At 43.5% G+C, this 101,301-nt stretch overlaps 4 protein-coding genes across 4 annotated transcripts; 2 read left to right on the top strand and 2 right to left on the bottom strand.

Annotated features, from left to right (window-relative positions):
• Positions 1–3,573: 3,573 nt before the first annotated feature.
• Positions 3,574–4,074, top strand: BHLHA15 (basic helix-loop-helix family member a15; the record flags this gene model as incomplete). The annotated part of the gene is made up of 1 exon (XM_084270935.1): positions 3,574–4,074. One exon carries the CDS (start codon positions 3,574–3,576, stop codon positions 4,072–4,074), a length of 501 nt encoding a protein of 166 aa, XP_084127061.1.
• Positions 4,075–8,999: 4,925 nt separating this feature from the next.
• On the bottom strand, positions 9,000–28,995 carry TECPR1 (tectonin beta-propeller repeat containing 1; the record flags this gene model as incomplete). Its single annotated transcript, XM_084271080.1, has 24 exons — positions 9,000–9,194; positions 9,624–9,743; positions 10,207–10,313; positions 11,048–11,140; positions 11,486–11,621; positions 12,509–12,683; positions 14,035–14,091; positions 14,383–14,462; positions 14,866–14,962; positions 15,361–15,463; positions 15,719–15,846; positions 17,095–17,252; positions 17,879–18,028; positions 18,558–18,713; positions 19,478–19,623; positions 20,448–20,974; positions 21,812–21,957; positions 22,343–22,444; positions 23,880–23,980; positions 24,077–24,251; positions 25,543–25,668; positions 26,350–26,472; positions 26,982–27,164; positions 28,765–28,995. 24 exons carry the CDS (start codon positions 28,993–28,995, stop codon positions 9,000–9,002), a joined length of 3,615 nt encoding a protein of 1,204 aa, XP_084127206.1.
• Positions 28,996–35,195: 6,200 nt separating this feature from the next.
• BRI3 (brain protein I3) lies at positions 35,196–49,609 on the top strand. Its single transcript, XM_084271165.1, has 3 exons — positions 35,196–35,656; positions 37,213–37,327; positions 49,221–49,609. Exons 1-3 carry the CDS (start codon positions 35,491–35,493, stop codon positions 49,351–49,353), a joined length of 414 nt encoding a protein of 137 aa, XP_084127291.1. The 5' UTR covers positions 35,196–35,490; the 3' UTR covers positions 49,354–49,609.
• A 1,122-nt stretch (positions 49,610–50,731) lies between these two features.
• Positions 50,732–88,833, bottom strand: BAIAP2L1 (BAR/IMD domain containing adaptor protein 2 like 1; the record flags this gene model as incomplete). The annotated part of the gene is made up of 14 exons (XM_084271125.1): positions 50,732–50,807; positions 51,287–51,327; positions 53,936–54,101; positions 54,409–54,486; positions 54,793–55,000; positions 56,064–56,214; positions 56,931–57,098; positions 57,546–57,698; positions 58,998–59,135; positions 59,443–59,514; positions 59,608–59,669; positions 76,217–76,303; positions 79,796–79,871; positions 88,783–88,833. 14 exons carry the CDS (start codon positions 88,831–88,833, stop codon positions 50,732–50,734), a joined length of 1,527 nt encoding a protein of 508 aa, XP_084127251.1.
• Between the last annotated feature and the right edge of the window lie 12,468 nt (positions 88,834–101,301).

The following is a 101,301-nucleotide window of genomic DNA, read 5'->3' as shown; positions in this document are numbered from 1 at the left end:
TAGTGTCCAGAGGTTGAGACAGTGCCAAGAGCTCAAAGCTACAGCAGATGAGTCCACACTAGTTGCCTTTAATTTCTTCTGATATCACCCTTGTCTGAACGTCAGGTAACGTGTATACATAGTCAGAGAGGCAATACTTGGGATGCAAGCTGTAATTCTGAAACAGAATGTTGCTTTTAATCCTCTAGGAAGAATGGAGATTGCAAAATTTCGAAGTACCTTTTGGGAAGCAGGTTAACAATAGTTTTCTCAGTGCATATTGAATTTAGAAAGTTACTTGCTGCTTCAGCTTGTTTTAATCTAAGTGTATGTGCTGAATGGACCTAAGATGGCCAGGTAAACGTGGTACTTGCATGTGTTTGGAACTGCTCTCATGTGAGATTGTTTCAGCCTGGGCAGGAGGAGAGCCTTGGGTTTCCCTCTTTACCTGTAGACCCTGAGGTTGTGCTGACACGTGGCAGCAATGTCAGCAGGTAGTGGGGGCTGTTGTGAAGGCCCAGAAGTCATCCTGCAGCTGTTCTGAGTCCTGGCAACTGCTGAGATCTGGGAATGAGAAACTGATACCAAGATGACTTAACTTCATTAGGTAAAACATAACTACTGGGCTGAAACTTGACCGAGACAGTAGTTGTTACAGAGAACAGATGTAAAAGATCCTGTGGTACTATGGTCATCTTGCATAGAGCCTTTTCTAAAAGAATTTGAGCCCTTGCAATCCTTGCCATCAGCACCCTTCTTGCATGGGATGGAAGCGTGTTGTCTGTGTGTCACAGCCCAGGTGCTGTGATAAACTGCACAGAACCAAGCTGAGATGGGCTCTGCTCTCCCGCTGCTGAGGCCGCTCCAGCTGCCGCAGTAAGTACCAGGCCGACCCCTCTGCCGGGCTGGGTGTCCATCAGGCAGGTCGGTGGCAGCTCCTCGCTGCACACGCTGCCGCACAGCTGCCCCCGCCCGGATGTCACTTCGAGCCCGTTGCCATCTGCAGCCCAGGAGCTTCGTGCTGGCTGCCGCTCCGCTCCCTGGGCCTCAGGGGGCAGCAGCTCTGGGGCTTGGGCGTCCCGGCCGTGCGACACCCGCCCGCGCCGGGCCGGGCCCGCCCCCCGCTAAAGCGACGTGTCGCGGCGGGCGCGGGGCAGCGCAGGCACCTGCGGGTCGGAGCGGAGCCGGGCCGCGGCAGCTGCCGCCCTCAGCGCTTGCCCGCCGGGCCGGGGGCTCTTCTCTCGGCGCCGGGCAGGTTCTGGAGTCCTCCCAGGCGGCTGCTGGCAGACCCTGGCCCAGCCCGGAGGACAGGCAGCCCCTCCTGTTGCTCTGGCTTCCTGCGGGTCTGTGTCACCCCTCGCAGCTTCTCTGCAGCTGGTGGCAGTGGTAAGTCTCAGAGGAGGGGTGGCAGCCCTGACAGGTGGGTGCAGAGGGTGGAATACTCACTGGTATTTGGCTGTGCATGCTCTGTGGCTTCTCTTGAACCCCCCAGTCTGTTGATCCAGATTCCCTCTCCATCTCTGTTTTTTCTCCTTGCACACCCGTGCGTCTCCTGGGGGTCCCGGCAGCCTGGCTGTGGCTCCACGAGGTAGTTTCTCAGGGGGTTACAGCAGTGTGCAGCTGTCTGAAAGCGTACTTTGGGCAGCCTAGCACCCTCTTATCCCAGTCATCCTATTTGCTTTCCCCTTGCCTGCAGTTTTACAGATGACTTTGCTCCCACGGTTTGCTGAAGCTTCCTTTCTCTTCCATTTTCTTCCAGGTTTCTCCGCTGGTGCCTCCACAGACTTCCTTGTCACCAAGTCCTGCAGTCTTCTTTCCTTCCAGACAGCAGCTGCTTGCTTCTCTGCTCTTCCCAACAGTGCTTTTTGTGCTGGAGGGGGGGAAGTTGACTCGTCCCCTCTGTGCCTGCCTTTTCTGCCCTGCAGTTACGCCTTCTCTGCCCAGTGAGTTAAACTGGGTCCGGAACAAGCCCAGTGCTTGGCTTCAGTCTGTTTTCTTGCTTAAGATACACGTGTGTTTCTAGCATTTCTTCTAGGCTCCCACAACACAAGCTGCTCAGTGCTGTCCTCTTGGCATGTGCCACCTGGCTGCCACACTAACCAAACAGCTCTGTGAATTCCTGTCCCTTCTGGCACAGTTGCCTCCCTGGTAGGAAGAAACCTGGGGATGGCCAAGATGCCCTTGCAGGCAGAGATCTGAGTCACAGTGAATACCAGACAGCTGAAGATGTCTCTAAAGAAATGAGAGAGGAAGTGATATTTACTGCAGCACACCCAGGAATGGCTCACCACCTGCTCCAGCTGAGGTTGATGTCCTGCACTGGGAAGGTCAAGCACCTGTGGCTAGTTTGTTTTTCTTACTTGCTCACTGACTCTCTAATCACTCCTACATAATAGCTTCATCATCTTTTAAGACTGAACCTTTCTATGACTACATGAGGTGGAAGAAAGAAGGGTTCTGGAAAGAGTGGCGTTGATCCTTGGTGTTAGAGGCAGGGTTGCTGTGAGGCTACTCTTTTCAGATGGAGTGCTGGCACAGAATCTGGGTTGAGGGTGGGTGAAATTTCAATGCTGTCATCTGCCTGGCTAACATGTGAGGAAGGAGCATTGCTGTGTCTCTTTGGATAACCCAGAGAATAAATACTACTCTGCTGCTCTTGAGCTGGGGCAGAAACTGCAGTTACCTACACCATTACTTGGTGGTTGTTGGAAGAGGGAAATGTATGTTGTCTTTGTGTGTGTGGTGGGACCAGCCTAGAACACAGAGATGCTGTGGGTGAACATATGTTGATGGCTCAGAGTTTCTGTGCTTCTGTATGAGTTGTGTGTCATGTTTCCCTCTAGTGGACTGCTTGCTAGTACAGTGGAGACCTATCCCTCAGAAAGCAATTATCAGGAGTTCAAGGAGAAATTGCTTTGAGTTAAGAGCCTGAGGGTTCTGTCCCATATCCCCCCTCTAAGCATACCTTTGTACAGTGAGAAGGTGTATGGTTTTATTATAGCTTGTAGTAACTAGAGCTGGGAGAAACTGAACCATGTGAGATCAAAAACTAGAGGCAATGTCTTATCAAACCTATTGACTGTTGTACTCACGCTGGTTTTTGAATTGAGTTTCACTCTCCCACAGGAGGACTGGATCAGCTTGGAACCATTTTCTTATATGCAGTGAGAGAGGAGAAATCTTTCCAGTTTGAGGTTTACTCGTAAGAGTAGAGGTGTCTTTTTCACTTACTTCCCATATGTGGGGACACCAGTAGGTGATTGACATCTTTGTTTTGATGGTTCCATTCACTTGGCCTCTGCTCCCTCTGTAACCTCATCCTCCTGGCTGAAGGAGGATCTGTTGTTCCCTAAAAAGGGATTTTCTCCTCCTGTTCACCCTGCATTAACTCTTAACTAATAACACTCACAACTTATAAATCAAGCGTTGCTAAATTGAGAGCCAGTGGTGGTTTTCCAGTAGTGAACAAGTAACCAAACATCAAACAAACCTGTGTTACATTAGTATTCAGCATGGGACTGTGCAACAGTTAAAGGTATCGGTGTCATGTTTTTACAGCACACTGATGCTTAATGCCAGCACATCTGCCAAAACATGAAGACCAAAACCAAAGGGAAGAAGCAAAGGCATACCGGTGACAAAGATGGGCTTTCTGAGGAGACAGCGATGAGGAAAAAAGAACTGGTGAAATGTCTGCGACACAAAGAGAGGAGGAATGGGGGAAACAAGGACAGCAGCAAGATCACTGCAGCTAGAGCCAAGCACACCTGGAGCAATAAGGACAGGCATTTGAGGAGACTGGAAAGCAACGAGCGGGAGAGGCAGAGAATGCACAAGCTCAACAACGCGTTCCAGGCGTTGCGGGAGGTGATCCCTCATGTGAGAGCTGAGAACAAACTTTCCAAAATTGAGACTCTCACACTGGCCAAAAATTACATTAAATCCTTGACCTCCATTATACTCAATATGTCCAACGGACACTTTCCAGCAGCAGAAGGGATGGGGGGAGCCTGGGGGTCCAAATTGTATCAGCATTATCAACAGCAACATGGGGATGGTGATCACGAGGAACATCTACAAAAATACTCTAAGTAAATTGACAGCTTCAGCCAAGCTCCTACACTTAGCTACCACCATTGTTCTTGCATGATAATGTTGGCACATAGATGTTTTAAGCGATTAGTTTTGCTTCCAGCTATCTCCTATTGTTGTCTTACAAAGACACACAGGTAACATTCATGGCTATAGCTTATATGGCACATTTAAAAAAAAAGAGACACAAATTTTTCAGAGCTTAATGGAAATACTTGTGTGGCACATCAGGGTCTGGAAACCTAGAACACTGCAGTTGACTTGAAAGGAGAGATCTGGTCTGAAAATTACTCTCATGAGCTGAGCATTTAAGTTTGTGTCACCTGAATTCACTAGAGCTTGTTGAGAATCTTTGGCTGTAGTGCAGTTCACCAGCCCTTCAGTGACAACTCCTGTTCTTATCAGTTCTGCTCCTGAGGAAATTAAAATTGATGACAAGGTTTGACTAATCAGTGAAGTGATACATAAGGGAAATTGGCCACCAAATCCGAACATATTTGTCCTGAGTGTTTTGGATCTGCTCTGATAATTTTGAGCCTTGCAAAGCTTAAAGACTTTTAAAGTACTTGTTAAGGCAAGCATCTATGAGGCTTTTTTAGATTGTATGCTCTCTAGAGTAAGGACATTTTCTGGTCTGTTCCCAGAGCGTCCAGCTTCATGCAGTTTTTCTTTAGTGAGTGTCTGGGTGCCACTGCAATGCAAATAATAAGGGAGAAGGGACCTAGTTTTGCCAAAAATATGATGATAATGCTTTGGTATAGTCAAAAGCTAGATAATTTGTGATCACCCCGGTCATTATTTGCTAATGAAGCCTGTAATGTAGTCAGGATTCTTTCTGAGATAGTGCTAGATTCTGATATATAAAACACAATAAATGAAGCAGGAACCCTTAAATAATGGAACATAAGCACTTTTTTTTTTCTCTCTCCCTGATTTACTGTAAAAAGTTCTGTGTCACTGAGGGACTCTCATTTCATTTCCTCTCCTGTTCTCATACCTGAAGAAGCAATTGAGGTGCTGGAATGGTGCTGCCTATGGAGCCCTGAGTTACAGCTCTTCCTACCCACATCCCCCAAGTCCTGTTGCTTCAGGGTGTGGATAGCAAAGGTAGAATCCAGTATCTCCTGCACCAGAAGGATTTTATGTTATGCAGCGTGGTCCTTATTGCAAAGCAGGGCTGCACAAGGAGGAGCCGTACCCAAGGGTTTGTGACTGGAGCCATTGCTGCACTGTGTAGTTGGAACTCGCTATTTATTCTGCGCCAGCAGGACTGATGACATGACCATTTCGTTCAGACTAAAGGGTATTGTTTCCCAGACAAGCAAGCAAGGGGTGAGAATTACTTTTCTCCACCTTACAGGTATGATACAGAACATGTTTTGTTTGTGTGGCTGCCTCACTGGAGATAGAAACTATTTGGATCATACCTTGACTGGGGATTTACTTCCTTTCTAAACTTTTCACACCAAAAGGGTTGTGATCAGACCTTGTACTTAGTACTACTTCCTTTCACAGTTCACTCTCTCAGAAATTTGGCTTTCCTGAACAGGTATAAAGATACTTCCAACAGCTGCTCCTTACTGGCACAGCCTTTAACGTGTTTGTGTGTTGTCTGATTAGGACAGAAGTCATTCAGAGCCAAGGCCTTTTCTTTTGGTTGTTTTATGAGGTGTTTCTTCAGCTAAGCCGGTATGTTGGTTAGTACTTGGTCTTTGCGAGCAGGACCTGGCCTGCCACTGGGTAACCGCCGGAATGGCGGCACAGCGAGTTGTAGCGGTGCGGGAACAGCGCTGCGGGCAGGCCGAGGTAGCGGTTTCCCGCCCTGCCAGGACCCCCCCGAGCCAGAGCGAGGGCCCACCGCACGCGGCGTGGCGAGAAGTCTGGCTCGCGAGCTGCGGTGCTCTGGCGCGGCTGCGAGTGCGGTGGCTGCAGCCGCGGCGTTCGGCAGCGGAGCGAGGAGGTACGCGGGGCAGGGGGCGGCGGGGGGGCGATGGGGGACGGGCGATTTGTGCGACGGAGCTTTGCTGCGACGGGGCAGGCGGCGGCGCTAAGGGGCTGCGGTCGTGAAGCGTTTTGGCGGGCTCGGCCTCTCGCGAGAGGAAGCTGCCTCGGTCGCAGCTTCTGGGGAAGGCTGATGTCTGCGGGCGGACGGAAGGGCTGGGCCAGCGGGCGCTGGGCCGGGCCATAGCGGCGGCGCCGAGGGCCGTTGGGAGCCAGTGATGGGTAGCAGCAGGCACCTCCGTCGCAGGGGAAGGGCACTGTTAGCCCGGGACGGGCTGCGGAGAAGGCCCGGGCCTCTGCCTGCGCTATAGCGCGGATTGCCTCACGTAGCGGCTGTTTGTGGTGGAATCGATCCGTGGAGGTGTCAGGGACAGGCAGCGCCGGGTCACGCCTGTCAGAGTGTAGGAGCCCTGCGGGGCGCTGGGCTGAGTGACTGCCTGAGCTCCGGCCTAAACCCCGCGGCTCTGGGTGCCTCACAATAAACAGTGATTGAGCATTGGTGGGTTATTGTAGTGTTTTGTAGGGTTCTTTAAAGGCCTCAAGCCTGCTCGACCAGCATGTGTCAGGGAGACCTGACAGTATCCAGACACCACATGTTGTCCCTGAAACCTTTGTGTGGGATAGCCAGCTATGGTTGTATCGCTGTTTGGATCCTTTCACAGAGCAAGGGAACAAAGGAGTTGGGAAAACGGTGTTTTGACAGTGGCACTGGAGAAGAATCACACATTGCTTTAAGAACACTGTAATACATTGGGCATTTAACGCTTGTGGTGGCCTATTTCTGACAGGGCTTCCTGCAAATACAAAGGCATGGTTTCAAATATTAAGCCTAAAATGGGATGTAAGATCTAGTGCTACACCCAGCAGCAGAGGAGACGTGAAGCTCATCCCTTTTCCAAACGCAGTGGGGCACGTGTGGCTTAATGGGGTGACAGCTGCTAGTTCCACAGGGGCACTGTGGCTGTATCAGACATGGCAAGAGGGATTTCAGTAGAAGCAGGGAGTTTTGATAAATTACTTTTATTCTTTTCAAAATTGTTTTGATTTAAAGTAACTTTTCCATATTTATCTAGCTGTAACAATGGCAGTTTTTTAAATTAAATAATTTTCTAAATAATTAGTTTCAGAAGGCAAATATTTAGTACATAACTTATAATCTATCTTTTGTTCTCTTAAACTCAGTTTTTTACAGTAAAGTACGTGAAACTTGGCAATGCAGGGAAAAATGCAAATATAAAGCTTACTGTATGAAATCAGCCTGTTGCATATGTAAACACCAGCTATTAAAAGAAAATAAAATGTTGATAGGCAGAGAAAATACAGTCCTAGTAATTCTCTAAAAATATATATATGAGATAAAGTTATTTATTTGGACAAGATACTGTGCAAGTTATGCAAAACTTATTATGGTAATTAATGCAAACTTTCTTTACCGTACTTCCACAATGTATGTATAAACCAGAAATCTCTAATCACATACTGGAAAGACCAACAGGGTTTTTTTAAACAGTAAAGCATCTTGAATCTTCGTTCACATTTGGACTTCAACACAGTGCTTTCCTTGGCATTAACATACCAAATATATTCTTTAAATACATGCAAACATACGTTTTACTTCTATAAATACAGTACTGAGACCACACCACGCTGCTCATCATATAAAAATAACTCCATATATAGTCACACACACACAGAGGAAAAATGATTGTAAACTTCTGCCAGGGGAATAATGTGGTGCCTTCCTGAAGCTGTTGGGAGAGGCGAACAGCACTTCCCAAGGACTGGATTTCAAAGAATAATTTCACATCACAGTCACATTATGGTAAGACAAGGAGGGAAAAAAAAAAGCTTATTTTGAGGGGAAAAAAAAAAGTGGTTTCTTGCTGAAGGAGGGATGAATCAATCATTTAAGACAAAGAGCCAAGCTTCACTCTGAACCCCTGTACTGAATGTTGGCAAACTCCGCTGCCATCAGTAAAGTTGTCCTGCATTCCTACTGCTGTGAAGTCACAATCTTACTCAAGACCTCCTCTTGGCTTTTACACTTCCAAGTACAATTTGCAATGATCTGGAACACAACCTGACTCCTCAAGTGTCTGGTGCCTTCCGCCCTCACTAGGCAGGCATCTGTATTCCTCAGTCATCTTCGTTCCAGATAAGATGGAGACCAACCGTGATTTACCACAGTCTGACTGAGCATTTGTCACTCTCAGGCTGAACAGAACTGTGCTCTCTACACCATCCTGCCAAAACCAGTGGTTCTGTGTGTTGCTGAAGGTTTCACTCACCGTGGGCAAAGACAGAGAAAATTGGCTTTTGCTGGTAGCTGCACCCTAAGCTGAGATGTACCCAATTTAATTTTACTGATGGGAGCTAGAACAGCGTGACCCAAGCTACGTGATTTTATAATCAGGGCCCACATGAGCAGAATTACCTGCTTTTACCATCAGGAACAGGTTTGTTTTCAGTGTGATGTACTGGCACTGCCTGCAACTCATTTAAACTGGGATTGCATCACATTTTCATCTCTGCTCAAATACAAATCTATAGAACAGTGTGAGAGGTGTGTGAGTGAGGGAAATGTAGGAAAGGGAACTGTAATAGTCATTTTTTAAAAAAAGCAGCAAATGTAGCAATCATTTCCAAAGGTATTCACATTCGTATGGGGGTGTAGCAGCTATGGTAAAGGGTCAGAAATACTCTGTGGCTAAAAAGCTTGCCTGCTTTGACAAAACTATTAGCTCTATCAAGTCACATTTCACACATGATGTAGTAGAGGACGTCAATATCTAAAATACCCCACTGCAAATTCCAGTTCAGTAAAATACATCAGTAGCACAAAAAGGTCATGTTTTTCTCTCCAGGCAATAGACAAGTTACACAAACAAGCAGTAGTCAGTAACACATAGATGGCAGATGGCGACAACTTAACAGTTAACAGCGTTTTTGTCTAATTCTTGACTTTCACTGACCATCAGAGGGCTCTTAGAGTGTTCTGGTTTCTCTTTACTCTCCTCACCTCCATCCTCTGATGCCACAGGGTTTTCCTCAGAACTGTCAGGCACAGCGACCCTAGATGCTTCAGTTGCATTTCCTCTGACTGTAATGTGCTCCCATCCACCCTGAAAAATAGCGATAAAGAAATGTAAAAGGAGAACCATCACCCTGCAATTCCAGTAACTGATGTGATGCTTTATGGACACTGCTAGGTTTATTCTATTTTTTTTCCCGAGGAACCATACTTTGGGCTGCATCAGAAGAAAAGGCTCCTTGTAAAACAAAACACAACACACCAGGGAGGCATAAAGGTAGTAAGCTTGAGGATTATTTTTATTACAGGGAACTGCAATTAGTAGGGTCAGGCAAACATAACTGAGCTGTTGCAGGCTTTCCATTGACTTCAAAGGCCCAAACCCTTCAACCAGTCTTTCCCAAAACGCTGAGGGGAACAAGAAAAAGGAACAATCACGGGCAGACTCAGAAGGAATCAATTTTTTTTTCTTTAAATGGTGCTTACTGTACTAATCTTTCCATTATAACCCAGCACTCACCCCGATGCCGTAATCCCACGAGAGGCCTTTGGGCTCCAGCGGCTGAACACCAGTCCGATGGCAGACGGTCCCGCAGCTCAAACTGTGACTTCCTTGCACTTTGTCAGCTATGACCCAGACCTCAAGAAAGCAAAGAGGCAATAAAACGTGCTTTTCATGCTGCTCCCCCAGACATGAAAACCATACATCTGTCTGAGCACTTTCAGAAATGAGTCTTGATCATCTTGAATAGGCCAAAACTGCTCTGAGTTGGTAAGAGACACACCCAAGCAAACTGCTAGATAACAGAGTTAATCAAAACATTACCAGAAAGTAAGGCTTGGCAGGAAAGAGAGTAAATACACAAAAAAGCCTTTTTTTAAAAAACAAACCCAAAATCCTAAGAAATTACTGACTCTCTTCACAGCAAAGGGCTGGTTGTTTTGTTGGCATGACTCCTGCCTTGCTATCAGGATTCCAGCATTTAGACAATCACCTCGTGGAATAAATAAGATAAAAATAATTCTGAAGAGCATTTAATTACATAAGTATTTTAAGGATACCTTTAATAAACTCATTAGATAAGAGGAAACTTAATACACACCTGGTCCAGGGGCCCCACAGACATTTTACGGATATTATTTGAAACATGGTCCCAAGTCGATCCCTGAGGGTAGCTTGGTGTGATCCCTTGCCGGTACCAAAGATTGCCTGTAAAATAAATCGTCCTGGTTACAGCTGAGGAGCTCTGATTTGTACGAAGTGCTGCTAAACAACCTAACAAATGAGTAGTTAATACTCTGTGTTCTGTGGAGCCGTGTGATGGATTTCACTAATGTGCTACAGTAAAAGACAATGAAGTTTCTGCTTTGGAATTTGTGTTTCTATAATTCTTCTTTTGTAACTTTACTGGGAAACAGAAACTACTCTGTTTTGTACAATTTCTTGGGGAAAGATGTTCATATAAGAAAACATGCACTAGACAGGTAAAGCAAATGATATTAGATTAATATCTCTGCAGGAGACTGGTGTTAAAGTCTTGTTTCTTTTACAGAAGGAGGCTTCATAATTTAGTTCTAGGTTTTGCAACAGGAAGGTATTCTTCTCTATCCTGTATGTTCAACAGATTTGGGCTAAACTCTGCCATGCAATTCTCTCCTTTGACATCCATCTGTCTCTGCACCCCCCAGGAACAGGGCTGATGTTGGGTTGTTGCTACCTAGGGCACTACTGGATGTAACACAAACCCCGTCTTCAAAAAGCAGTATCTAAGTGGGCTGCCTACTCCATCTCTTTCACTCTGAAACAGTAATCCTCTTGGAGCAACAGTAATTATCTCTCCAAGCAGCAGCTCTAACTTAGCCTCTCCCTTTTAAATCCATCTCATGTATCTAGACTTTTTTTGGTTTTGTAACATTGATAAGTGATTTTTTTAAAGTCCTTACCGTTTTTATCCAACACAAACACAGACGTTCGTCCTACTGAGACTTGCTTTAACTTTTGTTTTTGAGGTGAAGGAATATGGTACCAACAGTCACCTGAAGGTCAGAAATACTTGAGTAAAACATTGTGAAAACAGTAATTTTGTGTGAGAAGTCTTGGAAATGGCTGCAGTTGCAGTACACAGCTGTGCAAGAAAGCTGGGAATGATGTTACATTATGTATTTTTACCAGCTCATTTTTAGAAACAGTTTAAACCATGAAGGTGAAGAGCAAATTAATGGCTGTAATTATCATGAGTATCATGCACATCCACTGCTTTGCACAGAAAGGCCTCTAAGGAGATTTGTCTTTTTCAGACAGTGGCAGTGTAGTTGAGCTTACAGATATGAAAGATGGAGCAAGTAAGATGAAAACTGCAGCACTAAAGTACAGGTACTTACCCGCAGGCTTTTTTGGCGACACTGAACCCCGATAGAAGGCAGAACCATCTCGAGCAATAGCCCACACCTGGTAAAAAGCTCCAACTGAGATGGAAATGAAGGGCTGATCTGTTCCCACATGCAGCCAGGATGTTCCCTAACAAATCACAGAAGATGAATTGCAAAGCAATGGTTAGAAACTCCATGACAAAGTATCATTAATAATTCCCAAATGGGGAAAACCCCACCTAACAAACAAGGTTCTGAAGAGTAATTCTTATATAACTTTACAACTGAACAGAAACAAGGTATATCATGGTATATGAAACTTTTTGACAATAGTTATGTTGGAGTCTAACAGGGCCCTTTCTGTTGATTATCACTGGAATTTAGGCACCTACATGTCCCAATAGCCAGGCTAGAGCCTTTTTCTTAGTAATTCCTTGGTTTTGGCCACAGAGAACGACAGCCTCACAAAAATCAACTGATAACAGGACTTCAGGTTTCAGACACAGTATTCCAGTTCCTTTGCAAGTCTGTGCTACTGATGGAACAGGAAGAAAAAAATCATTCCTGTAATTTTTCCACTTCTTGCAGTTTTCCACTAGAGTATATTGTTTATTTTTTCCCTCTCTTCTAAATATGGCTAAAAATAAGCACGTATCAACCCTAATTGAGTGTTTTGGCATGTGTCTTATTACAGGAGATGAACATTCCTATTTAAAATATTGGGACTATTTGTTCCTTTCTGCACCCTTTACTAAGTTAGCAGTGCAGAAAAGCAAAACTCTTCACAAGAAGATAGAGAGACTCCTGCAAGTGACGTGGCACAAGCTAAGGTACGTTATGCAAGAGAAGCGCTACTGTAAGAAACGCGGGCAGCAAACTGTGTTACAGTTGATGGACAAGGACCTTCAAATCTGGGACAGAAGAGGAAAAAAAATCCCAAGGTGCTATGAGAAGACATTGCACATGGTGTGTATGTACTTGCATCGTGACATTAAGTACATCAATAAGGCAGTAAAAATAAACAGGGAGCCTTACGGCTGGGTTTTGCCGTGTCACGCCAAGCCTGCAGAGCACGTCTCCTTTGTCACCGATTGCCCACAGGGCTACTGCGTCTTCATGATCTGCATCTGAACTGGGAATTATGGAGATGTCCCACAGGGTAACAGGAGGCACTTCCAGCCATGGCCCGTTGGTGACTATCTTACATTTTCTGCAGCAAAAAAACCAAACCAACCCCAGACCTGTCAGAAGTATGCACTTCCTGTGACTGGATTTCTGTCTCCTACTCCACTGCTGACTTCAGTGCAAACACTTACCAAATATTTTTCATTAAATAGGTACAGTAAGGGTTACTATTTTTAATCTGAAAGGGGTCTGCAACAATCAATCATGTTTTGAATTCTGACGTATTACTGACTTCTCAGAGCTTCTGTCATTAAATAAAATTACTTCATAAAGCTAATGCCACCCAAGGAGTCTGGAGCTTGTGCCACACTGCTCCCTAGTGCTCTCAAACTCATCAGGCAACAGCTGGATCATGAATATTTGACCCCAACTGAGAAGCCCACTGCAGAGGGAACGCCACACCCTGTTCATTCCTTCCTCCGTTTTGGTTAAGGCAATCTTTTTACAATCAGTTTTTTGGTGGGGCCTGTTAAAAAGTTATGTAGCATCTTCAGGTAGGCAGAGATAAGGCAGCTCTAAATTAAAGAGTTAGAGGTAGGTCTTTCTGGATGGGAAGTGATGTATTTTTTTTCTGTGGAAACTGCAAAAAAGTAGTAGTGCTATCAGGGAAATGATTCTATCATCACAACAGTAATTCCTGTGTATGAAGAATGTCATCAGAAACTCCAGGACATTACTGTTTCTCCAGTTCTGAAAAACTGGATCCAGCCCTGGGTTGTTGCCTATTTGTTTTCAATTTTCAACTGATGGTTAAAACAAGAGCGTTTTGTTACATATCCTGAAACAGCAACTGTTTGACACTTCGGGACCTTCAAAGATCTTTGTACAAGGGCCAAACTACTAGCTTTGTAGCCTCAATGCCAAACAGAGCAACATGGGAATGCACAGCAATTTAGGAACTGTAAATGCTACTAAATACTCTTGTATGGAAAGGATGAAAAGCTCAGGGAACAGTGAATGCAGAGACATTCCCTGCTTAGCAGAACAGAATACAGCAGCAGTTTGCTGTTTTCCAGGTTCCACCTGGAGATAGTGTCTGTAAATTAAATGAGGTCAGGAGTATCTGTGGCCTAGTACACAGCATGCGAAATTCATCTGCTAAAACTATTACCAATGAAAACTTACTACTAGTTGTTACAAGTGACCTACTATGTACCAACATACATAGCTCTAGTATTCCTTAATCATTTACCATAAGGAACATCAGATACAGACACTGGCTGATTTTTATCCACAGATCCCACAAAATCAAATAGAGTATCTACCTGCACAGCCCGAAAATGCAAGCTGTAATGCTAAAGATCAGCAGCTTCTCTACTGGAGATGGGTTATTAGTGGCTGGTTTCTTTAATCGTACTTATACCTTAGTTCCTCACCTCGCCCAGCGCCTCCGGCGGACAAAGTCCTTCATTGTCTTGTGGCCATGGTAGGACCTACCAAAACAGATGTGAAGAGGTGTTGATATGGATGTCAGTGGCAGCTGGAGAGCGCTGCCTGTGTATCTACCCACCAGCTGTAAAACACCTGCAACCCTGGTCTCCTAAGCTCACCTGCTGCCCCACCTCCCTGGCAAACTTTAGTGTTAATGTGCCCATAAAAGGGGAGAGATCACAGCACCCTTGTCCCCATTGAAGCACAGTTATCGTACAAAGCAGGAAAAGAAATGAGGCCTAGGTATGGTGTCTGCCTGCTTGTATTTTAGGTAGAAGAAGGTATCTCCTTACGCTGGAAAGTCTGCTGCATACTGCCAGCCTTCCCGATCTGTTCCGCCTGAAGTATTAAAATCAATATACCAGTCGGATACCTGTTGTCCAAAGGAGACAGTAAGAACAAGCGCAATCAACACCTAATGTATAACAAAAATAACCTCGTCTTCTATTTCTCTGCAGCTTTCAAAATGCAATGACTTGCTAGAAACCTTCTAATACTTGCAATATAAATTCATATCAGGTTCCCAAGTCTTTTTAACTGAGTCGAAAAGGATCAGAAACAGTCTTAAGTCCCACTAAATAATAATACCCCCCCCCCCCACTCAATGCTTAACAATCTTTTAACTATGGAAGATTATTGCTGTTGTATAAATGGGGAAATCAAGGTTATGTATTATGACAAATCCAGGAAGAAAATGTGAATCACTTGAGCCCAAGTATTGTATCCTACTTGCTAAGACTTGCCTCCTTAGTAAAAAGACTTAAGACCAAATTTACCCAAGACCACTGCGGAGAAGGAGGCTTGGTATTGACTTTTGTGCATTCCTGCAGGCCAGACGCATCGCTCCACATATACCTGTCCGTAGGCAGACCTCTGTGGTGAAAAGGTGCACAAGGAATGCAAGGTCATTTGCAGTGGAGAACGTGAATGCTTTCTCAATGCTTCTGTTCAGATATGCCATTTGAGGACGCAGTCTGTATGTGAATTATAGGTCCTTAAAATAAATTTGCTCTGTGGCCTTAATAGTAAAAGATATTGCAAGCAGGCACGCTTTGTGTGCTCACACATCACAAATCCATAATCTTTTGCCACAAATGCATTTTGAATGGGTAATTACAAATCTAGAAAACTGAGAAACACTGCTCCTCCTTCCACCTCAGGTTAACTATAAATGTTGAAAGAGACCAAAGACAGCTAGAACCAACCCCTTGTTTCATTTGACAGCATTAAAAAAACCCAGGGAAATGAATACAGTAAATTGAGTAAATAACCTGCTGCTGTATCCAGTGACTGGGTTCCACCGCTGGTTCTCATAGATGTAAACACACTTGACATCTGACTGCGTGTAAATGTTATCAGCGCTACTGGCCAGTCCTGTGAGAAATAAATCACTTGGATTAGTCAAGCTAAACCTTTAAATTCCAATAGCCACAGCAATATTGCTGATTATCTTACTTCTTGCTCTTAAACATGGAATATAAAACTGCAATATCAATTCCGTCCTAATGTGAGGCCTGCTTGCTGTACAACCCTGTATGTCAGCTGGGCTAAAGGGCACACAGCTACAATACCCTGAACAGCTGACAGAGCCAGGAAGGTAACAAACGTGCACACTGCAGTCATCCCTACCTTGGATGAAGCCACCTCCATATCCACCAGTATAAACCCAAGCTGTGTGATCATATCCTATGCCCCACACTACGCCTCGGGTGTTGCACTCTATCAGTCGAAGATGACCTCCAACTTGACGCCAAAACCTGCCAGAAAAAGGACACTTTCATATTTACTATACAGAACATCCAGCAGGAATGTATCCTTTCCCCTCCTACAACAACTCAACCATCGTAAGGATGGTACCTTCATACACTCATTTGTCCCACCTCTGTACAGCCTGAGTGAAGGCAGCACTTCCCTCCCAACAACTACTGAAAAGTTAGTGGGAAGAACCTGTCTGCCTCCACTTGGAATTTTCAGGCTTTGAAGTATTTTACTTTCCTTTTATTTTATGGCTCATAGGTTTTTTATTTTTTTTAAACACTGGATAGAATTATCTTTACATTTTCGTGGCCATCAACTGCCAAAGCTTTAACTTCATCCTCCATTTTAAAAAAAATCCAGAAATTTCCTTTCTCTAACAAGAAAACAAATGGTTTATACATTAGCTGTGGAGCTTGGTAAAACCAAGGGCTTCGATTCTTCCCATTCTCTTAATCTTTGCAGGTTAATCTTCTTTTGGGGCTTTATACAGCCATGGTACTTTTCTGGGGAAGAATGGGGAAAAGGAAAAGACTGCAGAGTACTTTAATTATCAGAACAGCAGGAGACTGTCTAGGTCATGGGTCCCCTAAACTGAGATGTAAGTGCACATCAGCTCTGTGTTCTGCCAGATGTTGAAGGTGCTCTACCCTGAAGGGAAAGAACTAAACAATCTCTCAGGTATTATTCAAAGGCACTTTGCACAAGTTAACTTGGGACTGGGGACATTCTTTTAATTGAAGACTGGCCTTTAACCCCCCAGTTCTGAGGCTGGTATTTTTTTGCTTGAAGTCTGCGGTACTGTATTGTCAGAGTTCTAACAGAAACTGTAAAGGAGCTGCTCCTGGACTGCAGACTATGGAGGACTGGGAATTTCAGATCTCCTCACTCAGATAAAACTGACAGCTCCAATTACATGACAATTAGAGCAATTAGGTTTACTTTTAGTCTAGACCATCTCTTAATTTAAATAATTATGGCATTAAAGAGACAATCACCAAAAAAAGGTGATCTCAGTGAGAAAGGCTTTTGAAATTGGATTAATAACTCCAGCATCTACAAACTAGAATGTGATTTGGGGAACCTCTTCAGATGCACTGAAGTGACTACGAAGGCAGCCATTAACCTTGTCACTGACAGACACCTGCAGTGTGCTTTACACTCCAACAGCCCTTCAAAGCCACTGACTTGACGTGAAAGCCTCTGCTGGGAGGCACCCTGTGCAGCAAGAACAGCTTCAAACCGCTTACATTTGATCACATGGCATCAGGTTTGGGCCGTGCTCCAGTTCAGGGCTCGGTTCGCTAACGAAGATGTCTCCTTTGCAAGTGATGGACCAAATGGCATGGTGAGAAGGAGGGCCCTGAATCCGTCTGCTTTCACAGCAGGACATGTTCAGCAGAGACAGCTACAAAACAAGAAGCACAGAACCAAAACAGTTCTCCACTGACAGCGAGAACAAACATTTCCAGTGTTACAAACAGTGTTACCTTTGCAGGTTCTTACAGATCAGCAAAATGAATTAGCAGCTTTTTCCCAAAGACACTGGAATCCAGTGGTTTAGAAATTGTTAACACAACCACTGGAACCAAGGTGGTTTGAAGTATCTGGTCATTAAGCAGCATCTTTAAGGTCTTCCAGTGCTCCATCACTGTATGTATGTCTGCCTGACAATACGTAAGACTTGATACAACCCTGGAAACAGGTGACAGTTCTTCTATCAATGCAGAAGAACAGATTAACTGAATTAAACTCCTACCTAAATTGTAGCCTAATCTATATCTGGAGATAGGAAGCATAGGGAAAACAAGATTGGTTTCACTGTGAATAACCACAGTGTCAGAAAGCGTGCAGACTCCAGAGGAGACAGGAAGCCTCAGGTGCCTCTTAAGTTTAACAGACTTTCACATACCTAAACTGTGAGATAGGTAAGTAGCCTAGATACTGTAAAAGTAAATGCTGAGATTTCAGAGACTAGCTTTTATGGTTTATTTCTGATGTTGCCACCTTGAAAGGGAAGATTCAAGGAATTACCCAGTCGTGCATTTCTTGCTCTGTTGCGGCTGCGAGGCGGATTGGCCATCGCTGCTTCGTCCTTTCGGGTGTGTACAGAGCAAAAGAGTGTTTGGCTTCATTCAGAATTTCAACTATAATGGTGACTTCATTCAGGAACACGTGGATGTACTAAGACAAAAGAAAAACAAAAACATTCAACTAAGGCAAACTCAGATATTCCTTCCACAGTGCCAGAGCATTTTTGCTCTCTAGGACTATGAACAATGCATTCCTGCCTTGAACAGCAAAGAATCAGTTCTCCATGCAGAAGTAATGGGGCTCAATTTCCAACCCTGCCCTACTTCTGATTCCTACTGCCTGTACACATTAACCCCGTTTATGAAGAGCCCGGTCAGCAAAGCTTGGCTCTTTCTTCACAATTAAGAACTTTGAACTTCCAAAAGAATTCCTAATTGGTGAAAATCTGACGGTTTAAGCAATGTGGATGGTTGCTGACATGGTATTTCTGACATAGACCAACACAGCTACACCTTAGAAAAAACAGTGACTTGCTAGTGCCCTGAGCTACATTTGGATTGGCTCCCTAAAATCACAAAACCAGTGTACCCTAATTTGCCTCCCTTCAGAAAACTGTTTTCCCTTCAGAGGTTTTCCTTTGCCAAATGAAAGCCTCTCCAGGGTCTCGAGCTGAACCCACCTTTTTCTCCTCATGGTACATGTAATAGATGAACAGGATGCTGTCACGCACGCCATCGCTCCCAGTGAACTGCTCGAGTGCGACACGAACATCCATCCATTTGTGAGGCTTCCAGTTCCTCCACCACTGCAAGGTCCCAGTTTTAACCCAAACCGACTGCAATACAAACACAAATTTACAGCAGGAAGGAAACTGCAGGGCTCTGTACGTGCATCACTATTCACATTTACCTCTGTGAGAACACGGTAGCACACATACTGACTGACTCTAGTGTGCTCCCCATTCTAACACCATTTCTGCTTGCTCTTTGAAAGCTTCTGATGTAATCTGTTTAAACTTGATTAAAAAGCTGCATTCCAAGTGTTTTTAACCAAATGAATTGCAGGTGTCACTTGGCAATTAGCAATGAAGGGACCAAAATGTGAATTAATCTGAGAAGAGCCAAGGAATTACAACAAAAGGGGACACTAACAGAAGTGCTGCTATTGACGTTTGCGTCACTGCTTTATTTATGTGAGTTACATTAATCCCCTAATGGTCACCCAGAGGGAAAATCACCTACTTGAGTCACTGTTTCAATTGAGAACCTTCATCTTGTGGTGGAATAATTCATACAGCATTCCGCTGCTGCAAGCATTTCTCTGTGGATTTGAGGTTTCAGTGCACTCAAATAATGCTGACCAATGCTTTATTAGCTCCTGAACAAACCTTCCATCTACTGCTTTCAGATAAAGATTGCTGTCTGATGTTTGATAAGCTCCAAGTTTCCCACAGGGAGTCACATACTGATAATTCAGGGAAGTTGTCACCAACATAAACAAGGACAAGAGCATTCAGACAGTACATCAGAAATGTATTATCCACCTCCAGTATTGACAGATGCGTTCTGGAGGCAGGAAATGAGCATCCTCACAGCTTACCTGCTCAATGGCCTGTTCATAGTGCCTAAAATTCTCCAGTTCCCGCTTCGTCCTTTCACTGAGCTGCTGAAAGATCTGCTTCCTCCAGGCTGCTGTCTGTGCTGGAGTGATGGACAGAGACAGAGACTGCACAGAGGACGACAAGCCTGGAGCAGAACCAAAACCAGTACAAACGAGTGAGCTCTGAATACAGCCAAAGGTAAAACGTGATGCTGCTCTGAACACTGAACTGAATCATCCCAGTCTAACTTCATTTTTCCAATCACTATACTTTGGAATCAGTGTATTACAGCCAAGCCTCATAAATGATGCATAGAAATAGGATCACTAGATGATTATATATATACATCTTTCAAAGCTATAACCTTTGTTGGGGGTTTTGTCACTGAACTTCAAGATAATTAGTTAATAATTAGGTAAGAATTACACTGTTATCAAATATAGGGATAGCCCAGTTCATGGTTTATTTTGAAAATACTGTTATACTGCACTGTGTTGCCAGAATCTAAATTCCAATCCCACCCAGCTATCACCTGGGCTTACATTCACAATGCCTCTGAGTAATTTCTCTATCTTACCTTTGTCTCAGTAGGAAAGGTAGGCAAGGCAGTTATTTGTGGCATCTGTACCTCAAGAGAGAGCCCTTTTCACTACTTTTGGTTACTACTCAGTGATATTATGGGCTTTGCCTGACGTTGCAGTTTCAGTCTGATTGAAAATGATGTGCAGATCCAGCACAGACTATTTCACAAAATTCTCACAGAAACTCAGGGAAAACATCATCTGTACACTTATATATCTCAATCCCAAAGTGCTTTACAGCTAATTACATGCACCACTATCCTCAGACTTGGAGTGTATTAACAAACAGAAGTTTTGCGCCCTCGTTTTGTTAAACCCCCAAAACCAAGCCAACATTTTTCTTTGAGAGCACTGTGAGTCAGGGTCCGTCGTGGTGAGCACACAGTACCTGATGGAACAGTGAACCATTTCAAGGGACTGTGCAGATCCACGAGACAGCCTCCCCCAGACACCCAGGCCCACAGTGGGTGCTCATCAGCTCCATACTGCTCCTCAGCTCCCACCGAGAACATGCCAAGGGAAGACAGGCTGGACGTTTCCGTGAAGGTGCTGACAGAGAGGACTGGATGCTTCTGGGCCTCCTTCAGGTCAATGTTTGTCCACTGCAGTTCTGCAGAAGGATTTGGGTTTGTAGATGATTTATGGATTTCAAGATTAGCTTTCTCATTACTAGTTGGAGCAACAGCAGCTTCTCCTTGATCAGAGTCCAGAGGATCCACACTCAGATTTGCAGGTACTTCTGCTGTCTGGTTGCCTGCGCCGCTACCGCTGCTGCTGGCTGCAGCCCCCGCCGGAGGAGTGTTGGCAAGGTTCATGGGTGCACTGGGAAGCTCTGTATCAGAGGAAGTATCTGCATCACTCTGAATGATCGCATTTGTTTGGTTCTGAATATCATCAGTAAAGAAACAGCCAGCACTGAAGGACAAATAGATAATTAATTAACTATCATTCAAAGCATTATAAATTAGCACAGGCCTTAGACACAGATGTACAGAAATCAACCCAGTGTTTCAGCTTTAGAAGAAAAAAAGGAAATCTGCTGTTTCTAAGTGTCAAACTCTATCAATCAAGGCAAAGACTGAACACAAATCAGTGTCAGACCAGCCTAGCATATCCGAAGCATAGGTAGGTATTTCACTGATCTTTTCAATCAGTGGTGTTGGCTGCCTACAAGTCTCAGGAAAATGCTGAAGCAACATCACATTTTCTGGATATGAAGCAGTGAATAGGACTTTTTAAAGCCTGTTATGATGATTTTTGTCTTAGCTAGAGAAGGCTTCTACTTGGAGCACACTCTGACTCAAACAAGTAGGTTCTGCAGCACTCCCAGCTTCATAGGCACGTCTTCCACAGCCAAGAGGCCAGAATCAGCAGGGAGTTACTGATCCCATTGCTCTGGGACAGGAAAGGTACAGTGACACTTAAAGAGGTAATTACAAAGTGGAGCTTACACTCCTTCATGGTATTTCACAGGTAAAATTTTCTCTTATTATCCAAATAATGATAGTAAAGCCCAGAGAAGCGTGCTGTACTGCAAGCATGCAGTGAATTCCAAAGAGGGAGCTTCAGCTTCTACTCCAAGTACAACTGCTGCTGCTTCTTGTTGATTTTAATGGCATAAAAAGGCAAATGCTTTTTGGCATACATAATAAAGATGCCTTTCCTGCTCCTTCCTGTCTGTACCATCTGAATGTAAAGACGTCTCTCATAGCACTGTAACTCCTGGTCTACAGCAGGTGTTTTACAAAGTACCTCAGCAGACTTGTTGAGCTCCCGGTCTGAGACCTGTCACTCTCTCTGCCAGACACAATGGCCTTCCACGCCTTCCCGCTGAGCTCACTTGGTGTGACACCCTGACGAAAATAAATGGCTCTGTCGTCGCAGCCGATCCCCCAGACCTAGGGAAGGAAAGGCCTTGGTGAAGGAAATGGCCTGGAATGCAGGGACACACCAGCTACAGAAAAGGTGGAGCGGTGGAAAAATTTAGCACAGAAATCTGCTGGATGCAGCATTTTCCTTCTTCCTTAATGCTGATACCATAGGTATGGCATACAATTCTGGACTATCAAGAAAAACAGTTTACACCTGAATGTGCCACACAAGAGATGTTGACTGTTACCTTCTGGTGAAGAACTCAGCCACACATCCCTTCCTAGCAGGCTGAGCACATGGACCTCTTGCTTAGCTGTCCACATCAGCACTGCTGACAGCCTTTGCTGTGTCTGAACACTGCCTGTACAAAGGAGCATAAGTATCTTCACAGCTGGTATACAGCTCTCTTACCTGGTTATTTAAGCCTACAGTTACCATCATCATTTCTCCGACCATTTCAATCCAGCTTGTCCCACAGGGATTATGTGAGTTCACTCCTCTTCTAAACCACACCTACAACAACAGCAGAAAGTGAATTTTTTTCCAGCCAGCAGACAGATGGAATTCAGTTTCCTTAGTGGATTAGTCTTAATCTCTAATACCAACTTGCTGCATTGCCTTAAGAACTCACTTCCTTGGCTCTTTATCAGGTAAAGATAAAATAATTCTCTTAATAGTACCCAGAGTGTGTGTCCTTGTGACCATAAAGAGCCAGAACAGGGCACAAGGCTACTTTTTGTTATGACTTTCTGTGACAAGACTCAGTTTCTCTGCCACTGGAAAAATACTTTCTATTACATGTCTGCAGGCTATTTTTGGTGACTCTGACTGGTATTGTAAATAGTGTTCTGGGGTCAGACCCTAGGAGCAGGGCTGCAGAGGGAAGCTTCAGAGGGATGGTGTCAGTGGTACAGCTCTTCAAACTGCCTCCCCTTAGGTTAGTTTTTACCAACCTGGAAGTGTCAGTGGGCTGGGTACCTGGAAGAGTTCCCACTTGTATTTAGTGTACGGTCACACAGTGGAAAACAGCTACTCTGGAAGTTTTTGGCTGAATTAGGTAACAGACAGTGTACCTGACTGTCTTGTGGCAGACCTGAATAAGAATTTGCTAGCTTATCTGTTTATTATAGGGGTCATATTTGGCAGATGGAGCAGGCTGGACACACTCTGTTACCATGGCTCAGCTGACAAGTAGTAACTTGTTAAACCAGAGTAACTTGATCATTTAAAACTGCTATATTCAGAGAATTCAGCTGTGGTTTTGAATGCAGCATGAAAGGATTTGATTGCTACCAGCACAAGAGCACTCTAGAATGTTCTTCAAGACTTAAAGAGTTGCAAGACTCATGGTGAGGAGCAGGGAGCTGGATTCGATGTTCCTTATTATGGGCCCATTCTAACTCAAGCTATTCTAAATTAAAACCCCACTAAGAAAGCAATCACATGTACATGTAACAGATATGTCACTTAATAAATAATAAAAACCCCCAACATTATAAGGCCAATGGAGAGGGCACAGTTACAGTAGGAAGATAAAAAATATTGGATCATATAGAAAAGCATAGATGAAAATACTCCTTGTGCTGGTTTTGATCTTCAGACCCTTTGGGAACAAGACTGAGCAGCAAGGAGTCCCTTCAGTGTCACTGCTTGATGTCCCTTAGAAGTAGGTCCCTGATCACATCCCCACCCACCTGCCACATCTGTGACTTGGGTTTAGAAAATTCCTTGCAAGAGAAAACCATAAAGTCTTCTTCAAATTAAAAGCAACTATGTCTATCACTAACCACAGAGTATTCCCATAAAATCAAGGGGGGTTGGAATTCTCCCAGCCCTGGGGATAGTGAGTCCACATCACCAGTGCTGCCCATAAAAGCTATATGCTTGTGTGAGAAAAGCAGATAGAAAAAGGGGAAAGGAAAGACAACCAGAGCATGGCACTTCTTACTTTTCTATCTTTTGTAACACACCAGACCACATCAACACCCACAGAGACGTGCATAATCCCATTTTCAGAGCTTGGAGACTCCACAATGCTCCAGGAAATCCCTGGAAGAAACAAAGCCCAGAAGGCATCGTAGGTGAGTTTCTTACTCAACCCTATACAAATCAAAAAGGTTTCCAGCTAGGTTTAACAGACTTCACCTTGAGGGTTATTCCTATCGATTCCTTCTCTCACAATAGCTTGCCCTTCCCACAGAGTTGCCCACAGGAGGTCATATGGTCCACAGCTGATCTGTACGACTTCACCAGGAGTGGCGATTAAGGACCACATGGATCCTTCTGGATTGTGATGGCAGACGTTTTCTCTGTACCATACCTAGGCAATACAGATATATATTAAAAAACCCCAACCCCACAAACAGAACTTTAAAAAATATCACTACAACACTGAAACCCCTGAGACAAGCATGAAGACAAACTGGAAAGAACAGTCCTCCTTTAACCACAGGATCTTTTTATGCATGCAGTGTGTGTGCTCTGACCTTTAAAGGTATTTTTCGATGTTGATTATGCAGTTAAAGACTATTTCCTTGTGTACTAAGGGAGGAAGCTTTTCTGCAGGCTAGCTTTTATCATGGAAGTGGATCTGGACTGTGCACAGTAACCTATTGCTGCAAGTTGTGGGTATTTCAACATTTAAAAAAAAACACTTCAGTGTGTTTCAGGGCATATTATATAAACCAAGGATGAACAAAAATATACAACACAAAAATGTTACTGTTAGATGATAGCTCAACCTCCCTTTCACTGAACAGAGCTTGCCACAATATGGGTAAAAAAATCCATTCTCTGTGCAGCCTTCAGTGCCATCCAGCCCATTTGGTAGTCCTGGTCTGTGTGCTCTTCTATAGACCAGTCAAAACAGGAAGGTGGAACACAGAAAGCACCCTGCAGCAGTCCTATGAGTGCTCTAAAACATGACTGCTGAGTGCTAAATCCCCACTTTTAGAAATACTTTATTTCTCTGGGGGCTTTTACTTGGGAAATAGAAGTCATGTTTTACGGTGTCAGTCATGCAGCCTGTGGAGTGGAATGTGTGTTACTTATTACTGGTATGAGGCATGGGGAATTTGATGGTAAACAATTTAACTGAGCTTGCTTGCCTCTCCAGGCAGTGTCAAGTGTGACAGAAATCTTAGGTGATCTGTTAAAAAGACAGCATTCTGCCTCATGAGACCAGCAGTTAGAAACTGTCTAGAGACAAGGGAAGGCTACTCAGATACACGCTGTAAGGATGAGGAAGACTCAAGTCTTTACAGCACTGTAAACTTTATCTGGTTTTAAGGCTGCTTCTCTTTATTACCAGTGTAGTCTGCATTCTGGGCATTTTTCAGGATAGAAGACACTACTTAGACCATGCTTTTAAGATTCACCTGTTAATAGAGGTTTAAGACTTCCATAAAACAAAAACATTATAAGATACTAAACCTTCCCGTTTACAACACAAGTTACTACATAATGTAGATCTCAAAGCAGCTTCTAGATCCTCTGCCAGATGCACAGCGTATTTCCTTACCAATAGAAGAACAAACCTATCTTGCTTTAAACGCATTTAACTCCTTTTCAGTAGTAATTTATAACAGAAAAGTTAGGGAAGATGCCCATACCTTTCCTTGTAAAGAAACTGCCCACACTGATAAGCGTCCGAGAGGCTCGTCGGTGATTTCCCATCCTCCAATGGAGATGTCATTGAAAGGGTCTGGCAAGTGAGCTGGGTCATCACGGGACGCGATCTGAAGCGGAGAGATGGGCAGTTGAGGAGACACTGCAAACAGAGAGGTGATGTGGCTGGTAGCCTAACTCATGTCGCACAGGCTGGTTTATGTACCACTTACTGATAGGGCTGAGCACGGGCATGGTTCCTCTCATGCAAGGCTGCTATATACAGATGGGGAAACGCTGCTGATGCAGCACGAAGAAGTCTGTGTTTCATTCCCCAACGAAAGGGAACTGTTACTCACAGACACCACGTACAGACTATCTTTTAATTGCACAGCTTTTAATTCTAAAACATCACAAATGACAATTTTTGTTCATTTCTAGAATAGAACGACCATTATTAAAGAACATTTACTCATACAGATCTAGGACACAGCTTGTGAAAGACACCATACAGGTTCTACCTCCACAGAGAGTGCTTTCTCAAGCAACCAAAGGAAGTTGAAAAGTTGGTTGGAAATTTGTGAATGACCTGAGCATCTCTCTCAACTACATTACCATGGGATTTAGCACCTTGTTATCACAGGTTTGTTTGAGCAGTCCCAGCCTCCCATTTATGCCTGCACAAATTACAAGTTGGAAGTCAAGGAATCCAGGTCCAGCCTACACAGCAGTGATTAAAAAAACTTTCCCTGCATTTCTAATTGATTATTTCAGAAAATTGGTTTAGTTAATATGTAAAAGACATCCAGAACCTTTGCCCAAACGTCCCGCGACTTGTATCTCCTGTATCTGATCCACCTCCTGCGCCTCACACAAGAGTTCCATTTCTTATCCTTTGTGTAGGTGCTGGGGAAGTCTATGGCATAAGTCCAGCCCTGCAAACAGAGATGTCCTTGTATGAAAATCAGGACCAAAGGAACTCTTGAAACCATAACTTGGAGCAATTCTGCACAAGAGCTGTGCCTACAGATATAGTACAAGCTGCTTGTGCATGTCCCAACAGCCCCGATTAACACATCAGCTAATTCCATCAACGACTTAGGAATCGTGTCCAAATTCCTCTGCCTGACATACACAGAACACACAGCAAAGCATTTTGCTTTCTTCATAGTAAAGATCTTAACTAACAATGGGGCCCAGTCTCCAGCATTTCTTGACCTGATGAAAAGAGAAAAGCTTCTACAGAAGCTCCCACAGACTTCAAAAGCCTTCAAACAAGATCCTTCCTTATCTCATATTAGAGCCGAGCTATTTCCCAGAAAGAAGCAGCTATGGGAAGCTAAGTGCCTTTCACTTTTACAGACCTTTTTACTTATAAAAGCGCCTTTTATTTTACAAACTAAGGATTCCCAGAATAGATCTCTTTTTGGTATTGTTCACCTACCCCTTTCTCTGTTGGTTCCCCTCCAATATTTTCATCCACATACCAGTCAGACTCCCACTCCCAGTGTGGTGAAGGCAGTGTGAAACTATCAAGCTGCTGGTGTTTTAGCCCGCTCACATCACTCCACTGCCAGCGGTCACTGGGCAGTAATTTCTCACAAAAGCCACCAACTGGATTCCAGCGCTGCCAGAAATAATAAATAAAGATTTTATTTGAGATAACAAGACAGCATTGCAGAGTCCCAGGAGGCATAAATGATACTACTTTTTTTCCTTTTTTTTCTGCAATAGAAGAGAAATAAATTCCTGGGGTGAAAGAGAAAGCAGGGGGCTTACTGTATAAACACAGTCCTTGGAGGAAGCTTTTTTTAAGTACCAGAGAAGGGCTGACCGCAGAGCTAGTCCCAACCAAGCCATTTCCAGCTACATAAATAGGAACATCTGATCTATTTTGCTTTTTTCTTTGGAGACACGTGGCACCGTGATGCTGCAGCGTAAGGATCACACTGCATAGATGGCCTCGGGTTCTCTGCTGCACTCCCCCTGAGAAAGACGACTAGCATCTTGCCTGTGCTAGAGAAACCACAGGGCTTCTGCACTAGACACTGTGTCGAGGTACCTGTACCAGTTCACTCTTGTATCTTACAGTATTCCAAGAAGGATCTTTTATTGCCAAACCTGGCTGTAATCAGTTACAGAACAAATAACTCACAGGGTTTTCACTGATGCAGCTGTGTTTTCTCTTTTTCCTCCCGACACTCTTACCTACTCTGTAAGTAACGGCAAAATTTTTCACATAATACAGGCTTACATTTAAGGGCACGTGGCAAATAACTGCTTTAAAAGCTTTCTATGATTTTTATGCAAAATGTGATTTGCTTTTACTAGGAATCTGCCTGAATTGCTTTGCATATTTGGTGTAAACGATTTAATTTTGTCCTTGTAAGCACACTTGCAGAATATTTCCTTTTGTGCTTTCCAGTAGCTTGTTTTCCATTCTTTCATAGCCTAGAACAAACAGCAGTTTTACAATAACAAAATAAACTTGGAGGCTTAGCATTTTTAAAAGAACATGTTTATATAACAAAAAGAACATTATTAAACAGCTGCAAAGTTGCATCAATGTTAAATGATGCAAAAATTCATCTGTGGTATTTTACCCATGTGGGAGAGCGAGTGTCCTTTCCCAACTTACGTTTATCAAACTGCCCATCAGAGAAATGTGCTCAAGAGAACTCTACAGTTTTCTCCTCAAATTACTTCTGGTTAACTTAAAATGAAAACAGATAAATTTCCTTCAAAATACTATTTTAAAGACATTCTTTTGATGTCACATAGGAAGGACCATCTTAATGCTTCTATGCAAAATAGCTGATACCATACTTTAAGGGGGTTATGGTTTTATTAGTGAATTCTTTTAAACCCAGCATTTTCTAACTAATAATAATTTTTGATAATGTATCTTTGTTGCCTAGAAGTTACACTGGACATTTTATTAAGGGGACTGTGTACTGAGTGAGGAGCAGAAAACATCAGGCAAGAAGGTCATTGCCCCAGCCCAAAGTGGCTCACATAAACCAGGCTGCTGCACACACTGGTGCTGCTTTTTAAGAGCAGGGAAGTAAAACCTTCCTTTGGGAACTGAAAGATGAAAAGAACAGCCTGCTAATGGACACAGACACGCTCTTCAGAAACATTAGGTAAAAATGAAACCAAATAAAACCCAACAGCCTTCCTGTGGGAAAAACACAGTCGCTCCGTCATGAAGGCTGAACACGTCATACCTGATTCTCATAGGTTTCCTCCTGGTATCTAATAGGAACATCACCCGAGAACACGTAGGTGTACACCTGATGGTCACAGGCTATTCCCCAGCAGCACTGTTTGACAGCAGAGACCCGTTTGAACTCCAGCTGCGTGTCCTTGCAGAGGTCCCAGTACTGGCCAACCGTGGACAGAGTGTAAACCCTCCCAAAAATGTCAACAGCCCACAAAAGGGAACTGGGCATGGCCATGTCTGCAAGGCAAACAGGAGGCATTAATGGAAATGACAGCTTTAAAAAATGCATCTTGTACCTAATGTCTATCAGCTCTGCTCTGAACCACCATCAGTCAAATAAATAAAGATGTAAGGGATGATCTGTTTAAAAGAGCCCACGCGAGGCCAGCAGCCAGATGTCTCTCAGTCAGAGCTGTGCAGTTACACCTCTCAGCTGGCTCTGCAAACTCATGGAAAGACCTTGCTACCGGCACGCTGCTGTCTGCCCTACAAGAGCTCACAACGTTACCAGGACAGCTTTGGCAGGCAAGGACAGAACTCAGCACCCAACTGCGATAAAGTAGCGCAAACCATTTTATATCAGAAGGCTTCGCTCTCAAGAGATGGTACTGCTGACCTCCGTGATACATAAGTGGATGGTTCATGGTATCTCCTTCTCAGGCTCCTCTTGGTGTGTGCCAGCGTAGCTATGCAAAGGAAAAGATGTGAAACAGAACCTCTCTATGAGCACACATCTGATTTTAGTCCATGGACATACTACCTGCTGCTCATGAGTGTTCTGAACTCCACCTGCAGTTCTATTACAGAGTGGGGGACGAGGAGGGGAAAGGCAGAAAAGAAGAGTTGGATCCAACACACCACAAAAGGAATCCTTGCTTGGAGTCAGCATGGAACACTGCTGCTTTGTTGCTTTCAACACAAGGAGGCTCACCTGCCTGCTTGCTGACTCACAAGCAGAGGTACAGAGGGACTAACCCCTACGGCAGAGCTGAAACTCAGAGAATCTGGAAATAGGCAAGGCAATGCTTCATGTCAAAGAACAGTGCAGTAAGCTCACAGGGAATCCCAGGGAGGACGTTACAGGACGCACACAACTACTTCTCTCCTGCCGTGCTGGAATTCTTTGATTCCTAGAACTGCTGCAGCTAGGAACCTAAAAACCTGGATCCACCAGGTGAGGAACAGGTAACAGTGAGAAGAAAATTCCCAGCAGCTGCAAGCAAGTGAGGCCTGGAACAGGTCAGGAGCAAAATTCTATTCATCACTAGCAGCACAACCATTGAGAATCCTCCAGTTCTTTTTCGTCACTGCTGGCAGCACGAAGGTACATGTCACCACCTTTGTCTGCTCTTGGCCAGCCCTTTCTCCTCTTTATATCCTGCCTCTCCATGGCAGCAAGAGTAGGATAGTACAGGACATAGTGTGGGAAAAAATGGAGTGGAACAAAGGTGAAAATTATAATGTGTGGGAAAATAAAAGCCATAAAAAGAAGCCTTTCGATACCATCGTTGAGAATTCTGAAAAATGGGCTTTATAGCAGAGGAAAAACCTTGTGCATCTGAAGCAACCAGAATGCCAGAGGGTCAGGAGTAAAGGATAACACACTGACAATAACTGCTGAGGCAGGGAACAAGGACACGCGATGCCTGGGTGTGTTAAAGGTGAGCAAATACAGGAGTGAAGGCCTGTACCTGGGAAGGCAGTCCAGGCAGGCAGAAAAGCACCTGGAACAGGCCAGGAAAAGGTAGTGGAAGTTCCCAATATTATGAAGACTGCAGCGTTAGGAGAAACACAGGCAGAATTAAGATAATCCAGGCAGATGCAACTGGATTAAAACACACAAGGCAGCCAAGGCTAAGTGAGTTTCTGCATATTCCTTCTTCTGAACTTCTGAGACTGTTTGGACAACCACGGGGAGGTCCCAAAGCCACCTGGGACAATGAATGACTCTTAGGACTCTGATCGAAGCCCCTTCGCACGGTTGTGATGGAGCAGATGAAGACCAGTGTCACTCGGTTTTGACAGACACTCAGCACTTCTGGCTCAGGTGCGTTCCATGAAGCCACCAGGCACTGGAAAAATGGGATCCACCTCCTCCCTCAGCCCTCTGCTCTGCCAGGTAACTCCCGACAGACCTAACCCCCCCTAAATTCGGGCGGTACGTTGCTAATTAAACCTTTCGGCCGCCTGGCATAAGAGGATTGCCACAGAATTCAAGAGAAACGTCCCAGCTCCTCGCGTGTGGCAGAGCCAAGAAGCTGCTAGGCAGGCTCCGGACCGCGCCGGGCCTCGGTAGGCGGCCGCGGGAACGCAGCTCCCGGGAACGGCCCGAGGCGCGGGGAGCGCCGGGCGCTGGATCCGGGGCGGCTTAGGGACCCCGCGGGCTGGCTGGCGCTGAGCGGGGCCGGCTCTCGGGAGTCCCGGGGCCGACATGGCGGCCGATCAGCGCGGCCGCTTCCCCGCAGCTGCGGGCAGACAACGGGAGCGGATGCTGGCGGTGTCAACCCGCTGCCCGTAAACGCACGGCGGAGCCCTCCCCCTTTCCCCGGACGCCTTCCCCGGGGCATCCGCGCGGGGGCACCGGCACCTCACCGCAGCCCCGCTCGCTCCACCCGGAGCCGCCGACACGGGCGGCGGGGCGCGTTGCGGGGACGCGGCGGGAGCCGGCCGCGCCGCCCTACCCGCCCCATTCCTCGCGGCGGGACGGGACACAACAAGCGAGCACCAGAGCCCGGCCCCCCTCCTCCGGGTTCATCCCTCACCTGCCTCCCGCCGGCCGCACCTCTCCTCGGGGCCCGGTGCTGCTCCTGGCGGAAGGAGCCGCTGAACCGCGCCCCCGCCCGGGCGGCCCCACCGCGGCGCGGAGGCAGCAGCCGGCGGAGAGCGCCGCGCTCCCACTGGCTGCGCCGGGACTCCGAGCGCCGTCTCCATTGGGCGGGGAGGAGCCGCGGCGGGCACGTCACTCGCCCGGCCAGTCGGGGTCGCCGCCGCGGCCGGGTCTGGGGAGCCGCGGGGAGCAGGGCGCTGGCAGGTGGGGGCGGCCGCTTCGGCCAGCCCGAGGCGGGATCTGCAGCCGCCTCAGGCAGCGCAGCGCTTCCCTAGAACTACCTTCACTCCCGGTGCACCGGGAAACGCCTTGCCCGCGGGGAGGGGAAGGCGGCGGCGGGGCCGTTACCTCCAGAGCGTAGGGGCAGCCCCTCCCGGAGCGCGCCGGAGCCGCTGCCTGACGTTCATTGCAGGTCACCGTGTACCTGCCCCGGTGCAAAACGACGACCTCCCTTTGGAAGCGCTTGGGCAGAGGGTCAGGCGTTGCCGTCACGTTCTAGCGCCTTCTGACGGGATGCAAAAGCCTCGGCGGGCAGGAAGGTCTTGGTGTATGTTGAAGGCACGGTGAAGGAGGGTGGAGAAGAAGTCGTCTCCTATTTCTGGTTCCTCAGAGGGAACCCACAGACCTGTTGTGGAACCAGCCCCAGGAGTTGCCAGCTGCTGGCTGCAGAGAACACGTCTGCCTTGCTCCTGTTCCGCAGCCTGGAGTTTCGGGTGGCGGTGCTGTGCAGAGGGCTGTGGTTCGGAGGGTCCATGTGCACGTTAAGTTCTCTGCCATGATGCTGGCGTGAGGCAAACCTGCCCCACGGCGGTCGTTTCCTTCCAGTGCTCGATTAGCACTGCTGCAGCCTGGTCCCTTGCGCTGGCCCGGGCCTGCCTCAACACACAACTTTTACTCCCTAGTAGTGTTTTGATGATTATGTCATCGTAGCAAAACATCTTTACAAAGACCAAGTACTGTTCAGACCATAGGAAATTGAGTTTGTAAGATCGGTTGCAGGTGCGACTCGGGTATGTTTGATGTGTTCAGTCCGGCTGTCGTTGTGAGCGGGTGGGAACCAGCCGGTTGCTGTTTGCCACGGGAACCGGATTGCAGAGCTTTTAAGGAGCGTGTTCTGGGATCTTCTCACACTGTGGATTTTGAACCACAGTCCCATGGTTCAGGGCAGCAGTGTGAATGATTATGCAACGACTTGTCGGGATAAACCATTTACAAGCAGTACGGCTTTCTCAGGCTTCTTTTAAGGAGGACCTACATGTGAAACTCCTCCTACTAGTGGCAGCTCATAACCTTGCTGTGCCCATACCCAGCTAACGAGTACACTGGCTCTGCTGCGCCTGTAATTTGATATAAAAGTAATTAATCGATACCTTGTGAAAACTTTTGGCTTGCTTTGGGTGCCTGATGCTGCGCCCTGCTTTGTTCATTGCTGTTGTTGCTGCAGTTTGCATTGAAAACGGAGTTAGGGGAAGTCTGCCCATGGCTGGGATGCATCCCTGACCTAGGCATGGCTACAGCGCTCTGAAATTAACTCGGCAAGTTTTTAAACCTCTCATTATTATGTAAGATTTTGGCCTGTCGAAAGCATAGTCAAGATATTTTAAACCCTGTTTTGTGGCTGTTGTCAGAGATGGTGTGCACAGGTAGCTTCCCTTCTGTCAGCTCATCTGTGCTTTCCCAAATCTCAGTTCTTTAAAAGGACATTCCTTTTTAGGGAAGTGTCTTTCCCCTAAAGAGGAAGAGCTGCGTTGCTTTTGTGCTTTCAGATTTTTCTTTTGAAAACCTCATGTATTATTTATACCACCACAGTTACAGTAAGCAAAAGCTCTTCCCAGAGGGATGCCGCTGAGCGGTGCCCCTTGCCGATGAGTCAGGCACTGCCAACCGGAGGGAGGAGGCGGAGGGCAGAGGGCAGGGATCTCTCACCATCACGAGATGCTGCCGCTGCCTTGGATTTTGGGTCTTGTAATCTGCATCCCTGTCTGCTTTAAGAACAGGTTTGCTTCTGAGGCAAACCATTTAATCTCTGTCCTTTTTCATGGGTTTTTTTCCTCCCTTTCACATGAAATGGGGCTAAACCTTCCCGACTGCACAGGGCTGCTATCATGGGAGTCACTCAGTGTCTGCTGTGCTGGCACCTGTAGCAAAGAACCAACCTGTGCTTATTTCAAAACCCAAAGGCTTGGTGAATCTGGCAGCTCAAGGGTTGAAGGTGTGGAGGGAAGAGGCCAGAGTTTAATGGTGATAAAAGACATGTCAGATCCTTTCAGCTTCTGGCCTCAGCTGTCAGTCCATCAAGAACTGGGCTTTCAGGAGCAGCTGAGTGCCGTCAAAGCACCATTGAACTCATTCCTTCAGGCACAGGAGAAAGCATCCTTCTCCTTGTCTCCCTCTTTCTCCTGTTAGCACTGCTTTCATGTATCTCCCAACCATGTGAGCTTTCTTCTGCTTTCTCCTCAATCTCTTTTCCAAAAGTTTCCCACTTTCTACAACATTCCTATTCCATGCCACCGCCCCCAGAGCTCTTGTTTTCTTCCCTTTAGCACTCAAGGGTGGCTCTTGCCCATGACGTAGGAGTTTGCACTGGTTGCTGCAGGACACGGCACTAATTCCTGGCAACTGTTGCTTGTTCCTCAGACTGGGGTTCACAGGGAACACAAACACATGGGCACATGGAATATACCTGCACATTCACACACACACGCACGTGGATGCACAGCCCCAGGCCTGCAACCTTTCCCTCTCCCAGAATTCAGCGGAAGCCTTTTGGCTACCACAGGATTTGGAGTGGCATTTGGTGTTACCAGTGACCACCTGCATCCCTCAGTCCATAGGGTCCCCAGGTGAGCAGCCCCTCTGGCTGCACCCCACTGACATGGCAGCTGGGACCAAGCCGGTAACCAGACCCATCCCTATCCCCATCTGGTTCAGGCTGCAGGTTTCCAGCAGGGATTGCATTCTGGGAGAGGAACACTTGGAAGGGAAGCAATTGAAGAAAGGAGGCTGAGGGGAGACCCTATTTGCTCCCTGCAGCTGCCTGCAAGGTGGTTGCAGAGATGTCAGGGTCGGTCTCTTCTCTCCGGTGACAAGTGACAGGATGAGAGGGAATGGCTTAAAATTGCACCGGGGAGATTTAGTTTAGATATCAAGAATTTCTTTACTGAAAGGGCTGCCCAGGGGAGTGGTGGAGTCACCATCCCTGGAGGGGTTTAAAAGGCGAGTGGATGTTGTGCCTGGGGACGTGGTCTGGAGGTGGGCTGGCCAGAGTCAGGCTGTGGCTGGACTTGGTGATCTAAAGGGTCTCCTCCAGCCAGGCGATTCTCTGATGCTAAAAAGGGCCTCAGCGGACATATTAAAAATCCATCGTTGGCTTAACCACCAAACCCTAAGTCTGCAGGCCGGGGGACTTGCGGTAGCGCGGGGCTGCCCGTCCCAGGGACGGGTGCCCGACCCCCTCTCGACGAGCGGCCCCCGGCGCGGGCGGTCCCTTTAAGGCCGAGGTTCCCTGCGCTTCTCGGCGAGTCACCCCGCGCCGCTGGGGAGCGGCGTCACGTGGGGCGCGGTCTTGTGACCGGCCGCGAGCGCAGTAGCAGGGGCCGCCCGCGCGGTGCGGGGCGCTCAGGGAGGGGCCGCCCGCGCGCCAGGGGCCGCTCAGACGCTTCCTCCGTGTGTCGCTCGTCCCCCCCTCGCGCCTCGCGCCCGGCCCCGAATGCGCTGGGCGCTCGCGCCGCCGCTGAGCTCCGGCGCCCCCGGGCGGGGCTGAGGGGCGGCGCCCGCCAAGTTGGGCGCTGAGGCGAGGGCGCCGCTTCCTCTTCGCCCTCCCGGCGCTCGCCGCGCCGCTCCGCTCGGTTCCGCGGGCCGGCAGCGCCGCCGCCGCCCCCTTCCCCCGCCCTCCCTCCCAGCATGGACAACAAGCCCCTGCTGCAGGAGCGGCCGCCCGCCTACAGCCCCGCCGCCCAGGGCGCGGGCTACGACTACGGGCAGAGCAACTACGGCGCCATCCCCGCCCCGCAGCCCGGCTTCCAGCCGCCCCCGCCCTATCCCTACCCGGGTGCCGCGGCTGCCGCAGGTGGGTCTGAGGCGGCGAGGGAGGGCTGGCCGCCAACTCGGCGGGTGGGGGTGGGGGGCGCGGGGCCCCCGGCGGGCTGAGGGAGCTTGAGCCCCGCTCTCGCCTTCCCTGGCACGGGGGCGGCCCTGGAAGGGCCCCCCCTCACACCCCCGCTGCCTGGAGCTGGGTGCCCGGGGGCCTCAGGCTCTGGAGAAGGGCCGTGGCCTGCACCGCAGGGGGCCTGCCCGGCTGGAGCGGGGGAAACTCGCGGGGCTTCCCTGGGAGTGCGGCGGTTGGGTCATTTCCACGCTTCAGCCCAGCGCGGGTAGGAGGGTGCGCGGGGCCCCAGGTGTTCCAAAGCCCCGCCTCCCTTACCCCCTTGTTCCCCCGTGCTCTGAGGTGTAGCGTCGCCTCTGTGTTTCGCCCTCCCCAAAATGCCGGCCGAGTCTGCCCGCATCCCTCAGGTGTGCGGGGTTTGCGCCTGGGAACCCTGGCGAGAGGCACGGCTGCTGTACAACAGACCCAAACTTGCACTTCATGTGCGCTTTGCTGTGCTCTGGTTAATGTTTGTTATTTCTGATACCCTTCGGTAGTCTTGGAGGGACTTAAGTAGGTGAGTAGGTACGGTCCCCTTGTTAATTAATACTAACCTTGGTCAAAGAAAGAAGGAGCCTCTCAGGAAGGATGCCGTAGTGTTAAAGAGTGCTTCAGAAGTCACAAGAAATACACTGAACGGTGCAGATGCTGACCCCAGTCATCAAGCATCCCAGGGCCATAGATTGATTTGCTACTAATAATTTGGAGCTTATTTTCTTATAAATTATGTTCAATCTGTTGAGGTTGGTGGACTTGACAGATGCACAACCTGATAGAATCTGAGAGCTGTGCCCTGGGAGGGAAGCTCAAAACAGATAGTACCTGGGTGAAGTGTGCCTTGGCTGTATGATTACACTGCATCCACCTAACCAAGTTTGGGGTTTTTTCTTCAAAGTTAGCCCAAAAGATAAGGGCTTGTGTTTTTGAACTGCAGCTGTTAAAATGACACATTCGCCAGCCAACAACATGAGTTTTCTGAAGGTGGTGGTGTTTTGTCTTCTGTGCCATGCAACCTGCTTCCTTTCCAGTTGCACCTCAGCGCTCCTACCTCTCTCTCCAGTTACAAAGTTAGTATGTGGAAGTTGAGCTGGAAACCAGAGGCAGATTCATTCTGCTTCAGCTAGTTTGTCTGCTGGAGTAGGACATACCTGATAAATAAGTGAAAGCTGTGATCATTGTTTGTTTAAACTTTTTTTTTCTTCTGGTGCTCAAGCAGTGTTGAAACAAATTCCCAAAGTTAATTATTAGCTCGGTGTCCTTTTTAGGTGGTTAAATTGTGCTGGATACTTGGGTTTACAAAGTGCCTTTGCTGTTGGACCTACTGAGTAGCACATTCCAACTCTGATTTGGTAGAGCTACTTGAAGTGTTCAGTCAAAACTACACTTCTGTGTGTTTTCTCTGTGTCTGATTCCATACTTTGAAATTGTCATTGTTCTTTGGGCTTTGTGTGGTGATTGAGTGGATTTTTTTCTTATTTTAGGATATGCTGTTCCTCCGCCGATGTCACAGCCAAACTACTCGAGCACGTACACCATTATTCAACAGCCTGCTACCACCACTTCTGTAGTAGTAGTTGGTGGCTGTCCTGCCTGCAGGTAAAATAGCTCTCTGGTTGAGAAATAAACTGAGTCTTGGGTTTTATTTTTCAAGTTACAGGTATCCTCATAGTTCCTTGGTTTTCAATAGTTTTTCCGTGTGTATTAGAATTTAATTAATGGAAAAAGCTCTAAAATTTAGCTGTGGAGTGCTTTAATGTATGTAGTATGAGCTTGTCCTAATGGGCTTGTGACAACCACTATAATCAATACAATAGACTTTATATATGAACATCAGTCTGATCTTTATGATGGAAAAAAAATCTGTAAGTGGTGTTTTAATGAAAAGGCAGTTCAGTCACACATATAAAGGGTCATTTTTTGAGGGACAGGATGACAGGAAGTCCTTTCTGATGTGGCTATTCCCAGTGATAGTGAGTAGCATGATTTTATTGTGCAACTTTCTGTGATCTTTAGTCATAGCTACTTCTGGTTATCTGGCAGCTCCATGGAAGCACTTCTGATGCTGTGGTCTGTCCCCATTCCCAGTACCCAGACTGTGCAAAAGCAGACGGTGATCTTTAGAATTGGTTGAAAACATTGGTATCTTAACACTTTAGAAGAGCTGCTAGTTCAAAAGTCCTTTTACTGCAGAAGAACAGGGAGCTTAACATTTTGAGTGAAATCTGTTTGTCTCGTGAAGTCCAGAAAGAGTGATCTGCTATTAGTTGGGAGTTGCAACAGAAGAACAACTTCCCCCTTGGAGATCAGCAGCCATAAAAAAGGGAAGGAGACACTCTGTTTCCACTTCTGCACTGCAAGTCAGCTGCAGTCCCTCTGCACTTCTCAGTTCTTCTCATCCCAGGGTATAAATGAAGGGGTGAGGGCATCCAGATTGCTGCTGGCACAGTTCAGGCAGTGGTACACCTGGCCAGCTGTGACTCAAATGCAGAATCGTTCCCCCTTGTGTTAAAACATATGGGAGTTACCCTTGTAGCCTCTTACAAGGAGGCACTTCATGTTCTTCAGGTCTGAGCCCTTGCTTAACCCGTGTCAAAATGTGTTGGAAATGGACTTACTTGAATAGCTGAAATGATACCAGGCTTCAGGGTGATGGACATGATGGAGGTTGTCGTGACAGAGTCTGTCCCCCAGACAGGTGCCTTTTGGTTGTGTTAGAACTGATGTTTGTCTGAGAGTCAGCACCTGCCTTCAAAGGTGGATTCAAATCAGAAGTATCTTGTGGTGCTATGTTAAAACAGGTGCCTGCTGAAATGCCACTAGTTCAGGCTGAAAAACCTGTACCAGCTAGAGCTATGGGTCTGAAGTTGTATGTTCTGAACACTGAGGGTAAATAACCATCAGAGGATGTGGTAGAACAGGCAGGCAGTGTGTTTACCCAGACCTGGCCCGAAACCAAATAAATCTCAGAGTTTTACTATGGAAGCAGTTTTTGTGATAACTTAAAGTGGTAGACTCTTGCTGCTAGACTTAGGAAGTTCTTTTCTCTCTTTTTGCTTAAAGTTATCCTGGGATGTTCTTGGAGCCACGTTTCAAACAATTATTTGCAACTATAATTATAGGTAAAGTTGAGGGAAAAAAAGTGATATAAAGGTTTCCTTCCAACTAAGACAGGTCTGTGGTGGTCCATGAAGTGTTTTTAAGTGACCTCACTTGAATAGCTTAAATCCTCAGACTCTCTTTGCTGGAAGTACCTGATGCTCTGTAGGCTCTTTGCAAAAGCAAAATACCTTCCCCAAAAAATGCTTCTCTTGGATTCTCAGATTTTGTTTTAGGCTGTGGAGAAGAAAATAAGTTGTGTGGATTACTATGAGGCATAGTACTGCACTGCTTAAACTGTAAGACTCTGGTCAGTGCTTCTGAAATACTCTTGATCAGGGAATCCCAAGGACAAATAGCTGTATCTAGTAGTGGTGTGACGTAGTTGTCTCTGCAGAATTCACTGTGGGGTTTTTCCTGGCTTTTTTATTTTTTAGAGGAAGTGTCAGTATTGGGGTCCACCATTCCTTGCCTCTTAGCTAGTTAAGGAATTGATAGTGTGATACTTCAAAAGAAAGGACAGGGAAGCTGGGTGGAAGCATAGTATTAGAAATATTCATAGGAACCTGAAAGATTGGGATTCATATTCTGGAAAGTTATAATGGTTCCTTCTCTTGGATAAAGAGCTCGTAGTCCTCTTTGACTTCTCAAGACCTTAAACATAGTTCTAGTTTATTTCCTTGTCCTGGAAACCTATTTTTGGAAGAATACAACATGCAGCTGCACTTGGAATGCAACACTGAACAGAAAAGTTGTTGAAAGGGCATTGATAAACATAAAAAGCTATTGAGGGTACATAAAAAGACTGTTAATAAACAGTTAAGTCAGTCGGCTCTGTAGTCTTCTGATCTGATGCTGTTGAAGTCCATCTGCTCTAGATCATGAGGAAAGAGCCTTGCTTGTGGCTGTGGAATAATGTAATGGGTAGATTAGGCTAAAGCTTGTTGAGAAATACAAACCAGTCTTTTGCACTGTGGCATTTATGAGTGTTGCTAATTTAAATCAAAACCTTTTCCAGCTTAAAATATATAATGTTGAGGAGAAATGTGCAGTATGGGTCTGTTATTTGGGTAGGAGTCTATTTTTATTGCAGTCATGAATGGTGTTGGGATTAATAAACTAGCTACAGTAAAACTGTTTAGGCTTGATTTATGGCATGAAGTCATAAAAGGCACAAATATCTGCACAAGCAGCCTCTCCACATAAGTAGTATAACCCTGGTCGCTATGTAATTGCTTCCCCCCAAAGCATTGCTGTGTCTGAGGGGCGACTCTTCTGTCTTGCAAGCTGTACCTCTTGCTTAGAGTTACTCATTAGTCAGATCGTCCTCATTCATCGTTGGTCAGCGTTGCTTTCTAATTAGAGGCTTCAGTACTGACGTGCTCCATCCTTCCTTGCGTTACTGCAGTGTCTTGGGTGGTTGTAGTGCTGTTGTCTTTGTGTGCATTCTTCTCCCAGCCCTGATGTATAGAGAATTAGCTTTATGGCTTGTAGTTGACATATAAGGATCAGCCAAGTCCTGCTTTTAAACTATTTCATGTTCCCAAGTGCAGATTGAATCATTGTAGCCACTATCTTCAGAGATGCAAGCATGTAATTCTCCTTCTAGCTAGGAGAATGCAGCCCAGCTGCTTCTTTTGTGATCACTTTCATTTTCTTTTCTCCATCTTGCCTTGTTGGGTAGAACAAACTGCAGAGGAATGTTTCCTTTCCTATTACTTCACAGGAAGAAAGATCCCTTTACAAATTGTGAAAACATTCTCTTGATTTGATGCTTGCAAAAGTTGGTGCTTCCAAAATCTGTGACAGGCCCCGTTGGGATTTTATTTTCCTGTCTAACAAGTATTCTGTTGTCTGGCAGGAAGGGTGAGGGAAAGGACACAATGCTGATGCTTTGTGGCAGCTTGTTCTTCTGACAGTGACAAAACATCTGCCAGAGGAGTGTTGTGGGTTCCAGATGATGATAATGCTGAAGCCTCTTCCAGGGCTGGCACATGAGACAAGCTTGTTTAAAACTCTGTTTAGTCTCAGATCTCTTAGAGCCTTCTCCCTGCTACAGGGTTTTGGGTCGTCTTTGTTGAGGGGGGGGTTGTTTGTACTTTAGTGGGGGGGGGACACGATTTTGTTGGGGGTTTTTTTGGTTTGGTTTTTTTACTTGACAAAATAGGATGTTCTCATGTTTTGGTAGAAACTTTTTCTTCGATTAAGTGCATCTCTCCTGACTGGGAAAATCGCACTTGGGTGATAAAGTGCTTCAAAACATCAGTCTTTTGGCTTTACATCAGTTATTTCAATCACAAATACTGGGTGTGTGCTTTGGTGGAAGGCTGTTCAGGATACAGGATTCTATAGTTATTCACAACCACCATATTTACGCTTTATGTGAATATTATTAATGACATAATATGGGCTGCTTAAATATGCAAGGAATTTTTGTAAAAACTATTTAGAGAGCATTCTGAGGAAAACCTGTGGACTTTCAGTTTCTAACAGCAGGCTCACATGCCAGAGAGTCTTTTGAGTCTTGTGAGTAAAGCCAACTTTGAAATACCACTTCAAAAGTGCTGTAAAGAGAAATAGCAGTGGTGGGGCAGCAGCTCCCGACACTGTGCTGTGTCACAGAGATGACTGTGCTGGGGATGGGTGTTGCTCCCTTATGCTGCAGTTTGCAGCTTTTAGTAGATGTTGAGGCACATTTAAGGCGATGATCCCTGCTGTGCCGTGCTTTGATGGCTGGAGCAGTTGGCACATGAAATTCTGCAATGACTTGTGCATGTGACTGCAAAGAAGAAAGCCTTGATAGAGCAGGCTTGAGCGGATGCCATGAGTCTGCCCTTTGGAGTTACTGAGGAGGCTAGCTCGGACTGCCCCCAGCCTAGCAGCAGAGGCATGTGGCTGCAGGGTGGGATGGCTGTTCCCTGGGATCCGGAGGGAGGGAGTGGTAACCCTGTTACTGGGGTCCCGGCAAGAGCAGCTTGGCTCTTGCTGTGTCAGAGGACTTCTGATCTACTGCTCTGACCTGATCTGTGGACAGAAATCAAAGCATGCTTTTCTAATAAATGAGACTTTATGCAGCGTATTCCCTATGAAAATTATAATCTGGTCCCTACCACCCAATCTGTCACTGGGTCAGGTGTCACCATTGGGACTGGTGTCTGTATTCTGGTGACTATGATTTCCCTGTAGCAGTGAGCATCTCCGGGTGAGAGGAGGGAGCTGGTCTTGTTAGTTGGTAACCAGAGGTGATCCTGATTTGTCTGTGTATGCAGACGAGTGAGGGATAAACCCCCAGGTCTCACTCTAGTTGATCAGGGATAGATGTCCACAATCTACAGAGAACATTAGCTGGCAGTGTTAGCCTTGATTGTGAGGCTGGGCTGTTGGTGTGAAGCCATGAGGCTTGTCTCTTAATTAGTGTGTTCTCAGCACTGGAATTAAATCCATGGTGTCACTGCATTGGAGAAGGCTGGTGATTTGCAGGCATTTCAACAAAGACAACAGCTACATATAGGCTGTTCCCATCATGAGAATTTCTCTGGCTTTGCAGTCTGTCCTCTGCGTGGAAATCCGGATAAACCTGTGAATACTGTGGTGTCCCTTACTTGAAGGTAACTTGAGAGGATAATTGTGTTTACATACATCCACAGCTCGTGTTGAGGAGAGCAAGGCCAGTGGCAATGTATAGATTCAGGCTGCTGTCTGTGAATACCTATCAGCAAGCATTCAGCATGCCTTCAGGCTGCCGCTGCAGGAGCTTGTAGGTGAAAAGTAAACTTGTTTAACCTAGCTGCTGTTGTTGCTGTAGTTAGGACAGACATAAAGAAAAGTGATGTGTGTGTTCATGTTCAAAACCAGAGGTTTGTTATGCAACTTCTAAGTCTGTGCTTGACAGTGGTCTGATGTCTCCATTCACATCTAAAGCTAAAGCCTCAGCTGACCTCGGTGGCAGGAGAGGTGGGATACTGATCTGAATGTGCACTCACTTGATCAGTGAGGGAGTATTGTAGCTGGAGACACCCTTAAGTGAAGTGCAGTTTCTTTTCAGAGCTTGTGCTACAAACAGTTTCTGATTAGCTGGGACAATCCCTCGACTTCATTTGTAAGGGATGAAGAATGCTGATAAGCACACATGTAAGTACAGTGAGGTAGTGCTAAGTCTAAAAATGCATGTGTTAAATTGGACTGGTGTTTGCAGAGCTCACTATTGGCTCTTTGATCCCAAGCATTAGACTTCAGGTGGGCTTGTTCTAAATTGTATTTTCAAAAAGGGGTTGTCTGAAAAGTAATTTGGTTTTAAATACTTGTCAGTGGGAATAATTGACCTTACTTTATGGAGTTGGCAGCTGCAGTTACAGCTTAAATCCAAGAGGCTGCTTGCTGTATAAATAAACCCTTCCACTTTATTTTTAGATTGGGAGTGGTGTAGTTATAATCAGCTTTTATGTGGTTTATGCTTTAGAACACAATTTATGTTTGGTTACCTTCATGAATCTACAGTTTGAATATAGAGTCTCTAATTACTCTGCAGCTCAGGTAAGATCTGCAAGCAAAAACTGAAATACTCATTCTCTGTTTTAAAGTGTGGTGTGGGGTTTTTGTATCTGCCTTCTAAACTTAGTAACTGGCTAAGCAGTGATTGGATAAGTGTTTATCTAAAATTAGGTGGTGACACAAATCAGCAGAGACCCAGAAGTGTGTAGCTGGTGCTGTAGTAGTAGTCACAGTGCTGTAGATGTGGAGGAACTGGCTCTGAAGTAACAGGTATGTCATGGTGGAGGTCACACAGACACAGTGCTCGTAAGCTTTCCAAATGGGTGTTGCTTACAGCTGACTTGTGTGGCTGTGCTGTCCCAGCAGCGTGTCCTGCAGCTTGTTCTGTCCCTTGCTGCTCCTTTTCCCTGGGACTGAACATGGATGCTGATAACTTTTTCCCCTCCCCCTTTCTTAATTGGCATTTTGCATTACCACAGAACACTTCCTGAATAACTCTGTTTAGGGGGAAGGGAGTTTAAAATAAATTCTATTTAAAGTGTCAGGGACATCTGCTGACCGGCAGACGTGGGCCTTGCAAGCTGATTAAGGTTGATTGTAATGGGTTTGACAGCAGTCATCTATGCCTGGGTCTGAGCTACTGGGGGCTGACCAGAAGTACCCTGACTGATCCCCCTCTAATGTTGAATTAGTGTGTTTACTCTCTAAGGACACATCCAAATGCTTACATTCTGAACTAAACGCGTGAGCTTGCTTACCACAAAGATAGAATGCTGGGCAGGAACCGAGTATGGAATTATTAAGAGACAAGGGGAGGATTCAGAAGAAACAAAGCAGGAGTTGGATGCCTGCAGGGAGGGAATGCTCAGAGTGCATGAATGACAAAGGTGGCAGCAGTGTGAGAGCAAAACAAGGCAGGAAGCAAATAGCCCCAACATGCTGGTGTTGCACATGGGGTGCATTTTCCAAAGCCATGTTATAGTGGTGTTATTTTTTATGCCATTTAAATGCCTGGGAAAGGGACTTTGCTGTTCTTGGATGGATCTGTAGAACTGAAAACTGCCTAAATCTTTAATTACTCAGAAGCACCTAGATTGTGTCTGAGCATCTCAGTACGTGGAGTGTGTTACTGGGTTAACCTGCAGAGGGGGAAAGGCCAGACCTCCTTCCCTGAGCTTCTGCTGCTGGTTTTTATTTGGTCTGAGGGCACTCAGTGTTTTGTGCACTTCCACAAGTACAAAGTGTACTAAACTGCTGCATCCAGGCTTGCTGGTTTTGGTTGGACACTAGTGTCCTTTCTGCCACCACATCTGTAACCAGTGGCTATCCAAATGGTTTTGAATCATTGTGTCTTCCGGGCCTATTAGCAGATGCTTCCCAGGAGAGGACACTTCCAGTAGCACTTCTTCCTGGTGGATGCAGTGTATGGTATGAGTGCTTCGTTTACAGATTGTTCTTTAACTGCAGTGCAATTTTGAGGGTCACTTGCAATGTAATTTTAAATTTTAGTGTCCAGATACACTCTAAGCAAAGAGGTTGTACAACAGAGAAGTTAGGCTGAAGCTTTCCTGTGAGCTTTAAGCTGTGCTGCGTGACCCTCTCATACAGCAGTGTGTGCAGGTACCACAGCTAGCTGGAAAACTCTGGGAGAGGCTTTTCAACTCTGTTTTAAAAGTCAGTCTCAGGCTAGTATGCTCTGAGCTCAATCTAGGAAGCAGGTTTTGATGTTTTCTGGCATGGGCTGATGATACAACAACTGGTTTAGGATCAGGACTTCAAAGTTGGGTAGCAAGGGTAAGTTGATGGGAGCTACCCCCCCCTTTTTTTTTAATTTTTAAAAGAGGCCCAAGGTCCTGTATACAGTGGTCTGGATAAAGCTTTAATCCAGAGTATATGGAAAAAGTTTACCTCATGATATGCCCCTGTGTGGTATTCGCTGTTTTCCTAGTAGAGCCAGTGACTGCTGTTCTGACCATAGTCTTTCACTCACTCCTTCCACGTCTCTCCCTGGCAGTACTAGCCCCTCTATTCTCCCTGTTGGTATTTCACTTTGCTGTGGTGAGAGAAGGGAAGCAGGCACTGGTCCCATGGTCCTGGGATAAAGGTCTTTGTAGCAGAACAGTAGAGACACACTAAAAAGAGTATTAACCAAGCTGAGCAAACGCAGTGCCTTTAGTTTCCCTGAGCGCTGTTTGTCAGAGTGATGCAGGGCAAGTGCTCTGAGTCAGTGCCTGATGTGCCAAGACAAGGGTGAGCTTCTGCTTTGCAGCAGAAATGACTTGGCTCCTTGTCTGCTGGCTCATAGTGTAATTTGTCAGCGCTTTTGCTGTAGAGGTAGAAAGGTGTTGCATGCCTTTGTACAAGGTTGGGGTACACAACGGCTTTCTCTGATCCTCATAAACCCACTGGACATGTCAGCAAGGCAGCAGAAGCTGAAGGCTAGCTGATGGCACACAAAGCTCTATGTTCACTATTCCTGCAAGAAGCGCTTGCGGTATCAGCTGGGCAGATGTAGGTGTTGCCAAACCTGACCTACAGAAGAGAGCTCTGGTAAACCACATCACAAAGACAGTCAGTATGGCTGTTCCCAAGAAACTGGCTCTTGCTGCTGCTGAGTGTTTCTGTAGTCAATGGTCCATGTTAAAACTGGTGGCAGAAACACCAGAAACGAGTGTGATTTTGTGTGGAGTCCATACGTTCTGTAAGTCAGCAACTCAGTGTGGCAACAACCAGTGATCTGAATTAAATACAAGACCCCAGTATGTAAGCTGGACCAGCTGTCTGGTGTGGCAGTCTGTTTAGGTCTCATTGGTGGACACCATCTTTTGCTTTTGGAGAAGATGTAAAGACATTTATTTCTAAAGTTCCACCATTGGCTCATGCTTGATTCCTTAACCATTGCTTTGACTTCAGCTAAGAATAAGACATGACTGATTCCACAATTACTGTACAAAGTACTCAGTAAATGTTAGGGGTTGTTAGTACTTCTGGTGTTAACAGTACTATCTGTGAGTGACACCATGGAACGCTGTCCTGTATACAGCCTGTGCTGACTGTATCAGTGTGCTGGATGTGCTGAGTCTGGCCTGGAGCGAAGTGGCTTCATGAATTGGGGCAGAATCACAGATCCTTTTAGAGTTTTAAGCCAGTGTTGATACCTGGATTTGTGATTTGGTGTTTGAGGTGTGGGATTAGCAGCACAAAGGGACTGGAGAGAGAGGTAAAACGTCTCAAACATGGAAGCTTTTCCTGAAGTACATTGGGGGGAAAAAGGTGGTACCTGCACCACTGAAACTAACCACAACATGTCGTCAGCTCCTGGTAGAATGGGTCTGAAGTGCTTGGGAGACTTTAATAAAAGCAGAACCCTTCTGCAGGGCTGATCCCTGGTTGGTATTAACTCTCTGGACACACAGCTGTCAGTGTTCAGACTAATCTCGCTTTGTTGTGGCAGAACAAAGTGCTGGTGTGATAGATGGAGCTGTGGTAACGGTGTGCGTGTGTGCAAGGAACAGGGGCATGATGTTCCGCTGGGTTTGTAGGAGCAGCCGTGAGGAACAGCACAGGCTGCACAGGTCTGAGCTTTGGGACACTGGTGTGCTGAGACAAGGGTCTGCATGGTGATTGGAGCATTAGTCGACATCTTTTAACTTGTACCCTTCAAGGAGTGGTGTTTGAGGATATGAAACTGTAGAAACCGTACCCTGGCTGTAAATACCTTCATCCCAAATACATAAAGTTGCCTCCTATCACAAGAACTCTGTAAACAGAAATAAAGTGAGCTCATCAGGAGGAGGGGACTGGTGTTGAAGGCTTGAGCTGAATGTGAAGCTGGGTAAACCACAGAATATCAGGAACACTTTGAAAAGCCTTTGACTTCATATCATGGTGGAGGGGAAGGAGAATGGTTCTGAAGCACCGTCAGGCTGCAGTGGTTTAGCCCATTGCTGGAGGAAAATGGCCTCTGAGTCTGCTCCATCCTTACTTCACTCTGTGTACAGTCAGTTGTCTGTAGGGAAACAACTGTTTGGCCTTGGCACCTTGCTTGTAGCGGGTACTTCAGGGTCACTTAGCTCTGTGTCTGTTGACATTCACTGGATCAGGAATTGCAGAGGGGACACCTTGTTGAGCTGTTCTGCTGATCTCTAAGTGTTCACTCTTTAGTATAGCTGCTCAATTTTTTTTTGTCTCAATACTCAAGAGTTTGCTGCCTGACTTCATTTTGGGGTGTGTTTAGATACAGCACTTCAGGAAAGTCAGGGGCTGAAATTAGAAGTCTGGATCAACTTCTGCTGTCACAGAATTGTGCTGACATGGTGGTTGTTCAGTCGGGACTCAGCTGGGGCCAGATGACACCAATAGTAGGTTCTCTTACAGCTGTACAGGGATGTCAGGCTTTGAAAGCTCCTGGGGGGGTTAGTTTCGCTGAGTGGTGATGCCTGTTTGGCCTTTGGACTTTCTACCTACTAGAAATAAACTTGTCAAACAGCTTAGGACAGTGGTGTTGCACATCTGAGCTGTCGTGGTGACAGGAGGTCAGTGTGAGCAGTTAGCAGGGTCCTGCACACGCTGATCTAACTGGCACCAGCCACAACCAAGTGCTGACATCTCAAGTGCTCTTCCACTCTAAGGCTACAGTTAGTAAGTCCTCTTTATCCTCCTAAAGCAGCCAGAGCCCTGACTGCCCAGCACACCTACACTCTCCCTCCTAACTATATACTGACTTGTGCTCCCCAAAGGAAGAGATACCAGTGTAGCTGAGAGAACGTCCTGGCAACTGCAGGAGCCAGAAGTGGCTGGGCTCTGTGTGAACATGAAGGAACAGGCAGAAACAAACGTCTTTGGCTGTCTGCTGTGGCTTTCCCTTGGTGAAAGCAGGAGCTGGGTGCTTCACCAGAAGCCCTTAACCACCATTAGGGAGTTGTGCCCACCCAGACCTTCTCTGGGTATAAGGCTGAGAAAAAGCACCAAATCAGCACGTCAAAACATTTAGAAAACAAGTTGGTTTCCCAAAGAGCTGTAGTGCACACACTGTGGGAGATAAGAGGGTTCACCCCAGGATAATTGTGGAAGCCATGTAGGCAAAGCATGTGACACAACTGTGACTGCTGCCTGTTGTGAAAGACCTAACAAGCTGAGAAATAGAGTTGTTGGGTGTGCAGTAACCACTATAACAACGCTGGTACAGTTAAGGCTTTAGCACTGCAGCATTCCAGAAGTGTCAGTAAATTACTTGAAAAACAGGCTTCTTTTTATTTTTAAACACAAGTTAGTGAGACTAAGGCCTAGTCCTAGCAAACTCACCTCACCTCTGCAGAAAAACTGACCTCAAGAACAAAGTTTGATACATGCTCACGGTCTCTGTCCTGAAGGTGTGATCTTTCATTCCTCTGTAGCTACATGGCAAGGTTAGTTAAGCTGGGATGGGAGGACACCGAAGAGCCAGGACTTGCTTCCAGAGTCTTAAGGGCCCCGAGGTGGCTGTGTGCTAAAGCTTGCTGGAGTGAGTGCTGTGACCTGCTCCCTTGTAGAACAGGTGCTACACAACTCTCTGTGTCAGGGAACCTGCATTTGGAGTTGCTACAACTGCTCGGATGTGATGGCTGTGTTGCTCTAAGAACAGGAGAAAGGGTGGCTGTCTAGAACTAATCAGCTGGTTTGAGTTCTTTCAGACTTATCTGAAGTCTGATCACCTGCAGATTTCCCGTTTAAGTGGTGTAATTCAAAACCTGCTGCAAGCAATGGAAATGAAAGCCTTTGAAGGAAGGGGGAATGACAAACCACTGGACTTTGTGCTGTGTCTTGCTCTATAAAATGGTGTTTCTTGGTGATGCCCAAACTGTGAAGTGGCATCTCTCAGACTTGAGGTGTCCTTGACTGAGTCTGTTTTCCATTTTTGCAGGGTTGGCGTGTTGGAGGACACCTTCACCTGTCTCGGTGTGTTGTGTGCCATTGTGTTCTTTCCAATTGGGATTCTGTTCTGTCTTGCACTGAGGCAGAGAAGATGCCCTAATTGTGGGGCAGCTTTTGGCTAAGTGGATGAAGGAGGACGAGCTTGTGGAAGCTACAACTGTTAGCATTCTCTTTCTAATGTAAATGTCATGTACAATCACTCTCTTTGCTTCAGACCTATTTTGTAAAGTGTGAAGAAGTTTAGTCTCTTGCATGTAATTTAAACTTAAATCTTTTATGAGCATGTGCATTGCAAAACATGAAAACCCAACTTGTTTTCCATGTTTAGTGGCACCTGTCGACAACTAAATAAAACTGCTCTTCCTTTTGCAATCCTCACCTTGTGGCTGCATTATTAAGTACCTGAAGACACAGTTAGAGCTGTAGTCGGTTAAGCAGATTATTTAGTTCTGATACTGAACTATTGAAAGCTCATTCAGCCCAGGCCAGCCTGACTAATGTGCTTAGAGAGTGGGCTCACAGCCCTTTAGGTGAGGAGAGCAGAGGAAGCCTTGACTGGGAAGGACTGGAGGAGAGGAGGAAGAAGAGGAACATGTGGTCTCTGCTGCCATCACATGCTCACATCACTACTTGTGATCCTCAGCAACTGAAAGGACACTTCACATGACTTTGAACTCCAGCAGGCACACTGGAGGGAGGGAATTAGAGCTTAACTCCAGTGCTGCTTTATGCCAGCATCAGGCTCCATGACTAAAATGTTTCAAGCATGATGTGTGTTGCTGGTGGAGGTAGCTGCAGTGATGGAGCAACATCAGAGGCAGCATTTTATATTAGCAGTTAAGGAAAAACCCCCATGGCATACTTTTATTAGGACTCTTTGTAACACTGAAGTTTGACAATGTGTTTTAAAGAAAAATATCAAAGAAAGTGACAGTACAAGATTAGACTTAAAATAGGTTTATGTTAACACTTAAATTTGTATCTGAACATTAAGCAAAGCATTACAAGTTGTCTGTTCTTGAAGGATAAATATTTATTTAACCTAGGGAGTCTGTCTTAAAATAATATATAATCACTTTATACACACAATTCTCTATTCTGGAATAAGGCAGTTGTTACAGTGTTTGGTGGGGAGGGAATAATCTTTATTTATGCAGGCTTATATTCTAGAACTTACTAGTGCAGTTTCCAAATAATGAATGCCAGAGGCTCAGATCTGTGAGCCATCAGTTACCAGTTTACTAGAATATCCAGACTACCTCTGGTATTGTCACAACTCCTACTACAAAAGAGGCATACTGTAAAATCAAGCCAAAGTGCTCAAATATTAGCCCAAAGCAATTAACTCATTAGAAAGTACAGGTTTAAAAAAAATCTGAATCCATTCCATTACAATTCTATTGTACAGAGATTTAAATAAATCTTCAGAACAAGTTTAGATAGCAAATGTCATTACTGAAAAGGGTGTTGATAAGGAAGAAGTAGGTGTGTGCAGACTGTTCATCGAATAATTGGTGCTGATCTGTCATTTGTTACTGTTGGTCTGAGTTTCACAGTTGCAAAAGGATTCTCTCCACTGAAAAGAAATGCAGAGAGTTACTGGACAGCTTGCAGCAGCACAGGACCAAAGTTAAGCCATGCAGTTTCTTCATCCAGGTTAGTCTTAGACTAAAAGATTCTGTGCAAGTCTCTATTTAACTTGAATTTTTAAAACAAGTTTAGGTATGAAGACTCCCCCTCACAGTGATCCAAAACTTGGGTAAGAGTTAATGCACAGTTAGAGCTGGACTTTTCTCTCCCCATCTTTTTAACCCTCAAAAGACACAGTTTAACCCTGTCAGACTACTGGAGAAGACCACACTGCTGGGAAGGACCTGTGTGTTGGATGCCACTTCGAAGAAAAGTGCAACCAAATTTTAGCCGTGATGTTTTACCCATGCGTAGGGAATGGTCACCCAGTAATTCAGCAAGAGCCTGATTTCTCCTCACAATCAATACAGTGATAAAAACCAACATAAAAATAAATGGATTGGTATAAAAAAATTAAAAATATACCTTAGAAAAGGTGGTTTTACAATGCCATTCATGTCAGGTTTCTGTAAAAGAGAGATATTTATGCAGAGTTACAAAGACACACTACAGGTGCTCTCAGTGTCCTGCTCGAGTCATTCAAGCAGACTCAAATACTAAAGCCATTCAGAATAATCCCTGTGTAGTGCAGTTGCCCTGTCGAGGTAGCTATGGAGGGGCAGTTACCTCTATGTCCAAATTAGAAAATTAAGAGATGGTGTTTTCAGTATCTGGCCTTTTTTATTGGTGTGGTATCCACCCAAGTTCTAGTGGGGCATTTAGGTTAAAAGAAGTGTCACTACAGCAGCCATCACCCAAAGGAAAAAGGACAGAGCTACTTGCAGCACAGCTGCCAGCCTCTCCTGCTTGTGTAGCAGAATTTCTAAACTTGGAGGTGTCACAGGACAGCACCACAACCTGGCCTGGGGCAGGTCCTGCTGCATGAGAAAGCAGTCAGTGAATCTCCACCTAACCCCCAGGCATGAAGTTAAAGGCTGCAGCCAGTATCTTGACAGAGTTAAAAGCTTGAATGAGTGCAGACATCTGCTCTACAGGGGTTTTATACATGCTGCTCTGTTTAGCTATTGATTTACAAAGTACAAGTTGAGGGATCTCCTCTGACTTTTGCAAGTAGTGCTGGTGAGTAACAAAGCAGCATGTATGTAACTTGCAGTTTGTGTGGGAGTGATACCAAAGGAGGAAGGAAGAGTTTTGCACCACTGTTACTACTATTTCACTATATTGAAACTACCAGGTGTAAAGTGTACAACCTGAAAAGCGTTGGGTTTATAGCTACAGTGTGCTCCACACGTCTCTGATGAGGTGTGCTCCATTGTGGTGGAGGTCAGGTAACTCAGGAGGTGACAGTGCTGCTGTCAGGGGTGCTACAGCAGGGTGTGGTGCTTCAGCCCTGACCAGATAGAGGGCTGGAACAAAGCTGGGCCCTTCGCAAGCGCTGTGTGCTACATGCAGGTGACCCTGTTGGAGAACCTAATTCAGCTGGGTTCCGAAGCACATGTGTGACTTGTGATTCCAGTGGAATTGCTCAGATACATCAGTCAAACAGAATTAGACCTTAGAATTAGGCCTAATCAGCCCTTAACATTAATCAGAATAAGCAAATGCCCAAATTACATGCTACTGCTTACTGAGCACCAACCCTCAAAGCTCCACCAACTGTTAAGTCTTTTTAGTAGCATCGTTCTTCAGAATACTGTCCTAGATAAGACAACATCAACTTCACCTACAAGAACCATCCCTCATCTTCCCTCCTTGAAATCCTGAGCTATATTTCTCCCTGTGTTCTGAAACAAGAATGAGATACCTCAATGAATCATTTCCTACTTCTGTGTGAAGGACACTGCAAACATACTGTTTTACATGACTACAAGTTCTGCTGGAGCCTAGAAAGCAGCCTGCAATAACTGAGCTTATTTCCAAAGCCCCTTGATGGCATGGGGGTCGGTGACTTGCAGGGAAGCAGGAAAAGACAAAGAAGCTCTGCAGCTTTCCAGAGAATGGAAGTAAATAGAGACTTTGGAGCAAGACACTTGGGAGCAAAGCAGTGACATTCCTCTATTGTTCTCTTCCTCGTGTGTGCGGTAAGAGGTAAGAAGAATCACAGTGAAAAGGCAGCTGTTACAGGTACCTCAACAAGAGCAGTCATCATTTTATAGTCCAGAATTCTCCTCTAAGTCTAGCTTTCCCTGTAGAAATTGAGACTCTCAAGAAAATATTTGCTTGTTTTCCATTCCTAGGAGGCTGTAAGGTCCATTCTGGCCTTGTTAGATGTTATTTATATTGACATACAAAATATTCATACCAATAAATACATACAGTTTTTTTTACCCACTGTCAGCCAACTGTGGGATCCCTGACTTCTCAGAAGTTTGCTGCAGCACCTACTAATGGGACTTTGCCTCTTACTCTCATACAGTCTCACAATTTTAGTGGGGACAGCTGTATTTAATAGATATATAAAAATCAAAAGTTTTTTGCCAAAGAGCAATCTCTGCTTCAAGAGGCTTTTTGAAGAGTCCCCAGAACATCTGTCACCTTTAGATATAGATCAACAAAATACTTAAACAAGCAGCAAGAAAAAGATTAGTCCTTGCTCAGTTTGAAGGCTAATCATTCGTTCAAATGCTGGCTTAATATCAAAAACACTTCCATACAGTGTTACCTGTTCCTAGCAATGCATTTCCACTCAGCTGTGGTTTTGCTGAAGAGACACATTAACACCTCAATCCCCAAGGAACATCCACAGAACCACCACTCACTCCATCCAGGGTTTCTGCTGTTTAAGTCCCACTCCAGCTCTAAGATACCTCGTGATGATGGATTTGTACCTTCTGTGAGAAGTTCTTTCTGTGTTTCACAGAATCCGTTACAGAGAACTTTACTAAGCAGGCTGAATTTCCTAACACTTGGTTATACTCCTGAGAATTCTCCCTTCCTATTACTCTTCCTGTTACTACAGATGGATTGAAATGCCAAAAGCCCAGGGCACTTCCAGACAGATGCATGGAAGGGCGGCTGAAGCCGGCACAGGCAGCTAAGGCAGAACACTGCAGGGCCTCCTCCAGGAGCTCAGTGTAAGAGGGCAAAAGTGAACTGATGGTGTCCATCACTTACCGGGCCCGTGTCGTCTGCTCGGTCGGAGGGTGTTCTGGCAGTAGTACCTTTGGAAGACTCCATCCTCCTGTCAGCTTGTGAAGATCCCAGGTAGTCTGGCGGCGGGAGGACAACGTCACCTTTCTCCACAAGGTTTACAGAACTGATACTTCGGATTGGTGCGGCGCTGCAAGACAGTACCCAACAAACCCATCTTCAGCTCCTGGAATCCATCTCTCTCACTCATGTACAAACATGCATGAGCTGAGAGGTAAAGGCGTGCACAGAACTCAATGGGACTCTGCAGAAGCATCTTGGGTCTTTGTGTAACCAGTAAAACACATGAATGTAATCAAGGCATCACACTACATACTGTTAAAAAGTATTTACTGTGTATGCTACTGAACAGCAAACAACATGAGAAGAATAACGACATTTTTAATAAGCGTTAGGAAAGATCTGGGCATTTCTGCAAGTCCCACCCCAAACAGTACCTTGATGTTGGGGCAAATGCTTTTTCATCCGCTGGTTCCTCTAGTGGTCTCGTGTAGGACGATGGAAACCATCCTTTTCTGTAACAGCAAAGGTTTTCAATTTCATATTATATTAATTGGAAAGGTCTTTCAAAAGACAACAGTGGACAATCACCAGACTCCATGACCCAAGGTTTAACTTCTAAAGACCTCATATTTCTGACCATCCCAAATCAGTGCACAGAATCTCCCTAAAGTGCGTGCAGTGATTCACCCTCCAGAAAGACTCCCAAGTCCCCAGTCCGTGACAGCCAACAAAAAAAGGTGGAAAACATCTGCTAATAAAATCTGACCAGAGAGGTTTTTCCTTCATGTCCAAAACAGGTAACATATTGATTATCTTACGTTTTAGTTGTCTCATGCTCCCCATAAAGCCAGCCATCTTTCTCTTCAGCTACCAGAAGTGTGATGACATCACCCTGTGCAAAGCTAAGCAACGTCTTGTTATTTCCAGCAGTATGTGGGAAGATTGTCTTTACTTTTTGCCTTTTAATTATATTTAGTCCTGTGGCAACAGAAGTCGAACGCGATAAACTGGCATCATCTGAATTCTCTGTCAACAAAAAAAAGGCAAAAAAAGGGGCAAAGTTAGTTACACACCAAGAAAATTCAATACAATCAGTAATCTGAGAGGAAACAATAAAGGAACAGTTCAGTGCAAATCAAGTTCTGAGACTTCATACTGCTTTGGTTTCCACTTTCACACCTCTCAGTTATCTATCCATGTTTCTTAATCACCACAGAGTTCTTAATAGAATGTGCATTAAGAACTGAACAAGCAGACATAAAAAGATAAGTTTTATCTTGTGATTTCTTTCCTCTTTTGCCATGAGAAACACTGAACATTCACAGCTGTGAAGACCTCTGAAAATTCTCCAGTCTAAAAAAAGTAACTGTGTATGAAGCCCAAGGTTTTGTTTTCAGATGTGGCTAGTGCTCAGCTTCAGCTGCATCCATGAGCAGAAGGCAACACACAACTGAGACCTCCTGTGTGGGACCAGTATGGTGTACTGGGAACACATTTTAAGGAAGAAGTGCTGGATTTGCTATTAGCATTTCGATGAGTTCTACATTGCTCACACAGAGCTAGGCTTGGTTCTTTCCCTTCCTTCACTATAGCAGAGAAAGTAAAAAGGAACTCAGGAGCCAAACCTTAGGTGGGTTTTCCGTTTCAGGAAGGACAAGACTCTGCTCATTCTGTCCTGTGTGCGTTCTCCCCTAACTGTGACATGCCCAGAACAGAAACCAGTCTGGAGCAGAGTTTACGTTTGTGTGCAGGGAAAGAAACACTCAGATGATTCTTGTTCAGAGTTACAGAATGTGTTCTTCTGAGGAGACTGAAGCCCCAAGAGCAGTTAAGCATGTCCCTGATTAACCCAGAACAGGATTAAAATAGCACCTACCCATCTTGACCTGCATTTTACTGCAAACAATTCCTTGCCTCTTACAGCACACATTCCTCCTGTGAGGTAGCTTAGATACATCCTTTGTAAAGACCATTTATACTCCTCTCTATGCCCTGGAATTCACAGCACCACAGTAGTCAAGAAGTCGTTATTTGGAACACAACTGTATGTCATCAACACTTCCCTAGTTTGCAAGGAAGTCACACACACCTGCTGAATTGTGGAGCTTCTCAGAAGATGCCTTCGGGGCCGTCGTGGGATTGTTAAACATATCAACCAGCGGGCTGGTGTACGCCCGACCTGTAGGAGCAGGGGGCACCTTCGATGCATTTTCATGATGAGGATAAAAATTATTTCCAATCTAGAGTCACAAAAACAACAGTGTCACCATACTGAGGAGATAGCCATGACTTGCAGCATTACATTCTAGAAAGCAGTGCTGATGTATTATTCCCAGTCAACAGGTGTTTGGAGCCTCAACACGGCCTCATGTTCCCATGAACTTACTGATAGAATTGTTCCTAAGAGGCCTCTGCCCCATGGGAAGTGTTTGGCAGTAAGAACGCTACAATAGCCCTTTTTTCCACACACAGTTACACCGAGGTAATGGCCAGATCCTTTGATGAGAAATTTACTCATTTATTTTATAAATGGTGACACAACATACCAATAGGGAGAATTTAGAGTTTAACCTGTACTCTGCTGGTAAGAATCACAGAGGAGGGAGGAAGAAGAACAGTAACATTTTGTTTACATCTATACTTAATGTCCTTTGAGATAAGAAGTAGGAAATGGGGCAGTTGGAACACAAGTGGTTCTGAGGCCCTGCAGAAACAGTCCTGGGCACCCAAGTGAAAATGGAGTTGTGCCCGGATGGATACATGCTGCTGCCAACTGTGCTGGGTGTTTTTCCAGCAGCAGAGCTTCAGCTTCATGCTTTTGCTTTCATACCCAGCCCCACCACATTCCAGAGGGACACGACAGCCCCAGTCCCAAATGCTCTGGTACAAAACTAGCTGGTGAAGCCTCTCTGCTCCCAGCTGAGGGAGAAGCTTTAGCTGTCCAAGCCCAACATACCATGGTGTTTCTCTCTATCATTGGCGAAGGCTGGGGAGTTCCTGACACGGGCGTGGAGCCAGGGGTCCTTATTTCATCTATCATCACTCTGACTTTCTCAGGCACTTTGGTGGCATCACTGCAGGTTTCCTGCCACCCGGGCAGCTTGGATTTTAGGAAGTCCGCACACTGCATCAAAGGTGAGAGGTACTTGTCAAGGATACTGGTTTCCATAGAACTACTCAGACCTGCTTGGTAATTTCCATTATACCAAAGCAGAGCCCCAGCACAACAGAAATATTGCAAAGATCTTTGTAAGTAACAGCTCTTTGAGTGAAAGGACACGTTGCAAGAAGTGACTGCCCTTTTTCAGAGCCAGACAGTGCAAAAATATCAGTCCATATGTTTTGTAAAGAGTCACCGTGACCCATTAACATCTCTACAATACATTTAGGAGAATGTTGTGTTGGGAGCATTTTCTGTGACCCAATCACAACGCTTGTCTGGCACTGGTGTTCCTCAGCCCTCTCTCCACTGTTTATGGCAGTCTGCTCTACCTGCTGCAGGATTTAGTGAAGGTCTCCTCTGTGATTACATTTCAGGAGCGTCGTTCCTGTCCACACTCCTGGCACTGACCTGAACATGATAGAAGTGCATGTGCTGGGTAAAGCTGCAGTGCTTGTCAACCAGGAAACAGAATCTTCTCTTCTCTTCAAGCAGAGCTTCTCTGCAGCCCTCTGCAATGAACCTCTGAATATCGCTCTGCCGAGAGCTCACTGTTTCCAAATACTAAGGGAAAAAGTCACACACAGCCTGTCAGTACTGTTTGGTATCACACAATCACTGAAGCAAACTCCAAGAGCCTTAGAAAAAGGGTTTGGAAAGGTGATAAGGCACCTCTACTTCCCATGCACACCCCTGAGCTACCCTGAGCTCCCCAGGTAAACAGGTGCTCTCTGTACAGGCAGCCAAGAACCCGTTTACAGGGGGCAGCGGGAGAAGTGAAGTAAAACAAGAAACAGCCTTTTAGCCATTAAACAAAACACCATAGTAAATATGATGATGATGACATCAAAGCAGAACTGTGCTGAGCAATTTGAAGGCCGCAGGTGTTCTAATTAGACTAATTACCCTCATCAGCTCCGCAGCAGTTACCTTTACTCTCACAAAGCTACATGAATCTGTACTTCATTTTAGAGAGGAAAATGAGTTACTAAAAAGATTAAACTGTTTGTCTGAGGTTATGAGGATTCCTGGCTAAACTGTGATTAAATGCTAATCCTTCGATTCTCAGTCCAATACCTTAAAAACGCCTGTTATGAGGTGGTTTTATGTAGTAAGAAATAGGAGCCAGTGTTATTATTTCTGATTACTGTACCTTGCTAGAAAAAGCTTTCTTTGGGAAGAAAATAGAAAAATATGGACAAAACGGAAAGAAGAGTATTGTGCAAATAAAAATATCAGTGGCAAGGGTTTTCTGAAGGTACGTGACAGCCAGAGCATGACCGGCTATTAGAAGCGTCTCCTCGCTGCCTTGCCATTCCTCACTTGGCCTCAGGATGGCAATGCTGCGTTAGGAGCAGCAGGAAAGGTGATCAGAGCAGAAGTTGGCGTTTCCCTACTTCGGGAAATTAATTCCTAGCAAATGACTGCTAAACTTGCATAGCCCAGCTGACTCCCTGGGTAAACCTCTGTGCAAAGGTGTGGTGACAGGGGTATCTTAAAAAAATAAAAATCAAGTAGTGGTGAAGGGGTGAAGCCTAAAAGCTGCAATAGCATTCTGAATATGCACAGCAGGGCAGTCCAGGGCTCAATTCCAACTGGGATATGTACTCTGAAAGAACCTGCCTTTTTTTCTTCCTTAAAGTTGGTTTATAATAAAGGTGCTCCTAAATTGTAGGGCTCAACTGTTGCCAAGTAACTCGGAGAGGAGTTGAGTGTGTTAACCAATACACTGCACAGAAATCGTTGTAAGCTTCACAAGTCAGGCTTCACAGCAGACTCGGATGTGACCTGGAATAATTCAACATTTCCTGCTGACCAGTTCTCATACAAAGAAGGACACAAAGTGAGAGAGAATACACTGACCTCCATTTCTTTATGTTCATACTTGGTTACGTTCCGTGCTCCTTGGCTTTTCCTTCTGATTTTTTTCAGCTCAGCCTGAGACTTTTCTAAAGAATCTAATTTGCTTCTGTGTTCAGTTTGGTACCTCTTTAAAGTTGCCTGCAATCAAAGGATTTAAAACCTCCCATGATGAACTCAGCCATGCAACCAGGTAAGTGACTCAAAAACATTATCTATGAGATACTATCCCATGAGTTAGGAAATTGCCTGTCTCAACTTCAGTTTAAAAATGTGATTAAGTCATGCACAGGTTCCCTTTTTGACTCAAAATAAACACAAAAGTTTGTGCCACGTTCACATACTGAAAGCTCAATTGATTGATGAACTGTTAGAGAACAATTTCCAAGAAGTTCTCCGACTGGGAAGAGAGAAATAAAATCAGAGGTTTAGAAATGAATGTACTTACATTCATATATTTTACATCCAGGTCTGTTTTCTTCTCCAGCTCAGCTATAATTTCTTTATGAAATTTTTTGAACTTTAAAAACAAAGGAATGAAGGGTTATTAAAAATCAGCAAAAAGCAATTTAGAATTTCAAAAGGAAATTTAAAAAAAATTGTTTCAACTTACACTCTCCTCTAGACTGTCATTAAGTTTCTTGTGTGTTCTTGAAATTTCTATGAGAACTTGGCCTGTTGATAAATGTACAGCCATATTTATTTCTTTCAGAGAGTTCTGAAGTTAATTAACAAAGAGCAGTAACAAAATGTGGTTAAACAATGTATTTATCAACTAGGATATATTTAAAAGTAATAGGAAATTTCTTGATGCTGCTCATCACAGAAGTTTAAATAAATAACTACCTCTGGTCACAGACAAACTAGGAAACCCATAAGGGACAGCAGAATAAATTAATAATGCATTATTATGCAAAAGGGACACGGAGTGCCAGACAAAACAAATATTTCCTTCTCTCCTAAATAGCTCATCCTGACTTAGCAACAGCCTCCTGCCAATTCAGAGAGTAGCACCCAAGAACTTGAGGTAGTTGTCACTAACCAAATGGCTGCCATCCATATTTTTAGTATGAAAATTAAACTTTAATGGCTGTTAACTAACTGCACCTTCAGAATTAACAGCATAACCTTTCACATTCACTCACAGCACACCTGCTAAACCCCAGCTGATAGCTGTGCCCATTAATTTCCTGAGCTGTTTTATCAGCAGCTGCAGCCTGGCTGTACGGCATTAGCCAGCAGCTGAGAGAGATTTCTCATCATCCTCTCAACAGATCCTAAATATCCCCATCACCCTCTGCCATCTTCCAACACAAAGCTGCACAGCTTCCTTTTAACCACAAGCAGTTAAAAGCTGGACTCTCATTTTGCTTTAGGAGGGCAGAGAGGAAAAACACCTCAGCCCTGGGGTGTGGTTCTGCGCACAAACCAATGTAAACTCTGCCTGCTGCAGTCCTGCCCTGTATGTGGGCAGCCACATCATCCTGCTCCGGGTACAGATGGCCACATCATCCCCACTCCCTCCTTTGTGCTGGCACTGACACACAGGCTCTTGTCTGGGAGACTGCAACGTAGGGCTGAGGAGCGGAGGAAGCGTCCTCAAGTGCCCAGTTTGACTTCACCCACGTTAGAGCTGTAGGCAGGTTCCAGCTCTCGACCCAGAGCCCCAGCAAAATCCCACCAGGGCCACAGCCAGATTCCCAACTCGGTCACACCTGAAAGTCTCACTGGAGATCTGTTATACTGGCATTCCAATTCTGTGGCAGGAAAGGCAGGGTCACTTCCACAGCTGTTCACTGGCATTTCTTCTCCCACAAGTGATCTATTCCTCCATCACCCTTGCAGTTACCCTGCTGTGAAGTATTTGCTTGCAGTATTAACCCTGTGGTAGGCAGGTCTGTCCTGACCTGCAGTCAGGCCCTATGAAGCTACACACAGTCCCCTAATCCCAATTACAACTCACTGCCAGGGTCACTGCATGGGGCTGCTCTGCCCCCCACTTGCTACCTTACACAATTCCTAGTTTCCTTTTTCCAAACAGAAGACATAAAAAGGATGTACTAACTGTTCACCACAGTGCTTTACAAGTCTTGTTTTCTAACATCCATATTCTCTGTGAATCCCTCCCGAGTTACACAACAAAGATTTACCCTGTAATCCTTCAGGTGCACACAAAAGCTCCTAAAAGACGCCGATATTAAAGAATTTGGTGAAATAAAATGAATGACAGAACTGTGAAATCCTTCTCATCTCCTTTCTCACCCTCTCCCCAGCTGTCAAATCCTGTCTCCTCACAGTGCATGTTAGAGATTTTAGGGATTTGGAACCTTCCTGTATAACACAGGAGCATTCCCACTGTGCCTGGGTGTGTGTATTGTCACCTTTTGTTGTAACTTGAGAACAACAGGTAAGAAGGGCATCTCCGTTTTGTTTCTTTGGAATGAGAATTCTATCTCCTGTGATCTTTAAATAACGTAAAAGGTGAGTCTGCAGTAGTGTTTGTGGGGAAACACAAGGCAGTGCAGGAAGAAAAACACACATCCCTCCTGACTTCAGGAATCCCTCTTCATGCCCCATTCTCACCTCTACATCCCTTTGCACAACAGGAGACCGGGAAGAAGGAACCCAAATACTTTGAGAACAGCCAACACCTTGGTTAGCCAGAAAAAGGAATTTGCACTCAGGAGTGCAGATGGGAGGCACAGAGGGGTGTGGCATTTAAGAGAAATACATATGGCTTTTATATATATTTTTCCCCCTGAGTCTTTCTGTACACCCACAGAGTGCTGTGCTGCTTTGTTCCTATTCAGAGTTGCTGGTGACTATGGAAATATAAATACTGAGAGATGCTATAGTAATTAGTTGCTTATGTGCAATAGAAAAGTAAATACAGTGTAGTTACAGAAACACTTGAAGTAACAGACATGAGTAAGTCACCCTGTTATTTTAAGGCTGTAGAAGTGAATGCACTTCAGTCCGGTGTTTCAGTTTCTCTGAACTCAATGGAAAAGATACGTTTTTGACTCTAAATGGCTTTTAAAATTAGAAGAGTTTTGTAAACACTTATCTGCAGCTTAAAGAGGAAAATAGTGCTAAAAGAGATCAGGAAAAAAGTAATCCACAAATACAAATACAACTACAAAGTCTGTTTGGTTTAAAATATTCAGAGCAGAAAGGCATTTGGGAAGTTAGAGAAATTCAGGGAGAGTGTTGAAATGCCCCTCAAAATAACTGCCCTCACAGATTTTCGCTCTTTGTAGAGGGAACTTACTCTCCCTCCATAAAAAGTAGGCTCTGAGGCTCTGCTGCCAAAGCAGCACACTTAGCTAATGCTTGGCAGCAGCGAGGCAGCCACCCCTCGCCTTCCAAGTACTGACAGACACCCAACAAGGTCGGGTATTGACTCAGCTCTCGCGTGGCTCCTTCCCACTCCCTTCCTCCGGCAGCCCCGCCAGCTCCGCCAGCTCAGTCAAACAGCCCATTCACCTGGTGGGGTGAGAATGGAAAACCTGACGCTCTGCGGCTGTTATTTCTGTCTCACACGGCACTGGGACTGACTGCAGCCTTCAAGGCTCTGAGTGAAACAGGGGGGGTTCATCTTTATTACAGAGAATACTGCCAAAACATGTCCTGAAATTAAGAGAAGCTTAAAAACTACACTGCCTAACTGGGGTACAAATGGTTTGCCAAAGCTAAATGGTTTGTGCTGGATTATTTTAGGAGTTTGTTCTAGAACATTCTAAATTACTTTCAAATAGTATTTTTTAGGTATTAGTGACTGTATCTCTTACAGCATTTTCTCTTTCTCTCAACCAAAGCCTCCGGTATGCTGCACACCAGGCAACCACCCTTCCATGCTGGAACCTCCTCACTGCCACTGGTGATCCACAGGCTCTGTATGTACTGGCTCACCCTTTTAATTTCCTCTTTCATGTTTTGAATCAACATTTGGAAAAGAACCCACAGTAAGCACACTCTGACCTGTTAAGATTTAAATTACAGTTTAAATTACAGGTCAGATTTGTCTCTGAATAAACAGAGAACATTTTTACAGTGAAGGTATACCATGCTTTCTATGGACAGCTTAAGATAATGGGTTAGCCACATTTTGATGGTCCTCCCAAATAAGATTTACATAAGGAGATAAGTTTTTGTGAAGACTAATTCAGGAAAAGCAAAACAACCCATAGCCTAAACAGTGTCCAGGTGGAATGGAAATTGAACGACTTCAGTATAATATTTTAATTACAATGGTGAATTACAGAGCAGCTCTAATAAAGACAATGGGCTACTCTGGATTAATAACAGCATAACCTAAGGCCAGGAGCTAATGTTTGGAATTATGCAGCTTGTAAAAAGGTACAGAAACCTACTTAAGGTGAAGACAAACATGTATTTCTCACATCAACTAAACCCACTTTCCTATGTATTAAAGCTGCTGGTAACATAGAATAACCAAGTATTAACCTTGTCATCACTTATCACAAAGCCCAGGGCTATCAAACCTAATGAATGACATGACTGGAGCACCTGGTAACAGGCCACTTCAGCCCAGTTTGTGGCAGACACACTGTAGATCTGAACCAGTTTGGGGCTTCACATTATGCAATGAATTAATAAACAAAAGCCACCGGTCTTGCTCATAAAAGCTATTAAAATAGCTGCCTTTCAAAGATACCTTTTTCTGCTTTCCATTCCCCCACACCTGAACTTGGTGACTAAAAGAGGAGAGGTACATTAAATATGCCCACATCTGGTCTAGAAAATAAAACCAGTTGTGTTTATATAGATATTTGTTCTCTTATTTTCCTGTTACCTGAAGTGCACTACAGGGAAGAGAGGAAACAATCTCTTTCAGGTTGGGATTTTGGGGGAACATCTCAAATACCTAAAATAACTGCCAAGTAAATATTTCTCCTGTATGGTTCTTGAAACCCTGCTGCGTAATACAGCTATAATCTGAAACATGACCACAAACAGTACTGCCAAGTTCCATGGTAAATTTATTTTAGTTTCAAATAGGTTCAGTGCACAGGTAGACAGATCTGCTAGGGTGATACTTAAAGAATTTGTGGAGTATTTTTAGGCTTCACCAAGGCTGTTGGTTGTATCTATATTTTCTATAGAGAAAACAAGACAGCCTAGAATTCCATTAATGCTGTAGGTTTTGATAGTGAAAAAATGTGGGGAAAAAAACACAGTAACCCACAATGTGTAACTTATTTATCCATACACAGGATGCCATAAGCAAAAAGCCATCCTTAAAAGACTGTCTTCCCCGTAGATGAAAACCAAGGAAAGCAATTTCTAACAGAAATATTCTTTGTAAGGCCAGAAGACAGACCTTGTCCAGCACTTCTACTTCAACCTCGCTGTTTGCACTGTGTGACTGTGCCAGTTATTTACCTTTTTACCTTATGTTGACTGTTCTTAAGAATAGTAGAAGGATCAGTTCAAGTTAGGAACAAAAATGGAACTCAATCCTAGAATCATAGAATTGTAGGGGTTGGAAGGGACCTCGAGACATCATTGGGTCCAACCCCCCTGCCAAAGCAGCTCCCTAAGACATTTCACTCAGATGGGCGTCCAGACGGGTCTTGAATATCTCCAGAGATGGAGACTCCACCACCTCCCTGGGCAGCCTGTCCCAGGGCTCTGTCACCCTCACTGTGAAAAAGTTTTTCCGCACGTTGGCGCAGAACTTCCTGTGCTCCAACTTGCAGCCATTGCCCCTTGTCCTGTCCCCACAGACCACTGAAAAGGGGCTGGCTGATTCCCCCTGCATCCCCTGCTTAAGATAATTATAGACTTTAATTAGGTCCCCCCTTAGTCTTCTCAAGGCTGAAGAGTCCCAACTTACTCAGCCTGTCCTCATAGGGGAGATGTTCCAGGCCCTTAATCACCTTCGTAGCCCTTCTTTGTACTCTCTCCAGGAGATCCCTGTCTCTTTTTATACCAAGGAGCCCAGAACTGGACACAATACTCCAGGTGGGGCCTGACCAGGGCAGAGTAGAGGGGGGAGGATCACCTCCTTTGACCTGCTGGCTACACTCCTCCGGATGCACCCCAGGATGCCAATCGAAATTGAATCAATAGGGTTCTGACAGGTGCCAACAATCACTGCCACTTAAAATACTTAGTAGCTATAGTAGAATCAATACAAGTGTTAATTGCATCATCTGACTTGCAATTGGCTTCCTTTCTGTTTCATTTAGGAGGAGGAGGAGGCCACTCTCGAAAAGTTTCAAGCCTCTTAATACAGAGACTTTCTTAGATGTCTGGGAACGGATAAAGTGTGTAACTATATCACTCATTTATCTCCTCTTGTCCTGTTTTGCATTCAGGGCTGGTCTAGTAACTTCGTGTCTTAGAGATGAAACCACCTAACTATTTACATTAAACAGGCGAATGAAAGGCTGAGTCAAAGCTACGCAGAGACAATATAGTTCAGGTCTATTATTAGATGCCGTTTCTGCCGAGATGCTCTCTGTATTCCAAGTTACCCTTTGCCCAGAAGAAAGGCATTTATGACAAGGGAAAGGAAGAAACAAAGTCCTTTGAAGCCAGTAGTCCCTGAAACGTAGGAAAATAAAGAGATTCAGAGGAATACAGTACAACAATAAATATGATTGAACAAAACATCTGTTAAGCCTCAGATGTGTTAAGTTTATCATTCTGTCCTAGGAAGGATTTAATTGTGCAAAGGATGCTTTAAAGGCAGCAAAACCCCTTTAAGCATGAAAGAACCAAGTGATGTAAAACTTCCCAATCCCTGACTGTACTTTGCTTCTAACACAACTAGTACAGAACACTTTAAAAAAACCAACCAATCTGTAGAATTAATACTAATATGCACATAAATCAGCAGGACTCGGTCAAGTCTGCCTTCCCTTACTGCACGAATGAACAGGAAATAGGAAGCAAGGAGTAAATCTCTCCAGTTCATTTCATGAACTGGCATTGACACATCACCACTCCATGCTGTTTTATGAAGGTGACTGCAGAAGGTGAAAGGGAAGAATAGAGGGGAAAAAAGTCTACAATAGAGAAAAGGGGAAGAGATTTCAGAATACAAAGTATTTTAAGTCCACTGTACATGCTAGACGTGGTGCCTGAAGCAGCACCTCCAGATAGTTACGTTCTGCTAGAACAGCAATAAATAGATAAAACCAGTGAATAAACCCAAAGTGGCAGCAATGAGAACTCATATTCTAACTGGCAATCTCAGATCAATTTTTATTTTAAAATATGCAGAGCTCTCACTAAGGCTGTCAGCAGCAGCTATAACAATATAACAAGCAAGCGAGTTAATTTAAAACAGATTAAACACAGGTTAAAACAAATGAAAGAGAAAACCAACCCTCCATGTAATCTGTGTATTAAGGCACTAGCCCTGTAGAATAAAATCCATCAACGATATTGATTATGAACTATGAGCAGTGAAACTGAGCCTTGTGAGAATACTGGACATGTAAAACTAAAACTTGAAGTCCTTTGCAGTTACATGTATAAGGATATAAAAACGTACTCCAGTTAACAGCACGGGTTGTGCTGTTTACAGTAGGCTTCCACACAAAACAAACTGCAGCAATTATTCATTTAACATACCAATAGTCTTGTGCTTTTAGCTCCCCTTTAACTACTTGAGTATTTTATACAAAGTTGCTTTCAAAGCCTTTCACACCTGGAGTGAGCTCACAGTATTTCAGGAGTTCTGAAAGGGATTTCATGTTCAGAAGTTGCAATGTCTCCATAGCTCAATTTTTTCACTGTTTTTTCAGAGGTTCCACTGCTTCTAAGTACTTAAAATAGCCTGAGGTGTTTTACAGTCTAATTGATGCAGAAGAGAGAAGCTGTCTTCCAAAGTTTGTAAGACCTTGGAAGATGCTTAAGTTTTAGGATCTTAACTCCACATCAGACAAAACCAGTAAGCAACAACAAGGCTCGTACAAGGTCCTGTAGCTGATTTTGTGAGTTTTGTAAGACAGAATTAAAATGACTTGAATTAAAATAATTGTTTTTCTTTAGGCATTAAAGGATACAAAGAATTCCTCAGCTCTTTATAACTCAGAAACTCTAAGACTGTTTATAGAAAAGCCATATTCAATTAAATCCAAGGATCAACTTGCTTTTTAAATATACCTTACTTGAATTAAAATGAATGCCAAATTCTTAGAGCTTGACACAAGTGATATAAAAAGGAGTACAAAATTCCTCCCATGCACTACATGCTACGTAAAGCAGGCAAAGAACTGTTCATAAAGGAGCTATTCCCACATAAGAGTCAATATTTAAGAGATTATCAAGGCTGTTCCAGTTTCCAATTACTCTGAGTTTGTTCATTGTGTGATGCTCCTAACTTACAACTTTAAACAGAACAAAAACAATACCATATCTTATACTTTAAAGAGGAATGTGATTTAGCAGTTTTAGCAAACTTCAGTCAGGTACTCTGGTTCCCCTTCCTCTCCCAAGCTGGTTTGATCTCTAAGTCAAAAAAACCCTCAGAGATTAGAATTTTTTCAGCCTGCTATATCACTGAACAGATGTTAATGAACACGAAATATTCATCTTGTTTCAGACCATTAGTAAGCATAGTAACTAAACTTTAATGGTAAAAATAGGAAAGGAAAAGCATATGCCACATAAATAATGCATGAAAAATGGCAAACTTGTTTGCCCACCTGTTACCCCATTATTAATGTATATGAAGACTGCTGCAGGCATCTACTTTTTTTTCACCCAAACATATAAAACCACGATATATTGAGGTATGTGTATCAGACTGATCTTTCATAGGGCCTCTAAGATCTTATATACAATAGCTTTTCATACTTGAGCTGCAGCAGGGTTAAGCAAGTGACTTGTAATATGTACACGAATCAGGTGCAAAGAAAATAAGTTTCAATCCAGCCACAAGCCTGAACTTGCCTGTATGAAGCCCTGCTGGGTTTTGGTCAATTAGTGAGGGAAGATCACACAACAGAGCTAATCTCTGTTTTTCAGCAGGACTGGAACTAAAGGCACACTAAACTGCAAAGACTGAAACTCTTTACGGGTTCCCAGTACTAGAGAGGGTAAGTATTGAAGTCATCATTATAAACGTTACATGATATTCAGTGAAATGCAAGGAATCACTGCAATTTCTATCACAGCACTTTGGAATTCCCATCAAGCTCCCCAGTCTTAGCAGACTCCAAAAAAATCCACACCCAAACTGAGCGGAAAGTTTTGAGAGGAGACTCTCTCAGAAGTCCAAGGTGGCTCCTCCCTGCCCCTCTCCCCTTCGGAACATTAATGACATCTACAACTCATCTTTTTTTTGCTTACAAAGAATTCCTCAGGAAGAGCTGTCTGCACATACAAAATGGACCTTCCATAAAAGGCTTTACAGGCTCGTTACATCTATAAAGTCACTTTCTTCACAACACTGTCATTTACATTCCATTTATTTCTCTCTGAGAATACAACTACGTGTATTTTCCCTACCTGGGCTCTCAGGCTTATTTCTTTGCCAACAGACAGACCTGAGGCTGGCAGTGAAGAAAGCCCATTGCTGACCATGAGCTGAAGGAGAACACAGCCTCCTGCCTGCCATGCTGGCCCAGCACCTCCTGATGCCTGGGTAAGTTCAAAGAGCAGCTGGGGAACACGCACCCCTGTGCACACAGAACACCAGTTCTCTCTTCCAAGTGGCTCCCTCCTAGAGGGACAGCAGCCACAGTCTAGGATACTCCGTGTGTACACACAGGTAACGTGCAGGGCATCCCTTCCAAGGTTTAAAATGGCTTTGCTACCTACGAGGCTCCTGTGAAAGGTAACTGTTTCCATGTAGTCAGAAAATCTTTAGGGACGCCCTTCATGGTACTTTCACTATTTTCTCAGGCCTTAGAGGCAGAGTCAAAGATCCCAATTAAGCACACTCACTGTAGGTGCTTTGAATATCTGCTTTTTCCCTCAGGGGTGTGTGGTCACATGTACCACTATGGACATTCTCTGCTGAACTCCAGAGCCATCCCACACCTACCCTAAGTCGGTGTGCTTACAGCAGCAGGTGCAGAGACATGTGCACTGCTGCCAGAGCTCGAACACTGGAGCCCTGCATCACAAGGAACAGTCCTGCCAGGGACTTCAGAGCTATATACTGTAAGAATTTTACACCCTCATCACAGGCTTAAAAATCTCATTGTGGACTAAAAACAACTTCAGATTATATAGGTTGCTCTGAGGGGGTAAAAAAGTAATAAAATGCTGAAATTGCTTCAGAAATGGACAATTATTTAGAATGTAATCTGAAAAAAATCACTGGAAAAATATCACCATGAATACCTGTTGTCTTTTCTTCCCCTGATGCCAGTGTTCTGCAGCAGTGCCCTGCGATTGTTCCTAACAAGCCCAGTGTATTTCCCTACACTACTCCTCCCTTCAACCATTTATAGAACCAGAAAATTTGCACTTTATCTGAAAGTCTTAGTAAGAGAAATTATAATAGGATGACTGTATGCAGAACAAACTTTCTCCACCACTCATGAACACTGACTTGCAGGAGCTTTTCTCAGGGCATTGACAAGGCACAGCCTTCTGAATATCTGAATACTTAGATTGGGTTATAATCAGTGAGTAGGTACAGACTGCAATAGCTCTGCAATAGATGGTCAGGAAGGTTATTAGATGTGGGGTTAAGTTTGTCATATTCAAGAATTTCAGACCGATAAAAGTCTGCTGAAAAAGAGAGAAAAACTTTTACATGCAGAGTGCTGAACATCAAAAGCCACAGTACTGAGTCTAGAGGAAAAAAGTCAATAGGACTGTTTGGCTCACTTTAACCTTATAAACAACCTGGAAAGGCAGAATTATCCGGTTACTTATTCTACTGATGAGAACAGTATCTAGAAAGGCTGGCTCACCTCCTCCAAACCTTCTTACAGCAGATCAGAGGTCTATATAGCACTATCCCAGAACATTATCGTAAAATTAGAAGATACAAAACCTCACTCCTGAAAACACACACTACTACTTCACATTTCCTTCTCAAGCTAGCCCTCTGTGCACTTCCCTTTTATAAGAAAAGAGCAGAGAGGCTTCTACCAATCTGTTTTCATTCTAAAAACAGTAGAAGAGTGTTTTATTAATGCTCTAGGAAAAGCTGGCCTGATATAGTAACTACTTAAACTCCAGCCTCTAAGCTGTTTTCCCAGAAGTTTCCAGCAGATGAGGTGCTAAAGGGGGTCTGTTGCTGGCACACTGCACTCTCTTTGCTCTCCAGCAATCCATTCCAAAAGCAGAACATTTACACTACAGAAGACACACACTGGTGCAGACTGACAGGTCTCTTCTCCAGTTTAAATGAGCCGGTGAAGGAAGAAAGATGACACCCAGCATCCTAAAGCAAGTGAAATTGGATTCCAGAGGGAAGGGTCAATTTATATTCTAAAGGAAGACAACAACTCCAGGCTTCCCCCATTTTTAAAAAACGAAATTGAAGCACAGCTAGCTAGAGTACTAAATGATGGAGTTTTCTCTTTTTTTTGCTTGGCTTTCTCAGTAGTGAGAGTGACATTGCAGGGCTCTATCACAGAAGGAGCAAGAGGCTTTGAGAATTACCCACTCACGTGGCAATTTTGCTTATTAATCAGGAAGGAAATAGTTTTCAATGACAAATGTTATCAAGGCAGAGCTGTAAAAACACAGTATGGCCTTCCATTACAGACTGATTGGAAGTTTCTCAGCAAGGAGGTATGTTCTTTTTAGCAAAATAAGAACTTTCCAATTCTGTTCCAAATGTTTTTCCATATTAATTAGCCACCTAAAGCTCCCAGTTTCTGATATAAAAATTTCTGGAAATAGGAATGAGAAGAGAGGAAACTCCACAGGGTCTCTCTTAACTGTAAATGTAAAATGAAGCAGGTATCACTGGAAAATAAAGGGGGCTAGTATTCTCTATAGATTGAACTTCACACTACCAATTACATTAGTATTACTTTTACATTATTCTCAATAGTTGCTTTTAAAAAAGGGATAGAAAACAGTTACCAGATGATCTCTATGTTAGATGTTACTCAAGAGCTCTCGCTTCCTAGCTTACAAATTCATAAGAAATGCTAGCTATTGGATAAATTGCAGGCCTATTCACTAATTAACTTATTCTCTTAAATGACCAATGGTTTATCAACCTTGGCTCCCAAACTAACACACTGTTACCTCAGTAACCATACGCTGCAGAGAAGTACAAGGGCTCTCAAAAAGGAAACCAAGGTACCTACAGAGACCCCCTGCCCCTGGTTATCCCCGAGGCCTTCTCACTGTGGTTACTCTGCTGCTGTGTGTATTGCTGTGCCACAGCTGAGATTCTGTATGTGACAGAGCATGATGAAGCTGTGGAGACCTTTAAAGCTGCACCACTATATCAGCACACCTGTGTTCTGTGAGTATGTTCAAATACTCCCTTAGACCCTAAGCATGTCCCTTTTTTTGTGCACGAGAGGAACATCAAGTTCAGGGCTCATCCTCTGCCAGGCAAGAATTCACCTACTGCGCACGCCACGAGAAGCTACCAGGGTTCTTCTCCCACCTCTCCCTGCCTGGTGGCTGCTGCAACACAGAGCAGTCTTTCAGTCTAATACTTGCTTCTCTAGGTCTCTTCTCCAGATTCTACCTTTCAGACTGTAGAGGAGCATGTAAGCATTTGCATACCTGTTTCTAGGTAAGTTTTAACAATGAGACTATGAAAGAAATAAGCCTATAACACAGAATGGTCTTAAAAATATCTTCCCTAATCTAACCAAGACCCATAATTAGTTTTTTTTTCTCCCCTGATTTTCCTTTTAATATGTTGAACTTCTGCAATTTAGTTCCATTGCAATGTCATTTTTCTTACACTTTGGCTTTTTATAGTTTGACAAGCAAGGAATAGTTTACATTTATTAGTTCTTGAGCAATAAGCTTTAGGTACAGACCCAGAATATAATTGTGGCTGCTTGCTGTGGATACTGTTGCCACACAATAAAAAATTGGGACTTTACACCCACAATATAATGACTTGTAGATACAATAACTGTTGGGTGCTCAGGATAGTTGGGAAGATAGGAGAAGTAGCATTCAGTGAGTGAACAGGAAATAACTTCCTGATTCCTTGAGCAAGTGAAAACTACAAAGGCAGCCTATGTTATTGGAAGGGAGAGTGTATTAACATTGTAAACACTAAAAATCAGTACGCCAAAGCCTCATACTTTGGGCAAGACAAAAAGAGATTACCAACACACCATGAAAGTTACTGCTTTAAACACACAGTGGTACAGTATCTACATGAAGTTATTTTGGTGCATTACTGAACACAAAACTGTATCGTGCTGATGTGATATACTGAAACTTGAATAGTATGAAATCTGAACATTTTTAAACATGCAGCTCCTTGGTTCCTATCTTTTCTTCCTAGTGGGATTTCCAAAAGTTGCCAGGTAAAAAAAAAAATACAAAACTTCCATATTGCAGAATAACTGGAGCTGCATAACCTGAATTTATGTTCCTAAATGCTCATAGCCAAGGTCTGAGGGACTATAAGGTAGAAATTTGTGGAAATAAATATTAGAAATCAACTTATCCCTTATGAATAAGGACTGTATTACAAGTGCAGTGTATTGTTCTACTTCCTCAACTTATGCATATAAATTATTCTGTATTAAAGTAATTCAGAGAGTTTCAGCCAGACTGGAAAGATGCTTAGCACAAAAGCTCTGAATCAGCTTCAGCATCCAGATTTCCACTTCATTCTCTTCCTCCCTCTCCTGATCCAATCTCATTTGACAGAGAAAGCACTTTATGACACTTTTACTTTATTTTTTGTCCCACTTTTCTTTCCTCTATGCATTTAACCTTCTACTTTAAAAATTCTCTTCCTTGTTTCTTTTCCAGTTCTGTTTCTACCCTGCCATGGGGCTGGTATCTATTCTACTGTCTCACTACAGGACAACCATGATCTGTGTTTCCATATGAGAAGGAAAGATTGACTGTGTTTCGATACAAATCTTTACATCACACTTGGCAGTAAATACACTCCAGGTCACCCAGCAGGTTTGGGTTTGAACTGTAAAATGACTCAGTGCAATATTCCAGTAAAGATTCTTCATAAATTCTGAGAAGTATTGTGTTTTAGCCACCTGAGTCTTGCAGTCCTTTCGTAATTAAGAAGGTTAATGCAACACAACTGCATTTAGTGTAACACATTATTTTTCATCTGTCACTACTAAAGGTGAAGCTGCTACAGCAAAGACCTGAAACCTGGGTTTCTGCCTCAATCCCCTATTCATCATTCAGACCAACCAATTTTAACATGAGCTGTATCAGTAAAAGTTACAGCTTGATATGCCAGCTATCAGGGAAAGGGGAAATCTTGTTCTAATGCTGCCTTGTATAGCCAAAAAGTACCCAGTGACTGATGGGTGAAACACAAAGCTGATGGAGGAAGCACGTACATTTCAGATGAGTCAAAGATAGTTAAGACATACCTTCCCCTCATTTCTGCTGTAGATGATACAGTGTGGTAAAAAAACAGCTCCGGGGATTTCTATCTACCATGAAGTCATGCCCTCCATCAGTCCTGACTGTGCCTAAACTGGTAAGTCATGTTAGGGTGGGGACTCCTTTGGTTTCAAACAGATTGTTTTCAAGCATTAGTTTATATATTTACTGTGGATGCTTCAATTTTTTTATTACTCAAATGAAAACATTTACATTTTCTGGTTGTCCAAAGCCCTAAACACTTTAAATCCAGACCACAGTACCTCAAATTTATGTTCAAATATTTAAGCTTTTCAAAATGCTTGAGAACTTGCTCATTGTTGGTTTACCTAATGCACTGTGAAAAGCCAGGGTAATGTCTGAAATATTAAAAATATAATTATCTCCTACTGACATCTGCAGGGAGGGATGTTGCTACTGGTTTCAGTTAATAGAGGGTACAGGAAGCAGCCTTATGATGTCAAGCAAGGGATAAGTAGAAAGTTACAGAAATATTCTGAACACCAGAGTTGAATACAGATAACACACATCAAGTCATGGACGTTGCTCCTCTGCTTCTTTGCCAGTCACCTTCAGACTGCTGCTCTCATAAAACAAGCGAGGGTGCCAGCTCACCCGGTGCTCAGGAGAATACATTCCAGAAGAGCAGTTCACAGGCATATCACACAACTTAACTGAGGACTGCTGACCTCTTTTTTTGGCAAAGATAACAGAGGTATTACGTGTGATAGAGCTGTTAGTGGCAATATCGTGTCTTTTGGCAAAGCAGCTCACAGAAAAGACAGTTCCACAGTGGGCTGGGCCTGCAGTGACTCCACAAGAGTTGGCAGGGTCCACAACCGGGCAAATCACAGCAGTTCCATCTAGTCTTGACACATCCACTCCAGCTCAGTTCACATCTAAATGTTTTTAAAATGCTGAAAAGTGTGGTATTTTTTTTTCTTTTTAAGCAGAGATACTTTGGGACACCTGGGGTGTATCACATTTCTTTGCTAAATAGGTCAGTGTTGTAGCTCAGCTTCAGAACTGTGAAAACTTTCAAGAAAACACAAATGATCTCTCAGACTCCTATCCACATTGTCCTGCCTTTTCCAGTGTTCAATGACTTCCCTTATCTCTAGAGTATTCTATCAGAGAGCGTGTTGGAAGAAATCCAGAGTTCCTGTTTTCCTTAAGAAGGAAAGACTTTTTCTGCAGTAACAGTTTACATCGAAGGTGAACACAAAGCACATGAGAGGCCTGACCCTGAAGAGGGACGTGTTTTCTCCATGCAATATATGTAGGAAAAGCTTTAGAACTGCAGGAAAGAATTCAAACTTCAGCAAAAATATATTTTCAATCACAATTCTGTATTGCCCCCAATAATAGTGAAAACAAATTATTGTCAGAATTCAGCCCAAACTGTGCAAAGAGAGTATTTTCAAACAAGCAGACAGTGTCCCACAGTCATAGAGAGTTCAAGAAATAGATCACTCCCATGCATTTGACCACTGCAAAAATTGTAATTTTGCATTTGTTGATCTCTTTATAAGACTGTGTGGTTGTTATTTTTAACTTTCTCATACTTTTGTTCTATAGTTTGAAAACAGCAACTCTGCTTTCTGTAAACAGCCTGCAAAGCAAACACAGCGAGCGGCATTAGGGCTGTTTGCTTTGTACTGTTTGCTGTTCTGCCGCTCCCAACTTCAAACACACAATGGCAACACTCTCACAAAAATGGTTACAGAACCAATCATAAAAATGCATGCAGGCACACAGAAACCAGCAGCTGCCTTCAAGGAGAGGCTTTCCCCTCAATTCTGCTGAAACAGAATTGTTAAAAAAACATTTACTAAAATCACCCTCTTTAATCACCTGAATTACCATATGGCTGCAAGTCGCAGGGGCAGAGGCTTGTTGTGTAACTCAGAGCCCTACACTGCCCATAAACGTCCAGAGACAAGACGCTTTATCAAGTTATTTTTGTCAAAAAACTAAATGAAGTCTTTAAATAACTGTTTCCTCCACACAGCATAGCTCCTGCTTCTTTGTTTGTTAGAATGGTGTCAGAAACATCACAAATACTGCAGTGACAACCTCACTTCCATAGGCTGAGTGGTACCATTGCAAGGCCAGCCAGGGGAGTGCTGAGTGAAGTGCTGATGAGAAGCTTCCAATAATCAGATGTTTTTGTGAAGGTACAGAACTTGTATATTTACATTACTGTAAAGTTAGTCCATCTCTGACCCTACAAGCTCTCTTTCAAAAGCTCAACTAGGAAATAAATTTGAGAACTTTCAGTGATGTACTTGATCAAACACAGTGAAATGAAGCTGAGCTCCTCACAGTGGAACAGAGAATCGCATTCGTACTAATATTTTATTGCAGAAGACTTCAATATTCACCTCTACTAACAAAAATAATCAAGCTACACATTGTTTCCATATTTCTTCATTACAGAATTATCTGACCCTAAAAGAATGCATGCTTTTGAATGGAGAGGCAGAAATATATTCACAGAAGAAAACAAAACTGATTTTGTCAAAACATTCAGTGCCGTGAGAAGCAACATGCCTCAAAGGACCCTAATCCCTTCCGTGTGTGTGTTACTTAAAAGATACTTTTCCGAATCCTTTTCTAATTCACATTGGTTCTGTGAACTGCCAAGCAGGAAAAAAGTAAAGTTTCTATTTTTAATTTATTTTAAAAAATTAGATTTCACTTACCTAGTTCTTTAGAAACTGGAGAATCAGCTGATATATCCCCAATCTTTGCAAGGCTATCATAATATGCTCTTCCAGCCACTACCATCACTTTTTTGAGAGAAGGCAGGAAAAAAAGAAAAAAAAAGGTGTTAAAAAAATCAAACAATTTCCCAATTTCATTAACCTATGCTCCTACAAAATTTTGCATATAGTAAAGGAGAGAAAGTTCCTTAAGTCCCTGGGCTGCCTGGTAATTTGTGAAACCAGGTGACAAAGAGAACACCAGAACATGTTAATAAGTTTCAGCCTGTTATTTAATTCAAATTTTTATGCATATCCAGGAGCAATCAGCATCCAGTGGATAGGCTGAGTCATAAGCCATTGCCAGGACATAATACAATTCCTTGGTACAGATAAAATTGTTGGTAAAAAGCAAGATACAGTCCCAAGATCACTGGAAATGCCAAGGTCTCTGCCCTGTACTGGCCAGCCAGACCCCTGATCCGAAACTGCTGCTGGCCTTGGACCTGCAGTTACAATAAGGAGACAGGGAGTCCTTCAAAAGCAAATCTTTGTTTACTGCTTATGTTAGTTGAAAGAGTCAATCACTTCAGCTATGAAATACAGTGCATCAGGTATGATATATCTAAACGTGAAATACAGCAGATTCAATACACCTGGTGCAGCCACTCCTAGGAATTACTGTTAACGGTGTAACGCTGCACAGTCATTACATACTGGAATGACAAATATGATTTCATGTCAAAACAGTACATTGAAATCTGAGGATCCTACATATAAACACCAACTTTTTCACTGAATGGAAATCTTAGGCCTTAAATGCCAAAACTTAAAAGAATTAAGGCTCTGAGGGATGCTGTTCAGGTTACCTAGATAACCCATCTGGCATTCTCTCTCAATTTTCAACATACCCTCGGTGTTCCTGGGATTATTATAAATTACATTGTTCAGCACTTATCTTAGATGTGGGAAAAAATCCTAGGTTATTTGGACCAACATGGAAACTACCATTGATACATACAATTTCTGCACAGTCCAGGAAAGTGCCTACTATTATCTTCATCAGTGAACTCAGCATGACAGAGACACCTATATGCCAAGTTCTTTAAGCAACAAAAATGTCATGCAACAAGTGCATATATGGTTTAAGAAACACTTGGATGCTCATATTTCTTTTACCCCCAAGGCAGTTACCCCCCTCTTATTGCTTATAGTTCAATTCCAGTTTTACAGGAACCCATAAGCTCTTTATATATACCACTGAGGTTCCAGGTATTCTCAGTTAATCATTTCCTGGTTATAGCTGATTTAAACAGCAAAGCCAGTTTTGCTAGAATGAACACGAAAACATCAAGATTCAAACTGCAGGGAGGCCAGTAGCAAGAACCGGATTACATATGTAGATGTGCACCACGCACTGGCTGCCTTGCATCTTCACAGATTCTAGAACTCATCTACACAGCACAGAGAAGAGAAATAACAGGGACAAACTGGCAAGGCTTTACTGTAAAAGGCACTGAAAAAAAAAAATGTATTGAAGTAAGTCTTCATCACTCTCAACCTAAAATGGAAGCCAAGTGCTCCCACTGTTGAATTCAGAATTTAATTTTTTTCCTCCTGAGAGGAACAGAGTTGGCAATTGCCAGTTACAGTATTTTAGGTCTGTACCTTATAGTTTTTACCAGCAAAGGTGACACCTTTGATCACCTAATGGTATGTTCAACAAGATGACTGAAACTCTTCCAAATGAAACAAAGATGCTTTTGGAGGCTCTGTAGCATAAGACAAGAGTAATTCCTAAGCTGCATTTCAGAGGTGCTCTATATTCAAACTTCCTGAACAGAAGGATTACACTGTTGGAGCAATATGCCACCCATACTCAAAGATTTTACACCATTCCAACTCCTTCTATCTTCCGTCTTCTCAAGACAGCCCCAATTTAACCTTTTATCCTAATACAGACACTAAAATAAGAAAACGTGTGATTTCTCCCATGCTAATCAAGAACTCCACTTGTGAAGGCTCTTCACTGGTACTACAACTAGTAAATGACTTCTGCAGAAAGAATTTTGACATTTATCCTCTAAATATATAATGATACAAAAGCTTCTGATAGGTTTACAGTGAAAGTTTTGTGTTCTCAGCCTACTCTGACTTGTTTAGAAAGCTACAGAGTGTTTGTTTAGCAACAGAGTGTTTACTCCTTGTTCCAGATCTATTTATACCACCCAGAATTTATGGAGAAAAGATGAACAATTTATGAGCATGAAGGATGACTTTAGTGTAGTTTCTCAACAGTTGTTGCAACACTGTAAACATGTATTCATTTCCAATTAAGCATTCATGCTAGCTACCCTTTATCAGCCAGTCTTAAAGGCAAGCTTGCTGGAACACAGTACCTCTTGGCCTCTCCAGTGCTGCTGTGCACAGGTACGCTGGGAATTACTACTGGCAGGTTGAATTAACTGGGAAGAGGCACAGCCTAACTTGTCAGCAGTGAGGCTGATGAAAAGCAGAACCCTCAGAAGCTGGTTTAAAAATCTTTCAGCCAAACATGAAACCACTTGTTACTACTTTGAGTACTACCTATAATCCCTGAGGATAGGGATTAACATTGTGGTTACCTAATACATCAGGTTAGGCATTACTGCCAGTCAGTCAGCATTTCCCTGTTCTCATCTCCAGCAGGCTTTGGGTTTATCTTTTTCTCAAGCCTGGCCTAGGATTTGCATGAAGAGAGATTTCAATGTCTGTTTGGCTATGCACTACTTCTGCAGTATCACATTTCTCAGAGTACTAGATTACACACAAGGGAAAAATATGCTAGAGACATGAATGAGGCAAAAATTAAAGAGATTTTACATTGCTTTAATATGGTATCAAGCAGCTCAACAGGTCTGCATAGGTGAAACAGAACAAGCTCCAACATGCCCTACAGTACAAGCTTTGGGAATCTACAGCCCAGTCTTGGAAACCCAGTCTTAGGTGATGGACTCTGTGAAGTCAATAATGGAAGTAAAACAACTACAGTATAAAAACTCTGAGATGCTGGGTCCTTAGATTCAAATTTATTCATTCCAATTTTGACTCCACTAGGAAGATACCATCAGGTTTAATATGTAGTAAAAAATAAATTAATCCACTCCTTCGACTCTCATCATTGAAACCACTCTGTTTACAGGGTTACTTAGGTAGTGATGTGCATAGGTGAGCAGGAACAGCCCTAGGAATGTGAAATATCTTTGGAAGGAATTTCCAGGGGGGAAGATAACATCGAACTTACATCACTTTTTTCCCATTTATATTATTATTATGGTGTGGGTTATTTACAGTTAATGGTCAGTTTATTTTGCAGTAGCTCTGTGCCTAAGTGTTTGAGATGCAACTTCTGCAGGACAGTTAAAGAAAGGGGTGTGTGTCTGGGAAGAAATTACCCACACTTGGGTATTGGTACCTTTTTTTTCCTAAACACATCCAAAGCTCAACTTGGAAATGAAGCTTATACATGACCCCCATATCCAATAGTTATATAAGTGAAAATTAAGCATTCCTTCTAAAGTTAACACCTAGAATACTTACCATTAACAGCTTTTTCATAATTCTTCCCCAGATTTATTAAATTCCTCAGTCCTGGGTTGAACTGTTCCATAACATTCTGATGAACAGAAAACAAAGGGTGTTGTTATAACCAAGACAATTCAAGAATGGATGCAAGTATTTATCTCAGTGTCACTTAGGTCTCATTTTATCTTTCACATGTACAACATAGATCTGAGAAGTCTGTGGATGGACGAAAAATAGAAGACTTGGAGGAAGAGGAGAGTAAAGGATGGAAGGGAAAAGAAATTGAGCACTTAAGATCAACAAACAGGAAAAAAAAGAAGAGGTAAATTGTTTCAATAAGGGTAAAAAGTGATCTGGCTGTTTATAATACAAAAGGATGTCAAGTATGTGGCCAAGGTTTGCACAGATCTTTCTTGTATGATAGGTGATGAGGAAATACAAATGAGGAAAACCACCCACATTTATCTACTGTTTTATCAAGTCAGAAAGTAACAAACTTTCCAATAAAAGCTCAAGATTTTAATTCTTCCCCCCAGCCCTGCTCTTAAAAAATACTATGCTGGCAGAAGGAAAAAAGAGAAAAGAAATTCATTAGCTGTCCTCTAACCAGATAAGTACTTTATTTCTCTAAGCTGCAGAAAGCATTTCAGGAAATTAGTTATCTGGTTTGGTGTTTTTTTTAAAGTTTGAAATGCTGCATTTTATTGCATGAAGCCAAAGTTCTTTCAGAAGGAAAATGAAAATGATGACCTTATTAAAGAGAAGGAGAAAAAGAATCCACTGCAGCTGCTTTGGCTGTTAAATACAATTATTGGCTGAAATGACCAGAATCTGAAATCCAGCAGCTCCAGGCATGACTAGTCTCATACCCAGCAACTTCTATGAATTGATGAAGTGGTAGAAATTGTGACTGGCGGTTTAAGAGTGCAAGGAAATAGCTGCACATTGAAAAGTTTTAATTATTTCTAAAAAGTAGAAAATAAGTTAAGCCATGAAGTATGAATGCAAATTTGAATTTTTCCAAAGTTAGGAGTGGGTAAAAGCTGCTTCTCTACTTCCCCCTAAAAGAAAAATCACCCAAAAAGTCCCTACTCATGAGAAAGCTTCAGTTTTTCTCTGTCTGGTCAAAGACAGTAACTCTCCCCCCCCCACCCCAAATTAACATTCAAAAATTACTTTTATCTTATGAACACTGACAACAAAACAGAAGCTGACATGCTGATAGAAATGCAGTAGTTATTCACTCCTCAGGATCAGATGTCTCAAACACATGTAGCATCAACAATTGTATTCCAAAAGACTGGATATTGCAGTTGACTTTTGAACAGTGCTAAAAAAATTTAAGAGTCTGAGCTTCACTTATTTGGTGGCTTCTGTGTTTCTTCAGGTGGGCTCACTATCTGAAGGAAGGACACAGCATGCCTGTTTAACAACCTCCCTTGGTACATCTGAAAAACCTCTGACCAAATATTCTAGAATTTGCCAGATGTGCCTGGACATTTAATAGTCAAGTAACTGCAACGTTCTAATCCTTTCTCTCTCTTCCATAAGAAATAAATGTATTTTTAAAAGCAAATACGCATTACCAATTGTTCCTGAGACTTAGCAGTTGGTGTGGTGTGAAATTGTAATACAAGCCCTATTTCTACAGAAAACCTTGAAGGTTTTTTTCAGATACTGGACCTGCTTTTCCCAGATCTTCCTAACAAAACTATAGCTGTGACGTTACTCTGTACAATTTTATTGTCATGGAAGGAAGATCATGAGATGCTTTAAGATATCATTTTGTTGTTATTTTATAACAGCATTTTTATGGTACAGCTTGCATCTTTCAGATATTGTTCACACAGCAGAACTTTTGAGTTCAAGGAATTCAAAACAGACACCTTCTGTTTACAAGAAATACAAGACAGTTGAAATAGTATCGAGCTGTTGTCTGTTATACTACTAACAGAATGAAAATATTTATATTTGTACATACAGGGACCCAGAAAGCACAGGAATACCACCACACTTTGGGGATTTTCAGGCAAGGCCATTCAGACAGAACTCTTTGTATTTTACAAAGCTAATGCTATACCTGAACTCCAGTTAATTTAAAAATAGAAAAAAGAGTTAACAGTTATATTGAATAAGAGATTAAAAAAGAGAGATCTATACCATTAAACTCTAACCCACCCAAACACGATCACTGCCAGCCAAATGCCTATTGTCCCCAGGCCCCTGATTTGTGTTAACTCACAAACCAGATCCAGAAATCACTTGGGAAACTGCATTTCAGGTTGGGCCAACTATGCCAAGGGCTATACTAACAACTTAGCAGTATGGATTTTCAAGCTCTGGTGTCTGGGAACATCCCTCCTCCCACCTCAGCTCTCTAATTTACTACTCTACATGTTGGTGCTGTGCTTCCGTTGCCCTCCCTGTAGCTGAGGCAGAGCAGCTGCGAGGCCTTTGTTCCAAGGGGTAAATTGTGTCGTCCTATTACAACCTTTTGCCATTTCCTCCCAGCTGTTGGCATATATAGATATCAGTGAACCACAAGGAGAAAAAAAAACAGTGACTGAAGGGGATTTTGTTAGGATACAGAGTCCCATATTCCAAGGATATGGAGAAGGAGGAAGGTAGACGTGATGTAGAAGCCTTGTGTGTGCCTGACAGTTAGAAATCCCAATGCCACCTTGAATTGCCAACCTGCACTGAAAAGTTTTCTTGAAAGACAGATCCCATCCCTGCTTACTCCTCACAGCACGGAATTAAGAGTAAAACCCTTACTGCCACCTACCCAAAATTCTACCTGTGTCATCTTGAAATATAATTTCTGCCCTAAGGATTCAGGGTTAAGATGCCAGGATTAAGATGCCAGTTTTCTTAACATCTATTTCATATTTCAAACACACAATTCGTATTTCAAACCACAGCAGTAGTTGCACCTGTGTCATTAGTTGCTTTCACTTCAGAGGAAGTGAACAAAGCCCAACAAAAATGTCCTCAACAGCTACCCCCTCTAAAGCCAGAGCTGACTTGATACTCATCAGGTACACATGTAGAGAGGCTATGGAAACACAACAGGTCCACTGAAACAGAGAACTCTGAGGAACAGCTCCAGTATCTCACATCTGCTCAACATATATGGAAAACTGCTGGGAAAGACGAAGAAACGATTTATAGCTCAGTGCCTTCAGTAGCTGGCAGGCATACATCTAATGGCTCTTTTCTCCATCAGACCAAGCAGTCCCTGGAAGGTTGTCAGCCTCTGCTTTGCTGCCACAGTGGCTGATTGTTGGCAGAAGTGTCTGCACCAGGCTCAGACGCAAACGCCCGAGAAGCAGCAAAACCCTTCGCAATGGAAATTCCCCTCTGCAATCTGCTTGGTTTAACACAGGGAACAGCCAGCTGGTCCTCACAGCACTGTGCAAGGCTCATCTACTCTCCTACAAAGGGTTTGTGTTTGATAGGAGGACTTAGTTTCCCAGCCCTACTGGATCTCCAAATTGATCTAATTAAATATTTTTAAATGATTTTTCTCTCTTCAACATTAGAAAGGAGGATGATAATTTTTGCTTGTTAGTTTCCACTGAAGACTAGATTCTCAAAGCAAACAAAAACTTGACCTTGCCTCTAGTGCTCTTTTTACACAGTTAACCACTGTTGCTATCTTTGAAGTACTGTCCAGGAAGAAATATCTAGAGCTCTTTTTCAAAAGAGGGAAATGCTCACTGGCAACTGCTTCTTCAGGATTAGTTATAAATTTGATATTGTTAAGACACTTGAGAGCAGTTAAAGCCTTTGTAATAATTTGTTCAACTTCAGGAGTTCCAGGGGAAGAACAAGCCACTCAAAAATCAATTTGTGGAGCTATTTATATTCAGATGATGTCTTAGTTTTATAGCTTCCCTTATTTGCAGTCTAAAGAAAAGGTCATGAAAATGAGTGCTGAACTGCAAGTCCTACAGCACAGCCAAATCTGAAAACTTCTTCTTTGTTCTTCTTTATCTGATTTTTTAGAATTTCTGATCAAGAAAATCACTAATTTAAAATTGTGAAGTCTCAGAAAATACCAGAGTTTTGCCATGTTGTACAAAGTCATGTAAATAAAACTTCTGCCCTACTCCAAAGAGACAAAGAAAAAAGCTGGGACAGCCGGAGTAGTTCACAACACATCATTTGCCTGTACAGTGAGGAACACAAACCAGGCCTGCTAATTGTCAATGTAGTGCCCTATATTCTAGTGACACACTACCTCTCATGAACAGAATAATTAACTAGAAGAGAAGGCACATGATCAGATCCTACAGCTTTCTATTATTTAGGATGAATGGAAATAAAGGGAAACACTTCCAAAATAGGCATCTGGAAACATCTTTCTATACAGAGAATTTCAGAGCTGGCAAGAACAACCTTCCAAGAAAAAGCATAAGAGAAACCTATTCTGGTCATTCAAGTCACTACATCCTCCTGTAACTCAGTATGAAGTTGTTGAGTGCCTTTTGTGAACCCAAAGTGAGTTAACCAGCCTAGCAGCAGGGACTGAAGAGGAACAAGCCTTGTATTTCCACTTGTGTATAGGTATTGTATCTCCCACAGTTCCTGATAGTCACATAAACAACGTTAATCTTCAAAACAAATGACAGCCATTGTAAGAGTGCCTTCCTGTAAATGCTCAGCTTTGCTTTTTACTTAAAGACACACCTCACAGAACAATGGCTCAGCAGGTATGAATACAGCTAAACAATGCATAGGCTCCCTGTAGTTTCAAGTTTACATCCTGCAGGCACTTTTGTAAGAGAAGATAACGATGTATTTGGGTAGAAATCTGAAGTTGTAAAACTAGCACAGAAAAGTAGGTCTTGATGTTTTAACATTACTCCTATTAGCATCACTAACTGTATTCACAGTTAACCTCTGCGTAGGTACTAATGGTTTAAATTGCTACTCTATCTGGAAAACAGTAAAATTGAGTTTTTGGAAGAAGTCTGTAGGGTTGCTACACTGCATGGAGACCTCGCTTGAGAAGATTCAAATATCTGTAGGGAAACGAAATCTTACCATGCTCTACTGTCCTTGAAGCACTTTGTACACTATGGCATTTAGCCTACTCCTTTAGCTTTTGAAATCCAGTGTAGTTTCCAGAAGGACACGATTATTTTTAACATGAGATGTGTTGAGGGCTCTCAGTTGTAAGTTGCTTAATATTGGTTTACAACACGTTTAATAGAATGGGGAAAAAAAATAAATCAGGATGCCAGTGTTTATTCAAGAAGACTAATCCTTATGACTAATTAACTAGCTTGATGGAATTTTTTTTTTAAAGGAAACATTAATATATCACCCATCATTGTCTTTCAGACACAAACTTTTCCAGGTTATGAACCTGATAGGTCCAAAATAGACTCTTGAGTAGACACAACTCTACGTAAGTGCAAATTATTCACCTTGACCTATGACAAAACTGAACTTTATACACACCAACTCCTAAGGGCTCCTCTTCCTCCAGTCAGATCTATATTTCAGTGATGCACAAGAGCCTTACTGCATCATGTGCTTGTCTACAGGTGAATTTTAGTTTTGGTAAATAAGTCTGGTAGTTCAACCACAAGTCTTTTTAAAATATGCAAACACGGAATTTAGGGCTTTAAACTGAATTTATCAATATCTTTCTATGATAAAATTGTAGCCCACCAGTATAATTCCGTATGCTCCTGCAGAGAACACATGCTCCTCAGGACAGCACTGCACTCCAAAAAACAAAGGTTTGGTGATTTTTGTTTAAAAAAATGAAAAATAATAATAATAATGAAGTCACACTTTGGTTGATAAAACTTCTGGATAAGATTTACTTGAATATAGAGAAATATATAGTTAAAATCCAAGATTACCAACACCATAAAATTACTGCTATCACTTAAAGAGCTGCAGAAACCTCAAACCACAGGAGGAATACACAAGCAGCCTGCCCAGCCCTTAAACCGTTCAGGCAGAATGGCAGGTCTGTGACTTGGTACTTTCCTGTTTTGTCCCCTTTCCCCCCCATTGCGTGTACCATAGGTCGGTGCCAAACCATTTCCCCCACATACAGCAGACAAAAAAGGAAAGTGTGAGCTGAGGTGACACACCAACATGTAACAACCTCCCCAGGGCTGCCGATTGCTAGTGTGTGTGTGTGGTATCATGATGTCCCCTCAAAGCACACCACATCTCTGCAGTGAGTGACAAGGGCAGGGCAATGTCATACCAGTGAACCTCTCACAGTGCCCTGCCATAGGGAAGCTGTGGCCCTCTTTAGTCATAGGCTCCCACACCCTTCAGCTTCATTTTGCACGTGCCATTCCAGTCATGCATTAAAGTGATTCTTCAGGTATTATATAAAAGTAAATGTCAGCCTTGATTTTTGTGTGCACACATGCACATATTTGTGGGTTATGTTGTTTATTTAGTCAGGTTAACTAAAAAAAGTTCAGGTATGCTCTTTCCAATGTTGTTGCCAATGAAAAGGATGAAGATGATAAAAAAATACAAGGGTAATACTTTGCCACCTCATGACCTCTGTTAAGTATATTTTGAAGCTTTGTATAACACAGGTTGCTATGTATTTAATAAATCCAACGGATTAGCATTGTAAGACAGGGGAAAAAAAAGGAACACAGACTAACAAGGCATTCAATTTCCTTTTCTGTTATTTTTCCAGGTCACCCAAAAGTCGGTTTGTCAAATGCTGGTGGTTGGCCCTGGAGTCCACAGATGCCATCAGTACTCAACACTGAATTGGTTTCCCCAGACCAAGCCTTTCTTCTTATTATTACTGGTAGGAGAAACACAAACACTGCTACTGATTTTATCAATCCCAGCGTGGCGTTTTAAGGGCTGTACTGCTGGGATGGCACACAGCAAGAGAAGAAGTTACATGAGCAGTACTAAACAAAGGAGAGCATGCTCACCATGCAGGCTGAAGCACAGCACAAAGAGGTGTTCGTTTGTTTTAGACCAGAGAGCTGCAATTCCAGTCACAGCAAATGCCCAATATCCAGCCTGGTACTCTCTGCCCTCCAGGTACAAGGAAGAATTTAAGATCTTAACTTTGATGCAGAAACAGCTATTTTAAAGTAGACCCAGAATCCATCCTCTATCTGAGGCGGCCTTTATACCTTATCTGGATAAAGTTTCCATTTTTAATGAGTGCAGGGCAGGAGGGTTTCCAGGCCTGTGAGTACTAGCTATGTGATGCAACATGCCAGAGCTCTCTAAAGTACCCACACAGAAGACATTTCATCACACTGTCAACATTATATTACTGTGTTTTCGCTGGTTGTTTCAGTCTTAAGTATACCTTTGAATTAGTTTAAAAAAAACAAAACAAAAGGGTAAACTTTCCCAGGAAATAAGTACTGAGTAACAGGGAAGGCTCTGTTTATTTAGAGGTCTGGCATTCCTTTAAAGCATATTTTATATTTTATCCATTAAAACACACAACATACTTTCTTCTCCCTCCTCTGAAAAAACTGTTTCAGCTACATTCTGGAAGTCAATAGACAGGGGAGGACATTCCTCTGTCGGCACAGCCCTGGAACAGTCAGCTTACCAGGTTTTTCTTCTGTGAGCCTGTATTTACAGGCTGTGCTTTTGAGAAAAAGAATTTGTTTGCTTATGGCCTTGCCATGAACATTACATATCAAGTGCCAGGCTGCGTACGATGACCTGTACCGATTCTAGAGGACAACATTTATAGCAAAGTCATCTTATTTTTCCCCCCCAATAGTTTTGCATTAATTTGATAGCTAAATCCCAAGCAAGTAAACAGCAAATACAACACAGCACCAACATAACTGGACTGCTTGAAGGAGTAGAGTTGATCTAAGTGTGTTTGAGAATGAACAGCAAAATAGTAAGTGTTTTTAGAGACCTTTAAATGATAACATCTTCTGGAATATGAAAACATTTGATAATAGGCCAGGAAGATTGAATAAACAGTGCAACAGACAATCCCCCCCCAACCTTTCCTTTGGGCTCAAAGCTACAAATGCATTGCAGCTGTAAGTTCATTTGCATGATTAAATGCGTTTGCAAATTTAAGTGCTTTCTCTAGTACAATACTCGGTAGGGGAATGAAGATGACAGACCCAACACTGCCATCCCTACTGAAACAAGAATCCTTTAAGGATTTTTGCCCAATTACAACCGATGTGTGTCGGAAGGGCTAAGTTTATAGGGAGAAAAAGCTCAAGACAAGGGTTCAACGCCCATAGACAAAACATTTTTAATTCTCCCAACAGAGAGGCATTTTGGAGACTTTAAAAGTCTGCTGACAGAACCCGGCCTACCCTCACGGGTCCGCGCTGTGAGGCGGCGCCAAGGTGTATGTACCACCCTAAATCTGGCGGGCAGCTCCGGGCGCAGGCGAGCAACTTAATTCAGCGTTAAGCCATTTTTAGGCTCTGGCCCGTATGAAGAAACGGTTTAAGCCGAGGACCACAAGGCACAAAGATCACCTATCATGAAAACACACCGAGGGAATTACGGCTCGCTGGAGAACACAGCCTGCTCGAGAGGGAGAAACCCGCCTTAAAGCCTGCCTTGTCCTGAGCGGCCGCTCCCGCCTGCAAAGCGGCCCAACCCGGCCGAAGCCCCGCCGCCTCCCCAGGGAACGCTGCGGCCGCGGGAAGGAGGTAGCCGGGACACAGACCGCCTCAGCCGTGCCCCGCCGAGCGGCGAGGGGAGCCGAGCCTCCCGCTGCCTCCGCCCCGAGCCCCTACAGCTCATATACATGCGAACACCGAGCAGTCTGGCGGGCAGGATCACTCACGAGGTGGGGCGGGAGAAGTTTGTTCCTTTCCTGCGTGAGGCGCCGAGGCTGCCCTCAGCCCTCACGCCCGCCCTCGCCTGCGGAGAGGCGGCCAGCGGCTCCCGACGCCTCCAGCACCGGCCAGCGGGGACAAAGGTGGCCACAACCGCCTCCGCAGGCGAGGCGGCGGCGGCGGGCAGCCTCGGCCCTGGCCCGTACTCACTCTGTAAGTGCTCTCCGTCAGCTTGTTCACCTCCTCGGGGTCCCGAGACATGGTGCCGGCGTGAGGCGGCCGGTGGGAAGAGCTTCGTCCTCCGGAGAGCGTCTCAGCTCCAGCCCAAGCCGCCACAGCAGACTCGACTCTCAAGAAACTGTCAAAAACTTGTGGAACCAGCCGGGCAGCGCCGCCGGGGCGGGGCCTGTGGGGCCGCGGCTACCTGACGCGGCAGGACTGGCTCAGCGGGCGGGGCCGGGAGCGGACGGATCGCCTCACCTCAGTGGGAGAGCTGGCGGCCCGTGTTGCCTCTACCTGAGCTGCTGCCGCCGCCGCCGCCTGCTTCCTCCGTGACGGCGGTACCGCCTCCTTCTCCCCGCCTCCTCCGGGAGCCCCTGCGGAGCTCCGGTGATCACGACCCCGTGAAGTGTCCCGGTACCGAAGCGCCAGCCTGGGCCCTGTGGAGGCCTTTTCAGGAGGCAGCTCTGCTGTGAGCGCCCAGTGAAGTCGGAGGTAAACTTCCTCCCAGTAATTAAGTGAGAATTCTGTAAGAATTAATTAACGACTCTTGTCAGAATTAATTAGCGTAGCCTGAGCGGTGCTAGTGAAGCTGGGGCTGGTCCTCTTTCCTCCCGCGGCAGCCCCGTGTGAGGGAGAGGCGCGGGGGCTCCTCAGGGCCTCTCAGGCAAGGACAAAAATGCCTTTCTCCTGAATCCCGGTCCAGCGCGATACCCGAGCTTCGTGTTACACGCTTAACTTTTCTATTCTTTTAAACACTCACCGATAAAACAGTGCCCCTAGTTGTCTTCCCCCTGAAACGACTCACGAGGCTTTCACGGGCAGGAGGGGGTGAGGAAGGCTGGGGTAAGCTGTAAATTTTTGTGGGCCATAAATTGTACAGAGATTGTGAGATTAATTTAAAGTATGCTAGTTGGAATATCTTTCTGATAATGTAATGCCAGTGCTATCTTGAAGGACTTTGTGGGAATTTCATAACTCTGTGTGTTTACAATTCAGATGCAGTGGTAGGTATTGAGTGCGTGAGGCACGATCAACATCCGTGCACGTTGGGCAGCCTTCTCTTGGTGCTGTCTCTCCCTTTGTTTCCCCCACTTTATTGCAGCAATAACCATGGCAGGCGTGCAACAAAACCTGGACTTGGAACAGAACCCTAGATACTGGACTCTGGTGCGGGAGGAGATTGTTATCGGGTTTCAGGAGCTGTAAAAATGTTTTCATTCAGGCACGTTCAGGTGTTCATACCTTTAGAACTACAGCTCACCTTCTGGGAAAAACGTGTGCACTTTGAGCGTTATCTTAAATACATCTAAAATGATGGGCTGAGAAGGAGTTTTACGAGACTTCATAAGCTGAGGTAGAGTCTTTTCAGGCTTCTGGTATGTATGGTATTAATCACTCTAATAATCAAATTTAAAATGTTATCCTGTAGGTACAGTGAATTAATTTGGGTCCAAACTCTACAATTTCTGTTTCCACTAAGCAGTGTTTGCTCACACAAACAGTCCTCTCGGATGTGATGTGGCTGCTTGCCTAAGCGTGGGATGAAGAATCCCACTGTTTATTCCCAAGTCTTTTGTCTGAAGAGTTTTTTACAACTCCAGAAACAGGCTGTGCATGCGTACTGTTGCTGTTATGTTACCATATGCTAATACATGAAAAGGATGTTTCAGCCTAACAGGCTGGCATTCAAGTTTAAGGGAGCAGGTACCCAAAGGAAGATGTAGAAAAGGACTTTTCCTTCGCTGACTCCTGCTAACGGAGTGTATTGCTCCCACTGGGGACAAAGCATTTGTCTTATTTGCTCTCAAGGGTATGGAGTTCTGGGAGCTCACCTCGCATTCAGTGTATTTGTTTCCAGTTAGCATGCTAAAGTCAGTAAATGGCAACGTAAGTATTAATGAAATATGCATATAAACACCAAACAATATAAATAATTTATTCAGGCAGAATTGTTTAAAAATGTTATACTTAATATATTGTGAGGATGCTCAGCGTTTCAAAATAGACATTTCTAAAGGTCTTTTTAAGCAGATGTAAATGTTTTAAAGGTCTACTGAACTACTCTTGCTTTCATCTTGACCTCTGGCATTATTTTCTACGGTCTTCATGTATGTATAATTGTTACAGGTTTTTGCATAAAATTTTCCAAGTTTTTAGTGCTGTAGAATGTTACAAAAAAGGAAAGTAAAGATTGTAATTAATAATTCAATGATGAAGTAGTGAAGAAAAAAAAACCCCACCAAAACCCCAAGAAAAAGCAGTTTTAAAGAATACTAACTGGAAATGAAGCTAGCAAGGAAGACTCCTTAGTTTGGGTTAACAGTTGCTTCTATTAACTCATCTATGTACCGATTAAAATAAAAATGACCATAAGCAGTTGAGCCAATTAACATGGAGAAAAAACGTTAACAGATGCAAACCAGCAGGATTAACCTTTCTTTTAAAGTAAAGAGAGCTTTCTTCACGGTTCTGAAATGAGTGTTAGAAGTAATAACTCACAGAACCCTTATGAGATTAGGTTGTGTGGTTTATTTGAGGAAAAAAACCACAACCAGCTGTTTTTGGAAATTAGATGCTAGTATAAAAGCAATAGTGTGGCAGATAATTTGTAGATCTTTATTCCTGCTTTCCTTTGTCACCATACCATTGTATTGTTTCTCCCAAATACCAAGAACCTTATGGCTGCATGCAGCAGTTAGAAGCATTTTCTATATTTTGTTTTTGTTGTGGTGTTAGGAAGAGTTTATTTTTCAAACATAATAATTAGTAATATTGCTCTGCTCTAGTGCAGTCTTGTGTCTTAGTGTGTGACTGAAAAAATTGAAACTTGGCTGGCAAATCCAATTCTTAATTTATAAGTATCTAGATCTTAGCTATAAATCAAAATTTTTCAGATACTCTCAGAAAAAAAAAATGTCTGCTTGAGCTTGTAAGGCAAATGCAAATATTTTGTTCTCCTAATAGGGATTTTTGATCTTACATTGTGTTAGGATTAGTGTTACGTTACTGACTTTGATAGAATTAATCCTGCTGTGTGCAAACAACATGAGTTTACAATGGTTGAATGAGATCTCCTTTTTGCAAGTTACTTAAGGATGCTCTTACAGTTAAACATGTGTGCAGTGATCCTCTAGTAATGTACCAAGGCGTTTTGTCTGGTCAGGACAGAATATTTAATAGCTTGCAAAGCTGAAACCTTAATGAATGCCTCTCTGTGCTCTGTTGCCTACATATTTATAATAAACATGCCAATGTGAGAGATTTATTTTTATTTAGAAGTTTCTGTTTCATTGTCTCCACCGATAGCACTGATTTTTGGGTGAAGCAGTGTTTGCATACTCAGGGCTGTGCGTTCTGGAATTGTTTCTTTGAGTCTCTTCATGCTACCTGCTAACTGCTCTGGGCAGGAGTTCAGATCGGGACTCTAGATGTGATCGCTAATCATAGATGCTCTCTGAACTGATTGAAAGTCAAATTAATCTCATTACTTTTTTTGAGGCTTACTTTTAACCTAGACTGTTTCGATGGCCATAAAAGGTGAAGAAGGGATTATTCCTCCTTTGGTGGTGAACTCATGCTGTGGTATAATTATGTCTGTGGACTCTATCTTTGTACTGCATCTTGAGCAATAACAGCATCTCAAGAATAATTCAGGTTAGAGGGAACCTGGCAGGTTAGTAGTTTACTTGGTTCAGTCTCCCATCAGGGCTAATTTCAGCATCAGGCTGTTCAGGCAGAAGTTGATGAGCAGAACTGAAACAGTTCTATTTGAAACAACCTGTAACTCAGCAACTAAAGAAAATCCTGTACAGTGTTATAGGAGACAATATTTATGTTTCTGTTGGACTATCCCCTTAGATATGTTAGCCATCCAGCTGAGTTGTCTATCCTTAACAGACATCCTCCATGTAGTAATTAGAGCTTTGATATTAGACTGTGTAACATCTTGCCTATCGAGAAAACAAAACTCCTCTCCTTCCTCACTACCCGTCACTTTGCCTCACATTACACTTTCCTGACGTCAAACAGGAATACTTGTAGGCCTGTTATTATGTATAATCTCCAGCAGATCCCTTGATACTACCAGTTTAAAAGATATGACTTGGATGTCAGCGTCTCCTCATCCAGGCCTTGCAGTGGTTAAGATGCTTCTGGCCTTTGAACAGGTACTTATTTACCAGGTGCAGCCAGGCACAGGGGCTGGCATGGGGCTGAGCGCCTCTGAGTCTAAGCCTGCCGTCTGCAGGTATTCCTGTGAGGTGCCTGCCATGGGCCTGACTCCAGCACTTGATTCTGTGTTGGCCAGAGGTAGAACAGCACAGATTTTCTAGCAAAACTGCACTCCAGGGACGAACTCAAAGCAAGTGCTTATCTTTATTCCACACAGAAGGCCAGTTCCCCTCTGTAGCATTTAGGCTTTCGGACATGAGTTGCAACAGTAAAAATTTCCCCTTGTATTGTCAGCTTTATAGAACTGAAATTGTCATGATAGATACATCTTTTTAAAAAGTAAATGCTCAGAAATATTCCTTTGAGTAAATATATGTATTTCCTTAAAATCAGTAAATTCTGTTGGATTGTTCTCCCTAAGTGTCCTATTTGCATGTCAGTGGCATATTCATAAATCCTTTGGAAACGATTTAAGCATGCTGTAATGACCCATTAATGTCAGCTCATCATTAGATCTTTAACATGTGTTTTAAATAGCTTAATATGACTGTAACTTATTACATAAATTGTAGCTAAGCAGCAATTGCATATGCATGATACAGCCAGCTGTGGCCTATTTCATTCCCTGTGGTCATTAGCAGACATTTAACTCGATTAAGGAAAAAAAAAACCTACACAACATGTTATTTAGTGATATCAAACAGCATTCAGAATCAGAATAAAACTTTCTGAACAGGAAATTACAGTGACTCTACCCACTTGTTCTGTGGGTTATTTATTTTTTGTCCTTTGTTGACTTTTGAGCATTTTAATCCCCTTCAACCTGACAATACAAAAGCACAGTAAAACTGACACAAAGTGTTATTCAAAAGAAGTCTATAAAACTTTGGAAGGTTTACCCAGCCTTCTAATCTGATGCAGCTCTGGTTAGTTAAATGGAGTTACTCCATTTTTAAACTGATGCAAGCAGACAGAAATTCGTTTTGATCCCTGATGTTCATTGTCCTGAGCTTGTTTTAAAGCAAATGAGCTATAACTCAGACCCACAGGTTTGTATTTTGTGTCTCAGTTGTCTTGTGTTGCAAATTAGGTTGGCAATGTTATAGGAGTAATTATCTGATTTCTTCACAGTAGTCTATGTTATGAGACTGGGAAGAATGTAAGGTATAGAAGAACATTTTTAAGAAGTTGGGGTTGTGTTTTAGATTTAGACAAAATTTAGCATTCAAGGAAATCTAATAGTTGGTCCTGTTAGCAATGCTCATCTGCTGCTAATTGAAATACTTAATTCAGAAATGTTATACCCACACATTTTGTGACTGCTCATTTCTTGTGGACAGTTGATAGTCCTACTTCAGTTCATGTGCTGTGTCCACTAGATGGCAAGCAAGCTATGCATGATGGAACAAAAGAAACTCGTGTTATCTTTATGCTCAAGGCTTTCTCAAAGTGCTTTATAATGTTACAAGATAGATATTAGTGGTAAGCAAATGGAACAGCCTTTATATTGCTCATACACAGCGTTGGAATTTTTCTCAGGCGTGTAACTGCTGGTAGGATGTTCCTGTTATTAAAATCTAAATACGCCTTGGGATCTGTAACTTTATTTTGGAAGACAGTGCTAGTAGCAAGCCAACATCCTGGTGAAACCCTTATTATAAACTTCTAATCCATTTAGGTTTCAGGGTTTTATGAGGTGACTCATGCCAAAAACATAGCACTTTAAATAACTACATATTTGTTATTCTCCCTTGTGTAATTTGTCAACTGGGGATTAACTAACAACAAGTGTACTCTGTTCCAAATGGATAAACTGGTTTTGCCTGAGGCTGAGCGTAGAGCACTGCAGCTAAACATAGCATCTGATCAAACATTGCTGATCTTAGTAATATCAATAGATTGCTTATTATAACCAGAGTAAGAATTATCAATGTTTCTTGTGGGGGTAGAACATAAAGACCTCAGCTGGGATGTGATACTGCTGCTGGACTGGAAACTAAACGTGCATCAGGTGTAAGGTGGCATTTCTGTGAGTGTTTTCAAAGAAATAAAGATAAATCTTACCTCTTCCTGTTCACAGCCAGGAAAAGGTAGAAAGAACATAATACTGGTAATTTGTACTTTAAAAATGGCAAAAATCCTAGAACTGCATTTCCATATTGAAAAGAAACTTGTTCATTAAGCTCCACCTTCTTTGCAGCCAAACTGTAACAGGGACTTACAGGAAAGGTGTGCAGGTTTATTAATAATAATCAATTTAAATACCATCACATTTTTTCTGTAACTTATGATTTAGTTGTGAAATTTTTTTAGAAGCTGTACTACTGCAAAGGAAGCAATACATTTTTAATTTTTAGTAATAAAAATAGGATGATTCCAAAACCATACATGGATATTTTTGGATTGAACCGTACTGAAGTTTCTTTGTATAGATTCCTTGTGAGCCTGCCTTCTCCTTTTATGTTCAGTTGCTGTTCCAGCAAGCTGCTGAAGTAAAATATAACACTGCTGTGCCTGCCCACTCCTTGTTTCTAGACACCCACTGGCTAGTGGCAATGTTTTCTAGAAAATGTCTGGGCAGTGGTGGTTGATGCTCAGTGATGCAAAACTTGGGAGCAGTCCGTGCAGCCTCCGGTGGGTATTTATACTCGTGCCTATCACAGGCTTGTGATAGGCTTGTGATACTCGGTGTGCACTGAGTATGTCTCCACAGCTATGGTCTCCCCTTGAGAAGGGAGCTGTTGGAGGCAGTGGGCTGTTCTGTGGAGATGGGAAGATGATGATTAGATTAGGCTGGCAAAGGCAGTCTTAGAGATTTTGATGGAATAGATGATAATCTGGTTGGCTGAAGCTTGGTAGCTCCAGGGTCAAACTACTTTACTTCCAGTCACCCCAAGATTGGGAAGAGAGTGTGGTTAGGGAAGTTGGAGTGATTACAAGTGGGGGTTTGGCTCCTGATTAACTGTCTTCAGTGAAGTCGGAACAGTTCCTATGGATTTGTTGGAAGAGTTTGGCTTGATGTTCATAATTTCTGCTCAGCTTTCTCATTTGAAAATAAAAAATGTGGGCTGTATCACAAGGAGTGATTCCTAGCCCCAAGGCAAAGTGGTGTGGGTTGGCTTAAATCCACCTGGTTCTTGGTGGGTTTTCTCTTGGCCGTTCTGACTGCATCCATGCTGGCCAGCACCTGGTTTGGGTCACTGCTGGGCTCCACCCATGACTTTACCATTACTCTGTTTTCTGTTTTGCAGTTCAGAGTGTCTAAACTAATCTGAGGGCTGTGTTGTAGCTTGCCTGAGCAACATTTGCATGGAAAGGTACTGCAAATACATGGTGCATGCCCAGGGGCTTGGCAGGAGGGGTGTGAGAGTCTGAGGGCGGGTTTACCTCCTCAGCATTACAGCACCTGAGTGCTGAGTGGAGGCAGCTAAATGCGATGTGGTTGCCTGTGTTTGGCCCTTAAAGTGGGTCCCTGCAATGAGCTTTTCTCAGGGTGCAGCTTAAATTTCACTTTAAAGGTAAGTTAGCAGCAAAAGAGATCTGCATGTAAAGTAACCTGTGCCATGTAGATGGTAGAGGATGACTGGGATCTAGGAGTGACTTTCAGTAGGGTTCTAAGGCATAATTCTTCCATAATATCAAACCTGTGAATTGTTAGTTATAGATAACTTACTAGGTAAGAGTTGTTAGTGTTACAATATAGGCATTGCAGCTGCTCAGTGGTATGGCTTCTGACAGAGAAGCGTGTTACGGTTTCTTTTGTTCTTTTCACATAAGGACTATAGTTTCAGGGATTCCTGAGGATCTTTCAGAACTAACTGTCCTGGAAGCAGAGGACTGTCTGTCTGGATGCCAGAGATAAATGGAGTTGTTTCTGTGCTGCATATTCACTGAGTTGAACATTGAGATTCTCATTAACTTCAGGGGTTTCTAAATGGATGGTATGTTAAATTTTGAAGCTTGTTTTCATACAGAAAGCCTGTGCAATATTTATTGTGCAGAGTAGGAAAGAAGGCATGTAGTAGATAATCTTTTCACCAATCTTCTCTGAGATTTGCATCTCTTAAATTTAGGATAAAATGTTGGTTGAACTTGAATCAATAGGTTTCAATTTGTTTCAGGCCCAGCTCTCATTTTTATTCCCCTAATTTGTGTTAAACGTTGAGTAATGTGAACTTTTAAGAGAGAAGACAGCTCCTCAGAAACTCTTACACTGATAGGATTTATGAAACGTAATTTGATATTATTTTCTCCTTCTTTGACTTAAAATATCAGGAGATAACTGTTGTATGTGCTGCATTTCTTGCCTGCCCTTCGTCAGTCCATTGGTTGTGCTGTGTATAGCAATGGAATTTATTTGTAAAGCTGGTTTTTATTAGTATCAAGGACTATATATACTATGCAGCTAAAGCCTTACATAAAGTTTTATATCTCTGCCCACATTGTTACTATTGTAGTACTGCTTAGCAACTCAAAGCAAATCAAAAGAACAACAATGAAAAAACACTCGACCTCCCTCTCTTGACAATAGAGAGAAGGGCCTAAGCTGCAAAATTCATATTTTGGGTTGAGCCTGGAATTTCAGGAATCTGAAACTGCTTTTATAGTTCTAAGCATGGAAAATTGTCAGAGTGACCTGGTCCTGCTTTTGGATTGTCTGTATATAGCATTTGCAGACTGAGACACAAGGATGAAACAAAAGTATTACCATACATAGTAATGAATTTAAAAAAAGACAATTCTGATTGTCCCCTTTTTGAAATAGCCAGAGAAGATGTAATATTTTACTGGGAGTTTATTCCAGATCAGCACGCTAAGTCGCCTTCCTCCCCCAGTTGACAGAACAGATGGTTCATCTATCTCCTACAGTTTCTGAATCCTTCAAAATCCACACTGTGAAGAACTGGGGACAGGTCTTTCTTTCAAGAAGTCCTGTACCTCTAGTCCATTTCAATTCTCAATTTCACAGCTAATGCTTCAAGTAACTCTTCAAGTATTAACCTGTTTGGCTGACTCTTCTGGAAATTTCTATGGGATGTGGTGGTGTGTAGAATTAATACTGTTGATGAAAATATCAGTACAAGTAGCACTTTTTCAGCACTGCACGGGAAATGTACAGGGAGAGTATCTCCAACCTCTTTTCCCCAAACTCTATTATATAAGCTCTTTTAGTAGCAGAACTACTTTGCTGTGAGATTGTTCTGGGGAGTGTGACCAGTTTAGGTCTGTCTGTATCCTGTGGACAGATGAAAAAGGATATTGCAAATTATAAAGGTAAGAAAAGGGCTGTAACAGTGCAACAATGACAACTTTACAAGGGGAGGGCTGCAATCTGGGTTTATTGTGGCTGGCTATGTATTCAGAGTGGAATAACACAAAAAGAATAAAAGCATCCTTGACAGTCAAGGACCCAAATCTGTACTCATGGAAAACAAAAAGGTGAAAGACAGGCAGCACTGTAGTGAATGGACAAGGAGATCTCAAACACCTTCATCAGTAGCAACAATGAAACTAATTACTGGAATAACTGCTAGCAAGGAAGGAATATAGGATAGTTTTGGTTGGTTGTTTTCTTATTCCATTGTGGAGTATTTTCCAAGACTCCAAGAGAACTGTGTCAACTACCTAGTATCACGTCAGGAACGACGTCAAAATGACCAAGTCAAATGGTCTGTGTAATTGGGAATTGAAAACCACGCATTGCTTACATTGATGGATAACTTTTTTAGAGAAATGAACATGTTGTTATGGTGATTCATCAGCTAGCAGCTGGATATTTTTCCCAAAATACTCAGAAATATTCAGCTTTCTGAGTAGAGACAACAGTTTGTGCTGTTTGGGTAATGTTAATGGGTTAATGTAAAAATGTGTAATATTTTGTTCACTCTTAATTTCCAGACAATGTGGGCCAAAATCACATCTCTTGCAGCAGCAGCAGCACAAAGTAGTTGAAAAGGCAGATGAAGTGGCTAGATAGGAATTCTATTTCCATCTAACAGGCAGCTACCATAGCAGCTTCATGTAAACTTTTCTCCAGTGTCCAGTCTGTTGAAATGCCCGAGCAAAACAGGAGTTGGAAGTTTGTTTCTTCACAGTTACTCTGAGCTGTCAGCACAGTCCACCAAGAAAGTGGGTAGCAGCCTAGATGAATTAGGGCAATGCTGTCGCTTGAATTCTGTTTGATGTTAAAGCTAGCCTGACTCTAGCCTGACTCACACTGTGATCTAGATTTTACCACTGCTGCTGTGGAGTTTGAGGTCTGAAGACTTAGCTCCCTGGCTGCCACCCAGCCTGTAGTATCAGATGCAGCTGGGATCAGGTACACTTAAAATTCTGAGCTCCTTTTTCTTTGCCAATTCTGAGTCAGTCTCTTACTACATTTCTTTAATTTTCTATTTCCCTCACCCACACCTACAGGTACTATTTACCAATACAACAAAATGAAAATACTGTATAAAATAAGCCCCATACAAACTAACAGAAGTCCTGTTCCCCCTTTTCAGTTCTCTAACATTATGTTCTCTTTCTCCTTGCCTTTCCTGCTCATTTTATGGCACTCCTATCTCAATTTCTCTCTGCACTCACTGATTACAGAGGTAATATTTCCCATATCAGTTTCAGAGCTATAAAAACAGGCCACAGTGCAGGAAATTTTTAGAGAGGGGCTGGTTTAGTTGAGTTAGGAAGGTTATTGTGTTGGAGAATAGTGACACATTAATTTATTTATCTGCAGGGAATTGTTAGTGAAGCTTCTTGTTTATGCCCTTTCACTCTTTCTGCTGATTCATTCTCACCTGTTTTCCCAGATTTTAGTGACCGTGGAGAAATATAATGTGACCTAAATAGCTCAAATTCATTAGAACATGATTATTGTGAAGCAGGAGGGCTTGCAGAAACATTTTATATTACTGTAGCTAGGTAGCTCTTTATTTTTTCATGAAAGTGTGAAAATTTGAGTTGCATTTTTATTAAGTTAAGGCAACTAGGTCTTCAGCATGGTTTGTGTACCTGCTGTACATACAGCGATGTGAAATAAGGTGGAAGCAGCAACCTTCCCACTACTTCTTCCTGCTTTATTGATTTAAGTAAGGCTCTTGGGTATCTGCTTCTATCCTGATGCCTCAAGATTTATTCATATAACTCCCTATGCATCAGCATGATATTATACCAGTTGTTCTCTAGGGAAAATAATTAAGTGAATTACTAACGCATAAAACGTTCAAGTTAAAATACTTAAATATTCCATTTGATGCAGTTATATATAGCTTAATGTAATAAGTGCAGCATCCTCTTACTCAGAATGCCTTGCACAGTATCCTCTTAGTCAGAATGTTTTGGCTTTCATCTCCATTAAATGGAATACTAATTAACAGTTGATTCAATTCTTGTCAAGGTTGCTGTGTTATATTCTTAAATAAAACCAGCAGGACTTGTGCAAAGCATTTGACACAGTCACATGTTACATCCTTGTCTCTGAATTGGAGAGACGTGGATTTGATGGATGGACCACCCTGTGGATGAAGAATTCACTGTATGGTTGTGCTCAAAGAATTGTGGGCATCAGCTTGTGCACCCTTGGCAGGTTTGCGGATGACACCGAACTGTGTGGTGTGGTCAGCACACTGTAGGGAAGGGATGCCATCCAGAAGGACTTTGACAGGCTTGAGAGGTGGACTGGTGTGAAGGGATTTTTGAACAGATTCTATGCTGCCACAGTTTCATAGCTCAAATCAATTTAGCAGATATACAGATACACACACAGTGTGAGAAACTAGTAAGCTTTATTCATCTTTTAAGTAGCTTTTGCGTCATTCCATCTGCCCCTCCCCCCCCCCCCCCCAATGCTTTTCTCACCTTGATGTGAATGATGGGTTTTAGGTCAGAGAAACCCAATGCTAATTAACATTTCTGGTCATAGAGAGATGTGCAAATGTAAGAAGAAGTTGTATGCAATTTGGGTATTTGTGTAAAATATGGATAATATTTGTGGAGGATATGTGCTAGTGGTTTGGACTGCAAATTGAAAGTGTTGAAAAACATTGCAGTATAACAAAAATACATTGTGATCATGTACATACATTATTTCCTGACATTTGTCAAAGCTGGCAATTTGTGGTTTAAGTAGGAGGTCCTTAATCTCTGCACCCACTTACCTTTTTGCAATCACCTTCTGGGATCGTGTATGTACTATCTAAAGTCCACTTTGTGTGCAGTCAAGCCTGAAGTCAGAAGTAGATTCTTCTTCTTTGGCAAAGATAGGTGTTAGGTATAGCTCCTAGTTGTGGTCTCTGGGAGCTTTTCTTCAGGATGCTGTTTAGTCCTGAAGTTTTTGTCCAG

Source organism: Gallinula chloropus, assembly GCF_964237585.1.
Source record: "Gallinula chloropus genome assembly, chromosome: 15".
Classification (NCBI taxonomy): Eukaryota; Metazoa; Chordata; class Aves; order Gruiformes; family Rallidae; genus Gallinula; species Gallinula chloropus.
This window is presented reverse-complemented; position numbering and strand designations above follow the sequence as displayed.

Bases quoted from the DNA above. Each gene is read 5' to 3' on its own strand.
- BRI3 (XM_084271165.1), top strand. From the start codon at position 35,491: ATGGACAACAAGCCCCTGCTGCAGGAGCGGCCGCCCGCCTACAGCCCC. The intron at 35,657-37,212 runs GTGGGTCTGAGG...TTCTTATTTTAG, and splicing joins GGGTGCCGCGGCTGCCGCAG to GATATGCTGTTCCTCCGCCG. The intron at 37,328-49,220 runs GTAAAATAGCTC...CCATTTTTGCAG, and splicing joins GGTGGCTGTCCTGCCTGCAG to GGTTGGCGTGTTGGAGGACA.